This window comes from Sorex araneus, chromosome 3 (assembly GCF_027595985.1).
Source record: "Sorex araneus isolate mSorAra2 chromosome 3, mSorAra2.pri, whole genome shotgun sequence".
Taxonomy (NCBI): Eukaryota; Metazoa; Chordata; class Mammalia; order Eulipotyphla; family Soricidae; genus Sorex; species Sorex araneus.
Window position 1 is genome coordinate 190,182,011 of NC_073304.1, and position 144,179 is coordinate 190,326,189.

The following is a 144,179-nucleotide window of genomic DNA, read 5'->3' on the forward strand; positions in this document are numbered from 1 at the left end:
GTGCTCAGGGGACCATATGGGATGCTGGGATTAGAACCCGGGTCGGCCACGTGCAAGGCAAACGCCCTACCCGTTGTGCTATTGCTCCAGCCCCTCAAAAGTATTTATTTTGTACTAATTTAAACTTAGAGGAAAAAGTTAAAAAATCTAGATTTATCACTCAATTTCCCCTAATGTTAACATTTTTTATGACCATAATACATTACTTAAGCCAGGAAATTCATATTGGTACAGCTCTATCAACAAGATACCTTATGAAAATCTCACTGGTTTGCCCCTGGGGTTTATTTTTATTTGTTATTTTGTGTGAGGGCCACATGTGGTGTTGAAGTCATGTAGTGCTGGGGTTGGACCCCAGAGCCTTGCTCATTCATGGCTGGTGCTCTACCATTGGAGCCACACCTCGACCCAAGATCTGCATTTTAAAAATGTCCCCATCAGCTGCAAGCAGCCCTCCACTGGTCCTGATGCACTTCGGGTGATACAGTCCGCAAGGCTGGATCTTAGACACAGAGCGGACCTGGGGCCGCCGTATCCATCTCTCCAGCATCAGCCACTGAGGTGACTGTTCAGGGATTGAGGAGGCTGGGGGATTTGATTGTCTCTGTCTTGATGGTGAGGAGAAGTAAGTAAGGCCCTTCCTTGTCTCCTGTGTCTCCTGAACAGTTTTGTCCAAGCTGTGCTTGTGATACTGTCTGTCTTCTTGTACTTGTTTGCCTACAAAGAGTACCTCGCCTGCCTTGTGCTGGCCATGGCCCTGGGCTGGGCGAACATGCTCTACTACACACGGGGATTCCAGTCCATGGGCATGTACAGCGTCATGATCCAGAAGGTATGTCTGACACTCTTAAGCCTTTGCCTTTCTCAGTCTTTCAGTGTCCATATCTTAAAAATGTGTGGACTTGTTGGACCCTGGGAAGAGATACACTTTGTGAAGGAACATTCTCATCCCAGTCAGTGGTGTACTGGCCTTCTCCCCCAACCCTCCTACACACACACACACACACACACACACACACACACACACACACACACACACACAGAGTGATATTTATGATAGGTAAGTCTGGCAGATTTATTGATTCGCATTGAAGTCTTTTTTTTTTGGGGGGGAGTGTACACTCAGTCATGCTCAGGGGCTATTCCTGGTTCTATGATTATTAGGAGACCCTCTGTGGTGCTGGGGGAGTCGAATCAAGATTTGATGCATTCAAGACAAATGCCTTAACCCCCTTAATCTCTAGCCTTGTGGTGAATTCTTGTGTCTGTTGTCATCCTATGGTTGCAACTAGTAAATGAGTCTTGGTTCAACGATAAAGTGATAAAGACTTATGTCGAGACTTCACTTGCTTGTCAATGGCATGAAACAATTATTTGCTGAATTGAATAATTGTGTTAAAATATTAGAAGATATTTTATGAATATTACTGTGCTATTATTAGTGTAACAGCTACAGATAAGACACATCTCTAAGTTTTAACCTGACTTTATATATTCTACATTGTTAGCTAGACAACCAACCAAACCATAAGCAGTCTTTGATTTGTAGTATTTACCAATTTTCATGGTGTAAACACCCCCACTATAACAGTTTGCAGCTCCCAGCATGATGTCATGGAACTTATTCTGTGAACCCCGTGTGAACCCATTCCATCATATGGCTCAGAGAGGCTCATTTAACCTCAAGAACATAGATCATAGTGAAAGTAATAAAAGAAGGGACAAGTTTTGAAAATCTACTTTGGTTCTATAATTTTAAGTTTACGGAAATGAATTCTTAATAATGGTTGCACTAAACAACAAGGTAGAGGATTTTATGAAGATGTCACCATTAGCTCTTGTGAGTGGATATAAATAGAATCCAACACAGACCAGTGCACCCCAGGAAGTGTGAGGATTCCAGAAAAGAAATTCTATGAAGAAAGGAGCCGGAGATAATCAGCAGGGACCAAGAGAGAGTGTGTTCCAGGAAGAGGGCTGGAACAGGAGAAGGCTTTTTGGAGGAGGTGGGGCCAGGACTGATTTGGGTGCCTCTGGGAGATTTGGCTAGGAGGGAGGGAGAATGGCCTGATGGAGGTGTGGTCAGCGGGAACCTGGAGAAGGGGGGGGAGCTCTGAGACTGGTGTGCAGTGCTCGTGTACTCAGACTTACCTGTAATCGTGTTTCCTTCTTTATAGGTCATTTTACATGATGTTCTCAAATTCTTATTTGTATATATCGTGTTCTTACTTGGATTTGGAGTAGGTAATTAATTATTATTATTATTATTATTATTATTGTTAATTGGGCCATACCCAGCTGTGCTCAGGGCTTATTCCTGGCTGAGGAATCACTCCTGGTAGGTTCAGGGTACCATGTAGGATGCCGGGGATGGAACCTGGTTGACCTTGGGCAAGAAAAGCACCATACCCACTGTGCTATCTCTCCATCCCCAGTAATAATGATTCCACTTCTGTAAAGCACTCTATTCTGATGTCAAAATGACACAGCCCCAATTGACCTCAGCATGTGCTCCCAGTGGAACACTTGTTGCGCTTTGTTTTTCTTCCCCAACACCTTGGTGGAGTGGAAGCTATTTTCCCAAGAAGGTGAGTAGGCTTAGAGACTTCGGGACTCAAATCAGATCTGTCCCCCTGACCCATTCATGTGGGGTGGGGTGCCTCCCATTTTCACATCCATCCATGCAGCCCTCCCACCTGAGATAGACAGAATATGTTTTTGACTCTATTTTACAGATGGGAAAACTAAGGTTCACAGAAATGTAATCAATGTTCTTGGAAAGTTAGAAGCAACCTCTGTTGGTCCTTCATATCCTGTTACTTTCACGATTTGCTTCAGATATATCTGAGCGCCAAGGAGTGTGAGCCTCCTTTAAAATCCATTTGTGGCAGAGGGTACAGCACTATCTAATTTTGTGTTTAATTTCTGCACAAGGGAATATGGTTTTATTTTCCTACATGTTTCACTGTTTTTTTTTTCTAGTGATTATTTGCATTTGAAATTAGACAGTCAAGGAACCTGGTCTCCAGTGCTCTCCCTGAGCCCACTCATGCCTCCTATGGCTAGTGTCCTTACACCTCTACATCTACCTTTAACTTTGAGCACAGTATCCCCTAAGTCACAGTTCCTTAGACAGCTATCCCTAGCTGTCTGATACCTTTCTAGGGTTACACTTTACTTATTTATTTGTTCCTTTATGAGCCCATTTATTAACCTGTCCATTTACTCCCTCATCAATGTGACCCATACATTCCCACATCCATCCACCCATCCATCCATCCATCCCCAGCCAACCAGCCAGCTGTGACCCAGCTGTGTGTTAGAAAAAAGAGATGAGAGAGGGGGCTGGGGCAATAGTAGAGTGGGTAGAGCATTTGCCTTGTATGCCGCTGATCTGGGTTTGATCTCCAGCATCCCATATGGTCCCCCAAGAAATTCCAGGAATAATTCCTCAGTGCAGAGCCAGGAGTTACCTCTGAGCACTGCTAGGTGTACATACCCCCTCAAACCCTCCCCTCCAAACCCCCAAAACAAAACCAAGAGATGAGAGAGTCACTGATTTGAAGTTTTCACTGATATAGACCATTAGAAAGAGGTTCAGAATCACATGGTTTATTTTATTTCAGGAGAAGGGGGCACTGAACCACACCTGGCTATGCCCATAGACTACCCCTGACTCTGTGGTTGGGGGTTGCCCCCACTGTTGCACAGGGTACCTAGCCTGGGAATCCAACCCAGGCCTTCTACACACAGAGCATACTCAGCCTTTTGAGCTTTCTTCAGCTCAGGATGACATAATCTTGAAGAGAAGTTCCAGACCACAGAAAGCCACAAACTTGTTGGCTAACTGCTCAGCCAGAGAGAATAAAGAGGAACACTCCTGTTCTGTCCTCCCAGCCCTGGCCTCGTTGATCGAGAAGTGTTCCGAGGACAACAAAGACTGCAGCTCCTATGGCAGCTTCAGCGACGCGGTGCTAGAACTCTTCAAGCTCACCATTGGCCTGGGAGACCTGAACATCCAGCAGAACTCCAAGTACCCCATCCTCTTCCTGTTCTTGCTCATCACCTATGTCATCCTCACCTTCGTCCTCCTGCTCAACATGCTCATTGCCCTGATGGGTGAGACTGTGGAGAATGTTTCCAAGGAGAGTGAGCGTATCTGGCGCCTGCAGGTGAGCCTGGAGGAATCCTGAGGCAAGGCTTGGTACAGCACCGAGTACAGCATTGTCAGCTGTAGGGGTTGCTGTGCTCAAAGTCAAAGTGTGATTCGGGGCTGCCTGAAGGTCGCTGACCACAGGATGTGTAGGAGGCGTGAGCAGGCTCCTCGAGAGCACTGGAAGCCAGCCTCACAAAAACGGTGCTAGTACTGGAACTGGAGCAGACTTGTGCCCCTTCAGATGTGCCTGAGCTACGGATCAAAGAGGGAGTGGTGTACGCTGTGGACCCAGAAGCAGAACTGGGCCAAGTACTGGGAGAAAAGTTTTACTTTGATACAACGATGTTTCTAGGGCCTCTCTGATTAAATTGACGATAATATTCAGGAGAGGTCAGACAGCTGTTGAGTGGATCTCAGAGTTCTTCAGGATGGGAGTGCCTGAACCTGCCTTCAGCATGGTAACCCAGGAGCAAGTACTTTCAGCCAGGCAGCTCTTGGACTTCCAGAAAACATTAGTTATGTCATGTGGAAAGCAATTTCAACACCTTTCCCGAAACTTCTGGTTTCTCATTCTTTGAACCTACAGATTAACTGAATCCTCAGGTTCTCTGCATTTAGCAGCCAGTGGGAGCTGGGGGGCTGGAGTGGTGTTGGTGGTGGTGGAGTGTGTGTGTATGTGTGTGTGTACGTGTGCAAGCATGTACGTGCATGTATGCATGCATGTATTGTGTGCATATGTGTCTGCATGCATGCCTGTGTGCATGAGTATGTGTGCCTTTGTGTGTGCAGGCATACACCTGTGCTTGTGTCTCTATGTCTGTATGTGCACACTTTGTGTATATGCATGCACACACATGCTCTTAAGCGGCTATGCTCCTGGGTTGGCTCTTCATGCTCCTTTATTTTCCTTCATGTCCCCCCAGAGAGCCAGAACAATCTTGGAGTTTGAGAAAATGTTGCCAGAGTGGCTACGGAGCAGGTTCCGGATGGGAGAACTGTGTAAAGTGGCTGAGGAGGATTTCCGACTGTGTTTACGGTATGGACCGAGATGGGAAATGTAGGGGGACAAAGAGAGATGAATTAGGGCTATTAGAGAAGCAGAGCTGTCATGTCTAGTCCCAGGCCTGTCACAAGGTGACCCAGGAAAGAGAAGGGGACTCCGGGTAGTGGGTTTCCTCAGGGGCCTCCTGAGGTTCTACATGGGCCACCACTACCCAGTGTTAGCTTCACAATAAGATTTGACTGCCTGGAGTTCTTTGTCCTTCTGTCTGTCCTTTGGTGTGGGTGAATGTGATGCCAGGGGACCTGAGGCACATTTTGCTATTAGCAAATGGAAAGTGAGCCCTTTGAAAGGTAACGTATTTTTGACTTTTCAAGATTACTTGTAGGGCCAGTGAGAGAGTTCAGAGGGCTAGACAGAGCATTCCTGGCATGCGTGGGACCCCAAGTTTAGTCCCCAACATTGCATGATCCTCTTGCACCCTTCTCACCCCTTGCACCATGTGGTGTAGTCCTTGTGACCTCTGTGTATAACTGGGCCCCAGAAACTAGACCTGAGCATAGAAACTATCAGGTCCACACAGGCTGAGCATCTCTAGAGTGACCCTCGGGTTTTTGAACACTGCTGGGGACTGCCCTCAGCCCCCGCCCAAAAGAAAGTACTTGTATATCCCTAGAGTATTTTTTTCCTGATGAGTTCACCTCCTTATACTCCCTGTTTGACTGACCAACACACCAACCTATCTGTTTTGTGTATCACGATATTTGAACTGGAATCTGTTTCTCTGATTGAAATCCCACCACCCAGAAGTTCATTACCAGTGCAGATATCTCCAATTTGATGCCTTCATTTTAGAGGTTCTTGGTGCAATGTAAGCCAAAACATCAACTCTAGTCATAACTCACCATTGATTCTTGTGGGAATTGAATCCATTTTCTTAAGAAAGCTTAATACTAATTGATAGGCTGCTGGGCCCCATGATCTGGGGGAAAGATCTTGGCCCCTTTTCTTGTCCCTGCCTCGCTCCTGGGATGGAGCCAGCCTCTGAGCTAAAATCCTGCTTCATTGGAAACAGAAATAGGAGCGGCTCTATTTATACGGTTGTAAATAGTTTGTCCTCATGCCCTCACACACTCATACCTTCTCTGCCCAGGCCTCTTCCCCTATCTTCCTCTGCTAGGCCCGCAGCTACCCTACCCATCAGTCACAGCCTGACTGTGCCTCTTTACACTTTGGTGAGTTTTTGGTCCCACACCACAGGATGAGATTGATCTCTCGAGATCCAGGCAGGCTTTAAGAACTAACAGTGCTGATAGGATGTGATGTCTCGAATCCTAGCACACGGAGAGTGGGGATGTCTAGGACAGCTCAGAAGCTGAGTGTTTGTGTCTAATAAGCTGTGGTGGTGAGGTTGTGAGAATGATGTCACATTTATAGGATCAACGAGGTGAAGTGGACTGAATGGAAAACGCATGTCTCCTTCCTCAATGAAGATCCAGGACCTGGGAGGCGGACAGGTACCTGTGTAACCAGAAAGGGTGATGGATGCTCCTTTCTGAGCTATGATCTTGGAAAAATCAAGTGTGGGGCCATGATTTTCTCCATCTGTGGAATGGGAGGGTTGGCTGAAATTAATTATCCAGTCCCTTCCAGATGTGACATTTGATCACCCTGCTGGATGGTGACCCAGAAGTATATTATTACAGAGGGTTGAATTTCTGAAAGTGTTTTATTTTTTATTTTTAAAAGCAGATTCCAACAAAATCCAAGATTCTTCCAGGAGCAACAGCAAAACTACCCTCAATGCATTTGATGAAATAGAAGAATTTCCAGAAACTTCGGTGTAGAAGGAGAGACCAGAGCTTTGGTCCTGATGCTGCAGTTGGGGTGCTGACCTCAGTGCTAAGGGCTCTGTGGGATGATGGAGCTGGGCTCCACCTGCAGAGGGAGAGAGAGAGGAAGAGAGAGGTGGATGCCTCCTTGCTGGGCTGAGCAGCGGTCATCAGTTTGTCTGAGTGTGGAACACCCTTACTTTTGTCACTCAGCAAAGACTGTGTGTAAACTGATGACCGGCATTTCAGAATCTGGGAATCCCTGGAATCTGGGGTGAAGTGCCTGGTTCACTCACTGCTCTCTGCTTGGCTGGGAAAAAGGGGTGTTGGGGCAGGGGTGGGGAGAAGAATCTTCCTTCCTGCCACTATTTCCTTGACACCCCTTGGCCTACCCAGGCGTTCCATAAGGTTCCATAGAGTGAGCAGGTTTTCTGAATCTCAAGGTTGCTCGTTCCAGAAAGTGCAGGGATTGAGCTAAGCCGGATATCCTGGAGGAGGAGGGGAGTGAGCCATGGGAAGGCCTCTCTGGAACCTTCAGGGAACAGGAAACCAGCCCTGGAATGAATGTCCTTGGCAGCCCAGGGCTTGCGCTGTCTCAAACTGAGAGACGTTTTTAGTAATTTACACAAGGTTTGAATTTTCAATAGAGAAAAGACATTTCACTTTTGAATGAAAATTACTTCGGATGAAGTATGTGATTTTAAAAGCTGAGAAATAGATTTTGGGGTTTGGGGCTGGATGTAAGTATTATATACTTGGCCTCAGGGTGACCAGAGCAAAGACAAAAAGCTTTTCTTCACACACACAAAAATCCGCAGGAGAAATGCCAGGCAGGCTGCTGGGCCCCATGATCTGGGGGAAAGATCTTGGCTCCTTTCCTTGTCTCTGCCTCGCTCCTGGGATGGAGCCGGCCTCTGAGCAGAAATCCTGGCTTCATTGGAAACAGAAATAGGAGCGTCTCTATTTATACGGTTGTAAATCTCAGCAGTTACTCTTACACATCAGTATTTCTCATTGGAGGAATTTAGCTAGATACCTGAAATGTTCTGGTATTATTTATTTTGGTTAACTGTGAATTTTGAAGCTGAAGAGAAGGTATGTGAGAGAGCACCATGTGCCAAGACTTGGAGTTTATTTTTGGATCACCGTTCTCTGATGATCTCTGCTCCTGAAATTAGTTCATTTGGGGCAGAGGTGAAACAGATCTAGAAGGAGAATGTTCCAATTCCTGGAGTCTAACCACCAGAAAATCCCCTCTCCCTTAGGTTATCTGATGAAAAGAGTCAGGTGGGAATTTTTGAGGTAGAATTCTGATATACCAAGCATAAAACTTAATTTTAAATGGTATAGAAATAAATCTGACCTGTAGAGAATGTGGCAATTGGACAGTTAACTTGACTTGAGGCGAACAGGCATGCAGTGCAAGCAGTCCGTTCTGGGTCACTCTATATGCCAGCTAAGCTGGGTGGGAGAAACTTGGCCTCTGATGGCAGAATTGGGGAGAGAGGGGGTGTGTGGAGGAGGCTGCCTGGCCAGTGCACAACACACAGAGGCCCCTTCTCCCTGCAGACCCAGGAGTCAGGCTCAGGAGTTGGCACTCTTTTAGTAGTCAGTCTAAGTTTAGGCATGAGCAGGGGACATAGGGATTAGGAGGGCCTCAGAAAAGGGGAAATTTGGGGGCAGAGTGTTGCTATGAATGCACGAAGAACAAATGCATTCCAGATGCACCGAGCTAATGCCAAAGGTTGTAAATTTAAAGGGAAAAAATGTTGGTTCAGTTCAGCCTAGCAGCTGCCCTAGATAATGGAGCTATAAGCAGAAACTGCTTAAGCTTCTATTAGGAATACTGTTAAAGGTGGCAATATGGTGACCATTAAGGTCCCAGTTAGCTTGGAGATTCAACAAAGCAACATGCTCTATCTGGAACTCCCTGGTGCCATTTCTCCTGAACAAATGTCGTGATTTGAAGGACAGACACTTGGGTTTACAAAGTACCATGCTCTAATGCTCCAGAGATGGGGAATTCCACTATTATTTTGACTCAGGATTGAACAAAACGATGTTTCCTTTGTGAACAGAAGCCATGAGGTGAAGCAAATAGAATTCAATAAGTAGATCTTTGTCTTCTCACATGGATGGAGAGCTGCTCTCTGTAGATTGGGATGGAATTGTCAGCACCATTTTCTGTACTAGATATTCTTTGCAACAGTGTATCCCACAAAAGGCATTCAGCCTTCCCGGTCTGAGTTTAGGCTTTCTAAATCAGAGGGAAGCAGTAAATCAAAAAGCCCTGGTTTGAAAGGATCATTTCTCTCTCTTTTTTAACCTGGAGTCTGAAGCTCTAAAGGGAGAATGAACTTGGTGTGAGTAAGCAGGAAGTCATCCGAGTTGTTGGATCAGGGTATCCTAACTCCTGCACCACAGACATTCCTCTGCCCCATGCTTTTTTTTTTTTTTTTTTTTTTTTAAACAGAATGCAGTAAATTTGAGCTCACTTTTGTGGTTCGCATAGGTTAGGGGGCCAGGACCTTTTACTTGATGATTCATGTTGGCAGTCCTCATTGCTCCTGTATTTCCTTATTACAGGTTAAAAACTCAAGCGTGGGACCACATAGTATAGGGGTTACTGGGTTTGCCTTGTGTGTGACAGTCTAGTTCAATCTCTGGCACCACAGATAGTCCCCCAAGCAGCAGCAGGAGGGACATCTGAGCACATAATTAGGAGCAAGCCCTGAGCACAGCTAAGTGCACACCTGCCCCTCCACCCCCAATGCCCCTGCCTGGCCACCTATAAAAAGACTCACGTGCACAATCCCCTAACTCCCAACACAGTGAATATATGGGGAAATCAAGATGCTTTAAAACTCTGTGATTTACATTTCAGTAATGTGAGGTGTAAGCTTTTCCCAGAGAAGGAATCTTCTATGCTCAGATAGTGGTTTTGGGTGGCCAAATTTTCCTTTCACAAAACTCTGCCTCAGAAAGAATCCATTATCCTAGACATTGTGTGATGTATCTATTTGGAATAACAATGGTGCTTACCTTCCTCCTTGGGATGTGGGAGAAGGTATGAGAGGTTGTACTGTGAAGTCTTTGAGCTCTTAAAAGGCTACTGCCCAAGAGAGCCCAGTATTCTTGACCTTCCGTTCCTTCCTCAAGGCCTGGTGGGCTGTGTCCTTTGCCCTGAGCAGAGCCCAGGTATTTGGGCTGTGATCCTGGCCTGTAAGCCATACTTGAGTTCTGCATCGAGAACATGTTTTTACTGTGATGTTCGCCAGACACAGAATTCTCCCCTCGTTCTCATGGATTGTGCCTGATCCTATTGCTAATTTACAGATATGTTCTTAGTGTTGTGTGTGTGAAAGTCTATGTTCAAGAAAGATGATATAGAGTTAAGAATATTTTTGTGCTATTGAAGAAATTCTTTTATGATTTCGAATAAATATTTATTTTGTCTTGTTATGATTGTGTTTGATTCTTAGCTTCTATTTGCCAACACAAAGACTGACTAGGAGCATTAAAATGTTGCCTGGCAAGAGTGGATAGATGGAAGGCCACATTTTAGCCTCGAAGCTTTTTTCTTTTTTCTTTTGGACCACACCCCACAGTGCTCCAGGGTAACTCCAGCTGGATGCTGGGATTTACTTCCTAGCAGTGCTCAGGGGACCATACAGTGCTCCTGGGCATCCTTCATGAAAACATGCACCCCTTCCCATTATTTTTTTCTCTGCCTCTGAGAACTAAAGCATTATTATAAGGCTCAGCTCAAAATCAGAATAATAAATCACCTGTGGGAGTGTTTATTTACTCAGTAAGTGGATTTACTCAGCAACACTGGGAGCAGTTTGAATAAAATAAAAGACCAAAAAGTTAGGGTGACGTACCCAGGGAATCACATCTGGAAAAACTTAGTGTTCATAACTCTGAACTTTGAAGAGTTGCTCTTTCCATCAACATTCTGCTGACTTTTAACTTAACTTTGCATGGCTATAAAACCATGGCTCCATCTGGAGTTCAGAAAGTATAAAAACCTCCTGTCTACCTTTGTGAGGAGGCAGTGAGGAAACGAGTGGATAAGAAAGAGCTGAAATGATTCTTAATGTCCGCTCACACGCATGTGCAGTTTTTCATTTTTTATTATTTTATAAGGAGTGCAGTTCTCAACTCTAATGCTAACACACTGGTATATCTGGATGGGTTGATTAGCAATTTGAATTAATTAATCAGTAATACGCTTCATGGGTGAGTTTCCAGGACATCTTTCACTGGGATGTATTTTCCTGAGTTGCAAAGAAGTGTAATTGTACAAAATTCACACCTAAGTCACACGTAAGCATATAATCTGATGTCCATTGCCTAAAGTGTGCCATCCATGGAAATTATGGATGAACTGATAGAAAAGGGTGGACTCTCTGTCATAAGATATATTTTGGGAGTAAAATAGGTTGGAGCGATAGCACAGCGGTTGGTCGTTCGCCTTTCACGCGGCCGACCCGTGTTTGATTCCTCCGCCCCTCTCGGAGAGCCTGGCAAGCTACCAAGAGTATCGAGCCCGAGCGGCAGAGCCTGGCAAGCTACCCGTGCGTATTTGATATGCCAAAAACAGTAACAATAAGTCTCTCAATGAGAGACGCTACTGGTGCCCGCTCGAACAAATCGATGAAAAACGGGATGACAGTGACACAGAAGGATAGGTTGATTTGTAGGTATTGCCATTTTTATGGGTCTGTAAAAAACTATCTTTTTTTTTTTTGCTTTTTTGGGTCACACCTGGCGATGTACAGGGGTTACTCCTGGCTCTGCACTCAGGAATTACCCCTGGCGGTGCTCAGGGGACCATATGGGATGCTGGGATTTGAACCCGGGTCGGCCGCGTGCAAGGCAAACGCCCTACCCGCTGTGCTATCTCTCCAGCCCCCTGTAAAAAACTATCTTTCAAAAGATATTTTGCATACCTGCCTTACTATTTATTAATCTTATTCATATTGTTATGTTTTATAAGAATACACTCTTCATAGGTTTGATGAGTGTTATATCCTTTTTGTAGATGGGGAAATTAAGACTTCAGTGAGATGGAATGAGAGATAATGATCACAAAGCTTTTCCTGGGCTGAGGATACAGGTTTTCTGAAGTTCAGCATTAAGTGCTAGTCTAGTAGAGTCGGTGAGTCTGCATGACAGAGTGCTCTAGGGCTGGAGAGATGTTTCAGTGGGCTGAGAGGATGTTTTGCATGTGGGAGCTGGGTTCAATCTCTTGTTTGAGATTCTCCCAAGTACCACAGGAGTGACCCCCCAAGCACAGAGATGGGAGTAGTCCCAGAGCACTGCTTGACATGTCCCCCCAAAACAAAAAATACCATCCTCACCAAAATGAAAATAGGGTGATTGAACCTAGTATGAGTCATATTTAAGAATAGCTCGGGGAAAGGAGTGCTCCAGTAGATGGGGTTTCAAGAGGGGACAACAGGGACAAAGATAACAAGGTATTGAGGGAACCTGGTGCATCTGAGGACGAAGTCTGTGAGAATAAGCTGCTGGAAGAAAGGGAGCAAATAAGGCTGGAAAATAAGGCAAATAAGGGTCACATTTGTCCCCAAATAAGAGGCAAATAGGAGAGGTTAATACAAGAAGGACTTGTCCAGCTGGGAAGAGACTTTGAAGTGTCTTTGAAGTGTTTGTTTTTATTTTTGGGTCACTCCTGTTAGTGGTCAGGATTTACTCCTAGCTCTTATTTCAGGGATCACTCCTGTGGCCTCAGGGGACTATCTGAGATTGAACCTGGATAAACTGTAAGGCAAACACCCTACTTGTTGTACTAACATACTAATGCTCTGGCCCCAAGGAACTAAGATTTCACACCAAGGGTCAAGAGAAGCTGTGGAGAAGCTTTATAAGAGGGATGAGCTATTGAAATAGAATATTTCCTAGTTTATGCTGCTTGGTTGCAGGTTTCAGCAGAGGCATTTATCTCCTGCCTTCCTTTTAGACATAGTTAACTGTCTGGAGTGTGATTTTTGCACCTAGCAAATGACTGGGAAAGAAAACAAGAAGATAAAGAGAATCAGGAACATTGGTGGAATATGAAGACATTTAGTAGAAAAAGGAAGTTTGAGGGCATTCATTCACTCATTCATTCACTCATTCATTCAACTAACCTTTATTTGGCACTTTAGATTTCAGACACTGAGAAAGATATCATTAGTGTCCTTAATGTAGGCTGGAAACAGGGTTGTATAGATTCAATAAGGGTTTAGTTGCATTTTGAAGGAAAATTAGGAATTAGCTGGAGTGAAGTCCAAGTATTTTTATTTTTGTGGAGTTGGAAATATGGAGGAAGTTCTAGGTGGAAGGACCAGTCTTTTTTTTTTTTTTTTTAAGAATCACCTTGAGGTACAGTTACAGACTTACAAACGTTTGTGCTTACGTTTCAGTCATACAATGATCGAGTAACCATCCCTCCACCTGTACCCTTCTACCCTGCTCCCCCCACCCTGCCTCTATGGCAGGCGCATGACCTTTTACTCTCTCTCTCCTTTAAGGTGCTGTGGTTTGCAATGCAGGTATTAAGTGGCCATCACGTTCAGTCTATAGTCTACTTTCAGCTCGTATCTGCCATCCTAAGTGGGCTCTCCAAGCACCCTTTACTTGGTGGTCCCTTCTCTGTCTGAGCTGCCTTTTATCCCAGCATGTGAGGCTGGCTTCCAAGCTATGGAGCAATCCTCCTGGGCCTTATCTCTACTATCCTTGGATGTTACTCTCCTATTCTGTTACTTTATATTCTACAAATGAGTGCAGTCCTTCTGTGTCTGCCCCTCTCTTTCTGACTCATTTCACTTAGCATGATACTCTCCAAGTTGATCCACTTACATGCAAATTTTATGACTTCATCTTTTCTAACAGCTGCATAGTATTCCACTATGTAGATGTACCGAAGTTTCTTTAACCAGTCATCTGTTCTCGGGCACTTGGGTTTTTTCCAGATTGGAAGGACCAATCTTTTTTTTTTTTTCTTTTTGGGTCACACCCAGTGATGCATAGGGGTCACTCCTGGCTCATGCACTCAGGAATTACCACTGGCGGTGCTTAGGGGACCATATGGGATGCTGGGATTCGAACCTGGGTCAGCTGCGTGCAAGGCAAATGCCCCACCTGCTGTGCTATCACTCCAGCCCCTGGAAGAACCAATCTTTGAGAAAGAATTTAGGAACAAAACAACAGGAAACAGTTGGGAACAGAGAGAGGACCCAAATGGAGATGAGTTTAAGCATGTTGAGGGAGAGGGACTAATAGACCAGAGTTCAAATGTGAGAGGAATTTGAACTTGAATAATTTACCAAGTATATACTATTTTGATAAGCATCATGTTAAGTGCTCAATCCACTAGCCCATTGAATGCTCCCAATAATCCTAGAATAGAAGCACTATTCTTATAAACAGCCCCATTTTGTAAATGGGAAGACCGAGTCTTAGATTGTTGGAAATAAAAAAATCAAGACTTAAAGTGACAAAAAAGCCGCACAGCAATGTTAAGGAGCTCTGAAAAAAGAAAAAAGAAAGAAAACTCCCATATGGGGCAGGAGAAAGTGCCTACCTTGCAAACCTAGTGCTGAGTTCAATCTCTGGTACCCACAACACGTGTGGTCAGTGTGATCTGTCAGCTCTGCTGTTTGTGACAGGCAACTCTGCTGCTTGAGATCTGAAATCAGTTTCCAGCAACACTGTGGCCAGGGATGTGCATGCATCACAACTAAAGGTGTTGACCTCTGGTGAGCACTGAACTCAAAAGATATGAAAGCAGTGAAGTCCGGAGAGTGACCTGTGGCTAACATGTGTGTGAATCCCAGTGAGCACTTCTGGGATATATACAAATACCATAACTAAAAGGACTGATTCCCAGTGAGCACTGCAGACAGTGGAACCTGATGTGGGATTCCCAGCAAGGACCACAACTCACAATATGCAAACACCACAAGAAAGAAAAAAGGGGGATGATTATATCTAATTAGAAACTCTGAAAACTAATGAGTCAGAGAAAACTTGACCTGATAGAAACAGTCAAAACAAAATTTGAAACCAGAATAACTTCAACTAAACATTGTAAATTTTCTAAGTAATTGAAATTTGATGGAAGTACAAAGTATTATTACCAAAATTTATATCTGGGGAAAAAATTGGCCCAGAAAGCTTGGACTCAGATGTTGAATACAAAGGAATATGCATGGTAGGAAGTTTGATAAATTTATTATGTACATAAAAACTCATTGATAAATCAATTTGTTACTCTAGATCTAAAGAGGAAGAGATTTTATTTTAATGAAAATAATTTTGGTAAAGTACAAAAATGCTGAAAAATGTAGAACTAGTTTAATTGTACTCTATAGAATATAAAATATGGAATGAAATTAGCTAAATGGCATTTTATCTGGAAGAATAAAAATGCTTACACATATATATTGCAGATAATAGTATGGTTTTGGTAAATATATTTGAAGTTGTTAACATGGATTCCTTGAACCCAAATCGTGAGATAAATATGTTTTTTGCTTGGTTGCTGTGGCCTAAAAGGAAGTGGAGAAGCTAAAGAGAGGAAGTGGTTTTTTGTTTTTTTATTTTGCTTTGTTTTGTTTTTGGGTCACACCTGGCGATGCACAGGGGTTACTCCTGTCTCATGAACTCAGGAATTACTCCTGGCCATGCTCAGGGGACCATATCGGATGCTGAAAATCAAAACTGGGTGGGCTGAGTGCAAGGCAAACACCCTACCTGCTGTGCTATCATTTCAGCCAAAAGAGAAAGTGATTTAACCCAAAGAGGAGGAGAGTCATGGTAGTTTGTGGATGTTTCTTGAAAGACTGTTTTGGAATCAGAGACACAAATTTTGTCATGTTCCTTATATTGTCCATTGCCTTCACTCTTTACTATCTATTCTTCTAGAGTCTAAAGACTTCACATGTTGGTTGGGAATTAAGAAAAGTGTTGTTTCAAAATGAGAGGTTGTGAGAAATATGTTTCAGTCAACTTTCTTAAGGTGGGAAATAACTTTCAGAATAAAGGAGAGTAGGAACAAATGGGCACATGAAAGAGGATATGCTTTGTATGGAGAAAGGCCATTTAAGAGTTTCTTGATTTACTCGTAATGTAATCTTAACAATAAACCCACATTTTTCATTCACATTTCATCTTCAATGAACATTTGAAAACCTCTGGATTTCACATAAAGTTTATAGAATTGACACTTAATAATTATTTATTAAAACATAAAGTAGCATACAGTTGAAAAATAACAAGTCTGCACCATTAGTTTCTTAGCATCTATACATTACTTGTAAACATGGAATATTTAATTCTGTGATCAGATTACTTTTTAAACAATTTGAATTAAAAGACTACTTATTAAGAATGTTAATTTATCAAAATATAAAGTATAAAAGTTGCACAAAAGTAAGAAATATACCTTATGGAACAAACTAAATACATAAAATATGATATCTTTAAATATACTCACTCATTAATTTATTCATTTGTTAAAGAAATTTACCTGAATGCCCACTTGTGAAAGGCATGGGGCTAGGTACTATGGATATGAAGTTGAATAAGGCACAATCCTGCTCATGAGCAGTTTAAAAACTAGTAGAGTTTTTAAACAGATAGCAAAAGTAGTGAATAAGAAGCAATTTCTAATGGAAAGAACAATGAATACTTTTTGCTTGGAGTGTTAATTTAGTTGTTTTGGCAAAAGCTTCTTTCTTTTCATAATAGGCAGCCTCATTTACAAATACTGGGTACACAGTACTATCTCCGCCTAATGGAATAGTCTTTCCATCAAGAGTTAAAAACACAGGATCCCCAGGATGCAATGGCTTCCAGTCTTGATCCTTTCAGGAAACAATAAAACACATCAATTACATTTTTTTCCTCTAAACATTTTATGTCAAGATCTAGACACCTAGAGAAGCTAAAAGATGGCTCACAGTAGTAACCCCTCTGCATCGCCAGGTGTGACCCAAAAAGCAAAAAAAAAAAAAAGGCTCAATGGCAAACACAGGTTGTAAACTCAAACCTCATGCCTTGAGGTGATTAGGACTGTCGTATTGTTTGTGATTCAAGTGCAAGGCTGTATGTTTGTTGTTTATTTAGGTCTTTAAACCATGCTCAGTTGCGCTCAGGGCTTACTCCTAGTTCTGTTCTTGGAGATTACTCCTGGTGGTGCCTGTGTGAATATGCCATGCTGGAGACTGGAACTGGGCAGTATGCCAGGCAAACAACTTACACTGTGCTAGTTCTCTGGCCCAAGGTTCTGGTGCCACCTGCACATGGTGAGGCCATCCTGCTGCTCAGGATCCCCAGAGAGAAAAGGGCCTGGAAGATGGATTAGTGATTAAGGAAGCTCTCAGGGTAAACCTGAGTGCCTAATCCTTGGTGTTGTGCTGGTTTGACCCATGGCCTAGAGGCAGAATTATGCCATTGTATTCTTCTAAAAGGACTTCTAACAATAATAGTAAGATTTTTGTTGAAATATTGAATGTAATCAAAGTAAAGAGAAAGTAAAGTGAAATTTATCAGCTACACAGGCGGGGTGGGAGGCTGAGGGGGTGGGGGGGTGGGAGAGAAGTTTACTGTGGTTCTTGGTGGTGGAATATGTGCACTGGTGAAGGGATGGGTGTTTGAGCATTGTGTAACTGAGACTTAAGCCTGAAAGCTTTGTAACTTTCCACATGGTGATTCAATTAAAAAAAAAAAAGGACGTCTAAAAGGACTAGAGCGATAGCACAGTGGGTAAGGCATTTGCCTTGCACGAGGCCAACCCAGGTTTGATTCCTCTGTCCCTCGTGGAGAGCCCGGCAAGCTACCAAGAGTATCCCGCCCGCATGGCAGAGCCTGGCAAGCTACCCGTGGCATATTTGATATGCCAAAAACAGTAACAAGTCTCACAATGGAGACGTTACTGGTGCCCTCTTAAGCAAATTGATGAACAATGGGACTACAAATGCTACAGTGCTACATTCTTCTAAAAACTATATGACTATGGGAAGGCTCTAACTTCTAAATCTGTTTTTTTATGTTTTAACATAATAATTCCTACCCATGGCACTTGAGCAGAAATTTTACCTTTTCTGAGAGGGGTTCTGACTACCCTTTTCCCTCCTCATAATTTAGCTAGAGCAGTTGGTTATCTTCGTTTTTCTTGGTGGAGACATCTGAGTTCTTTACCTTATTTTCCCCCAGCACTTATCTTTGATATAATAACTTAGACATATATATACATATACATATACTATAAATTCCATGAAAGCAGAGACCATGATTATGATAGATCCCCAGTTGGTTATCTTCGTTTTTCTTGGTGGAGACATCTGAGTTCTTTACCTTATTGTCCCCCAGCACTTATCTTTGATATAATAACTTAGACATATATATACATATACATATACTATAAATTCCATGAAAGCAGAGACCATGATTATGATAGATCCCCAGGGCAAATACCAACTACTATCTAGTATGTGGCCTGAATCTATCACCTACAATGCAGTGCCTGAGAGCACCAGTGAGTCATGTATGTAAAACATTTTACAATTTATGAACTGTAAGTTTCTAGTCAAGGTAGGATATTATCATTTTGAATATCTTAAAGAAATAGCAAATATTACCTGCAGATTAGGGTGGATAATAGCAGTAATTTCTCCATTTGCATTCCTGGGATAATCAATTTTTTCTATTATTTTATAGACTTCAATTGCACAGGGAGGAAATTCTTTTCCTAGGGCAAAATAATATGTATATATATATATATGTATATAGTAACTTAAAAAAAACTCCTGTAACATAGAAAGATTGCACTCATCTATTGCATATAGAATAACAGAGTGGGAGACTAACACCCAAGAATTGTAGAAATAAGTACCAGGAGGTTGACTCCATGGCTTGGAGGCTGACCTCACATTCTGGGGAAAGGGCAACTCAGAGAAGGGATCACCAACTACAATGTAGTCGAAGGCCATGTGGGGGAAGGGAGTTGTGGGCTGAATGAGGGCTAGAGACTGAGCACAGTGCCACTCAACACCTTTATTGCAAACCTCAACAGCTAATTAGAGAGGGAGAACAGAAGGGAACGCCCTCCCACAGTGGCAGGGTGGGGTGGAGGAGATGGGATTGGGGAGGGTGGGAGGGATGCTGGGTTTACTGGTGGTGGAGAATGGGCACTGGTGAAGGGATGGGTTCCCGAACTTTGTACGAGGGAAGCATAAGCACAAAAGTGTATAAATCTGTAACTGTACCCTCACGGTGGTTCACTAATTAAAAATAAATAAATAAAAAATAAAAGAAAAAAAAACTCCTGTAAAGGGAAGTTGGTATTTTAAGGAAGGAAGAGCAATACCCACAACCCCCAAATGAAATAGACAGTTATAGGGACAGCAATTCCATATTTAGTTAAGAATATTCACAAACAACTTTAAGCCAAAAAGAGTTCTTGAATTATCCACACTGTCCATAAGCATACTGCTGGCCAGAGGTGGAAACCAGACATAAACCCAGTATAGAAGGAAAAGCACCTATGATTGTGAGACAGGCGATCTGAGCTCTAATTTCCTAGCTGTGCAATAGTGATCAAGAATTGAAACTGCTAGAGGCTTGCTCTTTACCCGTCAGATGGAGGTTTTGCGTTTTTTCTTTTGGCGGCCCTTGCAGCTCTGACACTGTTTGAAAGCATATCTTCAGCAGATTAGGTGACCAGAGCATTGTGCTCTTTCTCTTAACTATGTTGAGCACTTGGACAGTTGAGCTTTGAGATCTTGGAATGCTGGCTATTTGCTAAAGCCAACCTACCTTCCAAAGAGGCAAAATATTAAATGTCCAATGCCCAGAAACTTGGAAAAGATGCTGTTTATATATGTACCGCTGTACATCCCATGAGCAGTCATGGAGGTGCTGAACCAGTCGATCATATTCCTTGTCGATGTTGTCAAGGATGGCATCTTCCCACATTGCCACATAGTGCCACAGAGCTCCCAGTTGGTGGTCATTCTGGGAGTTCCCTTCTTAAACCTAAACTTTGCAGACCTTTCTCCCTGCTCTGTGAAGTAGAATTTTGCACGAAGGAGATGGTGGTCCGATCCCATTTGGAATTTTGGGACAACAGCAACATCGATCAGGCAAAACCTTGGATTGAATATGATGTGATCAATTTCAGTGTGGGACTGTCCACCGGGAGACTCCCATGTTCAGCGTTTAGATTCGGCCTTTTGGAACTGTGAGTTACCATGGATGGTCTTGGTCGACATGATGATCTCAGACAGTCTCTCATCCTGATCGTTCCATTCTAGGCCATGAGTCCCAATGTGGAGTTCTTTGGGTGACCTTCTCAGTCCTATGTTGGCATTAAAATCACCACACCTTATAGAAGGTGTGGTCTTCTTTATAGAACCTCTCCAGTTCCCTGTAGAACTTCTCAATTTCTTCTTCATCGTAGTTGGATGTTGGTGCATAGACGACGAAGATAGAAACCACCGGCAGTGAGCCACATCTATTCAAGCGTAATCATCCGATTCGAGTTGTTAGGCATTCGAATGAATCAATGCTCATGGCCAAATTTGTGTTGACAAGGACACCAATACCACCGATGCCTCTGTTGTCACATGATCTGAGGAACAATTCTTCTCCAGTGTCGAAAACAGCGTGATGTGATTGATGTCTTCTCGTTTCAGTCAGACCAGTGACGTCATACTTGATCTTCTGCGCTTGCACCATTAGGTTCTGATGGATGCTTCTGATGCCAGCATACGTGCATTGAAAGTACAGACAGTCAAAAGATGGAATTCCAGAGGCCGCACGTGTGCGGCCTCTCCGCTGCTGCATGACCATGGCCCCGAAGGCCAGCTAAATTACTTTGGTTACCAGCAGCTTCTTGCAGAAATGTCTCTAGACTGTGAACTGAGCTCCAGCTGCCATCTTATGACAATCACAAAAGGGAGGTACGAGCTTGCAGTGATGCAATTTCTGGTAGAAATTTCCTCATATCTCTTCATTATCAGCAATGGAAAACAAATTATCAAATGCATCCTTTTCAACAGGTCTGATGTTGGGGGGAAACTCCAAACAATAATAGTGAGTTTTTTGTTGAAATACTGAATGTAATCATAGTAAAGAGAAAAGTAAAGTGAAACTTATCAGCTACACAGGTGGGGGGTGAGGGGCGGGGTGGGAGGGGAGGTATACTGGGGTTTCTGGTGGTGGAATATGTACATTGGTGAAGGAATGGGTGTTTGAGCATTGTATAACTGAGACTTAAGCCTGAAAGCTTTGTAACTTTCCACATGGTGATTTAATAGAAATTTTTTTTTTAAAAGAAAGAAAGTACAGTTATTTTAGTCTCTCTTCGTTTTGGCAGTCTAGTTAGTCCCTGAGATTTTTTCAGCCTCTCCTTGCTCATCTTTCTTAACGCTGCCATATTGGGGGCTCTTTCAGTGTCAGGTGAATGAGGCCCATTGTTATTACTGTTTTTGGCATATTGAATACACCACGAGTAGCTTGCCAGGCTCTGCTGTGCAGGCGGGGTACTCTTGGTAGCTTGCCGGGCTCTCCGAGAGGGATGGAGGCTTTAAGGGCAGCCTCCAATCACCCTTAGAGTTGTTCCTATGGTTCGCACCATATTTGAACCCTATCAAATATGGTGCGGGGATTATGGAAAATGAATGACTGGAATGGGAAGGAATGGGAATAAAGATAGATGGTCGGCAACTATACCACCTCCGCTTCGCTGATGACATCGTTCTCATTACTCCAAACATTAGCCAAGCGGCACAAATGCTGGCCAACTTTGACCGCGAGTGTGGAAAGGTTGGACTGCAGCTGAACCTCAACAAGACGATGCTCATGAAAAATGAACTAGTCCCTGATGCTCCATTTGCTCTCAATGGAACAAACATCTCCAGATGCAGCAGTTATGTGTACTGTGAGAACTCAACATGAGGAATGAACGTGGCACCAGAACTGCATAGGAGGAAGAGAGCAGCATGGAACGCCTTTAAGAGCGTCGAAGAAATGGTTAAGAGGTCTTTAATCCACTTTGATCTGACTTTTGTGCCTGGCATTAGACAGAGGTCAGAGTTCATTTTTTTGCAGATAGCTATCCAGTTTTCCCAGCACCACTTGTTGAAGAGGTTTTCCTTGTTCCACTTTGCATTTCTTGCTCCTTTGTCAAAGATTAAGTGGCCATATATTTGGGGGTGTGTGACAGGATATTCAACTCTGTTCCATTGGTCTGTAGGTCTATTTTTATCCCAATACCATGCTGTTTTAATTACTACTGCTTTGTAGTAGAGTTTGAAGTTGGGGAAGGTGACACCACCCATCTTCTTTTTTCCAAGGATTGCTTTAGCTATTTGTGGGGGTTTATTGATCCATATAAATTTCAGGAGTGTTTTGTCTATTTCTTTGAAAAATGTCATGGGTATCCTGATAGGGACTGCATTAAATTTGTATAGTGCTTTGGGCAGTATTGCCATTTTGATAATGTTAATTCTCCCTATCCATGAGCAGGGCACACAGACACAGACACACATACACATACACATACACATACACATACACACATGCATGTGTGCATGGGGACATGCATGCACAACACACAGTTAAGGAAACAACTCCATCCCACCACTTACCTTCATTGAAATTATTTATAAAATCAAGAGCATGTTTAATCATTTTTCTCATCTGATCCAAAATATCAGCTCTCAGAACTCCTTGAGGCTGGGGCCCAACTTCTATACCTTGATACAAAAGGGTAAATGGTCATGTTTATTTAGAATTAGAATATATTATAAATTTGAACATTTTAATATATCAAGTTTAAGGTCAGTAAAAATGACTTAAAAAGTGAAAGATTTATGAGATCTGAAGAGAAACCAGAGTTGTAAAAGTTATTTAAAAGGTAAACTCTGAAGCTTCATGGAAAATACATGAGACATAATGACAGGTAAAAAACATAGCAGAACATTTATGAGTGTGAATTATAAGCATAGTGAATAAAGACTGGGTGAGACAAAAAGAAGTCAGAGTTATATTAGAATAGTGAGATATTGGGACCTTTTAAAAATATCCCTTAATAGAATAAATATTTACAAATCATAAAATTTATGAGATAAAAATTGTATAGTTAAAATCATAAGTGTCTACAAAGAGAAACATTTATGGACATTGATATTTAGCTTAAGCAGGAGAAAAGACATGCATTTTACTCATAGAAATCTAGACAGGATGAGCTAGGGGTTAAGGCAACACTTAAATAATTTGTCAAATAGGTGAAAATGTGCTTGTGAATGTAAAAGACATTGTTGGTGGCCTATCCCAAATCCATTCTACTTCCTTCATTGCTAAAAGAGCCCTGATTTTGGTTAGATATTTAATCTTTGAGGTGGTTGGGACTTTCTACAGCTTAGACATAGTGTGGAATAGATCATGTCAATCATAGTCATCTTATAACTTTGGTAACTATTTGGGAACGACACGTAATCCACTTCTGACCAAGTGGCCATAATGGAAAGTCTTTAGGGAAGTTCATAAGTGTTTCCTTTCTTCTGCTATCTACTGTCACATTAACTTATGATCCTTGAAATTATCGTGGACATGTTGTGGCCCTAGGCATATCTAGCGGCATGTTAAAGATGGCAGAGCAGAAAGAACAAATCCTGACTTTTCTTGATGTTGTTGAGCTGTTATGTAAAATAGTAAGATACTTCTTAAGGTCATTTTGAGTTTCTTACCATCAAATCCATTCTTTTTTAAAAAATTTATTTATTTTTTAATTAGTGAGTCACAGTGAGGGTACAGTTACAGATTTATACATTTTTGTGCTCATGTTTCCCTCATACCAGTCAAATACATTCTACATATTCATATTTGTTTTGAAAGTGGGTTTTGTGTGGGAGGTCTTTTGGTGGACCAATGAAAGGCAGGAGCAAGACAATCACTAAAAATGCGCTCCTTTCTTATTATGAATGAACCATAATTGGTAGAATAAACACATTTTTAAAATTCCAAACTAACTCTAACACAATATTTTATTCCAGAAGAGAATAGTTAAATTTATAATATGCGGCCATAGCAGAGTCAGAAACAGAGCAGAAATAATGGTCTTAGAAGAAATTATTTATTTATTTATTTATTTGCCAAACCGGGCAATGAGACCATATTCAGTGCCAAAGATTAAACTGGAGAAATTGCTCATTGGTATGGAGTAACATGCCTGGTTTTAGTACCCAGCATCCCATTGTTCCCTGGTCAGGAGCGACCCCCCAAGTACAAAGCCTGGAGTAGCCCCTGACCACCATCAGGGATATCAAAACCAAAAGATAAAATTAAATAAATACTTTAGAACTATATAAAAAGTGGCCAAGGAGATAGCACAGGGTTTAAGGTGCTTGCCTTGCACACAGCCAACCTTGTTGTTGGCCCTGGCAAGCCCAGCACTAGGGGACCACACACAGTCCCCTAGGCACCCTAGAAGTGATCTCTGAGCACAAAGCCAGAAGTAAGTCCTGAACACCACTAGGTGTGGACCTAAAGCAAAACAAAACATTATATCTTGCTGCTTTGTCATCGTGATTTATATAATTATCAATTCATAATCAAATGAACTTCAGCCTGGATCCTGCTACATCAAATTTCCTCAGTTTCATTGAGCAGCTTTCTGTAGCTCAAGAGGGAGAAAAAAAACTGAACTGAGAGAACTTGAATCTTTTATAATGGAAAGAAAATATATCTGGGGGCCGGAGCGATAGCACAGCGGGTAGGGCGTTTGCCTTGCACGTGGACGACCTGGGTTCAATCCCCGGCATCCCATATGGTCCCCCAAGCACTGCCAGGAGTAATTCCTGAGTGCAAAGCCAGGAGTAACCCCTGAGCATCGCTGGGTGTGACCCTAAAAGCAAAAAAAAAAAAAAAGAAAATATATCTGACTTTTGATCCAAGACACCCTCCCTATCTTCCAATACAAACAAAGATACTGAGATCTGTGAATAAATCTTCTGACTTCCCTCATTGCTCATTTTTCAGTAGAGATTCCCATAAAATGATTGTTATCCATTCACTTGTTTGCCCTACCAGTTCCTAGACTATAAATACATTTTACCTCTTATTTGCTCTCATCAGACTGACTTACATTCTTATATATCTTCTCACACCTTCTCTTTTGCTTTGCTCCATTCTCGAGTGTCTTATTAACATGATTTCAGACTAAACTATTTGGTTACAACTTAAAAATTACTTTTGTTAGATCCCAAGTTAATCCTTGTTTTAATCCTTGGTTTAACGAAAAGCAAAATAATTTTCAACAAGTTGTCAAACAATACAGGCAATTTTAAGGTTATCCTAATTATTTGATTATTAAGAATTTTGAACGCTTAACCAAGGTATCAGATGGGGAAAGCATAATATCAAAGTATGGGTTATTGTTTTAAATAAGTGAAATGCTTAAGAATAAAGGATAGAGATTTTGTTTCTCTGTGGCAGCAAATAAAAGCCTACAGTTTTCAATTTGGAGTTATTTTCTTTTCCTTTTTTTGGTAAGGAGCCATACCCGAAAGTGTTCAGAGGCTACTCCTGACTCTGCTCAGGAGTGATCCCTGGTGGGACTCAAAGGACCATATGTGGTACCTGGATTCAGACCAGGGTGAGAAGCACCTTACCTTCTGTAGAATATCTATAGCACAAGATTTTCAAACTTTGAAAGAATAATGTCAGTTTATACTTATTGGAAACTTTGAAAGGATAATGTCAGTTTATACTCATTCGAGGGAAGAATGAGACGTTTCTGGCGCCCGTTCAAGCAAATGGATGAACAACCGGATGACAAGTGATACAAGTGATACTTATTTTCGGGCCACAATTTCATACCTCTTCAAAAGTGTAAGTCATCACACCATATTCAGTACCAAAGTGTCTAAATAGTCTTTTAAAAATAATTTTCACAGTTTCATCAAGACATTCGTTTGTTTGATTGTGACAATGGAAAATGTGACTTACCAACAGGGAACTTGGCTATAGAACGAGTGGTTGCATACTTGAGGGAAGGATGTTCAATAAGATAAATATAGCAGGGTAATGGAGCCAAGGAAGCCTGAAAAAAATTAAAACATCTTTATTATTCTGTAAAATCTTATGTTTCTTTCCCTTTGCTGCTAGAATAAATGTTACCAATATCTTACTTTATTAACTTAGACTAATGGAGAGTATCCCGTCTGCACAGCAGAACCTGGCAAGCTACCCGTGATGTATTTGATATGCCAAAAACAGTAACAAGTCTCACAATAGAGATGTTACTGGTGCCCGCCTGAGCAAATCGATGAACAGGATGACAGTGCTACCCTACAACCCAATATTTTTATAATTTGAAAACATATACATGAATTATAGAAAATATGAATTATGAGTAGTTTTATGGGAAAAATATAAATGAGACAATTCTCTAGAATCATGATTAAATAATAAAAATGTTTCCTTCATAAAGAATCAGGTTATTTGGGAAGTGGAATGATAGGACAGTAGGGAGGGTATTTGCCTTGCATACAGCTGACCTGGGTTCAATCCCCGGCATCCTATATGTCCCCCCGAACACTGCCAGGAAGAATTCCTGAATGCAGAGCCAGGAGTAACCCCTGAGTATTGCTGGCTGTGACCCAAAAAAGCAAAAAAAAAAATCTGGTTATTTTATTTTATTTTTTTTGCTTTTTGGGTCACACCTGGTGATGCACAGGGGTTACTCCTGGCTCATGCACTCAGGAATTACTCCTGGCAGTGCTCAGGGGACCATATGGGATGCTGGGAATCAAACCCCGGTCGACCTCGTGCAAGGCAAACACCCTACCCACTGTGCTATCACTCCAGCCCCAAAATCTGGTTATTTTTAACCACTAGTTACACTGTTACTGTATCACTGTCATCCTGTTGCTCTTCGATTTGCTTGAGCGGGCACCAGTAACATCTCCATTGTGAGACTTGTTACTGTTTTGGGCATATCAAATACGCCATGGGTAGCCTGCCAGGCTCTGCCAACCACTAGTTACAATTATAGTTAATTTAGTATAGAATTTTTGTAGATTCTGATTTATCCCTGTGGTCAATGTCTCTATAGAAGTTGGATAACTCCCCAACTGCCACCAGTCTGAATAAGAATTCAAGACAGTTTTGTTAACAAGTCATCCAGACTGCTTCTGTGTCTGGCAACCAAAGGATTCAGCTGTTCCCCTCAATGAACAACAAAGAATGGCTACACTATGCCTTCCTACAACTATCTATTGTCAAAATTCATAGGGGAAAATAAGAACCCTATTCAAAAAGTTGACCTTTACATTAGGTATAAGACGGCATCATTGACATATTTATCTGATTTAAGGATTTTTAACAGTATTTGGGGGTAAATGTTGTGCTAATTTATTTTATTCTATTATATTTTTTTAGTTTTTTGGCTACCTCAGGTAGTGGTCAGGGGCTCCTCTTGGTTCTGTTACTCTTGTAGATGCTTGGGGAGTCATGCAATGCAGGAATTGAACCAGGTTGGCTACACACAAGGCAATTGACTTGAACCCTATACTCTCTCTCCAGTCTATTGGCCAATTTTATAAAATGAGGAAAATAGATTTTGGGAATTGAGTATTTTACCTAAAGTCAATGAATGTAGGCTGTAGTTCGTTTGATTATGAATTGATAATTATATAAATCACAATGACAAAGCAGCAAGATACAAATTTTGGTTTGCTTTAGGTCCACATCTAGTGGTGTTCGGGACTTACTTCTGGCTTTGTGCTCAGAGATCACTCCTAGGGTGCCTAGGGGACCATACACAGTGCTGGGCTTGCCAGGGCCAACAACAAGGTTGGCTGTGATCAGGTTTCTCTGGTTCTGTGTTGAAACTCTTTTACAAAATATACTAGTTCTCTGGAAGGAAAGATAAGCTGTTCTAGAGAAATAAGCATACAATTCATTATTATTATTATTATTTGCTTTCATTTCCCCCCCCCCACTATAGGCAGTGAATGACTGAATTTTTCACCTAGATTTTTGAATCATAAAATAATTAGCTATGGGGTCAGAGAGATAGTCAGTGGGTAGGGCTGTTTTAAATTGCATGTGACTAACCGAGGTTACATCCCTGGCACCCCATATGGTCTCCCAAGCACCGTCAGGAGTAATTCCTCAGTGAAGAGCTAGAATAACCCTTAGCATTGCTGGGTGTGGCCCAACACCCTCTCCATCCTGCCAAAATGATTAGTTTATATGAAGTACTGAAAGAGCAGTTGCATGTTGCAGTATCTCAATTAAATGGAGACAAGAAGCAGGATTAAAAAGAGCCTATCTTAAAAATTAGAAAAATAAGTAGAGAACCTATTATATAATCATTGGCTTTAGTCAATTTCAAAATCACTCTTTTCTTGAACTCTAACACTGTTAACTGAGATACTTCAACTACCTCATTTAAAATTTTGGTATTACTTTTACTCAGTTTTGCCAAATGACCTATTATTTGTTATATTTCTGGATAAAATATTTATAGCTTAATAGATACAATAATCACAAAGCACCTTGTATGTTACTCATTGCATTATTTTATGTATTTCCTCTCCTTTTCTCTTGCCTATCACCATTGCCTCTATTCTTGTGTTTCTTCCACTCCTTCAAATCTTCTGCTATATCTCATCCCCTCCCTCCTGACCACTTTCTAGTAATTCCATATCCATATCCATAACTGACTTTAAAGTAGTGGTCCTATGCTAACTTATACGTTAATAACATTGACATTACCTTAATATAATGAAACATCTGAATTAAGAAGTCACTCTTGGAATCTTCAAGAATAAGAGTACACCCCATGTTAGAAGTAGTGTTGTGAAGATCAAAAATAATGTCATAGGAATCTTTTGGACCAAATAAATTGTTTATTTCTTGAGCCCTTCTCACTTCATATGGCAAGTCCTCTGATGTATTTTTGCTGTTATTAACAAAAAGAAAAAGATTAAAACATCTGTGAATAAGAAAAAATAAACATATAATAAGAACACAGTGCATAAGGAACTTAATATTAAACTTTTAATTAAAAAATCAGTGACAGAAGTGGAATCATTTGAAAGCTTTATAAATGAAAATTCGCACTTTCTCCATTTGATTATAATATTGCAATGATATAAAATTTATTTTGTGTCTATAGGAAGGGCATTTTAGATAGAATTTACCATTTCACTTCAATTTTAAAACTCATTCTTTAATTTAATCAATGATATTTTGATTTAATTAAGTTCTGCACATTCTCAACTATTTATGGGGCTAGTCATCAAACACAGGATATTTTTGTACTCTAGTTCTAATACAAACTTGGGTGCTCATACAATCTAATTAGGTTTTATTAATTGAAGTTTAGGAATCACTGATGTTGGTTCCTGTGTACCTAAAGCCTAAATAAGATATAAATTTTTGCAAGTATTTTCATGTATGTATTTTCTAGCATGAGGATCAATAATTTTTATTGAATTATCAAATGAGTTTCTATCTATTCACTTCTCTCTTCCCACAGTGGCTAGGATATAATTATCTTACGGTGCAAGATGATGGTCTAAGTTGGTTTTTCTTTATTAATTTATCATTTCTCTATAATTTCCATTCCCCATTTTTGGATAATATCTTTAAAATATCTACAACTTGAACTAGGGTAACACCTGCAGAGAATGCAATCAAGAAGGTGGAAAAGTCAGTTTTTTATTGTGAAGTAAAAAACCAAGAAGATACAAGGAGCATGCTAAATGTAGAAAGAAGACAGAACAGACTGTGGTATTGAATATTCCACTGAAGCCCTGCACCTTTCCTGGACTGCTACCTTCTGGACTTAATATTTGTGAAAACGAGAGCTTTATTATTGATCCTAGCTTCTTAAAGGTGGGCTACAACCCTATATGGGGTCATGTCAATGAATATGAACATGGCAAAAAAAATTGGCAACAGTAAAAGGTTTTTGGAATGTGCAATGACCTCACATTAATTGAAAATCAAATGTGTAATGAATCCAAGGGGTTTCTGGCAGTGCTTGTCAGTGTTACATTTCTCAGGAGAAAAGGGATTGCAAGAGGAAAAATCTAAAGAAGTTCTTGTTTAAACCACTGTTTACAGGTTTCTATAGTATTAATAAAACATAGTTCCTCATGAATATATATATGGATATATATGTGTATATATGCACACACACTTATATATGTATGGATATATATATATTCATGGATGTATATGGATATATCACCATAGATGTAGCACTGTCGTCCCATTGTTCATCGATTTGCTCAAGCAGGTACCAGTAATGTCTCCATTGTGAGACTTGTTGTTACTGTTTTTGGCATATCGAATATGCCATGGGTAGTTTGCCAGGCTCTGCCATGTGGGCGGGATACTTTCGGTAGCTTGCCGGGCTCTCTGAGAGGGATGGAGGAATCAAACCCAAGGCAAATGCCCTACCCGCTGTGCTATCACTCCAGCCCAATAAATGGGTACTATATTAAACCATTAAATATGTGGTTTTGTTATAATACACAAGAAAACAAATATGCTCTCATACATATGACAATAATTCTACTTTCTGGCACAAACTCAGTGTATATATAAAATATATCCTATAATATATATCACATATATTTATTATACTGAAGTTCACTAAAAAGAAAAAATGATATGTTGATATATAAGGTTATATGTCAGAAACACCATAGATATATAGACATATGTATATGTGTTTATATGTGTGTTTTATGTATTTCTTTCTATATTCATCTTAAAATTTAAGAAACAGTTTCAAGAGATCTTCCCACCACAAACTTGTCTGCTTCTAATTTTTCCCTACGTGACAACATAAGCCATCCTGATGTTTAGAACCAGACTTTTGTTTCTTGGTTTTTGTGTTTTGATTTTTGGGCCACACCTGGTGGTGCTCAGGATTACTCCTGGAAAGGTTCAGGAGAACAATTTGGGATGCTAGGGATCAAACCAAGGTCAGACATATGCAAGGCAAGTGCCCTACCCACTGTATCATGGCTCAGGCCCCATCAGAGCAAAGGCTTGAAGTCTTGAAATCTAATGGATACTTTGAGTTCTCATGCCTGGATTAGATCAACTAAAAGAGTTATCTCCAACAAATTCTTACTTGTAACATGCATTAAGAACTATTTTAGGTGAATATGTTAACTTTAAATGTGTTGATAAAACCTCAAATAGGAAGATAAAGCATTTCTGAAAAAGATTTACACAAGCAAATATATAATTTGATATTTTAAGTGTAACTAACATTGTCCTGCTATACATGTATTCCATAAAGTGAGGCATATTTATACAAACTCAGTGTATATATAAAATATATCCTATAATATATATCACATATATTTATTATACTGAAGTTCACTAAAAAGAAAAAATGATATGTTGATATATAAGGTTATATGTCAGACATCTAGTAGCCATCTTTTGATCTGTGGTGAGATTAAGCTTAGATATCTCTCTAAATTCAAGTCAGTTTATGAGAAAATTGTCACATGAAGCAGTACTGAATTAGTTGTTACTGTGCATGTCTTACGTTTGAGCTTGTAGTATGTAACTAGTTAGTAGTATGTGTGTACAAACTATTTTGTGCCTAGTTTTAGTGTTTCCATAGTACCTGGACAGTACCTCAAGAAGCATAGGAACTTAACATTTTTAGGTAAATGAATGATAAAAGTGGCAAAAAATGTTTATAGTAGAGACTTTCATTATGTAAAAAAAGGCATACCCAGAAAGTTAGAACTGGGCTTAAATTCAGGTGACTGTTTTGTATATCATTGATTCGCCACTGAAAATAAGTATTCTACTTCTTAAATGAGAATGTTCCTATGCTTTCTGGTGGTGGGTATTCAATCACTATTTCACTAAACAAATATTAATTAAAATATTAAAATTTTATTTTTTTTAATTTGGATGACAGGTATCTATTTCTGCAATTCACAGTTGAAGAAATTCTTGGGACCCATAAATCTATATGTAGCACATCCACAGAACTTTGTTAGATTTAAAAATACATTTGTACATAAAATATCAAAATTTTCTTAACTAGAACTTGATGTACTACCATAAACATAGTTGGATAAAGTCATAGTGACATACCTAGAAAGCTAAAAATGTTATAGGTAATCATAGTGTTCTAATAATAACTTAGCCAAGAATTATTAAATCCTTTTCTTAAAGACATGATTGAAAAGAAAAACCTTTGTTATATATTGTCTCAGTTAGTGTAGAATGCATTTAAAAAGAAAACCATTTAAGAAAGTCTAGTGCTTTAAAAACAGTTTACAAAAGATCATGTGAGCGCTTAATTTATATAATTGTGTAATTCATAATGGAGTATGGTTAAAAGTGAAAGTGATTTTATTCATAACATCAGCTATACTTACAGACACGAGAATGATGCATACATATGTGCTCTCTTACACACAAACCACTGTTCACACTCACACGTGCATACAACACAAAATACAGTCTTACCCAAGATTTTCAGGGTCAAAAACTCGATTCAGGTCACAGTCAATATATCTGGTACACTTCTTCACTGCTCTTGGGTTGGTGATAAATGGCTTTACCTCCAGTCCTGTTCTCTGAATCTCAGAGCCATTCTCTAGCCAGTGCTTAACTAGAAATATTCCTGATAGCTCATTTCCATGAGTTCCTCCAAAGATAGCAACCCTTTTTATAGGCTCTTCAGCAACATGACAAGAAGTCATTTTGTCAAGTAGTTTTATCTTACTTCTGTAATTCAGAAGAGAGAGTAAAGAAAACAATTTCTTAAGAAAGACTTAGGAATTTAAGTCTAAATGATACTTTAACCAAAGTCCAGAGTTCTCTTGGAGTTTGTTTTCATTTTCTGTTACAAGTTCTGAGTCAGTCAGTTTATTATATGGACACTCCCTTTGTTAGCCCTGCCCTTTACCATATTTGGATTAAAATATGCAAAGACCAACTAGAGATATTATTGCTTACTTTAACTTCTCACTCCCTCAAATGGCCAGTAGATCAAAGTGCAAGAATGAATTAATATACTAATAGAATAATTTCACCAGAATCTCATCTAATAGTATAAATTATTAATCATAATGATTTATGATAACAAAGAAAATTTTTTTACTTTCCTAATCCTCAAAAATAGAAAAAGAACAGGTCCACAATGTATACATCATCATTTAGCATTTATATTCTCACTCGCATTTAAAACTATTTCTTTCTTGAAGTGAGTTCAGGCACTTTTCATCTGAAGGCCTTTGAATCTCATCTCAATAAAGAGGTCTCTTGGGAGCTGGTGTTCTTTCTGTCAGAATGCTTTTTCATGGTCAGAGTCACAAGGACCAAATCAATGGGCATCAAGACTTAAAAAGTTAATTTAAAGCATGCTTTAATCATTTCCTCTTAAAAAAATTTGGTAATTCTGTGTTGACTTTCTTAGGAATCTTTCTAATTTTTTTTGGCCCTGTACTGAAGAAAAAGCAACTGTTAGTAATTTTAAGTCTTTGTAATGATTTAAGATGTCTTGAGGCATGCTCTATATACAAACATTAAATGAGTTTGTACAGACATAGACCAACTTATTAGAGACAGGGATTCTCCCTGGGAATGTGTTTCTCAAAAGGGGGGTCTTATTAGGGAACTATCTGAAATGCTGTGACGAATACATTTTTTTTTGGGAAAGGGCTCAGGGCTAAATGTGATTTTATTTTATGTTCCATCATCCAGAAAATCAAATACATTCAAGTACTGAAATATTATATGCTGGAATTTCCAGATTATTTGATAGGGATATAAGAAGAGTTGTACAAAATTCAGTACAGTGTCAGAGTAGTTTACCTTGGTTTATTTGTATCATCACTTTGTAAGAAAGGTGGGTTAGTTATTGATATTCCCAGCTCAGAGGTAAAGGAAAGAGCGATTAAGTAACCATTAAAGCTTCACAGTTACTAGTAGAAACTTGGACCTGGTATTCAGTTTTCTAATTCTAAGTTCAGTTGGTTATTCACAGAATGGTTATTGGCCTTCCCCTAAGTTCCACTTTTGCTCTTTTGGAATTCACATAAACAGCTACTACAGTGTCTTCAGGAAATAAGCATATAAACAAAACACATGATGAAAATATAAAATGTGAATTTTTCATATTACTGAATAGACCAATTCCTATGTTTTTCCTTAAAGACAATTACTCTGCAGAGATAAAGTAATAAAAATTAAATTTGCACATTAAAATTAATGTTCAAAAATACAAAAACCCCTGGAGGCTTTGATTTTCCACCTGCATCAATGTACACTAAATATTTTGTTGTAGAGATGAGGAAAACAAGTGCAAAGTAAACAGATAGTTGTATTGTTTAGCTAACTTTAGTTTTTAGGCCAGTAACTATGGTGAATCATTAACACTTGACTATGCTTTGGCTTTGTTTCTTTTCTGCCGTTTTGTGGTTAGTTTTGTTCTTTGCCCTAGTCTCTCTGAAATGCTGCCTCAGCCTCAGTGATTTACTTGTAGCTGGCACAAATGACTGCATTTCGAGGTCTGTTTTATGGAATTTTAACAGATCAGCACATTTAACATTCATAAATGGTTTTCCTAGCATGCCTAAATGAATAAAGTTTTTGAGAGTTAATGAATTGCAGCAATTCTGTCCTATACTTACCTTGTTTCTTATGTAGAGTTTGTCTCCTGCAGAAAGCTTTATTTTAGAGAAAAAGGCGAGCATTTCCTTAGAACTAGAGCAACAGAGGCTTTTCCTACTGTTATACCAAGTTAACTTCCAAGAGATTTTTAACTCTCTGTTTCCCAAAGTATACTACATTTTTGTGTTTCACAAAATGTCATATTTTCCTAGTCCAGTTCTTCTCTTTGAGAATTCAAAGAACAGATAGTATGCAAAGTGCAACTGTTTTTAGTTGTCACTTGTCTTACTAGTAGGTGAAACATTTAATGGTTTAAATAGTATAAAAGTATATACTTACCAACTTTCAGCATCACAAATATTTTGTGGGAATAGTGATGCCTGATTTATGACCAAGCTAATATTGCTTAAAACAAATTTTTCATAGGTGTCCAATATATTTATATTAGAAATTTTGTGGGAGGCAAATTAGGCTTGTTTACAAAATAGTCTGATTGGGGGACAAGTGGGAGAGTCTTCTCTCCAAAATTGTACACAAGGTGTCTTGTACATAATGTGGTTAGCCAGAAGTCATATAATTAAACTACTCACCACTTTTAATATTTTTGTTCTCTTGTGGGTCTATTGCTACCAGACCTTTGACCAGCTTTCCAGGAAGAAATAATCAGAGAAGATAGGGCGAAAATAAATACAATTATAATCTGCTAGAAAAGATTCTACACTTTCATGTCTTCATTCCTTGTAATACAACACAGGACATTGTTAAAAGTGGCTTAAAGTTTTTTTTTTTTTTAGAATAAAGTTTTTCCTGTGGGTTGCGTGGGCTACATTGTATATGCATGTAATGTATCATCTTAAAATCTGCTTCCCTAAAGCTTTTGTTTTATTTTTAAAGTTTTTTCTTTGTTTTGTTTTGGGATCACACCTAGCCTTGCTCAGGGGTTATTCCTGGCTCTGTGCTCAGGAGTGACCCCTAGTGCTCAGAGGTGGTGCCTGATATTTGAACTAGGGTTCTGCTGACAGCAGCCACTTATCTCCTGTACTACCTCTCTTTCCAATCACACTCTAAAACATTTAATCACACACAAAATATATATCCTAACAGAACCAAAATGAATAACAAGTCTTCCTAGACGTTTTTATTGTTTGAAATCTTCCTTTTACCAAACTATATAAAAGTCCTGTTCCTTCAAAGCTTTATCTGGCATTCAAGGTCCCCTACTACGTGGTCTCAATCTACCTCTAATCTTCTTTCCTAATACTTCTGTATTTGATCAAACGTCCAAGAAACAATTTTATCTTCTGAGCATTGTTCTAGCAATTTTGGGGCGTTTGTTTTGTTTTGGGGCCACACTGAGTGTTGCTCAGGGATTACTCCTGGCAGGCTCGGGGGCCAATGTGGGATACCAGAAGTCCAACCCCTGTCAGCTGTGAGTAAAGCAAGCACCTTACTCACTACTACCGCTCCGTCACCCTGGCCTGGCTATTCACTAAAAACCCTCCCTCCATCTCTGAGTCCCCATCGACCTTCCCCCCCTTCACCTATTCTTGCCCTCAAAGAGTTTGAAGATACGGCAACAACAAAACAAGTTGTTTGAATGCAGACAGAACTAGAATGACCGTTATCTGGTAAAGTACTCCGTAAATGACAGCTACTGTTGCTGAAGAAAGGCTAACATTCGCGAAATGTTTACCGTGTCACGACCTGTTCATTCTTAAGGCAAGTAGGTACTGCCACTGCTCTTCCACGGAGGGAGGAAACGTAGGTCTAGAAGGGCAAAGAACTTATTCCAGATGTTAAGGGCTAGGAAACAAGTCTCGTGGCCCGGAGCCAGAGCTCTGGGTCACGGCACCGTCCCGCTTCCTCTCTGGGACTCCAGGTGTTTGGGTCACGCGAGAACTCAGCCCTCCCACTGGTTTTCCACTGGTTTTAATTCCCCCCACTCATCTTAGAACAGAGCATCATCACTGAAGTACGCTTTATTTTGAAGATGAAAATAATTTCTCATACCATAAATAAAAGTAGCGACACAGGAACAGCTCTGTGGCTGTTTCGCGGCCTTCTAGTCATTGTTTCCTAGGTGTACACACGCCTGGGTCTCACCGCACTGTTCTCGAACCTTCTACATGACCCCAAGGCGTGAGAGCTGTTCGAACGACTAGCCCTAGACACCCCGTCCCGACCAAGCTGGGGCAGACAGAGGCTGGCTGTGTTGTGAGGACCTAAGGGAAGGTGCTTTAAAAAGATTCCACTTTCGTTCTATGGAGAGAACACGGGTGTCCTTGACTCGGTGACCAGTGAATACATGACGCCGTGGCGCCCGCGCGCCATTTTGCCTAACTGGTTCCTACCACGGTCCTTCCTTGAGCGTGGAAGAGCGCATGCGCAGGGCCTGAGTTCCCGCGTTTTTTTCAGTCGCGAGAGCTCCGTGGCTGAGCAGGCCCTTTCGTGGCGGCTGGCGGCTGGCTGAGGCGAGGAAACAGAGGGATTCAACCTGTGTGTGGTATGGGTATGGGCAGGAGGGCCGAGAGGGCCAAGATTGTGTGTTGTCGCTTGTTGCTAAGCTTCCCCCAATCCCTGGGTCGGGAGAGCAATTAGAAGGGGACCGGGGCCTTGGCGGACCGCCTCAGCTGTGCCTTCCTCCCGAGGGGGTGGCCGTTGGTAGTGGTGGTGGGGGAGGGGTGCGGTGCTCCGGGTGTTCATGGGCGTGGAGCAGCTGCCGCCCCCGTCAGAATAATGCCACTGGGGTTACTCGGGGTCTCCGCGCCCAGTGCCGGGGACCCGGGCGGAGGTCGTTTGCTTAATTTTGTTGGCGTGAAATGTCATAGCCCCTGTCAGCCCAGGCAGAGTTAGGCTGCCAGTTCCCGTGGTTCGGAGCTAAGGGAAATGAGCAGGCACGCTGTTCTGACTTCTAGAAGGGCGTGGCAGAGCGCCTGCGCAGGCCATGAGTTCCCGCGATTTTTTCAGCTGCGTGATCTAGGTGGCTGACATTCAGTTACAGAAGAAATGTACATTAAAAATGTGCTCACTTAGTATTACTCATGCTCGTAATTTAAAACATGTACATACCTGTAAGAAAAGGCAGCTTCTGAAAAATGTTTTTTTAAATCAATTTTTTAAATCATTTATCTACAATTTTGTGGAATTCTGGGAGTTTAATTTTATTCATCTGTGTCTAAGGGTCATGATATGCACAATTCAAAACGGCTCTCACATATACGGGACATAAGCACAGTAAGGGAACAACAAATGGCCAAAGAGATCAGAATGGAAGAATTTTTCTGTAGAATTGAGCTTCCCTTACTTGGGAAGGAAGGATGGAGGGGTACTGGTGGAGGGAAATCGTGGTGGATGTGTTATTGGAACAATGTATGCATGAAAAGTATGACAGTTTTGCAATCACAGTACCTCAACAAAAATGACAGACAATAAAGACAAATAGGCCAAAGTATAAAAGAATGAAATAAATATCATTTGTGGATAATAAAATGGCATAATTAATATATTTTTTAAACAGACTTACTCTATCCGACTTAAAACTCAAGGTTTGGAAACATTCTTTTCCTTATCTCTTGTTTTCCAACTTTCATGTCTATACGCAGTATTGGAAACTAATATTTACCTCAGTATAGTTTGAAAGTTTTTTTGCTGTGTTCATATTTGTCTGCTTTGGTGAGTGAACTGTAGAACAGAAATGATGTGGTTTAGTTTGATTTGTATCTTGCCTTTTCACATAATATGGGTTTGTTGCTTTGGCTGGAATTGAAATATATTAAGAGGCTAAACATGAAGAAACTACAGCAGGAATTCTGTTGTAAAAGAAAAAAAAGGGGGAAAAAACTTGTTTCACATTTTTAAATTACAGAAATAGTGGCTATTTCCCATTGCACCTATTCTGGATAGACAGTCTTTGGTATTTATAACCCAGGGGCCCCAAGTTAAGGACATATCAGATGATCTGTGAGACATAAATCTGTAATATATATAGATATATAGAGGTGTGTGTGTTATGCAGGGATCTAACTTAGGGCCTCATTGTAGTCAAGGTAAACAGTTCACTGGAGCTTGGTGTGCTACACTTGCCAGGTGCTTGTGCTTTAAATTGGAACACAGAGCATAAATTGGAACATAGAGTCTTCACATGACTAACTTAGTCATGACTAACTCAATTGTGTATGTTTCATTCCTCCTCTTGTACAAGTATGTAAGTTTGCCAGAGTTAGAGTCCACTTACCCTTTATGGATTGTTTCAGAGTTACTCTTACTGAATCCTTGATTCTGAAATTATTTACATAGACTATGAAATATATATATATATGAAGCAGGGCCTTAGCCTCTGTAGTCCCACTTTTATTTTGAACAGAATTGGAAAACTTGGTTATGGTGTAATTCTTTTTTTTCAAACCTAGGCATTTCTTTTTTTTTAAAAAAAATGCTTTTTTAAATTTTATAAGGTAGTTCACAATATTTGATTACATTTAATATTCAAACATCAATCCCACCACCATTACACTTTCCCACCCACCGTATTTGGGATGTTTCCATCCCAAACCCCAATCCCTGTTGGGTTATGGTATAATTCTAAGAAAACAAAGGACTTTAAAAGTGAAAATTATTAGGTTTGAGACCATAGCTTAAAACAACAAACTTAATACTTACCCAGCAGAGTAATTTGTTTTTGATGTGAGTTACAAATTTCTTTCTCTGAAGGTTTAGTTAAACAATTTAATGTCGTGAATTTGGTGTGCTAAAGACAAAGTTACAGACTTTGATATTAATGGAAATGAAGAGAAACTTAAATGAAAATTCAACTCGGAGTACAGCAGGTAATCAACAATTTTATGATTTTCTTTAATTTATATATACTATGTAAAGTTCATGTAGTTAATAAATTAAATGTTTGGAAGGAACTTTTTATTCCCATTTGGTGCAAGGATCAAATCCAAGGCCTCATACATCTGAGGCATGAAACTCTTTTAAAAAGATCAAACCTATAGTCTAGCCTCTTTACTTTATTTAGGTTCAAGGAAATTATGCAGGGCAAAACTTTTAGTTGTATAGGTGAGAGTAAAATCGAACTTTCCTGAGTTTAGTGTTCTTTCCACATAACTTAGCTGCTTGAGTTTTGTGTTTTTAAGCTGAAAACAAAGTTTATTTGTGTTCAGAGACTTGCCTATTTAAAATAGTTTTAGGAGCACTTCTAATCTCCCAGTGTCTCCTTATTTCTGTTTTCTCATTTATAGTATAAAGTCAGAGAGCAAGAATAAAGAGAACAAAGGGAATGAAGATAATCATAGCTGTTATTTATGGTGGAACTATTTTCTAGACATTTAATTATATATATATTTTTAATTTTTGTTCGACAGGCACCAGTAACGTCTCTCATTGAGAGACTTATTGTTACTGTTTTGGGCATATCCAATACGCACGGGTAGCTTGCCAGGCTCTGCCATGCGGGCTCGATACTCTCAATAGCTTGCCAGGTTTTCCGAGAGGGGCGGAGGAATCGAACTCAGGTCAGACTCGAGAAAGGCGAATGCCCAACCACTGTGCTATTTTATTCCAACCTCCTAATAGACCGGTATTAGACCATCCCATCTTTCAGCTAAGAAATTAAGGCACAGGGGCTGGAGCGATAGCACAGCGGGTAAGGCATTTGCCTTGCATGTGGCTGATCTGGGTTCGATTCCTAGCATCCCATATGATCCCCTGAGCAGCGCCAGGAATAATTCCTGAGTACAGAGCCAGGAATAACCCCTGTTCATCACCAGGTATGACCCAAAAAGAAAAAAAAGAAATTAAGGCACAAAGATGTTTAATAAATTATACCATGAATTAGAGTCAGGATTTAAAGCTAGTAATATGATTCTTGACATGTCAGGTTGAACTCAGAGATCTGGAGAGAGTTATATTCTTATTTGGATTGGATATTATTACTCCAAAGCACATTCAGATGATTCATAGAAATTATATGTTATAGGTACTTATAATGCCTATTAAAATGTTATGTTTGGACTTTTTTTTTTTTTTGGCTTTTTGGTTCACACCCATCAATTCTCAGGACTGACTCCTGGCTCTGCACTCAGGAATCACTCCTGGGGTTCTCGGGGGACCATATGGGATGCTGGGAATCGAACCCGGGTTGGCCTTGTGCAAGGCAAACGCCCTCCCCACTGTACTATCGCTTCATCCCCTTGTTTGGGCTTCTTAACAAAATCTCTTGAAATACAACTGTGAGACTAGGACTAACTTGTTAAACACAGTTTCAGAAGTTTGAGAACATTGACCTTAAAGAAATGTGCTACCATAGTCAAAGAGTAGTTAGGATTTTTTAAAGTATGGATCAGAGTCTGAAGCGATAGCACAGCAGGTAGGGCGTTTGCTCTGCACACGGCTGACCTGGGTTCGATTCCTCCATACCTCTTGCAGAGCCAGTTAAGCTACTGCGAGTATCCCGCACACACGGCAGAGCCTGGCAAGCTACCCGTGGCGTATTCGATATGCCAAAAACAGTAACAAGTCTCACAATGGAGATGTTATGGGTTCCTGGCTCGAGCAAGTCGATGAACAACGCGATGACAGTGCTACGGTGCTACATGGATCAGTTTTGTTCTCTCTTACCACTACTCTATTGGAAGAGTCAACTATACCATATTTCATTCATATGGTAATAGAAAAACACAGGAGTGAAATAAAACAAAAATGGGATTTGGAAAAAGTTAGGGCAGGAGGAATTACTTATAAACATGAGTAATTAAACAATGTTAGTGTAGAACAAGAAAGGAGTTTTAATTTAATTTTATTTTTTGACAGGGGGCAGGTCTTCCCAGTGATTCTCAGAAGGTCTTGGGTCCCCCAATTGGTGTTTCTCAGTCAACCTGGCTGAAGGTTCAAAGCAAGGGCTGAAGGATGCAGTGTTTCTCAGACTTTCACTGTAGATTACTTAGGCTATCCTGTTGGTGCTTAGGGTGCTCCAGGACTTCATCTGGCAATGCTGGGGGACCATGTGATACTGAGAATAGAACCTAGGCATAACCTGAGCCTTCACTCCTATACTATTTCTCTGTTCAATAAAAGTTTTTTTAGACTCAGGATATTTAAAATAATGTAAAATGTAGGAGCTGAAGTGATAGTATAGTTGTCAGGATGCTTGCCCTGCACACGGCCAACCCAGATTTGATCCTTGGCACTATATATCACCTTTCCCCACCCAGAGGTGATCCCTAGGTACAGAGCCAGAGCCAGGAGTGAGCTCTGACAACTGGGTGTGACTCAAAAGCCAAAATAAAATTTAATTCAAAGATATTGGAAATATGTCCTTGATAGATATACAATTAGCATATAGAGGTAGACAAATTCCAATTGTTTATTATATACTAGCAATTATTCTTTTTTTGGGGGGGTCACACCTGTCAATGCACAGGGGTTACTCCTGGCTCTGCACTCAGGAATTACTCCTGGTGGTGCTCGGGGGACCATATAGGACGCTGGGGATCGAACCCAGGTCAGCCACGTGCAAGGCAAACGCCCTCCCTGCTGTGCTCCAGCCCCTAGCAATTATTCTTTAACTATATTTAACTCTGCCTATTCAGTACAAATTTGTTGCTACATTCATTTTAGGCTGTTTGCCTGTACCATTGTTCAATCAGAAAAAGAGGACTAGACAGCCCTTAACTTCTAATCCACTTAAAAATGATCCAGGCATCAGTACTGCTTCTGATAGTTATGATTTTCCTCCTCTACCAACAGGTAAGAACTAAGGTAAATGTTTTCAGAAAATAAGAGCTAGGATTATAGAAAGTTAGCATTTTCATTTTATTTTAATGGAAATTGAAAATTGACTTCTTTCCACTGTCCAAATATAAAGATTGTTTGGTGCTTTCTGAACATTCAGTGCAGTAGTTTGAATTTCACTGTCTGCATGGATGGTAGATAATATATGACCTTTTATCTGGTACCTTTGCTCTGATGAGCAGTAACCTTTATTGATTGTAAAAATTAAACTTATTTTCCAAGGATGTATAGATTTCATTACTTAAATATTTGGTGATAAATAATGGAGAACTGGCCATTTGGAATAGGAATAAATGTGCAGGAAAAATGAAAAAAATTCTTAGGAAGTGTGGAAGCTGAATTTCTTGTTCTTGGCCTAGTTTTTTTGTCTTTTTAAAAAATTTTGCTCTGATAGAATTTTTTTTCTTTCGCCTTTCTTTGTTGATTCTTTACTCTATTCATCAATTTGGCTTCCTTATAAATATTTTACCTATGAATAAAATTGTCCTTTGACTGTATTATAATAACTTATTCTAGAGACAGAAAGCCTCTGATTGAGCTCATCTTTTTAAGGTAGGTCATCCAAATCCTGGTTTAGCTTTTTATGGCTAGGTCTCATTGCTGATTACGGTTAGCTATTTTGGTAGGTGCTTGAAGATCTCTTGTGTTTTTAAACTTTGTACTTATATCTGAAAAAAAGCATAGAAAGGAAGACATCCTGAAATATACTTGGTACATTTCTGGTTGTATATGTTGTTTTGGGTATATGTTAAAAATTTTAAATAGGATCTTATGCCACTAGAAATTTATATATCTTTATATGGCACTATTTGTACATTCGGTTTGATATAATGTGCCACCATTGATCTTAATCCAAATCTAATCCTAAAATCAAATTCTATAATTATTTTAATTTCATATTTGGGAAATTTGAAGTATGAATTTGATATTTCCATTATTTGGGGGTAAAATAAAAACATTATATACACAAATGGGCATTTATCCAGATATCACCTGCTACTTAAATAATCTTTTCCACCATCTAAAATATTTTTACAAGTAGCATGACTGTTGACCTTGAACAGTAACAATTAGAATTGCTATTTCAAAAATGTGTATTATTCTGAGGTATTAAACTCTCATTCTTACATTGGTTAAGAGATGTCATACCAGTATTTTTTCTATTCTTTGTAGCATATTTGAATATGCTATCCATTAGGTTGGGAAGTAACCAATATCTTAAAATATATAAGAGGATAAAGTAGAGTAGAATGTAAAACAGAACATCAGAGTACATCACACTAGTGAGGATAAGAATTGATAGTGAAATTTTATGTTGTTTCTCACTCTCTCACAGAAACACCAGGCATGAGTACATCACATATCTTTATGTTCTGGGTTATAATACTGATCAAACTGTGTTTCAAAGTAAAAGACATTATAAGGTTCAGCTGTGAGCAAAATACCAAGTAAACTATTTTTTCCTTGAGATATGAGGGTATATCTCAGAGGTCTGCAAATACTAATAAGGCTGAATGTAAAAGTTTCTTCAGGTTTTTCAAGTTTTAGTCCTCCATAATTAAAGTGTAAAAATTATTTTAAAATTATACCTATTGTACTTTTGTCTGTTTTTCTTATATCTTTTGAGATTGGACCTGGGAAATTATGACTCCAGAGTTGCCTCCTGTAACGAAAGTAATGAGCACAGGGTATGTGGAAAAATACACATCAATGCTGTATGTTTATGTTACTAAATGTTATTCTTCTGAGTGCATTTTATATTTCTCAGTTTGGAAACTATTAATATTTAATAGGACCAGTTTCTTTTCAAGTCAAATACCACATTCTGTTTCTCCTTCCCTGAGAAGTCAAGATTCTATGTCTGAGACTATTCAAATAAATACTGAAAGAAACAAGAGTAGCTGGAAGTGAGTATGTTTAAATTTTTTTCTTTGTTGTTCTGATCCTTTTACCTCTCCCATTTCTCTTCCTCCATTTTTTCTTTCTTTCTTAGAATTTTACTTAGAAAATTTACATTCTTTATTAATATTTGTTGTGTTTTATAAAATTAAGAGACTCTGCTCTACAAAAATTTTAAAATAGAAGAGGGGCAGAAAGATAGGGGCTAAGGGGCATAAATCTTGCATGCAGATAACCTTGGTTATAGCCCTGGAGGTGTTCCCTAAGCATCACTGGATGTGACCATGGAAGCTTCTGAACACTAACGTCTGGGTATGGCCTCTGGGACTTCTGAACACTGCTGGCAATTTCTTAAAGACAGAAGTGTGTGGGAATGCTTAATGTTTCCAAATAATTTTTCATGTTCAGAAATTTGTCATGTATGCCAGTATTACTATGATTTTATGATTTTTTGATACTGATGAGCTATTAATGATTAGTGTTAGTAGGTAAAGAGTAGGAATGTTATATGTATTTAGAAATTGGGAACCAAATAGAATGCTCACTGTTATTGTAGTAAGACTGAAAGCTCTCAAATAAAATGGAATAAGAAAGATGAAGATTGAGTATTTGTGCATATGTAATAGTGTGAATGCAAGGAACAAAGAGACCATTGACAGTACTTTTGAGTCATTGCCATAAGGATTTAAAGTCTACGAAAAAAACAAAACAAAACAGGAAAGAATATATATATATATATTATATATATATATTTTTTTTTTTTTTGAGGCGGCATTCATGGCAATGCCCAGGGTTTAACTACTGGCTCTGTGCTCAGGGGTCATTCCTGGAGGACTCATATAGGCCACAGGGATCAAATGCTGGTCTCCCTTGGAAAGTGCCTTACCTGCTATACTATCTCCCTGGCTCTAGGATATGGGTATTTTAAGTGCTGAAATTTAGTATTCTTGAGTAAGTGGCAGCTATTGCAGGAAATAATTTTGGAAGCAAAGTATGAAAAAAGCAAAACCAAACATGTGTCAGTCATTTTAATGTTTTGATATTTGTTATTTTAATAATCTTCCCAGAAATCCTGTCAGGTTAATAGTACAGTACCTCACCTTTATTGAGGATAACTTTCTTTTTTTTAAAGAGGGGGCAACTTTGAATAAATGTATCAAAATAAATATATTAAACCAATGTTTAAAAATAGTTTTGATTTCATTGCTCATGCTAGTTTTCATAAGATAAGTTAATTACTTCAGACCAGCACTTGAAACACTTGAATGGGCCTATTTAGTAGCTTGAGATGGTCCTTGGAGGCATATCTCCAAATGCAGGTGTTAGGAAAAAAAAATCTGTTAGACATTAAATGTTAATTAGGTAACAGATTGTAATCTGGACAGAGACTATTAGATATTCTAATTTTAAATAATATATGATCTATTAGACGATTGACATGTAGCAACAAAATTCCTTAAAAGTTAAAAACATTTGAAAACTCATGCAGGTAGTTGGTAATATACCAATGATTCTTTAATTGATTTAGAATTTTAAAAATTGGCTAGTGTTGCCGGAATCGCCAAAACCCCAGAATACCCAGTTACATTTGAACGTCATAAAAATAACAAATAATCTTTTAAGAAAATATTACATGTAATAATTGAAATATACTTATACTAAAATTTTATTTATAATTGATTTAAAATTCAAATTTAATTGGGAATCCAGTATTTTATGTGATAGCTATTATCTAGACTCTCTTGGAACATAGAATCTGCAAGAATAATGTAAACAGGGTATCAAGATGGTTGAGTTTACTAGACAATAAGCAAGTGTGAAACGATGTTACATCTTTGAGTTTTTTTGTTAAAATTTCAATAATTAATCTTGAAAATAGTTTTTAATGAAATTAGAATTACTCTTTGTATTTAACAAATACAGTTGAGTGGAGGTGAAGATTTTGAAAATTGGTCACTGGTAAAAGATTTAGTAGATTCATAAATTGGTTTTTTTTTTTTGCTCTTTGGATCACACCCGGCGATGCATAGGGGTTACTCTTGGCTCTGCACTCAGGAATTACCCCTAGTGGTGCTCAGGGGACCATATGGGATGCTGGGAATCGAACCCAGGTCGGCCATGTGTAAGGCAAACACCCTACCCGCTGTGCTATCACTTCAACCCCTCATAAATTGTTTTTAAGGGAAGATACGCTGTATTTCCTATAAGTTGTGACTCACTATAAAAATAATATATTTCTTATAGTTAGAAATAAAAAGTTGTTCAATCAAAAATGATCAAGATGATCACTAGTTACTTTTTATTTTTATTTTTATTCTTCGCTTTTTGGGTCACACCGGTGATGCTCAGGGGTTACTCCTGGCTGTGCACTCAAGAATCACTCCTGGCGGTGCTCAGGGGACCATGTGGGATGCTGGGAATTGAACCCGGGTCAGTCGCGTGCAAGGCAAACGCCCTACCCTTGTGCTATCGCTCCAGCCCCACTAGTTACTTTTTAAACAGAATACTCGAGTCATTTTACTTTGAGTCTGAGATTTTAACAAGTCAGTTATATTCTTCCTCATCTCATAGATGATTGTATTCAACAGTTTGTAGGGTCTTCTCTATTTTAATTTATTTTCCTTTTTATTATTTTCAGAATGTTATAATAAGTAAGAAATTTTTTTAAATTAAGGCACTGTGATTTACAAAGTTATTCATAAGTGGGATTCAGACATACAACGTTCTAGCTCCAATCCCACCAGTATCAGCTTCCCTCTTCCAGTGTCTCCAGGTTCTATCTTCCTCTTCCCCCAATCTGCCTCCTTGACAGTCATATTTAATTTTTTTTCTTTTTTTGGGTCACACTCAACGTTGCTCAGGGGTTACTCCTGGCTCTGCACTCAGTAATTACTCCTGGTGGTGCCTGGAGGACCATATGGGATGCTGGGAATCGAACATGGGTTGGCCGCATGCAAGGCAAATGCCCTACCTGCTGTGCTATCACACCAGCCCCCATTTTTTTTTAAATTTTATTTATTTTTTAAAAATTTATTTTATTGAATCACCATGTGGAAAGTTACAAAGTTCTCAGGCTTATGTCTCAGTTATACAATACTCAAACATCCATCCCTTCACCAGTGCCCATATTCCACCACCAAAAACCCCAGTATACCTCCCAACCCCCTACTCCCCCACCCCCGCCTGCATAACTGGTAAGTTTCACTTCATTTTCTCTTTACTTTGATTACATTCCATATTTCAACACAAAACTCACTATTGTTGTTGGAGTTTCCCCCCAAAAAAGACAGCCCTACTGCCAAGGAAGCATTTGATAATTAGTTTTCCATTGCTGAGAATGGAGATATGAAGTCCCGCTGTTCCAAGTACATAACTCTTTTTTTTTTCCCTCAAGTTTGTGCCCCCAAGTTTGTGCCTGCTTAATAGTCCTCATAATATGGCTGTTGCCACTCCGCCTGACAAGGGAAAAAAAACCCGAGAAAGAAGGATATTTCCCGTCCTTGGCTGGCGTGGGGCTATGGCTTAGTTCACAGTCTAGAGACATGACTGCAAGCAGTTTCTGGAACCAAAAGTAGTCTAGTTGGCCTCCGGATTCTGGTCGATCAGCAGCAAAGCAGGCGCACAAAAGTGTGGCCACTCGGGTCGAATCTCGGCGGAGCGTGTGCTGGTATCAGCCTGCGGCCGAGACTGCCCAAGCGTCCCACTGTTTTGGAATTTTTTTTCCCTTCCGGCGCCACCAAGTTTGTGCCTGCTTAATAGACCTCATAATATGGTGGACGCCACGCCACATTTCTTCCCGAAAAGGGAAAAGAACCGAGAAAGAAGGATATTTCCTCTCCTCGGCCAGCGTGGCAGCCCCCATATTTAAAATTTTAAAAATTAAATAATCACGATTTAAAAAGTTATTGATAGTGGAATTTTAGACATACAATGTTCTAGCACCAAACCTATCCTCAGTGTAAACTTCCCTCCTCCTGTGTTCCTAAGTCTCCTGCCTCCCAGCCTGCCACCTTGGCAGGTACATTTTAAAGTTTGGTAGTTTTAGTTTGGATTGCATGTTATTAGTGTTGTTGAATCTGTGGTTTAGATATATAGCTATCCCACTCACCCATATTATCAGTGTACCTGAGGCCCCTGGCCCCTCCTCCCCGTTACCTCTCTTTTCATCTTCTTCCTTCCCCCATGGATATCTTTCCTTCTCTGTCCTCCTCTCCCATGTAATCTGGGGTCAAGGGTGATCTAGTCATCCCCCCTTATTACGTTGCATTCCCTTGTCCTATTTATGGCATATACTACAGATAATCGAGATCATCCCCATTTGCCCTTCATCTGACTTAAAAGATGTTTTAAATGTTACAATAATACATCTTAGAAAATATCCAAAAATATCTATAAAATTTTTAATTGAATTCTTTATGGTTTACTAAAACAGGAGTCTGTATTTGCTTTTATGTTTACTGCTCTGAACTGAGTAAATGTCCAATCAGATGTATAAGATTTAGGTTTTCACTTGCAGAAGAAAATTTACAACGAAATTAATGATGCTTTGAATATCAAGGCTTTCATTGCATTGATAGCCTTGTCTTCTTAGAGGTCATGTCTTCTGTGCACCAGAAAAGAAATGGCAGCTAGAAGAATGTAGGTCTTGAAAGTTGTATGCACTATAGCACTGTAGCCCCGTTGTTCATCGATTTGCTTGAGTGGGCATCAATAACGTCTCCATTGTGAGACTTGTTGTTACTGTTTTTGACATATTAAATGCACCATGCGTAGCTTGCCAGGCTCTGCCATGCGGGCGAGATACTCTCAGTAGCTCGCTGGGCTCTCCGGGAGGGGCGGAGAAATCGAACCCGGGTTGGCCACGTGCAAGGCAAACACCCTACCCGCTGTGCTATAGCTCCAGCCCAATTATTAATTATACCAATAATATTTTTCCTGGATGTTGTTTTAATTGTGGTATTTGTCAGACTTTTAAATTATTGTTATTTAAATTTTCATGCTTAATTTTATATCTACTTTACCTAAGAAGGCTTCCTAAACTACATAGACTTCAGGTCCCACATGATCTAGGTTTGTTACAGGGGAACTTGGAATTTTTGGGATATATTATTTTTCTTGTGATATTTTTGGGGAAATTCTTCAGAAATAAGAATTTGTGACTTGGACTAATTTTCTATAGAATTGTTAACAGCCCAAATTATACTTTTGATTTTTTTGCCTTATTAATAGCAGCAGAACAACTCAAATTAATATAGTTAACAAAATGCTATAGCAGATTCACTTAGTAATTTCAAAGCTATACAGTAAAAGTACAAAGTTTCTAATCAGATATCAATTTACCCTCTTGTGTTTTTTGTTCTTTATGATTTAAGGTCACTTACAAGCAGTGTTCAACTTTTAAAAAACTTACCTTCAGAAAATGAAAAAATAAAAGCACAAAGAAATAAGGAAAAGTTCTCAAAATTTTTTCTAGTCTTTTTGGCACAACATATTTAGGTGGGATATTAGGGCGATCTGAATTTTAAATTGTCAATAATTTTCTATATGATTTTAAACAAATTTGTTCCTCCCAATGTCTTGATTTTCTCCCTTGAAAAAAGAGACATTATGTACTATAAACTTGTGATGAGTAGTTACAGAATATTTTATAAACTTAGTTTCAATATAAATGAAAAATTTAATTTTCTTTTGATTAATAAGAAGTATATACTAACAAGAACTAAGACTTTTTTTTCTTCCCAAATCTGTCCATTCCCTTACTGCAGCTATGGAGAATCCAACAAAAATACCAGCTTGAAAACTTGGGATAGAAATGATTTTAGACCTATATGCAAACAAACAAACCTAATAGCAAATGATGGAATAAGTTCTTCAGTAAGTTTGGGAGTTCCACCACAGAAGCAATTAAGAGTATCTGGACCTCCTAACTTGTCTCACCAGAGAGAAACTGAAGTATTTCGACAAACACATTCATCAAAAATACCTGCCTCCGCAGTGAAAGGTTTAGATAAAAAGAGTGCATCTCAGCCAGTTAAGGCCAATTTTCAACAAAATCAATTACAAAAGAAAAGGTCAGATACTAATCCAAAAGAAAATACTCTCAAGGTAAATGTATAAATACTTATAAACTGTTACAGAGATAAGAGTATTTAAAACCACGTTTATGGGATGCGTTACTTGATTAGCCCAAATAACAAGTTTAATTGAGTAGATAAATACTAGTTTTTAAAAATAATTTTTAAAGGCAATGAATACTTTCATTTTCATAATTACTTGAACGTTTTCAACTGGATTGACAATTTCACTGTTGACTAATTTTTGAGTTGATGTCAGTTTGTCTGTTGCTTACAGAAATTCCCCAGACTATTCATCATTTTATGTTTTTTTTCTTTTCCTAATGAGTCAGAACTTTTTCAGTAAAAGGCCAGATGTTTTCTCTCCTGAAATTAACTATATTATTCAGTTCTCCTATTGCAGCTTGAAAGCCGCCATACAATGCAGAAATTAATAAGTATGGTTCATTTTTTAAGTGAACCACTTTTTTTGTTTCAACAAAAGTTTACAAACACAGAAATCAGGTTGGATTTGAACTGTAGGTCATAGTTTGCTGACCTCTGGTGTATATTCTGGCCTTGTTTTATCTTTTCAGCTCCTGTTCTATATTCCACTAATTCTTCAGTGCTCTAGTAATTTTGGACTCTTTGAAATTCTCTAAACAGAATATGTACTCAGATATAATAATGCTTTGATTTGTGTTTTTTCACATACGTGCATTTCTATCTTAATTTCCTCTCTCCACTTGTTTTAGTTGCTCTTTGTATGGATCTTTCATTATATTGCACATGCTGATAGTTTGCTCTCTTCCTTCCCTCACCGTCTGGCCTAATAGATTCTTTAATCTCTATCTTTCTTTGTGCTTTGGAAGACTGAGCCATCTGACATAGTACATTATCCTACAGAGGGAATCCTTACCTGGCTTCTGTCAGAGGTTAACTGGTGGTAATCACTGGCAGAACATCAAAAAGTGGAGAGATAGATTAGGTTTTCCTACTTACCCTCTGCTTACACATTGTGGTAGCTGAGTTCCTAAATGATAGAATCCCTCCACAAGTCCATTTTTCACAGACTTGATAATTTTCTTTTTTTGGCAGCTTTTTATGTTGCCAGTCTTTGGGAGCATAAAGCAACACTATGTTTGTTCTCTTCATAGTTGTGAAATCAGTCTTTCCAATAATTCATCTAGGGCAAATTCTTTTCTGAAAAATTTACTTGTTTCACAGTGAAACCAGATTTCCTGTATACAAGGATTATGTGACATAGTAATTTTAATAACATTGGTTCATCATGGCAACAGTCCTCAGTGGGAGACATTTAATCTTGATTAAGAAGGGGAAGAGGAGACAAGATGACTAGTTAGAAAAAAAAACCACATTAAATTTTGATATGCTTCATGCTCACAAACAAAAGCTTCCATCCCTGAAATTTAGTATCCTAATATATTCAATGTCAAAATGCCAAACACATTCCTATCTCATTGCCATTTACTGTTTTCTTAGTTCTTATTCAGCAGCCTATTTGAAATATTAATCCTTGTCTTTATCTTTTGTCATTATTTTGGCTTGGGGGTCAAATCCTGTGGTGCTTAGGGCTTACTTGGGCCTTGTACTCAGGAATTACTCCTGATGGGCTCAGGTCCATATGGGGTTCAGGGGGTGGAACCAGGTCGACCTCATGAAAGGCAAGCACCCCACGCAGTGTACAGTTCTCTTACCCCTATTTACCTTTTTTAATGGGTAGGGTTTTTCAGTCTCCAACATACTATTATATATTTATTGCTTTTTTTCTGAATAGACTTCATAAACTTTTATTTATTGCCTATATCATAATAGTGCCAATGAGCTAATGAATATATTTAGCTTCCCTGATATGAGTACATCAGTGAGAGAAATTGTTTAGTATTTGTATATCATAGGATTTGCTTACCATGCTTTAAAATATTCAACAAATGACCAAATGAATCAGTGAACGCCTATGTAAATAGTTTTATTCCTGATTGTCTCTAGCACAGCCTAATTTCTCCTCTTAGTGCCAGTATGTCTTTCATTTTGGAGGTATAGCTACAGTAACATTGTTTCATTTTTGTGCCACACCCAGCAGTGTTCAGGGCTAACTCTTGGCTCAGCACTCTGAGATCATTCCTGGATCAGGGGATCACATGGGGTGCCAGGGATTGAATCTGGGTTGGCCATTTGTAGTGCAATCACCCTGACCACTGTATTACTGCTCTGACTTCTAGTAATATTCAGTAGCTCTTATAATATTTTACACATTTACCTGTTATAAGGACCTATAGTCTTTGCATTCAAAGTGAGTGTATGATATTAGAAGGATTTTCTAATGCTTAATTTTTTTCAAAAGGAAACCTCAACATACCAGTTAAAATTTAAAGAAAAAGAGAATTCTCTAAGAATTATTTGTGCAGTTATTGAAAGCATGAGATACTGGTGTGAACATGTAAAGAACACTGTTCTTCTTTTTGAAATATTGGGTATGTATACTACTATACAAATATTTCACTAACTAAATTTGACAATCGTTTTGATTACAAAGGGGATCTTCAAAACAAAAATTTGCAAAAGGAGGTTATGGTTTGTTAGGATTTCCTTCAGTTCCTGGGTCTCTTTTTTATTTATGAGTGATAAACTGTATTACTAATGATAGTATCCTTCTGATTAATAGTGTTAAAATTGAAGAGATTCTTACAAATAATTTGAAGTAGCTCAGGAAATGGGGTGGATAATTAACATATGACTAAAATCATAAAACTAGTTAGAAACAGATTTAATTTTCTGATTACATATAATTTAGATCTAGAATAGAAGTCTACTTTTAATCTAATGTTTTAAGGCCTTACAGTAAGAAATATGACTGAAATACTCTTTTAAGATCACAAGAGAATCTAATGCATTGTTTCTTATTCTTTTTCTGACTGAGGCACCCCTCTGATCTTGTTTGTTTTCTTTGACCTGTATCCTATTGATTGGCCCATAATCTTATGCGTTGGTCCCTTTGGAATATTCTGAGGGCCCACAAGGTTTTACATGACCCCCACTTGAGGAAAATTGCAATATGGCCAGAGATGAATCAGAGGCAAGACTGTTATAAGGTGAAAAGTATAAGATATGGGGAGGCAAAAACATGTATGGCCTAGTAGTGAGATATTTTGAGATAAAAGGAGAAATTTGTGCAGAGAATTATGTAATCTGTTTAATTTATAGCAATATTACTACAAATTATCAACTTTTGTAGAGCATCATAAAAGACAGTATATCATGTATTGATATATGATATATTCATCCATGAAGGAACCGAGAGGAACCCAGGTATGCGGGACCCATGGCTGAGATCTCCAAGCCTGCTCGGATCGGGACTGGGCCTCCTCCACCCAGATCCCCAGTTTTCCATTAGCTTGGCAGATACACCCACAAACTCCCTCAGGCGATAGGTCATCTCATCAGCAACCAAGATCCAGAGACTATAAAACAAAGCTCCCGGAAGAGAGTGACACAATTTGTCCTGGAGCGCGCAGCTGCATTTGCAGCCATGCAATCTCTTTATTTTTATTTTTATTTTTATATTTTTATATTTTTATATTTTTATTTCCCCCCCCCCCACACGGCAGAGCCTGGCAAGCTACCTGTGACATATTTGATATGATAAAAACAGTAACAACAAGCACATGCCATCAGGCTACACTAGCTCATGATAGGGACAAATGAAGACATTACTGGCACTTGCTTGAGCAAATCCATGAACAGGATGACAGTGATACGTGATTATATTAAATTGAGTATAAAAATTTAATATAAAGTACTTTAAAGGACATTTCTAAAGAATGCTGATATGACTAAACACCCCACAATTGGTATTTTCTAAATTAATTTTAAAAGGAGAGAGTTTTGTGGAACATTTCTAGAATATGGTTTACTCAGATAAAAGAGATTGTAAGTTATGGAGACTAAAAACTATTTCTTTCCATAGTTGAAATAAAAGCATTTGAATCAGTCATTATCAGTGGATAGTTCTATATATAAAAAGAAAGTATATATATTCATTTGGATCTTATTTATCTAGTTACTTGTTTGACATTAGGAAAGAGGAAATTGGTTTTTAATGATGCATATGCTTTTGTGCTGTTGTTTTGTATCTTATGACACTGAGCATGTTCTGAACTGGTGCTGATGTTTTGTATACTTTTTAATTTACATACCTACTACCTGGAAGCAAGAATTTATCCAGTTTTTATGGATGGATTATTGACCCCTCTTGAAATTGCAGCATGCATACTCCCTAAACCAGTAGACTTTCAAATATCTTGACTTGTTTCTGACACGGGCCATGTTTATAAACATCTTGATTTCTAGCAATGCAGAGAAAACGCCTGCTTCTGAAATGATTCACAAGTTCTGTTGTCAGCATGGCTGGCAATTTTATCACTAGAGATAATTTTATAGTGATATCTTGTATGTTGCAAGCTTTCAAGATAGCCTGAAATTTTTTAAAAAGTTGGCCCATTAGTTTTTTATTTGATGGATGTAAATTTGCTTCCTAGTTCACTTATGTCAGAGCTAACACTGTGAACCTAAATTTCTCTTATTTATAGGTAAGAACTGAAAGTACTTTATTTTCATGTTCAAAAATTATCATAAACAAAGGAAAATATACATAAAACCCATAAAATATATCCATGCTATAGAAATATTTGAAATTTCCACCCATTTTTCTTCTCTAGAAATATCACTTGATATCTTTTACTGTCCATGCTGAATTTATATATGAAAATTTATATATGAAAATAATTGTTTTGTGTTTTAGAATATACAGTTTGCTTTTAAATTCAGCATTAATGTTTTTGAGATTTAGTCATCTTTCTGTTCTATGACAGTGTTGACTTAATCTAGAGTGGATTGTGATCTCTCCATCAACTTCTGACTTAACCTGTATGGTATTGATATTGTAAAAGTAGATTTATTTCTGAGCTTGTTAGTTCTTGAGTATTATATAAAATAGTTGCATACAGACTCCAGATGTTTATGAAGTTAGTTTATTGTGCATTTTAAGTAGGGGTTCTAGATCCCTCCCCACTGTCCACATTATTCTCTTTCCTGGTGGATGACTTCACTTGTCCTATCCCATGATTCCTGCTCCAGATTATCTTGATTCTGACTCTGTGCAGTCTACACATGTCCAGTGTACAACGGCCTGGTCTTGTCCTGACATTGTTCTCTGTCTTGTGTAAATGTTCCTGATCTGAACTCTGCAGCAGGAATCCTGTAACTTGTTTCCCCTTGCTGGTGCTTATTGTCTTCGGCTTTCTCATTTTTCTGGACACCTATGTGTGCATGTGGGTAGGGACCTGTGCATTTCATCTTGACATAGGTAAGAAGGCAAAGAGGGAGTGCCTAACTGGGGGTTTTCTTTTTGTCTCTTACCAGTTCCCATCCCCGAGCGATCTAATGTGTATTTTAACTGGATACCTTTTCAGTGGATGAGATTTAAAATGACTAATTAAATTGACTACTTTATTTGGGGCCCCTCCTCCCTGCTCTATTTCTACTGAAATAGTCTCAATATGATAAAGTTCTCTATACCACATATTCTGTGTCATCACATTCTTCTACAGTCTCATTTAGTTGCTCTTCCTAATAATTAGCAGCTGACCACTTAAACATCATAATTTCTGACTGGGTGACAGCACTGTCATGAAAACTGTAGTTGGGAAATAGAATATACTGATGGACTGATGTAAACCTCAGTTCATTCCTGGATATGCAGGTGGGATCAAATCCCATTCCAATATATGGGTAAAAAATGAGACATTCTTGTGGAAAATTGGGAATCATTGAGGAAATAGAAAACCTCAAATATTCACTATCAGTACTTGATAGATGTTAGAAAGGAATATTTTTATTTTATAGTCTATTGAGATAATTATTTGTATTTTATAGATGAAAGAGTTTAAACAGTTTTTTCTCTTTAGTGAGTTGCAGAGCTGTGATGATATGCAGAACTGTGATATCAAAAAATGTATGTTTCTTTATTTAATTCAGTGACTTTTAAGTCATGACTCTTAAAAAATGTGTATATTTTATTATTGTAAAATAGGCAAGTTGGAGAATTTTGTCATTCAGTAAAATGTATTCTAAGGAAAAACTTCAGATTACCAACTGTCAGTTGTATGAACTTTGCCATATAGACTGTTTCCAAGTTTGAAAAAGCCAGTTTTGTTTTCCTCAGTATAAAAAGTTTCAGAAACGGGCTGGAGCAATAGCACAGAGGGTAGGGCGTTTGCCTTGCATGCGGCCAACCTGGGTTCATACTCCCAGCATCCCATATGGTCCCCTGAGCACTGCCAGGAGTAATTCCTGAGTGCAGATGCAGGAGTAACCCCTGAGCATCGCCAAGTGTGACCCAAAAAGCAAAAAAAAAAGTTTCAGAAATATCTTATTCTTAAAATGTTTTCTTTATTACTTATGAATAAAAGCATGAGAGATTGATATCAGAATAGTTAAGTATCAGCTTAATTTTGTTAAATTTTATTTGCATTTTGCTGATTTTCCTTTCCCATTTCAATGTTTTTCAGCTGTTCTTGACTCAGCTGTTACATCTGGCCCATATTATTCAAAGACCTTTCTTATGCGAGATGGGAAAAATAGTCTGCCTTGTGTTTTTTATGAAATTGTGAGTATTGCTTCAAGTATTATTTACAAGCCTATGCCCAAAAAATTTACCCATGTTGACTACAGTTCCACAGAAGTGAAAGTTCTGTTAATTGTTTAGTAATACATTCAACATTATGTTTAGTTTTAAATTATTTTAAATTGTTTAACTAATACAGAAAGTCTACTGTGTACCACCTGTACTATACACGGGATATAAAAGTGGGATATTAAGTTAAAGTGACTTTTTTCTCAGTGTTTATAATCTCAGTTAAAAAGCAAACATACATGTTAAATTGTAAATTGATAGAAGTATTGTCTAAGTAGATAGGATGAGGCAGAAGTAGTGGAAAGTTTTACACAGTTTAGGAGTAATGTTAAAGTATATTGAGATACAGATTCAATGAAATCCCTATAAGGATACCCATGAAATTCTTCAAAGAAATGGATCAAACACTCCTGAAATTCATATGGAACAACAAAATCCCACTAATAGCTAAAGAAATTCTTGGGAAAAAGAAGATGGGAGGCATCGCCTTCTCCAACCTCAAACTCTACTACAAAGCGGTAATAATTAAAACAGCATGGTACTGGAACAAAGGCAGAGCAGCAGACCAATGGAACAGGGTGGAATATCCTTACACACACCCTCAAATATATGATCATACAATCTTTGATAAGGAAGCAAGGAAGGTGAAGTGGGCCAAGAAAAGCCTCTTTAACAAATGGTGCTGTCAAAACTAGACAGCTACATGCAAAAAAATGGGCCCAGACCTCTACCTAACACCATGCAAAAAAGTCAGATCCAAATGGATTAAAGACCTCAACATTAGACCAGAATCCATCAGATACATTGAAGACAAGGCTGGCAAAACCCTCCATGACATTGAAGCTAAAAGGTATCTTCAAAGAGCACACACCACTGACCAAGCAAGTGGAAACAGAGATAAACAAATGGGTCTGTCTTAAACTAAGTAGCTTCTGTACCTCAAAAGAAACAGTGACCAAAATACAGAGAAAATCTATAGAATGGGAAAGGATATTCAACCAATACCCATCTGATAAGGGGGTTGATATCAAGGATATACAAGGCACTAGTTGAACTCTATAAGAAAAAAATATCCAACCCCATCAGAAAATCGGGCGATGAAATGAACAGAAACTTTCTCAAAGAAGAAATCCGAATGGCCAAAAAGCACATGAAAAAATTCTCTTCATCACTAATCATCAGGGAGATGCAGATCAAAACAACTATGAGATATCTCACACCACAGAGATTGGCCCACATCCAAAAGAACATAAGCAACCGGTGTTGGCATTGATGTGGGGAGAAAGGGACTCTTCTTCACTGCTGGTGGGAATGCCAACTGGCTCAGCCCTTTTGGAAAACAGTATGGTCGCTTCTCAAAGAATTAGAAATTGAGCTCCTATTTGAATAACCCAGTAATACCACATTTTTTCATTAATTTTTTTTTAGTGAATCACTGTGAGGTACAGTTACAAACTTATGAACTTTCATGTTTGCATTTCAGTCATATAGTGATCGTTTACATCTCTCCACCAGTGCCCATTCTCCTCCACCAATGTTCCCAGTATCCCAACAACCTCATCCCAACTCCCACCACCCCATCCTGCCTCTGAGGCAGGGCATTCCCTTTTGTTCTCTCTCCTTTTGGGTGTTGTAGTTTGCAATAGACTGGAGCAGTAGCACAGCGGGTAGGGCATTTGCCTTGCATGCAGCTGACCCGGGTTCAGTTCTTCCGTCCCTCTCAGAGAGCCTGGCAAGCTACCGAGAATATTCCGCCTGCATGAAAGAGCCTGGCAAGCTGTATGTGGCATATTTGATATGCCAGAAACAGTAACAAGTCTCACAATGGAGACTTTACTGGTACCCACTCTAGCAAATCGATGAATAATGGGACGACAGTTTGAAATTGAGTGGCCATCATGTTCAGTCTATAGTCTACTTTTGGCACGCATCTTTCAACTCAAGTGGGTCCTCCAAAGCAATACCACTTTTGGGAATATATCCAGGAGATACAAAAAAGCATAGTAGAAATGACATCTGCACTTGTATGTTCATTGCAGCACTGTTTACAATAGCCAGAATCTGGAAAAAACCTGAGTGCCCAAGAACAGATGACTGGTTAAAGAAACTTTGGTATATCTACACAATGAAATGCTATGCAGCTGTTAGAAAATATGAAGTCATGAAATTTGCATATAAGTGGAACAACATGGAAAGTATCATGTTAAGTGAAATGAGTCAGAGAGGGACAGATATAGAAACATTGCACTCATTTGTGGAATATAAAGTAACAGAAAGGGAGGCTAACACCCAAGGATAGTAGGTTTTTATGTTAGCCTTTCTAGTGGATACATTTAGATAAGGTTAGTGCTCTTTTTCTTTTTTTTAAGTATTTTTTCTTGTAAGTTTTCAGTACATTTAAGTATTGAAGTAACACTGTATTATAATATTTAGTAAGTTCCAGATGTACATCATAGAAAATAAATAAGGGTTTATACTTAATATACTACATTTTCATCACTGGAAGTCCAATGCTTTTTCATTGTTGGTGGTTTTTGAGGGATAGAAACTCCTCACTTAAATATAATCCCTTTAACTCGCAGTATTTACATTTAAGTGAAAGTATTCGCATACTATTTTAATTTTATTCATGATTGAGAGAAGTTGGAGCTGGCTGAGTTTTATTTTCTCTTTTTCTAGTTCTAGTATACTCTTTTGGGTCCTAACACAAACCTAGGATAGTAGTATGGGTGGTTACCAGAATCTATTTTAGAGGGATCTCAGACTCCATTTTATCCCTCCCAGATCAGTGAATCTTTCAAAAACTGCTCAGTTTCTTAGACTCTCAATATCCTTGACTATAATTGGTAGATACATTAAGGAGGAAGCTGTCACTGTCACTCCGTTGCTCATCGATTTGCTCAAGCAGGCACCAGTAATGTCTTCATTGTGAGACTTGTTACTGGTTTTGGCATATCGAATACACCACGGGTAGCTTGCCAGACTCTGCTGTGCGGGCAGGATACTCTTGGTAGCTTGCCAGGCTCTCCAAGAGGGGCAGAAGAATCGAACCCAGGTCAGCCGCATGTAAGGCAAACGCCTTACCAGCTGTGCTATTGCTCCATCCCCAAGGAGGAAGCTAACTCCAAAAATAAGATTCTTCTCTCTTTTCTCCCAGAAGTCTTCTCTCTTTTCCCAGAGGGGGTCTCGGTCTCTGTTATCACTGCGTTGGTGTGTCTAATATCTGTGAGATATAAAATTTGGTTTTTTTTAAAGTTCTCTAATTTTATTTCATGTAACATTAGCCAGAACGTTTCATACTCACTTACATATGAATTAATTGATACTAAACAGTGTTATTAGAGGGCCTGCTATGTATCAATTTTGCATTTTTTAAAAATTCTTTTATTGATTCACCATGTGGAAAGTTAGAAAGCTTTCAGGTTTAAGTCTCAGTTATACAATGCTCAAACACCCATCCCTTCACCAGTGCACATATTCCACCTGCAAGAATCACGATATACCTCCCCCCTTCCCCCCACCTCCCCAGCCCCCCACCCCGCATGTGTAACTGGTAAATTTCACTTTACTTTCACTTTACTTTGATTACATTCAATATAAAATTTGTTTTTCATTATTTAATCACTTTAACATACACAGTTACAAAGTTTTTCATGACTGAATTTCAGTCATACAATGTTCCAACACCCATTTCTTCACCAGTGTACATTTCCCACTACCAGTGTTTCTCCCCAGTTCCTTCCCCCCACCTCAGCCTCCTTTTGTGGCACACACTTCTCTCTCTCTCTCTCTCTCTCTCTCTCTCTCTCTCCCTCTCTCTCTTATCCCCCCCTCTCTCAGGCACTGATTTGCAAAACTGTTACTGAAGGGTTATCATGCTCTTACTTTGCTTTCTTTTCAGCACCCAGTTCTTGTCCAGAGTGATTTGTGAGATTTTTTAATTAAATATTTCTTCTAACTGCTTAAGTTGCTTTTAGCTGGAGCATTGGCCTTAACTTCTTAGTTTGCTTTCTTCTGAAAGTGGAATTCTTGCAGTCCATTAATGAATAATTCATATGCCACTACATTGGAAATATGCAGTATTTTAAGAAGCAGTTCACTGGTTTGTTAGAAAGCCTATGAAAGTCTTTCCTTTGTGACAAGGTAGTCTTGCTATCATGGTCTTGTTGGCAGTAGACCCAAATAAGATGAAGGAATTCTTGCTTTGCTTTTTGGGGATAGATTAATATTTTGTGGTTCATACTGTTATTAAAATTTGAATTAATATGATAAAATTTTATTAATATTTATTTTTAATGTTAAAAAATAGGACCGTGAACTTCCAAGACTGATTAGAGGCCGAGTTCATAGATGTGTTGGAAGCTATGACCAGAAAAAGAATATTTTCAAGTGTGTTTCTGTTAGACCAGCATCTGTTTCTGAACAAAAATCTTTTCAAGCACTTGTCAAAATTGCAGATACTGAAATGAGATACTATACTAATGTAATGAATGAAATTTAAAGTGTTGATGGAAGTTTAAATGGTATAACTTAAAGCATTTTGTTACTGTTTAAGATCTTTATGGTTTTATAGCTACTGTTTTTCTGTATTTCACTTGTTGAATTAAAATATTTAAATACTTTTAGTGTGGACAGAGTTTTTGAAAAACAATCATAAAAGTACATCTGTTAAAAGTTAACACACATTTCGGGAAAAAATTCTCATTATGATTAGAGATATTTATCATAGATAATAATACATTTGAATTTACCCTGAAGCCAACATCAAGATCGATGGGGCAGAACTGGAGATACAGTTCAGGGTTGCACACAACCCAGCTTTGGTCTGATTGCCTGTACCAAAAATGACTTCCCAAGCACTGCCAGGAATGATCCCTGAGCTCAGAGACAGGAGCAAGCCTTGAGCACTGTCCGTTGTGACCCAAAAATTATTTTAAAAATTAATTTAAAAAATTTCTCATTGATTGGGAAAAATATGTTGAGATAGAGGAGGGGGTATTGAAAGCAGAGGAGAGAAAGAGGAGAAAGATAATGGGAAAAAGAGAGAGAGGAGAGAGAAGAGACAAAAAGTAAAATAAAACAGACTTTCAGAGGGTAAAAAAATCAAGAGTACACATCTGAAATCAAGCTATGGGAGAATGTGATATTTTTCAATTAAATACAAGTCACATTTATTGAAACATGCATTTGAATATTAATATTTGTATGTTATATATATGTGTGTGCATTTAGTCCTTTATTTACTTTGGTCTTTTGAAGCACATTTGTAGTCTTGTTTTACCCCTTTCCCTCATTCTTTTGAATCACTATTAGTCACTAATCCATGGAGTAAGCAGGTAGAGGGGTCAAGGTTAACATAACCATCCAGGTGGAAAAAAGCCCTTGAAAAGTACATGAAAGAAGGACATGGTGGATGATGGCAAGTTTTTTTCTAGCTTTACACGTAGTGTCTACTAAAGAATTAGTTTTACTGCCATTTGGGGAGATCACTTCCAGAGGATTGGTATAATGTTCTGTAGAATGTGTTGTATGTTTTGTATAGAAACTCATGTATGGTGTTATTACAGCCATAATTTAGTCTGTAAATCAAGGTGTAGTAGCAGAACTAATGAATTAGTAAACCAAATAATTTGCTTATAAATTTTGCTTCCCTCTCCCAATGTTTTGGGCTTGCCTGATGAATCTTATTTTTTTGTACAGTTTCCAAAAATATAGAAAGTATGAAAAGTTTCATTTGCAAGTAGCGTATTTGAAAATATGAGATAATGTGTGGGTTTGGTGTTGGAACATTGTATGCCTGAAGCTACTATTAGCAGCATTGTAAATCATGGTGCCTAAATAAAAATCATGAAAAAACACTGAAAGGAAAGAAGAGAAAGCCAATACTGTTGTTTATTAAACCACTAGGAGTGAATAAAGTTTGATGAAATGTATCACAGGAGTAGTCACTGTAGTTAAAAATGGGAAAAATACTTTTCCTTTCAGTACCTGTTATTTAAGGGTTGGTTTATGGGCCATTAAGTTCCTAGAATTTCAGATTGTGATTGTATGCTGTTAAGTTGACTTCCCGTGATATTCCACTATTTGGAATGAAGAAAACAGGCAGGATATAGAACACAGACATGAAGTAATGCAGTTATACTGTATCTATGTGGAACTATTTACTGCTATTGTGACTATAATAAAAGTTGATAGCAGAAAATCTGAGTGATGTGCAAAATATGTCAGCACCCAAGAGAGGAATTTATCTAGCAGCATTGTTTCAGTGATTCTGTTCTACTGGAAGATGAGACAGCTGTGTTCCCATTTTGGATTCTGACTTTAATATTTGTACTGCCACAAGTGAGGATTCATTTTTTGATTCTACATGTCTGAAGAATTACTGAACCAGTAGGCAAACAAGGAGTTGCCATACAATAATTCAGTTCAAATTAACAATGGAAATTTAGGCTTCTTTGCACAGTTAGGAAATTTCCTGAATGATAAGGAGAGCAGGAAATTAATTGGTAATCCGACAAACTATAGAGGTGGTGGTGGTGTTGGGTTGATACTATGCTTTCAAAAAAAGAAAGGCATATCTCAATGAAACACAAATTGAAGGTCCTTTTTCTGTTCTGAGGAAGGATTTAACATGATCCAGAAGGATCATCTTTTCTCTTATTGATTCTTTTCTATATAACTACACTTAGTGGATTGCATAAATCTGATACTAGTTAACTACAGTTGTTTCTTCTCCCTTGGATTAGTTTAGGAGGAATTACCACAATGGGAATCTTTCTGAAATGTGTTCTCGTGGTGGTACTCTGATCTGAATAGCATGAGGCCGTGCTCATAAAATAAAACCTACATTCCTAGGATGTTTTAGGATATTTGAAGTCTTTTTCTTGCTTGTTTCATGGCTTCTTCCCAACATTCTCCTTTATCCAAATGTCAGGTCTATTCCCACATAACTGCTGCCAATCCCTTATAGGCAGTGATTAAATCTTTCTCCATCTCCACTTCCTCACAAAACATAGGTGTGATAAGTGACTGTAAACACTGTGCTCCAGAACTTTGAGCCTTTTTTTCCCAGAGAGATCTGGGTAATTGCTTTTTCTTTAATGACTTCCTCTAGGATCTGGATTCCTGTGGGATCCAGGGTCCCTCAGTTCTAGGGATGTATAAATGGGAGATGTGAGGAGGGACTTTGCAGATCCAGGTGATAGATGCAAGGGCTGTTACTTTATGTTTCTCGGAGAATAAAGGAGAGCAGGATCTTGGGTCAGGGTCCTGGAGTCACCCACAGACACACTGGGTAAGTTGGGAAGATGGAGAATAAGCATGTTGCCTATGTTGCCTAAGGGTCTTCAACCCCAAAGGTCTTGATACTCCAAGTAGTATGATGTGTTGCTAGAGTTTTCAGATATAATGCCTCATTGCCTGACCTCACTGCCTCTCAAAACATCCCTGCAGTGTAGGAATATGTTTATTGATATTAAAATATTTTTATTCTAAAAGATATTTTAAACATAGGATATATCTGGGGTAATAATATTAACCCAGAAGTTTGTAGCTAGACTCTTTGAATTATCTTAGAAGATTTAAAATATTTTAGCTAGATACCACTTCCCAGAGATTCTGATTAAATTTATTGGATAAGGGTGTATAATCTGCATTTATATTAAAGATTTATACTTATTGAATTTATATTACAGTGCATCCAATGTATGTCTTTTCCTCTTCAGTGTACAGAATTTTGTATGTTGATATAAAATTTTTTGTAGCTACCTGAACTATAATTAATTCAAAACATTGCCTGTGTTTCTCAATGCAATTTGTAGACCTATCAGAATTGGTATCAATAAATGTGAAATTTTTGCTTATATAGAACTTTATAGCATCACTGTTTTACTAAATCAAAGTTAGAATTTAATGGTAGTCTAAATTCTGAAGATCTGTCCTTTGTGATTCTGGTGTTCAATCTAGACAGAAAACTACTGATTCGATAGGTAAGAAACATGAGAAAATCATTAATGAAGCAGCTGAAGTTGATATGCCGATCAATGATAGCATCTGCAAACTGCTGGCTCTTTGATTTGTGATTCCTAATGAGATTTTTGACACTAGAAACAGATTTCACTCATTTATGGGGTCAGCATAATTCTGGGAAATTAGCAAATGCATCTCTATTTGATTCCTTCTTCACAAATATAACTGTAGCACGTTTGGTTCACATGTAAAAATTACAATATGACCTATTCAGGAGAATCAATAAGGTTGGTTTAGTCATGCTTCTTTGGGGAAGGAATCTTCCATATATTTTTGTTTTGATTTTTGGGGCCACACCTGGCAATGCTGAGGCTTATTCCTGGTTCTTCACTTAGGAAATCACTCATGGCAGTGCTTTGGCGACCATATGAGGTGCTGGGGAGTGAATCCAGGTTAGCATCATGCAAGGCAGGAGCCCTACCAACTTTACTATTGCTCCAGCCTTCATTCTGTATTTTTAATGTACTCTACTTAGCTTGGGGCTATTCTCTTTGATATGGCTATGAGAAGAAGAAGAGGAACTGAAGTAGTTTTTCAAGGGTAGAAATTATCTTTATTATTTTGTTGCCAAATTACTAAGGTTCTCCATCAAGTTAATTCCCCTCACTATAGCAACTTCACAGAATCCTGAGGGAATAGAAATAATGAAAAAACCCAAGAATGTGTCTTTCTAGAATAAAGAGTAGTGTGTTGAGGTAGTTCAACATTTTTCACGAGTTCTTGGTTACGTTCAGGAAATGTAATTACCCCAAACTAAGTTTTATTCTGATAGGATTTAGTAGGACTAGACATTCTAACTTTTTATTTTGGAACCACACCCAGTGGTGCCCAGGGTTTACTCTGGCCCTTTGCTCAGGGATCAATCGTATTGGTGCTCAGGGGACCATACTTGGTACTGGGATGAGCTGGGGTTGGCTGAGTGCAAGGCAAGCATCTTTATTCCTGTACTATTTCTCTGGCCCTAGAAATTCTAACTCAATAGGACTTTGCTGTCTTTAAAGCTGAGGAATGTGTGTCTCAGCCTGAAGTGCAGTAAGTAAGTACTGAGGAACCATCAGGTACACATAAGCACTGTGCCAGGTGTGGGCACCATACTGGGTGTAGACACTACTTCTGTCTTGAAGGCAGACCTGATCTTTCCCAGATCGAGTTCACTATCCCATAGGGAAAATAGCTATAAACAAAATAAAACATTGAGTATATGTTTCTAAAACAGCATTGCTATAGCAGGTTCTCATTTGGTATGGAAAAGCAAGGTGGGTTTAGCCGAGTAAATGTTATGTAATGTGTTGGAATGATAAGTAGGTGCAAGCCAGTAAAGAGGAATGTAAAGAGCTAGATTCTAGATACAGGAGTGCAGATTGGCTGCAAGAAATGATTGGGATTTCATTTTTAAATTTAATTTTCTTTAAAAAATCGAATCACCATGAATTACAGTTACTCGTGATCAAGTTTCAGACATACAATGTTTGACCATCAGTCCCTTCACCAGTGTTCTCTTTTCTCCACCATTGTCCCTAGTTTCCTTCCTGCACCCTCACTCCCTACCAAGCCTGCCTTTGTGACACACACTTTTCCCTTTTTCCCCTTTTAGGCACTGTGGTTTGCAATACTGTTACTGAAAATGTATCATGCAAATCCCTTGATCTCATTTAATGCCCAGTTCTCATCCAGAGTGACCACTGCCCCATGTCACTGTTATAATGATCCCTTTTACTATTCTAGCCACTCGTCCTGACTGTGGCAGGCTTCTTACTAAGGGGAAGTTCTGCCCTTGATTTCTGTTGTCTTTTGGGCCTTACTCTCCTACTGTGTTTCCTTATAAGTGCAAACATTCTGTGAATTGTGACTTTTAAGCTCAACATTACTATGAGGGAAATGTGTGTCACTGTAGTGCCTGAGGAAGGTGTAAAGGTAGGTAAAGATCAGGTCATGAGGCACTTTTGAGGACCCTTGAAAGGTATTTTACTTTTATTTTAAGAGCAACAAAAAAATCCATTAGAACTTTAATGATAAACAGGTTTTCATTACTGAGTGTTATAATGTGAAGAGATGAAAAGAAAGTGAAGTTGGAAGAAGGAAGATAAATTTAAGAAACTGTTTCAATAATTTAGTCAAGACTTGGAAGATAACTGACCCAGATATCAAGAATTGGGATAGAAGTGGATGAAAGCGACAGAAAACTAAAATGACAAAACATATAGAACTTGATAGATTTGATGTTGATTGTACCAGAAAGGAATTGAAAGTAAACTCTTAATTTTTAGCTTGAATTAGAATTTATTTTACTAATGAGAGACTTGGAAAAGTGAACAGGCTAAAATCATGATTTCCATTTTGAATTGGTTCAATTGAAGATATGCTGTTCTTTAAGGAGGTAACCACCAGGCAATTGACAGTACAGTTCTGAAGCAGACGGAGGTTTCCCCAGGGGGTCTAGCTGTAATTAATTGCCACAGGAAAGGTTTATTTTAGACTGCATATGTAGAAACATAAGTGTACAGCATTTAGGAAAAGTACCCAGGAAACACCTGTCTATCTGTCATCCCATTGCTCATCAATTTGTTCGAGCGGGCACCAGTAACGTCTCTCATTGAGAGACTTATTGTTACTGTTTTTGGCATATCCAATACGCATGGGTAGCTTGCCAGATTCTGCCTTGAGGGCTTGATACTCTTGGTAGCTTGCCGGCTCTCCAAGAGGGGCGGAGGAATCGAACTCGGGTCGGCCGCATGAAAGGAGAATGCCCAACCGCTGTGCTATCGCTCCAGCCCAGGAAACACCAATATATAAAATACTATTAGAGAAGAAACCCATCAGAGTTATTGAAACCCATCAGAGTTATTGAGAATGCCTAGCCAGGAGAGTGTCAGGAGAATCCAAGAAGACCCAGAACCTGAAGAGACAAGAAGGTTTTAGAAGGGAGGGAAAAATCACCATTAGATATTAATGAGAAATGAAGAAAATAAGTTTGGAATGTGGCTTGGATTCAGCAATGTTTGTTTTGGATCACAGAGGTTATCACAGATAATGAGGGTAAAATTATTGTAGACAAACTACTACACCATATATCATAGAAATATGTTCATTTGACTCATTTTTTAATGGACACTTTTTTTTCTCCTAAAGATATTGGACACAGAGCATGATAAGAAATCAAACCTTCATCTCAGAGTTTGTCCTCCTTGGCATGCCTATAGAACCAGACCAGAAAAATTTGTTCTATGTCCTGTTCCTGGCTATGTACCTAACGACCGTCCTGGGAAACCTGCTCATCATTGTCCTCATTCGCCTTGACCCTCATCTCCACACACCCATGTATATGTTTCTCAGCAACTTATCTTTCTCGGACCTCTGTTTTTCCTCTGTCACAATGCCCAAATTACTGCAGAACATGCAGAGCCAAGTCCCGTCCATCCCCTATGCCGGGTGCCTGACTCAAATGTACTTCTTCCTGTTTTTTGCAGACCTAGAGAGCTTTCTCCTGGTAGCCATGGCCTATGACCGCTATGTGGCCATCTGCTTCCCTTTACACTACAACACCATCATGAGCCCTCAGCTCTGCCTGTCCCTGGTGGTGCTGTCCTGGGTTCTGACCACATTCCATGCCATGTTGCACACTCTGCTCATGGCCAGACTGCGTTTCTGTGCAGACAATGTGATCCCCCACTTTTTCTGTGACATGTCTGCTCTGCTGAAGCTGTCATGTTCTGACACTCAAGTTAATGAGTTGGTTATCTTTATCATGGGAGGACTCATTCTTGTTATCCCATTTCTCCTGATCATCATGTCCTATGCCCGAATCGTCTCCTCTATTCTCAAGGTCCCTTCAGCCAGGGGTATTCGCAAAGCCTTCTCCACCTGTGGCTCCCACCTCACTGTGGTGTCACTGTTCTATGGGACAGTTATTGGTCTGTACTTAATTCCATCATCTAACAACTCTACTGTCAAGGAGACTGTCATGGCTATGATGTACACCGTGGTGACCCCCATGTTGAATCCATTCATCTACAGCCTGAGAAACAAAGACATGAAAGGAGCATTGGGGAGAGTCTTTAGCAAAAGGAAAATCCCCTTTCATTGAGAATGGTAAAGATTTTGATTTACGTTGTTTACCTACTGTTTTGATATTATGTTAGAATATTAATCCAGGCATAAATTAAATTTAAAATTTTTTTAAAATTCTGGGTGACACTGAGTGCTCAGGGCTTAGTCCTAACTCTATGCTGAGGGATCACTTCTGTGGACTCTGGACCATATGGAATATCATGATTGAACCCAGGTCTGCTACATGTGAGAAAAATGCTCTACCCACTGTAATATTTCTCTAACCTCTAATACATTTTTAAAAGGAACCTGTTCCCCTGACTACGTGTCTTTATTCCAAGATAATCTTTTTAAATTGTTCTAGTTATATAATTCAAGCTGTTAAGTAAGTGTGACTTTTTTTTATAAACACTAGAATTTTAACAAATTCTCAAGTTGAGGTTTAGAATCTTGAGATTCCCTCAGAAGTGAATTTAGGTCTTGGGAGGTCAACATTTCCCCTCTGTTGCTCTAAGAAATAAACTGAAGTATGACCGATGAATAAATAAGCAAACGACCAAAAACCTCACAAAAACAAAGTGATTGTGTTAAAGAAAAATCTACAAAAATATGTTCCCATAGCAGTAGTGATCATAGAAGTAAAAAATGAGAAATCCTAACTTAAAGAAATAATAAAGGCATGATTAGATAAATTATTGCATTTTAATAATAAATTTCTGTAATTTATTAAAATAATAATTATCATTTTGTTTATCTTATTTTATTTATTAAATCTATTTTATTTATCTCACCATGTTTGAGAGCATGGGAATATAACTGTAATATTGGAATTTTTAAAAAGCTGTTATAATAGCTGAGATCTGGGAACAGCACAAGTTCCCGAAAAAAGATGACTAGAGAAGGAAGGTGTGGTATATATACATAGTGGAATACAACACAGGTATAAGAAAAAATGAAATAATGCAATTTGGTGCTGTATAGATAGAACTGGAGTGAGTGAAATCAGTCTTAGCAGCAAAAGGACAGATGCAGAATGACCTCCCTCATGTATGTGACATAAAGAAACAATAAATAGCCAATGGTAATGGAACTGGAGAGTTGTTGTACAGAACTGAGATTACCTAGAAAGGGAGAGAGGGTGGTGGATGGGATAGGTCCTTGAGATATTGGTGGAGATATTGAGATATTGATATTCTGTGTGTAAGTGAAAAGATTTATGCATGAAATTACTATTAACAGTATTGTAAATCATTGTACCTTAATAAAAATAGGGAGCTATTATTTTTTAAAAGATCCAAAGTGATATAAAGAAATTATGGCTATAACACATATAATGAATATGTATGATTGTATAACAAGATGTTGGCAGTTTTAAACTGATCGAAAGATTCAACAAAATCCTTTAAAAATTTATGACGAAAAAAAAAAAAAAAAATTTATGACGAGTTCCAATGTGGTTCATATGACTTTATATGTGAGAAATTGCATTAATACACTCATAACTGTGCAGAACTGGTTACTGCAACTGTGACTGGAATAAAAGATGAGTTGAAAGAATTATAAATAGTATACAAGAAGCAGAGAGTCTCTTGCCTGTGCACCTGACTGTCTTCCCCGGCGCCCTTGGAGGGAATCGGCTCCAGCTTCCCTCCCCAACCTGAGCAGCGCTCCTGGGCCAAAGACCTCCAGAGCTTAGCCACAGCCATGCTCAAGGCCCCTCTCCACACGTTTGGGCGAGAATCATGCATGAAGGAACCGGCAGAGGGACTCGGGGCTGAGACCTCTAAACCTGCTCGGATTGGGAATGGGCCTCTTCTACCCAGACTTCCCATTTTCCAGTAGCTAGGCAGTCACACCCATGGACTGTTCCCGGTGCTGTGTAATCCCACCAGGGGCCCACATCCAGAGACTTAAAACCAACTCCTGGAAATGACATCTTATAGCCTAGTTCTCCTTCTGGGAGAACCTGGCTAGCTACTGAGAGTTTCCTGCCCACATAGGAGAGCCTCGCAAACTCCTCATGGTGTATTCATATGCCAAAACCAGTAACAATGCTGGGTCTCATTCCCCTGACCCTGAAAGAGCCTCCAATGTGGCATTGTTGGGAAGGACGAGTAAATAGAGGCTTTCAAAAATCTCAGGGCTAGGACGAATGGAGACGTTACTGAGACTGCTCGAGAAATTTGACAACGGGATGATGATACAAGAAGTATCAATATAGTTATTAAAGAGGAGTGCTTCCCAATGGTTTTATTGAAATGAAAGATGAAAGTTGAAGGGGCTAAAATGTAAAGAAACTAAGTGAATGGGAAAAGTATTTGCATTCAACAAATCAGGTTGATATTCAGAATACATAAAGATCAACAACAACAATAAAAAATCCAAAAAGCCTATCTAACAATGGGGAGAGGATATGAACAGATACTTCTCAAAGGAAAACAGGGAGATAGCTGGTAGGCACATGAAAAAAATGTTCATCACTTATCATTAGGGAAATCCAAATCAAGATGACAATGAAATATCATCTCACACCAGTGAGAATGGCACATATCAAAAGTAATGGGAACAATCTGTGTTGGTGGGGATGTGAAAGAACAACTGTGATACACTGCTGGTGGGAACATTGTCTGGTATAACTTCTGTGGAAATCAGGTGGAGTGGAGTGGTGTTCTCAGTAAACATAAAATTGAACTGCCATATGACCCAGCAATTCCACTTTTGGACATCTCCACCCTTGCCCAGACAAAAACCCATTCATTCAAAGGGACATGACTCATTGCAGCACTTAGTAAATAGCTAAGATAAGGAGTCAACCTAGGTGCTCAATAACAGGTGAATTGATTATTGAAGATGTGGTATATTTACACAGTGGAATACTATGCAGTTGCGAAGTGATGAAATGATGCAATCTGCTACAACCTTTTTGGAACCAGAAGATATCATGTTGAGTGAAGTAAGCCAAAATAAGGACAAACAGGATGAACTCACTTATCTGTGATAAATAGAATGAATGAGAAAATTCAGTGGTTTAAAGGGGGGATGTCTAGATTACCCGTGACCACAGAGTATAGGGAATATAGAGAAGGACAGAAATTTGAACACAGAGTATAGGGAATATAGAGAAGGACAGAAATTGAGGGAGAATTTGACCCAGCAATACCACTGCTGGGAATATATCCCAGAAAAGCCAAAAAGTATAGTCAAAGTGACATATGCACTTATATGTTCACCGCAGCACTGTTTACAATAGCCAGAATCTGGAAAAAACTCGAGCGCCCTAGAACAGATGACTGGTTGAAGAAACTCTGGTACATCTATACAATGGAATACTATGCAGCTGTTAGAAAAAATGAGGTCATGACGTTTGCATATAAGTGGATCAACATGGAAAGTATCATGCTAAGTGAAATGAGTCAGAAAGAGAGAGACAGACATAGAAAGATTGCACTCATCTGTGGAATATAGAATAATAGACTATAAGACTAATGCCCAAGAATAGTAGAAATAAGTACCAGGAGATTGTTTCCATGGCTTGGAGGCTGGTCTCTCATTCTGGGTAACTCAGGGAAGGGACCACCAAGTAAAATGTGGTTGGAGGTCATGTGGGGGAAGGGTGAGGCGGGCGGAATACAGACTAGAGACTGAACACAATGGCCACTCAACACCTTTATTGCAAACCACAACACCTAATCAGAGAGAGAGAACAAAAGGGAATTCCCTGCCATAGTGGCAGGGTGGGGTGGGGGGAGATGGGACTGGGGAGGGGGGGAGGGATGTTGGGTTTACGGGTGGTGGAGAATGGGCACTGGTGAAGGGATGGGTTATCGAACTTTGTATGGGGGAAGCATGAGCACAAAGATGTATTGATCTGTAACTGTACCCTCACGATGACTCTAATTAAAAATAAACTAAAAAACAACAACAATAAAAGAAAAGAAATTGAGGGAGAAAGAAAGATGAGAAAGTGAAATAATGGGGGGACAGGGGTCAGGAACCTTGGGTATACTGATAATTTGGAAGGGAGGTATAACTTTGTACCCAAAGCACGTACTCAACAACACTGAAAATGAGATCTAGACTACAACAGACTAGAACCACTAAACACAGAAAAGTGCCTGTCAAGATGGCAGCTGGGGGGAGGGGGAAGTGGAGGGGAAGGAGGATGGGGTATGGGAACACTGGTGAAGGGAAGTATACAGTGGTGGTGAGACTGGTATTGGAATATTGTATGCCTAAAACAATTATCGATTACTTTGTAAACCATGGTTTTTTAAATTAAATATTTTTAAAGAAATGAAAATTGAATTTACCAACTAGACACTTTGTGGTTTTCACATGAACCAAAATAAAAAGAAATGTTGCCTTTTTACCTGGTTTCATTATACCATTGCCTGGGAAAAAGTGGGTTGCTCTAAAAAAATGAGGCAGAGGAATATATCTAAAATTCTAGGAAATTATTTTGGCTTTTATTGAGTATTTTCATGATGCTAGAGCGATAGCACAGTGGGTAGGGTGTTTGCCTTGCACGTGGCCAACCCAGGTTCGATTCCTCTGTCCCTCTCGGAGAGCCCGGCAAGTAACTATGCATATCTCACCCACACGGCAGAGCCTGGCAAGCCTCTGCCGTGTGGGTGAGATATGGAAACACACCTGTGGCATATTTGATATGCCAAAAACAGTAACAACAAGCCTCACAATGGAGACATTACTGGTGTCTGCTCGAGGAACTCGATGAACAATAGGATGACAGTGCGACAGTGCTACAGTGCTAATAATAAGTGTTAATATAAACCATAACACATCACCCAACAAAGCCAAACAAATGAGGATCCTGACTCCTGGGTATGAATGTTTGTACTGTACCACTCTACAGAACTTCATCCAGCCGAGGCAAAGAGAAATGGAGTGGGTATCTGGAAGATGTAATGTGTCAACTTTGATATTGTGATCAATTTTAGATTATGAGAGGGATAACAGAAATAATCAGATACATGTGGAGGGTGGTCATAGTGGGGTTGATATTAAGATTTTCCCAAAGATGTGAGGAAGCTAAAAATACCTATATTGAATGTAAATTGGTGGTGCTTGTCCTTATGTTCTGAGGAAGGTGATCCAGAAAGCTCATTTTTTCACTTATTTCACCCCTTTCTGTATTGCTACACTTGGTGGGTTGCAGAAATCTGATAGTAGTTAACCACTTGTTCTTCTACCCTTAGGTTAGTTTAGGAGGAATTGCCACACGGATGGAGGGGGGGTGTCTTTCTGAAATATGCATTTCTCAGTAGTAGTATTCTGCTTTGAAGACCATGAGCTCAAGGTAAAATTCCTAGGGTGTTTTAGGATAGTCACAGTCTTGTTCCAGCTTTGTTTTGTGACTTATTCAAAGCATTCTCCTCTGCCTCCCCAAATTTCAGGTCTGTTTCCACATGATACTGCTGGTGGTAGGATTGGTGTTGGAATATTGTATGCCTACCCCACACGACTACCCATCCTTTAGAGACAGTGATTAATTATCTGTATAACACAAGTCTTACTCCATCTCTACCTTTCCCCAGAGTAATAGTTGTGATGGGTGACTGTAAACACTCTGTTCCAGTACTCTGAGACAGTTCCGCACCTCTTCCGCCCCCTCCAACTCAGAAATATCTGTAATTACTTTTTCTTTAATAACTTCCTCCAGGACCTGGATTCTCATGAGATCCAGGGTTCTTCAGGTCCAGTGATGTGTAAATAGGAGATTTGAGAAGGGTCTTGGCAGATTCAGGTGAAGTTACAAAGGCTGTTACTTTATGTTCCTCAGTGGATAAAGTGGAGCAGGACTTTAGGTCAGGGTCCTGGAGTCACCCACAGACACACTGAGTAAGTTGGGCATATTGAGAATAACTAGATACTTAGGGTCCTTCCAACTTGAGTGTTGTGTGTGTGTGTGTGTGTGGAGGGGGAAGTGGAACACACCTGTTAGTGCTCAAGGGCTGCTTCTAGTTCATGGCTAATGGGTTGAACTCAATCTTTCTGAATGCAAATGTTGTACACTTGACTTTTGAGCTTCCTCAATAGTCATGCCTGAGGTTCTTGATACCCAAGTTGTATGATATTATGCTTGGAATCTGCAGGTTTGATGATCTTCCTTTTCCTTACCTCTCTGCCTTCTAAAACTTCTCCACAATGTAGATCACAAGACTGTATACTTTCAACATAATTATAACTCTTGAGGTAAACTTTTTGTAATATCCTGAGCCCTTCTTTTTATTTTGGCATCATCTGGGAATATGAGAAAACTTTTCAGAGGAGTCCTCAAGAGACTGTGATTAAATTTACCTAAGGCGGAGTGCTAATATTTTTTGTTTTGGGGTCATATCCAGCAGGGTTCATTGCTTACTCCTGGTTCTGTGCTCAGGTATCACTTCTGATGTTGTTGAGGGCACTATATGTGGTGCCAGGGAAACAAACTAGGTCAGTCACATGTAAGGTATACCTTTCTGATCCCAATTTTATTTTTAGAAGCATAATACATTCTTGCTACAGAAGGTATTTTTCAGGGGTCACATCAGGGTCATTCCTTGCCTGTTGTTAATTAAAAATGTAGAAGCTGCCAGAGTGATAGTGCTTTGCAAATAACAGCTGGGTTTGATCCTTGGCACCACTTTTAGTCCCCCAGGCCCTGCCAGGAATGATTCCCTGGCACAGAGCCAGGAGTAAGTCATGAGCATCGCTGGGTGTGGACTAAAATAATTAAAAAGTAGAAGATGGACTACTGCATCAAAATCAGTGTTTAACAGAACTTCTGGGCAAATATATTTTAGAAGTATTGCCCTAGATTTTTAAAAGTGAAGCAAAAATGGTTTTTATTGAAAGAAATTTAAAGAAGAGTGAGGAGAGAAAGTGTGTGTGTGTGAGAGAGAGAGAGAGAAAAGAGAGAGAGAAGCATGCTCAAGAGAGGGGCTTTTCCAGAGGGCACAAAAGCAGAGAAGGCTTTTTAGAGAAGGTATCTCCTAGATGTTTCTTCCCACTTTAGTGACAATATATAAAATCCACAAAGGAAATATGTAAATATTGTTGGATTGCAAAGCACAGCAAGGTAAAAATTCTAGTAGTTGAACTCAGTTATATTTTTCTAATGAAGGAGTTTACCCAAACCTTATTGTTTATACTATATTTTGTCAGCTTTGATGTAGATCAAAATGTATTGATCAGGGTTTCTGGAGAATAGATATCAGTAGGGCTTCTCCATGTCTATCTAATCTCTATCTATACCCATCCATCCATCCTGACATTTCTATCTATATTTTATGTATGACTTGTAGTAGTAAAAAAGGGTAGTATATATGAAATACCCTAATATTTTTTTCAAGATACAACTTTTAAAACATGCATTCTGTAATAAAATGTCAAATTAGTGTTAAATGGTTAAAACTGGTAAGTACCTGAGTTCTGAAAGGATTTTGTTGGATTAGTGATTATAATTTAAAAGAAAATTTGATATTTTAAACTAATTTTAGTTTTTTTTTGAGGCCGATATCTTGCCATACTCAGGGATTTCTCCTGACTCTGTTCTCCTTACTCTTGGCAGTGCTCGGGGGAACATAGAGTTATGGGGATTGAACCAAGGTCTGCCACATGTGAGTACCCCAATACTGCACTATCTCTCCTAATCTGTTATTTTCAAGTTGGAGTAACTAATACCTTAGTCTGAGGGTCAGTTAATAAACATTTGTGAAACATGAGGTATCACATGGTAGTATGCCAGGCAATGGTCTTCCTGCAGCAAAGAATACAGATATGGTTTGTAATGAATAGAGTACACAACTGGTAGGGAAGACAACTATAAACAACCTACAGGACACTGATGCAACAGAACAAGCATTGGAGGCAGTGGAAACATAATAATGGGTTTACAGCTAGTCTGGGAGATACGAAAGTTTAGTTGAGCAAGTGACATGTAAGTTAATTGAAGATAAGCAGAGGAAGCTAAGTGTGGAGGAATCAGAGAGAGGAGGATGGTAGGTTGAGGAGCAACAGGTGAAATAGCCTGGAAGAAAGAATTGTGGGTTATCTCCAGCTTTCGGGAGAGAGAACATGAATTTAATTGTGGGGCCAGATGAAGCAGTGGAGATAAGGGTTGTGTGATGAAGCAACTTTTGTACTTGTATAAAATATTTTACTTTTATCTTAAGAGAAATGAGAGCTTGTTAAGACTTGAGGAAAAACTATGACCAGAAATTTATAATGCCATAATCTGAAGATATTATTGGAGGGTGAGGATGGAAGCAGTGAGATGACTGCAAGAGGTAGATCCAATTGTTCAAAACAGACGATGTGAGGTGTTCCAAGATACTGATTAAAACTGGAAAATGCACTTTATGAGTGAGAAGGAGAATCTATAGCACTTGAAGAATCTATTAGACCTGCTGGAATTTTGAATGTTGATGAGAAAAAGTAACTAAACTAAAACTTTGATGTATGATAAATGCACTTGGATTCTTTTTTATATGAGCAACTAGAAAGGAAATTAAGAGAGACTAGAGTGAGGTTCTAAATTTTCTCTAGTTTTTTTTAGCTTAAATGCTCATAAGAGATTCAATAAAATAACCTGAAGAAACTAGATACAGATTTCAAGGTAAGAGAGTCTTCTACGTATGAGATTTAATAGTACAAAATATTATAGTGAGTTTATAATAGGGAATAGGTTGAATTATAAGAGAAGAATATTTGGGGAAAAGTATCAAGGAAAACCAACAGGTAAGATGCCATTAAAGCAGGAGCCAATTACAGTTACCGAGGATGCCTATCCAGGCGGGTGTGTGAAAAACTACTTGTTTATTTCTCAAAAGGTATTTTAAAGAGTCTTTTAGAAATGATGAAATATTGTTATAGGTTAAAGGTAACTGAATAAAGAAAGTTATTTCTGACTGTAGAGATCTGCAATTCAGAAGTTACGGTGACTAAGATGAGAGTCACTGTATTTTCACTGAACATTTCATGTACCACGGAAATAAGATCATCTTTCAATTCAGTTTTTAAAAATCTATTTTTAAACTTAATCACAGTGAGTGAGATACACAATAACAAAGTTTTTCAAAATTGGGTTTCAGTCCTATAATGTTTCAACATCTGTCCCTCACCAGTGTACATTTCACACCACCAATGTCCTAAGTTTCCCTCTGGCCCTCTATCCCCCACCACACCTGCCTCTATGGCAGGCACTTCTCCCCCACCTCTCTTTACTGTTGGGCCTTATGTCTTGCAATACTGATACTGAAAAGTTATTCGGTGTATTCCTCTACCTACTTTCAACAGTCAGTTCCTGTCTAAAATGGTCATTTATATCTACTATTGTCACACTGCTTCCTTCTTTATCCTAATTGCCCTTCACTCCCAAGACACTCAGGTGGTATTGCTGGGTCAAATGGGAGCTCAATTTCAAGTTTTTTAGCTTTAGATTTTGTGGATCATATGATTTCTTCCTAAAGGTTCTGGACAGAGAACATGATAGGAAATACATATATTTATATAGTTACTTATATATATATCCCACAAATGAATGCAGTTATTTTATATCTGTTCCTCGCCTTCTGACTTATTTCCCTCAGCATGATACTTCCATGTCCATCCATTTATAGACAAATCTCATTACTTCATTTTTCCCAACAACCGTGTAGCATTCCACTGTACAGAAGTACCATAGTTTCTTTATCCAGTCATCTGTTCTTAGGCACTTAGGTTGTTTCCAGATTTTGGCTATTGTGAAAAATGCTACAATGAATATGAAAGTGCAGAAGATGCTTCTGCTGTGTACTCGGGTCCCTAGTATTTTTCCCAGAAGTGGTATTGCGGGGTCAAATGGGAGCTCAATTTATAGTTTTTTAGTTTTAGATTTTAGTGGTTTATATTATTTCTTTCTAAAGGTTCTGGACAGAGAACATGATAGGAAAGAATCAGACAGTTGTCTCTGACTTCCTCCTCCTGGGCTTGCCAATTCATCCTGAGCATCAAAACCTGTTCTATGTCCTGTTTCTGGCTATGTACCTAACGACCGTCCTGGGAAACCTGCTCATCATTGTCCTCATTCGCCTTGACCCTCATCTCCACACACCCATGTATATGTTTCTCAGCAACTTATCTTTCTCGGACCTCTGTTTTTCCTCTGTCACAATGCCCAAATTACTGCAGAACATGCAGAGCCAAGTCCCGTCCATCCCCTATGCCGGGTGCCTGACTCAAATGTACTTCTTCCTGTTTTTCGGAGACCTAGAGAGCTTTCTCCTGGTAGCCATGGCCTATGACCGCTATGTGGCCATCTGCTTCCCTTTACACTACAACACCATCATGAGCCCTCAGCTCTGCCTGTCCCTGGTGGTGCTGTCATGGGTTCTGACCACATTCCATGCCATGTTGCACACTCTGCTCATGGCCAGACTGCGTTTTTGTGCAGACAATGTGATCCCCCACTTTTTCTGTGATTTGTCTGCTCTGCTGAAGCTGTCATGTTCTGACACTCAAGTTAATGAGTTGGTTATCTTTATCATGGGAGGACTCGTTCTTGTTATCCCATTTCTCCTGATCATCATGTCCTATGCCCGGATCGTCTCCTCTATTCTCAAGGTCCCTTCAGCCAGGGGTATTCGCAAAGCCTTCTCCACCTGTGGCTCCCACCTCACTGTGGTGTCACTGTTCTATGGGACAATTATTGGTCTCTACTTAATTCCATCATCTAACAACTCTGCTGTCAAGGAAACTGTCATGGCTATGATGTACACCGTGGTGACCCCCATGTTGAATCCATTCATCTACAGCCTGAGGAACAAAGACATGAAAGGAGCATTGGGGAGAGTCTTTAGCAAAAGGAAAATCCTCTTTCATTGAGGAAGGTAAAGATTTTGATTTACGTTGTTTACCTACTGTTTTGATATTAAGTTAGAATATTGATCCAGACATAAATTAAATTTTTTATTATTTTTTAAAATTTTGGGTGACACTCAGTGCCCAGGGCTTACTTCTTACTCTATGCTGAGGGATCACTTCTGGTGGACTCTGGACCATATGGAATATCATGATTGAACCCAGGTCTGCTACATGTAAGAAAAATGCTCTACCCACTGTAATATTTCTCTAACCTCTAGATACATTTTTAAAAGGAAGCTGTTCCCCTGACTATGTGTCTTTATTCCAAGATAATCTTTTTAAATTGTTCTAGTTATATAATTCAAGCTGTTAAGTAAGTGTGACTTTTTGTATAAATCACTAGAATTTTAACAAATTCTCAAGTTGAGGTTTAGAATCTTGAGATTCCCTCAGAAGTGAATTTAGGTCTTGGGAGGTCAACATTTTCCCCTCTGTTGCTCTAAGAAGTAAACTGAAGTATGACCGATGAATAAATAAGCAAATGACCAAAAACCTCACAAAAACAAAGTGATTGTGGTAAAAAAAAACTACAAAAATATATTCCCATAGTAGTAGTGATCATAGAAGTAAAAAATGAGAAATTCTAAGTTTTAATAAAATAATAAAGGCATGGTTAAATAAATTATTGCATTTTAATAAATTTCTGTAATGCCCCAGCATGTTTGAGATCATGAGAATTTAACTACAATATTGTAATTTTTATAAAGCTGTTATAATAGCTGCGATCTGGAAACAGCACAAGTTCCCGAGAAAAAATGACTAGAGAAGGAAGCTGTGGTATACATACATAGTGGAATACAACACAGGTATAAGAAAAAATGAAATAATGCAATTTGGTGCTATGTAGATAGAACTGGAGTGAGTGAAATCAGTCTAAGCAGCAAAAGGACAGATGCAGAATGACCTCCCTCATGCATGTGACTTAAAGAAACAATAAATAATCAATGGTAATGGAACTGGAGAGTTGTTGTACAGAACTGAGATTACCTAGAAAGGGAGAGAGGGTGGTGGATGGGATAGGTCCTAGAGATATTGGTGGAGATATTGAGATATTGATATTCTGTGTGTAAGTGGAAAGATTTATGCATGAAATTACTATTAACAGTATTGTAAATCATTGTACCTTAATAAAAATGGGGGAAAAGATCCAAAGTGATATAAAGAAATTATGGCTATAACACATATAATGAATATGTATGATTGTATAACAAGATGTGTGCAGTTTTAAACTGATCAAAAGATTCAACAAAATCCTTTAAAAATTTATGACGAGTTCCAATGTGGTTCATATGACTTTATATGTGAGAAATTGCATTAATACACTCATAACTGTGCAGAACTGGTTACTGCAACTGTGACTGGAATAAAAGATGAGTTGAAAGAATTATAACTAGTATATAAGAATTATCAATCACTGTATAACTGTCATCCCATTGCTCATCGATTTGTTCGAGCAGGCACCAGTAACATCTCTCATTGAGAGACTTATTGTTACAGTTTTTGGCATATTCAACACACAGGTAGCTTGCCAGTCTCTGTCGTGCGGGCTCCATACTCTCGGTAGCATGGCAGACTCTCTAGAGGGCTGGAGGATTCGAACATGGGTCAACGGTGTGAAAGGCGAAAGCCCAACCACTGTGCTATCGCTTCAGCCAAGAATTATCAATATAGTTATTAAAGAGGAGTGTTTCCCAATGGTTTAATCGAAATGAAAGATGAAAGTTGAAAGGGCTAAAATTTAAAAGCAACTAAGTGAATGGGAAAACTATTTGCATTCAACAAATCAGGTTGATGTTTAGAATATATAAAGATCAACAAAAAAATCCAAAAAGCCTATCTAGTTATGGGGAGAGGATATGAACAAATACTTCTCAAAGGAAAACAGGGAGATAGCCAGTAGGCACATGAAAAAAAATGTTCATCACTTATCATTAGGGAAACCCAAATCAAGATGACAATGAAATATCATCTCAAACCAGTGAGAATGGCACATATCAAAAGTAATGGGAACAATCTGTTTTGGTGGGGCTGTGAAAAAGCAACTGTGATCCACTGCTGGTGGAAACATTGTCTGGTATAACCTCTGTGGAAATCAGGTGGAGTGGAGTGGTGTTCTCAGTAAATATAAAATTGGAACTGCCATATGACCCAGCAATTCCACTTTTGGACATCTCACACTTGCCCAGACAAAACCCCATTCATTCAAAGGGACATGACTCATTGCAGCACTTAGTAAAATAGCTAAGATAAGGAATCAACCTAGGTGTCCAATAATAGGGAATCGATTTTGAAGATGTGGTGTATTAACCAGTGGAATATTATGCAGTTGCAAAGTGATGAAATGATGCAATCTGCTACAATCTGTTTGGAACTGGAAGATATCATTTTGAATGAAGTAAGCCAGAAGAATAAGGACAAACACAGGATGAGCTCACTTATCTGTGATAAATAGAATGAATGAGGAAATGCAGTGGTTTAAAGGGGGGATGCCTAGATTACCCGTGACCACAGAGTGTAGGGAGGATAGAGAAGGAAAGAAATTGAGGGGAGAAGAAAGATGAGAAAGGGAACTTATGGGGGGACAGGGGTCAGGGACCTTGGGTATACTGGTAATTTGGAAGAGTAGTATAGCTATGTACCCAACATAGACTCAACAACACTGAAAATGAGATCTAAACTACAATAGACTAGAACCACTAAACATAGAAATGTGCCTGTCAAGATGGCAGCTGGGGGGAGGGGGTGGTGGAGGGGCAGGAGCATGGGGTATGGGAACACTGGTGAAGGGAAGTTTACAGTGGTGGTGGGACTGGTGTTGAAATATTGTATGCCTAGAACAATTATCGATTACTTTGTAAACCATGGTTCTTTAAATTAAATATTTTCAATTTTTAAAAATTTTTTATTGAATCACCATGTGAAAAGTTACAAAGCTTTCAGGCTTAAATATCAGTCATACAATTATCAAACACTTATCCCTTCACCAGTGCATATTTTCCACCACCAAGAACCTCAGTATCCCTCCCATCCCACTCCCACCCCCGCCCCCCGCCTGTGTGGCTGATGATTTTCACTTTACTTTCTCTTTACTTTGATTACTTTCAATATTTCAACAGAAAACTCACTATTATTATTTGGAATTTCCCCCCAATAATCAGACCTGCCGTAAAGGCATCACTTGATAATTTGCTTTCCATTGCTGAGAATGAAGAGCATTTGAGGGCCCATGGTCACTTGTCGTGCGGTTTTGGATTTCTGGTATTTTAGTAATTAAGTCCAGATAAACTTCTTTTTTGTTTAATTTTTAATTAGTGAATCACTGTGAGGGTACAGTTACAGATTTATACATTTTTGTGCTCACACAAAGTTTGAGAACCCATCCCTTCACCAGTGCCCATTCTCCACCAGCAGTAAACCCAGAGTCCCTCCCACCCCCCCAGTCCCGTCTCCCCCCACCCCAAACTGCCACTATGGCAGGGGATTCCCTTTCGTTCTCTCTCTCTCTGATTAGGTGTTGTGGTTTGCAATAAAGGTGTTGAACAGCCATTGTGTTCAGTCTCTAGTCTACATTCGGTACTCGTCACCTCTCCCCTGCATGACCTCTGACCACATTTTACTTGGTGTTCCCTTCTCTGAGTTTCCCAGAATGAGAGACCAGCCTCCAAGCCATGGAGTCAACCTCCTGGTACTTATTTCTACTATTCTTGGGTGTTAGACTCCTAGTCTATTATTCTATATTCCACAGATGAGTGCAATCTTTCTATGTCTGTCTCTCTCTTTCAAGTCCAGATAAATTTCTACCAGAAGTTGCATCATTGCAAGCTTGTACCTCTGTTTAGTCGTCCTTATAAGATGGCAGTTGCCACGCCACCAGGGAAAAGAAGGGACGAGAGAGAAAAACCTTCCCCCCACCCCCCGTAGGGCGGCATGGGGCCGTAGCTTAGTTCACAGTCTAGAGGCATTTCTGCAAAAAGCCGCTGGGTGCTGAAAGTAGTTAGTGGGCCTCTGGGATCATGGGCATTCAGGAACAGAGGAGCCATTTGTGTGCGGCCGCTTGGGGTCACAACTGGGCGGAAAGTGTAAATTAAATTTTTTAATTTTAAATTTTTTTTGGGGGGGTCACACCCAGCGACGCTCAGGGATTACTCCTGGCTTTGCACTCAGGAATTGCGCCTGGCAGTGCTTGGGGGACCATATGGGATGCTGGGGATCGAACCCGGGTCAGCCGCGTGCAAGGCAAACGCCCTACCCGCTGTGCTATCGCTCCGGCCCCAATTAAAATTTTTTTTTCTTTTTGGGTCACACCTGGCTCTGCACAGGGGTTACTGCTGGCTCTGCACTCAGGAATTACTCCTGGCGGTGCTCAGGGGACCATATGGGATGCTGGGGATCGAACCCGGGTCAGCCGCGTGCAAGGCAAACGCCCTACCCGCTGTGCTATCACTCCAGCCCGTAAATTAAATATTTTTAAAGAAATGAAAATTGAATTTGCCAACTAGATATTTTGTGCTTTTTACATGAACCAAAATAAAAAGAAATGTTGCCTTTTTACCTGGTGTAATTATATCACTACCTAAGAAAAACTGGGTTGCTCTAAACAAATGGAGTGGAGAGGAACATATCTAAAATTCTAGGATATTAATTTGGTTTCATTGAGTTTTCATGATACTAGAGCGATAGCACAGCGGGCAGGGCGTTTGCATTGCACGCAGCCAATCCAGGTTCTATTCCTCCTTCCCTCTCGGAAAGCCCAGCAAGCTAACAAGAGTATCCCACCCGGACGGCAGATCCTGGCAAGCTACCCGTGGCATATTCGATATGCCAAAAACAGTAACAAGTCTTACAATGGAGATATTAATGGTACCCGCTAGAGCAAATCGATGAACAATGGGACAACAGTGCTACAGTGCTAATAATGTTAATAAAAACCATAACATATCACCCAACAAAGCCAAACAAATGAGGATCCTGACTCCTGGGTATGAATGTTTGTACTGTACCACTGTACAGAACTTTATGCAGCCGAGGCAAAGAGAAATGGAATGGGTACCTGGAAGATGTAATGTGTCAACTTTGATATTGTGATCAATTTTAGATTATGAGAGGGATAACAGAAATAATCAGATACATGTGGAGGGTGGTCATAGTGGGGTTGATATTAAGATTTTCCCAAAGATGTGAGGAAGCTAAACATTCCTATATTGAATGCAAATTGATGGTGCTTTTCCTTATATTCTGAGGATGGATTTAAAGTGATCCAGAAAGCTCTTTTTTTTCTCTTATTTCACCCCTTTCTATATCGCTACACTTGGTGGGTTGCAGAAATCTGATAGTAGTTAACCACTTGTTCTTCTACCCTTAGGTTAGTTTAGGAGGAATTGCCACACGGATGCGGGGGGGGTGTCTTTCTGAAATATGCATTTCTCAGTAGTAGTACTCTGCTTTGAAGACCATGAGCTCAAGGTAAAATTCCTAGGATGTTTTAGGATAGTCACAGTCCTGTTCCAGCTTTGTTTTGTGACTTATTCAAAGCATTCTCCTCTGCCTCTCCAAATTTCAGGTCTGTTTCCACATGATACTGCTGGTGGTAGGATTGGAGTTGGAATATTGTATGACTACCCCACACGACTACCCATACTTTAGAGATAGTGATTAATTATCTGTATAACACAAGTTTTACTCCATCTCTACATTTCCCCAGAGTAATAGTTGTGATGGGGGGACTGTAAACACTATTCCAGTACTCTGAGACAATTCCCACCCCTTCCCCCTCCCACCCAGAGATCTGCGTAATTACTTTTTCTTTAATGACTTCCTCTAGGACCTGGATTCCCGTGAGATCCAGGGTTCTTCAGGTCCAGTGATGTGTAAATAGGAGACGTAAGAAGGGTCTTGTCAGATTCAGGTGAAGTTACAAAGGCTGTTACTCTATGTTCCTCAGTGGATAAAGTGGAGCAGGATTTTAGATCAGGGTCCTGGAGTCACCCACAGACACACTGAGTAAGTTGGGCATATTGAGAATAACTAGATATTTAGGGTCCTTCCAATCTGAGTGGTGTGTGTGTGGGGGGGAGTGGAACAAACCTGTTAGTGCTCAAGGGCTGCTTCTAGTTCATGGCTCATGGGTTGAACTCAATCTTTCTGAATGCAAATGTTGTACACTTGACTTTTGAGCTTCCTCAAAAGTCATGCCTGAGGGTCTTGATACCCAAGTTGTATGATATTCTGCTTGGAATTTGCAGGTTTGATGATCCTCCTTTTCCCTACCTCTCTGCCTTCTAAAACTTCTTTACAATGTTTAAATATATTTTCATCCCTTCTCACCAGTTATACTTTTTCTAATTGAAAATAATATTTAGAAATAGTATTTTAAATAGTGCTGCATCATAATGTATACCACAAGACTGTATACTTTCAACATAGTTATAACTCTTTTTTAAAAAATTAATTTTTTTCTTTACCATTCTTTTAAAAATTTTTAAAAAAATTTTCTTGAATCACTGTGAGATAGTTACAAGCTTTCATGTTTGGGTTATAATCTCACAATGATCAAACACCCATCCATCCACCAGTGCACATTACCCACAACCAATATCCCAATATATCCACCCTATCCCACCCTCCTCCTGCCTCTATGGCAGACAATATTCCCCATACTCTCTCTCTACTTTTGGGCATTATAGCTTGCAACACAGACACTGAGAGGTCATCATGTTTGGTCCATTATCTACTTTTGGCATGCATCTTCCATTCCAACTGGTTCCTCCAGCCATCATTTTCTTAGTGATCCCTTCTCTATCCCATCTGCCTTCTCCCCTCCACTCATGAAGCAGTCTTCCAGCTATGGGGCAATCCCCCTGCCCTTGTATCTACTGTCCTTGGCTGTCAGCCTCATGTGATATTATTTTATACTCCACAAAAGAGTGCAGTCCTTCTATGTCTGTCCCTCTTTCTGACTCATTTCACTTAGCATGATACTCTCCATGTCTATCCATTTATAAGCAAATTTTATGACTTCATCTCTCCAACAGCTGCATAGTATTCCATTGTGTAGATGCACCAAAGTTTCTTTAATCAGTCATCTGTTTTATGGCACTCGGATTGTTTCCATATTTTAGCTATTGTGAACAGTGCCAGGCAAATCTCATTACTTCATTTTTCTCAATGACCCTGTAGTATTCCATTGTATAGATGTACCATAGTTTCTTTATCCAGTCATCTGTTCTTAGGCACTTAGGTTGTCTCCAGATTTTGGCTATTGTGAATAATGCTACAATGAACATGGAAGTGCAGATGATGCTTCTGTTGTGTGTACTCAGGTCCCTAGTACATGTTCCCAGAAGTGGTATTGCGGGGTCAAATGGGAACTCAATTTATAGTTTTATAGTTTTAGATTTTAGTGGCTTATATTATTTCTTTCTAAAGGTTCTGGACAGAGAACATGATAGGAAAGAATCAGACAGTTGTCTCTGACTTCCTCCTCCTGGGCTTGCCAATTCATCCTGAGCATCAAAACCTGTTCTATGTCCTGTTCCTGGCTATGTACCTAACGACCGTCCTGGGAAACCTGCTCATCATTGTCCTCATTCGCCTTGACCCTCATCTCCACACACCCATGTATATGTTTCTCAGCAACTTATCTTTCTCAGACCTCTGTTTTTCCTCTGTCACAATGCCCAAATTACTGCAGAACATGCAGAGCCAAGTCCCATCCATCCCCTATGCCGGATGCCTGACTCAAATGTACTTCTTCCTGTTTTTCGGAGACCTAGAGAGCTTTCTCCTGGTAGCCATGGCCTATGACCGCTATGTGGCCATCTGCTTCCCTTTACACTACAACACCATCATGAGCCCCCAGCTCTGCCTGTCCCTGGTGGTGCTGTCCTGGGTTCTGACCACATTCCATGCCATGTTGCACACTCTGCTCATGGCCAGACTGCGTTTTTGTGCAGACAATGTGATCCCCCACTTTTTCTGTGATATGTCTGCTCTGCTGAAACTGTCATGTTCTGACACTCAAGTTAATGAGTTGGTTATCTTTATCATGGGAGGACTCATTCTTGTTATCCCTTTTCTCCTGATCATCATGTCCTATGCCCGAATCGTCTCCTCTATTCTCAAGGTCCCTTCAGCCAGGGGTATTCGCAAAGCCTTCTCCACCTGTGGCTCCCACCTCACTGTGGTGTCACTGTTCTATGGGACAGTTATTGGTCTCTACTTAATTCCATCATCTAACAACTCTGCTGTCAAGGAGACTGTCATGACTATGATGTACACCGTGGTGACCCCCATGTTGAATCCATTCATCTACAGCCTGAGGAACAAAGACATGAAAGGAGCATTGGGGAGAGTCTTTAGCAAAAGGAAAATCCCCTTTCATTGAGTATGGCAAAGATTCCAATTTACAATGTTTACATGGTTTCATCTGTAACTGTAGCACTTGATATTTTTACATAATTTTATCCAGTTGATACATATATTGATGTCAATTTTATAATATTGATCAAGACTTACTCATATTTCCTACAGCTTCTGTTAAAAGGCACACTATATAGGAGTTAAATAAGTAAAATAGAATTAATAGAGGTCTGTGGATGAATGAGGAAAAATGATCTAAGTGATCTACTAGCAAGGTCCCCTATTTTGTTATTTTCAGGTCACTCTGAAAGGACACAATTTAATTTTTTTTTTTTATTGAATCACCATGTTCAAAGTTACAAAGCTTTCAGGCTTAAGTCTCAGTTATATAATGATCAAACACCCATACCTTCACCAATGCACATGTTCTACCACCAAGAACCCCAGTATGCCTCCCATCCCACCCCCAACCCCCACCTGTGAAGAACACAATTTAAAAATGTTTGTTTCATTAACTGCCACCTGAAAAATAAAGAGGATAAAGCGTTTTACTTTCAATCTTATCTCTATGTATGGAAATGTATAAATCTCCAAATATTTTCCATTTTTTGTCTTGTAGTTCTTCCAAGTGATGGCGTGTATAACCATTATTTAATTTCTCTTATATTCATCTTATTTCCACATCTCTAATTGCAATCTAGACATTTACACAGTCAATTAGTTTTCTTTTTGAAATTGTCACTGGCTTACAATAATATGTAATTTTTAGGAGAAGAGAGCTTCACTCTCCTGTAAAACGGCATCCAATACCATAGTTCTTGTGTTACCTCAATATTAAAATTCAAGATCTATTTTAAGATTCATAGTAGGAATTTTACTTGATTTTACACTAACAATAGGTTCTTTACAATTTATTTTATTATTTTTTTTGGTTTTGGGCCCACACCCAATGATGCTCAAGGGTTACTCCTGGGTCTGCACTCAGAAATCACTCCTGGAGGTGCTCATGGGACCATACAGGATGCCAGGGATTGGATCTGGCATCCAATCAAGTACCTTACCTTCTGTTACTATTACACTGGCCCATAGTTCCTTTATATTTTAAAATTTGAACTCTTTGTTTTTCTCCCCAATTTTATTTTATTTTAATAAAGTAGCTCACAGTAATTTACCACATTCAATATTCCAACACCAATCCCACCACCATAACACCTTCCCACCGCCTTTAGTTACCCCACCATCATCCAAGCCTCCCGTGTGCTCCAGGGATTCTGAGATTTTGGATAGGGTGATACAACTAGTGGCTCTCTTGTGAGATTTATTTATGAGCCTCTGGATCATGACCGTTAATTAGTTTAAATGGTGCCGGAGGTGATTCCTGGCTGTGGCCGTTGGCCTCTGGGAAAACAGGCATATGATTGAAGATTACCCATTCCCAAATCTGCAAGAGCCTGGAGGTTCAGGTCACAAAAGCTACATACCTGAGGTTTCCAGCGGATTCATTCTCATGGATGAGGCCTTAGCCCAAGCCTGTGGAGATTGGCCATGAGGATGGCAGCAACTGGGTTCTGGAGGTTTTCTGCTGCCGGGCTTCTGCTGAGGCAGGTGTAGGGACTCGCCTGTCCCCTTTTGTTTGTCCCAGATGAAGTTCAGCCTGGCATGGAACCTCACATGTGGCTTGTGACTCTCTTGTGAGATTTATTTGTGAGTCTCGTACACTTTACATTTAATTTTTATTTTTTCTTTTTTCAATAATTTATTTATTTTTTAATTGGTGAGTCACAGTGAGGGTACAGTTACAGATTAACACATTTTCGTGATTGTTTTTCCCCCATGCATACATTTAATTTTTCAACTCTTTCTATATCTTTTATAGTCTATATGGTTATGCTTTGAAACATATTTTTTATGCAAAAGCTATACACATTTATATAAACATTTTGGAATTTGGATGTATGTTCACATAATATCATTACCATGCAAAAACATATCTATTGCCTCCATAATTTCCTTGTTTCTCTTGGTAAAAAGAGTTAACATGAGATTTATCCTCTTAATAGTGGCTGTACCATTCAACATTCTTACCAATAGCTTAAAAAATTTTCATTTCCCACTAGTGGAATTAGATCACAATTTAATACCATACACAAAATTAACTCAAAGTACAAGAAGAAAGCATCGTGACACACCAGAATCTCAGCATCAGAGATATATTTGGAGACTCAAACTCCATTGACAAGAATAAATAAACGAACTCTACAAAATCAAAGAGCTATATAATATTAGAAGCTTAAAAGTCAAGTGTACAGCATTTGCATTGAGAAAGATTGAGTTCAACCCATGAGCCATCAACTAGAAGCAGCCCTTGAGCACGCCTGGCTATCTTCCCCGGGGCCCTTCGGAGAGCGTTCAGGGATCACTCCTGGAAAGGTTCAGAGGACCATATAGGGTGCAAGGGATTGAACTCAGGTCACTTGTATGTAATGCAAGTGCCCTACATGCTGTACTATCTTTTCAGTTCCATGTGTTCTACTTGATACTAGAACCATATCTCACTGTTAGCATGAAAGTGGATTTTCCTGCATTTGTGGGTTCTTGAGAAATATATAAAAGATTTATATACAAAACTTACAAGGTTAAAAGTTAGTGTTTATTGTACAGATGAAGTAGATAGATCCAGGCTACTCCCCAGATTCCAAGTTCTCTTTTACCAGTGAACAATGTCACTGTTCCTGTTCCTGACACTACCTCGCCTGTGAATCACCTCTTTGTTTCGTTCCACTCTACTCACCTCCAGTGAACAACAGCTAGGTCCTGTCCCTGTGTCACTCTGTCCTGTGTACAATTTCCTCAGTCTCTGACCATTGCCACATACAGTTAGGGGAGATCCCTGTAATCTGTACTTGTTGCTGGGCCTCTCAACTGTACCCCAGCAGTTTCTGTCATCCTGTTCTGGCTTTCCTAGTCTTTGGCCATGGCCATGTGCACATGGGTGAAACACCTGTGCTCAGCACCTCAGCACTTTCTGGATGTTCGAGCCTTGCCTCTACTCTTCCTCTCTGGGTCTAAATGGACCCCCTGTACTAGACCATGTATCTGAGTGTATGTACAACCCTGGGAAGAGAGGAGAGAATCCAAAGAGAAGAATTTCAGAGGGGTAAGGGACCTGCGACGGGGGATTCCTTTTATCTGCTGCCATATTCCATCCCCTCAGTTATCCCATTATCCATTCTGATTGGCTACCTATTCCATTGGTGAGACTTAAAGTGACCTGGTGCTCCACCCTCCCATTCCTGCTGTTTCAACACTATTCACAAAAGTTAACACAAAGTGGATCATAGACCTCAAGATTAGACAGACTAAAATTCATAAGATAAATGAAGGACAAAGCTCAACAACAACAAAAACAGCCAACAAGTCCATCAAAGAATGTGGAGAAGAGATGAAGAGACATCTCTCTGTAGAAGGCATGTCAATGGTCAGTAGGCATAAGAAAAAATGTTCATTATAATGGGAGTACAAATCAAATAAATATGGCGATTTCTTAAAAAATTAAGAATAGAACTTCCTTGCAGCCACAGAGATAATACAAAGCTTAAGGGACTTGCTTCATAGGAGCTTGTGATTATGACACTAGTTTAAAATCCCAGCACTGTACATGATCCCCTTGGTGTGCTTAGTATTCCCTGAGCTGTACCAGGTGTGACCACTCCTCCTCAAAGAAAATATTTGGGATTTCACACATTTCATCAATTTATCTCCTGGGCAACTACCCCAAGAACACAAAAACATTAATTTGAAAAGACATTTGCACATATCTATCTATCTATCTATCTATCTATCTATCTATCTATCTATCTAGTTTTTTTGTTTTGTCTTGTTTTTGGTCACACCTGGCAATGTGCAAATTTGGGTTTTGTGCTCAGATATTACTCCTGGTGGTGCTTGGGGAACCGTGTGAGATGCCAGGGATTGAACCCAAGTTGGCCATGTGCAAGGCAAGCACCCTACACATTATACTATCTCTTTGACCCTACAGATTTTTTTCCTGTAGTGAGAAATTAATTTTTTTGTGTTTGGCTACTACTTTCTCAGTTTCTCTCAAAACAGTTGAGAACACACAAAAGGGTTGGTATGGAATCTATTCCTTATTTGAAAGAGGTTGACTCCAGGGGTGTGTGTGGGGGAGGTGGTGTATTTGTATAGTTTTTTGGTATCAAATGCTAAACTTCTTTTAGGAATGTTTATTGTGACATCATGATTTACAAAGTTGTTCACAATAGGGTGTTTTGGGCATACAGTATTCCAATATCAGTCTCACCACCAATATCCCTTTCACTACATCAATTTTCCCAGGTTCCTTCTCACTCCACCATCCTACCCACTTGTAGGCATATAACAAATTTATTTAATGTTATATGGTTCAATAAAACTTAAAGGAATGACAAATAAAATTATCAGGAAAGAATAAAACTCAATTTGTGTTGATGGATTGTTATATGTCTTTAACCTTTCTTAATCTAGTAAAAAACAACCATATATACCACTAGTGAGTGCCTTACTCAATGCCTCATGATGGGAAGTTTCTCCTGTCCTTTAACTGTCCTTTAAATGATTTTTTAAGCATTTAAGCCCTTTTAATGCTTCTTGCAAAATTGGTTTCAAGGCTATGAATTCCCTAAGCTGTTAGGCAATAGCTGTCCATGAAGCCTGTCCACAAAGCTCAAATCTGAATGATAACCTAGCTGGATAGAATATTCTTGATGAGGTGTTCATTTTGTTGAGTTTTTGTATTGTATTCTTCCATATTCTTCTGGCTCACATAGTCTCATTTGATATATTTGCCATACATTTAATAGCTTTAATTTGTATATAAGTACCTTTATTTTTATCTTGCTGCATTAAATATTCTACCTTTGGATTTTATAATTTTGAGTATAATATGCCCTGAAGTTTTCTTGACTGGGTTTATTTTCATTGAGACTCTTTGGTCTTTTTGTATCTCAGTGCCTGTAATCCTCAACTTTGGGAAGTTCTTAACAATGATTTCTTTGACTATTGTTTCTTTATCACATTTGCAGTTCTACTTTTCAGGGTCTCTGATGATTATTATATTGTTCCTCTTGAACTCATCCCATAGTTCTCTGGTCTGCTGTTCATTTCTTTTCAGGCTATCTTCTACCTTTTGCTGTTTCCTAGAAGTTTCCTCCTCCTCCTTTTGGAGCTCCTTGATATTTTTCTCAGCTTCTGTTATTCTGCTATTCAAAGCTTTTATAACTTCTTTTTAATCACCTACCATGTTCTTTGTTTCTGCATTTCTGTGTAGTTTTAAAAATTTTGAGTCTCATGCTTTCTTGTGCTTCTCTGATTATCTGTGCCAATGTTTTTTTGAAACGCATTGAACATCCTCATCATAGTGTTACTAAAGACACTGCCTGAGGATTTATTGGTGTGGTTTATGTCTCTAGTGACAATTGTTTTCTTGCATCAAGCTTGTGGGCTTCTACATGTTTCCCCCATTGGTTTTCTAGCATTCTTGTTGTGCTGGCGGTGAGTCTTTGTAGCTATTCCTTCCCCCATGCCCCAGAAAATACTGAGGGATTAAGCTGGAAATTTCTCTGTCTTTTCTGTCTGTCCTTGGATGGTGGAGCAGCAAGGTCAGGCAGGAGCTGTGCTGTGGACCCTTACTATGCCACAGTGCCACAGGTTGAATGTGGAGGCTGCTGGGACCCACTCAATAGAGGGGGGCTCTGCCTCCTATTCTGGAATATTCCCAGTGATATCAGCCTCACCTGGGGTAGTGGAGCAGCAAGCAGAAGGTACAAACTTTTTTTTTTTAATGCACCAGGCAAATGCAAATTGCTGTTGAAAGTGATGATGATCATATAGTTATTGCAATGATACTAGGAATAAGAGACATAGCAGCTAAATATAGCTGTTCTAGGTGCTATAAGAGACATAGCAGCAGGAAATGGCTAGTGGGCAGCCAGCCTCCACTACCCAACCATCATCACGCTCCAGGCTGCTTTCCACATGCTTGGGCCGAGCCTCATGCATGAGTGAAGTCCCATGGAACCCAGGTAATGTGGAACTTTGTGATCTTGGACTCTGGCCTCAACGGGACCTGGGAGCAGAGATCCTCTGCCTGCTTCCCCCTGTCTCTGGCAACCTGAGGGTCACACTCATAAACCACCTCCTATCTGGCGCCAGATAATCTCCTCATCAGCCACCCTCAAGAACTCACGGCTGCTTCTCCCAGAAGGGAGCATAAAATGAGGCCCCCATAACCATGCCACCGGACTCTGTGCCAGGCTGTTTTCACTTGGGGCACCCCAGAGGAGGGCAAGTGAGAGCCCTCCCTGCCCCTAGGGACCCAGCCCTGGAAGCTGACCTCCACAACACAACTGCCGCAACACTCCAGGCCACTTTCCACACGCTCGGGCTGAGCCTCACACATGAGTGAACATATTCCTGGACACATCATCATAGAGGGAAATAAATACATGTGCCTCTCAGAGAGCCGGGCAAGCTACTGAGAGTATCCTACCTGCACGGAAGAGCCTGGCAAGCTCCCCATGGTGTATTTGATATGCCAAATACAGTAGCAATAACAGGCCTTTTTTCTTCTGACTCTGAAAAAAGTCTCCAATCATTGGGAAAAATGAGTAAGAAGAGGCTGCTAAAATCTCAGGGCTGGAACGAGTGGAGATGTTACTGGTGGCCGCTCGAGCAAATCGATAAACAATGGGATGACAGTGATATAGTGATACAGTGATCTATAGAGAGAGAGATTACTAGGCTTTGAAAGAAAAGATGAATTCTTACAGTTTGCTTAAACTTCAAAAAAATTGGAGGGTAACATGCAGTTGAAGTGGATGAAGTGAGTCAGAGAAAGGACAGATATCATGACCTTGTTCACATGTAGAGTATGAACAACCATAATAAGAGAATATGCAATAACTGATAATAACAGATTGCCTATAGAACTGAATTATTTTTATTCCCTTGTTATAGTTCTTATATGAATGAGACCATGATATCTGATTCCTATCAAGGTCACGATTACTATCAGCCTTCCCCTGGGCGATTGTAGCATGCTTTCAACTAATTTTTCTGCCTATAGTGTTGAATGCCTTAATCCATTTTATATACAAATAATAGACATCTTTTGAAACATGTAAATTTGTTTGTATCTTTTCTGCTTAGAATATCTCAACAATTCTCTATTACTCACTATTCTCTATTACTCACTCTGTAAACTATCTTGATTTACATGGCCTTTCAAGACATGCTTCTGCTTGCTTTTTCAGCCTTTTTTTTCATTTGCTTTTTGGGTCACACCCAGCGATGCTCAGGGGTTATTCCTGACTCTGCACTCAGGAATTACTCCTGGAAGTGCTTGGAGGACCATATAGGATGCTTGGGATAGAACCTGGGTCAGCTGTGTGCAAGGCAAACACCTTGCCCACTGTACTTTCACTCCAGCCTCTGTCTTTTCAGCTTTAAATCTCACTTGTGCTCATCTCAAACACCCAGACTCTGCTCTCCTCCCAGCATGTGACTACACTTCAGATGCATTGAGCTTACTTTTGTAAAAAGTCTCAGGATTTCTTACCTCTTTCCATTTACCATTTCAGCTCCCTGATTATTTTTCCTCTTTGGTTATTTTTATTTTAATTTCCTTTTTCCTGCAAGGTGCAGATTCCAATTAAACATCATTAAATTATATTTTCTCACACATTCTGTATAGTTAGGTATTCTGATGATTCTGATGAGTACTTATCACATGCTGTATTTATCCTATGATATAATTTTGTAATACTTAGTTAAGTGCTTCATTGTCAGTCTGTGAGACACACTGAGTTTTCCAAGTCAGGGACTATGTCCATCTTGACTACTGTTTTTCTTTTTCTTTTTTTTTTTTTACGGCATGAACTAATGCCTTGTACATGGTAGTTGCTAAAGAAGTATTTCCTTAAGGGATGCATTAATGAACTAATGGATTAAGTATTTCCTGAGTGAACTGATCTACAACACATTACTTGCTATCATGGAACTGGAAATTCATCTGAAGTGAGATTTATGTAGGGAAGCAATTATTGGGCAAGATAGTGTTGACCAAATACTGTGATACTTATTCTGAAGAGAGATGTTAGTATGGATTGTGAAGATTAGGGAATGCTTCTATGAAAAGGCCAGACTTCTATTGGATGGAATTTCTGTCTCTGGATAGGAACTTTTCAGAAAAGTAGAGGAAGAAGCAGGGGAAAGTACCGGTTTTGTTAATAATGAGTTTCTTTGGGACCTAGGGATCCCAGGAGTCAAGGCTCGTAGAATAGAGGAGTCAGAAGACAATGTCAAAGACTGGCTGGAAATGCAGAACCAGGAAGCAGCAATCAGGCATCCAGCTCTCGAGCCACACTTAGGCAAGCTGGGTAAGTGAGAAGGGAGTTCAGAAGAGATAGTATAAAATATTACTTTACAAATATTAGGACTCTACAAATCTATAGTGTAGTTCCTTCAGGATGGTTTGGAAGACTTTATACTCATCATTATTATTTTTTATCTTAACAGCCATTCGATTCTCTAAATCTAGTTGGTGATCCTAGTTAATAGGAACTAACAAACTGTACATTTGTTGAGTACTTACAGCATCTCAAGAAACAATTATTCCAAATTTGCACTTTTGCAAAGTGTATAAGATTAAAAAATGGTGAAGTATAAATTTGGAGAACTACATCAATTTCCAGCAAATAATGGAGTTGGATAGCTCTGGACTATTGAATAATTTGTATGGGAACAAGGTAAACAGGATGTAAGAGGCTGTTTTCCAGCCTGCCATGAAACTAGATCTACTCTGCTACTCTGAACTGTTTCAATATGCATGTCTTAAGTTAGGGTAAATCTATACCTAACAACATAAGAGGACATGTTTGGTATATGGGTTTCAATCTGTTGCATTTAGACCTGTAGCTTCTTCCATTCCACAGTGTTTATCCAACACCATCTTTCTCAGCATCAAGGTGTGGGATCACTGGATTGGGGAAAAGTGATTAAGGAAGGGGTACTTGGAAATATACTGCATCCTCATCACAGGACTTAATGATAATAACAGTTACCAATGACATATCTCACTGTATGCAAAAGTTTTATTTTATTTAAATTAAAAAAATCATTATTATTATTTTTTGCTTTTTGGGTCACACCTGGCGATGCACAGGGCTCATTCCTGTCTCTGAACTCAGGAATTACCCCTGGTAGTGCTCAGGGGACCATATGGGATGCTGGGAATTGAACCCGGGTCGGCCGCGTGCAAGGCAAACGCCCTATCCGTTGTGCTATCACTCCAGCCCCATTTTATTTTATTTTTAACATGGATTATTCCCTGTTCCTCCACCTCCGCTTGCTTTGGCACAAAGTATAGTTAACTTTTTTATTTCTATCAAATTTATGAAATAATGAAGGTCAAGCTAGGTTAAGTCCCATGTCTGAGCTCATAAAGGGGGGTGGTGAATGTAGGGCAATGATCCCAGACCTACAGCTCCAGGGACAGCACTTAAGTTCTATGGATGCACACAGGGATCCTTCCAAACTCATGAGTCTCTTTTGATATCCCCAGAAGTTCCCTCTCAATTTTATTCCCTTTTAATTTTTAATTCTCTCACTAATTTCCAATTAGTCAATGACGTCTTTCTTATACAAGAAAAAGACAGGATTTTTTTCACATAGGTTGAGAAAGTACAATCCAGGTAATGAAAAAAGCAAAGTGGATTTGATTTCTTCAAAAATATCAAATCAAAGAAATCAAAGCAAATAAAAAATCCATCTTCTCAGCATCTATTATTGCAGGAATTGGACCCAAAGTTTGGGGGTTGGTGTGTTTTAGTGCCTGTTTATGGTGAGAGTATTTCTACTGCTTTCTAGTTTTTCTTTGTGTTTTGGACTACACCCAGTAATATTTTAGGGCTTATTCTTGGCTCTGTGCTCCGGTATCACTCTGGGCAGTGCTTAGGAGACCATATGGGGTGCTGGAGATTAAACCCAGATTTGCTACATACGAGGCAAGCACCCTACCCACTGTAATACCTCGCTGGTGCTTGCTTTCTAATTTTTAAGCAACTCAGAATTCCACACCATTCTGCACTATAAACAAATTGAGTCAAAATTGTCCCTAGGCTGAGGCAGACATAGATCACAGGCTGGGAAAATAAGGGTTCACCATCTTGCCCTTATCTGCTTAGGTGAATGGCCAAGAGAATACGATTAACTGATAGGAGAGACAAATAGATGGTCTTTGGAGTCAGAGTGCCTGGAGTAGGTCAATAAGAAGAACATAGTGTTGATGGTTGGTGGTGGCAGAGACCCCACCTCATTTTGCACAGTATTTACTTCTGGCAAAGCTGGTCCAGTGCTCCTTTGATTGGATCATTTCTTTTATCTTACAGCTGCCAGTAGTGGGCCCCAGTGATGGAAAGTAGAGGAAGAAGCATTATGAGAAGTCCAAATTAGGGAATTTATGCTGTGGTGACCAAACACTTACAAGAGTTTTGCCTCCCAATATCTTTGGCATTACTGCTTTCATAAGGACCAGGCTTCAGCAAAGTCTCCAGTTTATTTAATGGGCCAAACATGCCTGCGATGGTGTCTAGGTTTGGATTACACTCAAGCGCTTCATATTTTCAGGTAAGATATTTTTTGCAGTCCTCAGGTTTGTTTATTTGTACTCCTTTTCATCCTCCAGTAATTCTAGTACCCATTTTGTTTTTAATTTATTTTTTTCTAGTGCTGTTTCTGGATGAAATGTGTTATTTTCTAGGTGAATATCTTGTGTTACAAGAGTTATTCATTGCTTATGTTACATAAAAACTAGTTCTTCAGATAAACTTTTCCTCAGTCACATCACATTAGCTTCATATGATCCAGAAATACTCAAAACTGTATTAATAGTTAAAAAAATTCTTGATGGGAGGATTTGGGATAGTACCTGGTGTTATAGTAAGTGGGGGATAAAGAGAACAAAATTTTTTGATTGAAGTCTCAGATAATTTGTGATTTTAATTTTTACTGCAATCTAGAGAATAAACGCAAGCTTTCATCTAGAGAAGGACTTTAGTAAAACTGCCAATCTTGGCCATTTCTAATGCAAAATATTAAAGAATTATTTTAAATGTTATTTTTAGCTTTAGAACTGGAATTGTTATCTGTAAGTATCTTTGCCTTCATTTTATTGGACATGTTATTATTTAAGATACAAAACTGGGATTATTAGTCTTTCAAACATAGTTCTTATATTCATTTCCACAGTGGAATTGGTCTGTAACTTTATTCTTCATGACTTTCCCTTTAACAAATTATATATCTTCTATTTGATTTAGCCTCTGGAATGCTTATGGAGAACCCAAAGATTATTTTTTCCTTGAAATTAAATTTCACAATTGAAAGGGACATATGAAAGGACATAAATAAACAGCTAACTGGATTTCACACCCATGTAATCAAAGCACATATTTTCCTTGTACTCTTTTCCAAGTGATACTCATAAACATAAATAGATACAGACTGTTCTGGTGGTTATCTTTAAAGCTAAAATTTGTCATCACAGGGCTGGAAGGATAGGATAGTAGGTAGAATGTAGGCAGAACGCCTTGTGCTCAGTTGACCTGAGTCTGATCTCCAGCACCCCACACAGTCCACTGAGCTCTGCCAGGAGTGATCACTAATCACTGAGCCAAGAGTAAGCCCTGAGTACTGCTATGCAAAAAAATTGTCATCTCATGAACTTCACGTAAATGTACACTTTTGAATATGGATTATTTTATTCAACATCCATTATTATTTTTTATTGTTAATCTTGTGGGGTGTCCTCTAAAGTAGGACTTAGGAATCTAGGGGCCCCTACTGGAAGTTTTTTGCTAGCTGGGTCAGTGGTTCAATGCTAGACTCTGAGGATGCAGTGATGCTTGGACTTGGTAGAGTTGGGGATCACAGGGCCACACCAATGCTGCTCATGAAACTTCAGGGCTATCCCTGGTGATACTTGAGGGAGCATGTGGAGCCAAGGATCAAAATGGCATCAGCTGCATGCCAGGAATGTACCTCAATCCCTGTACTAGTTTTTTTTTTCTTTTTGGGTCACACCTGGCGATGCACAGGGGTTACTCCTGGCTCTGCACTCAGGAACTACCCCTGGCCGTGCTCAGGGGACCATATGGGATGCTGGGATTTGAACCCGGGTCGGCCGCGTGTAAGGCAAACGCCCTACCCGTTGTGCTATCTCTCCAGCCCCTGTACTAGCTTTCTAACACCAGTATCTGAGTTTTTGTAAGTACCACCTCTAACTATGCTCAGGGAGTCCGGGGTCATGGTGGTGGTGATGCTTGGTCCTATAGTGAGAACTGAAGATTTCACAGTCCTTCCTAGCTGTTCTCAAGTTCTGGAAGTACCTGGGGCCAACAGAGTCATACTGAGTTGTGATCAGGGGCCATGTGGTATCAAGGGTCCAGCTCGGGACCTTGCATATAACAGGCGTATGCTCCACCATTTAACCTAAATCTCTGGCCCCAAGATAACATTTTTGAGATTTATCCATGTTGTTGTTTGAAGCATTCTTTATATCATTGCTATATGGCACATCATTCATTGAAATGAATATATCACATTGAAATGAATATATGTTCCCTTATTTCTCTGCTAATGGTTATCTAGCTTTCTCAGTTTAAGCTCTAACACTAGAGCTTCTGTGGGAATTTCTATTATATACCTTTTGGGACTGGAGCAATAGCACAGCAGGTAGGGCATTTGCCTTGCACACGGCTAACCCAGGTTCGATTCCTCCATCCCTCTCAGAGAGACTGGCAAGCTACCAAGAGTATTCCGCCTTCATAGCAGAGCCTGGAAAGCTCCCCGGGGCGTATTCGATATGCCAAAAACAGGAACAACAAGTCTCACAATGGAAATGTTATTGGTGCTCGCTCAAGCAAATGGATGAACAATGGAATGACAGTGCTACAGTGCTACCTTTTGTAGAAATTTATTTTCTTTTATTTGGCTTTTTCAGGGGCAAAAGTTTAGAGCACAAGGGTAGGCGAATGTTAAATTATGAAACTTGTCAACAGTTTGCAAAGTGGTTTTCCATTTTACTATATTACATGTTAATGAGTAATGTCTGAGTGATACTCTTCTACTATCGGCTTATATTTGATGTGTCAGTGTTTTTACTTTAGCCATTTTATCCTACATTTTGTTTTATTTTTGTTCACAATAATTTTTATATTCAATATTTCAACACCAATTCCACCACCATTACACCTTCCCACCACTAATATTTCATATTTTCTTACCACCATTGAAGCCTGCCCCAAAGGTGGATGATCACTTGTATCATTTGTCATTCCACTGATCTTCGATTTGCTCAAGAGGGAGCCACTAAAGTCTCCATTCATTCCTGTCATGTGCTAGTGTAGCCCAATGGCATCTGCTCACTCCAGGAACATGAAGAGCCTCAAATCGTTCATTCAGGGTCTTGACTAAGAAGTCTGATTATCTCGTAGGTGGGCAACCAGACATTCTTTTGATGTCCCATGGAATCCAATTGGTAACAGCTCTAGTCCAGTGGTTATCTCCAAATTGCATTACGTGATAATAATATTTTTTTATTTTATTATATTTATTATACATTTATTTTATACATGTTAAAAATTTATATATTTATTTACAATATATTATTTATTATATATTAAAAAGGCTATTTATTTCTTTTATTATGATTTATTATGATAAATAATTTATTTTGTATTGCTTGCTATGAATAATCAACTAAAAATGACCCCAAAAGGTTTCTTTAGAGGAAAATGTGTGAAAATTGTTGTATCTCACCAGGAGCCATTAAGCTCTGTATAAGAGATCACTAACATGTTGCTACAGGTTTAGTCCTGTGTGCTAATACATAAGATCAGTTCCCTTAACCTTACACCCCATCAAATAAGGTGTGTTACTCTTGGTATATCAGTGGCATAAAGTATGAGATGTTGTGAGCTCCAGGAATTCTAAAATTTTAAATAGGGTGCTAGAACTGGAGTTAGATTTTTAACTGGATGGTGATTTGGGGTCCAGAGGCATGTCTGCAACATATTGCTCTCTTCCGAGATTTGTTTGTGAGTCTCTGGGATCACGGCCATTAATGAGCTTATATGGCTCCCAGAAGCAGTTCATGGGCATGACAGCCAAGAACCTGGAAACACAGGAAGATGGGTAGAGGGCACCCATTCCCAACTCTGTGCTAGCCTGGAGCTTTCAGTCATAAAACTCAAATACCTGGGTTTTTCAGCAGATTCATTCTCAGGTGTAGGAACTCATCCTGATTCTGTGAAGATCAGCCATGAGCATGGGATACTTTAACCATTTTTAGAGGAAGTGATGGAATATTTTAAAATTTTATTCTGTATTTCTCTGATGAAAAATATTTTTTTTCTTTTTGGCTCATATCTGGCGATGCTCAGGAGTTGCTTCTGGGTCTGCACTCAAAAATTACTCCTGGCAGTACTTGAGGGGTCTGGTCATACGGGATGCCGGGGATCAAACCTGGGTCAGCTGCATGCAAGGTCACCCCACCCACTGTACTATCACTCAGGCCCTGAAAAATAATCTTGAACCTTTCATATGCTATTGTTAACTTATTATAAATATTTTGCAGTTTATTTAGGTTATATTGGTCTTCAGTTTTTTCCAGCCTATTGAATATTTAATGTTTATAAGTATATGCTATGAATTGTTGAGCCAATTTTTGAATTTGTCTTTTCTTAAAAAATATTTTATGCAGATTTTCAAATGTATTTGAAAAGTTTTAGCAAGATTGAGAAATGCCTTTGGCATCATATCCTTTAAAATTTTTTCCTAGTGTACTACACTTATTTATATCTTTAAAAATTATTGACCAGTTTTGTCAAGGTTATGAATTTTATTGCTTTTATGTTTCCATTTTGTTAATTTTGAGTCACTTCATTCTAGTTCTGAAAGTTTCACCACATTTTCCTTTTTTTCAGTTTAATACTTTATTAATTTATTTTTGTTTTTTTCACTATTTTATTCATATAAAGTAGTTTTATCCTTCCTTCTATGACAACCCCATACATTGCATTTTACTTCAGAATAGTGTTGTTGGTTATTTCCTTGATGTAAAAGTTATTCAGAATAGTCTTTCTTTATTTTGAAGTATATAATTTGGGGGTTTTTGTTTGTTTTGGAGCCAGACCAGCAGTTTTCAGGGTTACTCCTGGTTCTGCATTCAGGGATCACCTGAAGGGTTCAGGAGAACCATATGGGGTTTTAGGGTTTGAACCCAGGTTGACCGCATGCAAGCCAAATGCCCTACCCACTGTACTTTTGCTCTGGCCACAAAGTATATAACATTTTTGTTGTTAATTTTTCAATTTATTATACTAAGTTCAGATAACATGATCTATGCAACTTATTTTGGTGGGATGTAAAATTTTAAAGAATTGATGGTACTTTATTATATGTCATGCAGTATGTAGGATTAATAAATAAGGTGTTAGATCAGAAGACGCCCAAATTTATAGGTAGACATCTTGATTATGTCAATGAACATGATAGACCTAGTACTTGCCCTCATGGAGAGTCCTCTCCAGAGGGGATATTATACTAAGCTGCTCCTGTGAGATTTGAGTTAATAGCTGGGGACACTAATTGCATGACTAGGGAAAAAATACTAATACCAATCCATTGGTTCCAAGGGATCCAAGAAACAATGGGGAAATCATTGTAAGTTACCTTTCTTTTTTTTTTAATTGTATTATTTTATTAATGAGTCACCGTGAGGATACAGTTATAGAGTTTTATGCCTGTGTTACAGTTATACAATACTTGAATACCCATCCCTTCACCAGTGCCCATTCTCCTCCACCGATGGCCCCAGTGTCCCTCCCCCCTCCCCATGCCTTCTTCCCCCACCCCATGACAGGGAATTCCTTTTTGTTCTCTCTCTCCTTTTGGGTGTTATGGTTTGCAATGGAGATACTGGGTGGCTATTGTGTTGAGTCTATAGTCTGCTTTCAACTGTAGGTTACCTTTTTAGGCTGGAAATTCTTATTTTCTTTTCCTCTCTGAAATAAATAATTTTATTAGAGACAATAGTTATTTTGAAAAAAATTACATGTGTACTATTTTAAAAGTTTTACTGGGTCATCAATGACTAATCTTATTCTTGCCATCTTAGTGGTACTGTCTAGTCCATACTGTTATTAGGATTCACTGACCATGTTCTCACCTTTTTTCTCTTCCAACTCAAGGAGCTGTCTTTCTGGTTTTCTAAGGGAGAAGTTTTTATTCAGCTCCAGATTCTTCTACCTTAAGTGTTCATTTTTCTATTAATTTTTTTGTTTTTGTTTTTTGGGAAACATCCACCAGTGCTCAGGGCTTACTCCTGATCAGGAACCATATGTAGTATTGGGAATAGAACCCAGTCAGTCACATAAAAGGTAAGTGCCCTACCCACTGAACTTTTGAACTTTTGTCCAGACTGCTACTTTAATTTTTTAATTGATGTTACTGGTGCCCACTCGAACAAATCGATGAGCAAAGGGGTGACAGTGACAGTGCCAGTGATGTAACATTGGTTTATAAGAACACAAATATTCATTTATTTTAGGGATGTAGTGCTACTATATCAGGTCACCAGCAAAGTGCCAGTATTACTTCACCTGGAAGTGTCCTAAGAATTTTTTTCTTTACCGGAAAATTCTGTCCACACCCATTTTTGGATGTAAAAGGCAGAAAAACTTTTGGATATTGTTTTCTTGCTACATATCTATCTTGAGGTAGTGAGCATAAAATTGGCTGCCTACTCTGGGGGAAGTGAAAAACAAGGAAATGCAAGTGAAAAGCAAGGAAACAGAACATTTGAAGATTAATATTTAAAGAGTAATGTCTTATGTTAAAAAAGTTTCCATTTGTTTATTTATTTATTTATGGTTTTGGTACACATCCAGCTGAGCTCGGGAATCACTCCTGGTGGTTTTCAGGGTATCCTTCATGATTGAATCCAATCTGGGTGGATGTAAGGCAAGTGCCTTACTTGATGTACTATCCCTCCAGCCCTATTAATAATTTAAAAAATATTGATAATTGAGATAATTAAAATACCATCTAATTTCCCCTCCTTGAATTACTTTATTGCATAATATATTTCATGATTTACAATGCTTTGTGCACTGCCCCCAAATGGAAGTCTCTGCATGTCTTTGTTCTGTCTATGTTCTCTTATCAGAGGAAGTAGTTATATTTATTAATACTTGGGGACTAATTGTAAGCATGGATTTATAATTGTCCAAGGTACAAATAAGAAACAGCCCCTACTGCCTCCCTAAGGATTTCTTTACTACATTTTGTTTGTGCTTTCCTCCGCAACACTTTCTTCATATAATACAAGTACAATGTGCAACCAGAAGCACTTCTGGCTAATAGCCAGTACTGAAACTGGGCTATTTGATTTGATTTTCAGGTGTTATTTTTATAATTTTAAGAATTTAAGAAAGTTACTTAATGACTTAAAACATCATTAAAAAATCAGAATAGGGGCCGGAGCGATAGCACAGTGGGTGGGGCATTTGCCTTGCACGTGGCTGACCAGGGTTCAATCCCTGGCATCCCATATGGTCCCCCAAACACTGCCAGGAGTAATTCCTGAGTGCAAAGCCAGGAGTAACCCCTGAGCATCGCTGGGTGTGACCCAAAAAGCAAAAAAAAATCAGAATAATGAGTGGAGTTCATAGCCGTACTCTTACATTTAAAAATTTCTGAATAATGAAGATAATGCCATAAAATTTCTGTGGGGAGTAAATGAGAGAATGAATGTTAAGTTTGCATTGTAATTGTAAGTGTCGGGGCCAGAGCAATAGGAGAGCAAGTTAGGCACTTGTCTTGCATGGAGTTGACTAAGGTTCATTCCCTTGCATCCCTATGATCTTTCAAGCACCTCTAGGAGTGATTCCTGAGTGCAGTGCCAGGAGTAAGCTATGAGCATCACCAGGTGTGTGCCCCCATTAAAAAAATTTAGAAAGAGCAAGGACTGGAAATAATTTTTGTTGTCTTGATATCAGTATCACCAACTATCATCATCATCATCATCGTCATCTCCATCACAATCATCAACAACATCATCATTGACATGGCATCACTTACAAGTAATATGGAATGTGGCTGGTTTAATGATTAATATACAATTTTCATTGCTAAGAGACACAAAGAAATGATTTTTTTCAGACTACTTTCTTAGCTAACTTCAGGTCAGTCTTTACCCATGGTATAGTTAGGAAATATTTTAAGAAAATTCTGGAATATTATTTACTTTAACCCATAATTTCATGTGCTTTTGTGATTTTTAATTTATGTGAATATTTATTTCTACACTTGGAAGAGGACCAATACAATATGGAACTTAACCCTTTTGATGTATGGGTATATACTTGGAAAAAGTCTTTTTGAAGGTTCTACAATGTGAATATATGTGAGTGTACATGCACACATTTTCATAAACATTTTTCTTTTTTTATAAGCCTTATTCTTAATTTTAAAAAGGTAAGATGAAAACGATGTGAAAATGGAAAACCAAACCATCGTCTCAGAATTTCTCCTTCTGGGTCTGCCCATTCAACAAGATCAGCGAGACCTGTTTTATGCCCTGTTCCTGGCCATGTATCTTACTACTGTCTTGGGGAACCTCCTCATCGTCATCCTCATTTGTCTGGACTCACATCTGCATACACCCATGTATTTTTTTCTCAGCAATTTATCTTTCTCTGACTTCTGTTTCTCTTCTGTGACCATCCCCAAATTATTAGAGAACATGCACAGCCAGGTCCCAGCCATCCCCTATGCTGGCTGCCTGACTCAAATGTATTTCTTCCTACTTTTTGCAGATGTGGAGAGTTTCCTTCTTGTGGTCATGGCCTATGACCGTTACGTGGCCATCTGCTTCCCGCTGCACTACACTACCATCATGAGCCCCAAGCTTTGTCTGTCTCTGATGGTGCTGTCCTGGGTGTTGACTACTGTCATTTCCTTGTTGCACACCCTGCTCATGGCCCGGTTGTCTTTCTGTGCTGATAATGTGGTCCCCCACTTTTTCTGTGACATGTCAGCTCTACTAAAGTTGGCCTGCTCTGACATTCAGATAAATGAAATGATGATATTTATCTTTGGAGGTCTTGTCATTATTGTTCCTTTCCTGTTAATTTTTTCATCCTATGCACGAATTGTCTCCTCCATCCTCAAAGTCCCTTCTGCCAGGGGTATCCGCAAGGCTTTCTCCACCTGTGGCTCCCACCTCTCTGTGGTGTCTCTCTTCTACGGGACCATATTTGGCCTCTACTTGTGCCCTTCAGCAAACAATTCTACTGTTAAAGAGACTGTTATGGCTGTCATGTACACTGTGGTGACTCCTATGCTGAACCCCTTTATTTATAGCCTGAGGAATCAGGACATAAAGGGAGCTTTGAGAAGAGTCTTTTCAAAGAGGACAAGTCATTTTTCTTTGGGACAGTGATACTAAGGATAAATTATGTTTTAAAGTGTATAACATTCATAAAGAAGAAGTCTTCTGAACAATTTAGTAGAACCTAGCTTCAGTGGTACTAGTGCAGCACTTCTAGGGGAATTTTCCCAAATGTTCTGAGAATTTTCCCAAATGTTATTGTGCCTCTTGGGTTTACTCTTGGACCTCAAGTGTCATGTAGTCCAAGGATGCTCAATGACCTTTATTTGATGTTGAATAAATAACTTTGGTGTTTATTGTACTCAACGAATATATCATCATCATTATTATCATCATCATCCCATTGATTGTCGAATTTCTCGAGCGGTCTCAGTAACGTCTCCATTTGTCCTAGCCCTGAGATTTTAGAAGCTTCTCTTTACTTGTCCTTCCCAACGATGCCGCATTGGAGGCTCTTTCAGGGTCAGTGGAATGAGACCCAACATTGTTACTAGTTTTGGCATATGAATACACCATGGAGAGTTTTCGAGGTTCTCCCATGTTGGCAGGAAACTCCCAGAAGGAGAACTAGGCTATAAGATGTCGCTTCCAGAAGCTTGGTTTTAAGTCTCTGGGTGTGGGCCGTTGGTGGAATTACATGGCGCTGGGGGCAGTCCCTGGGTGTGACCGCCTAGCTACTGGAAAGTGGGAAATCTGGGTGGAAGAGGCCCAGTCCCAATCTGAGCTGGCTTGGAAGTCTCAGCCCTGGGTTCCACACACCTGGGTTCCTCTGCGGTACCTTTATGCGTGAGGCTCATCCAACTGTATGGAGAGGGGCCTTGAACATGGCTGTGGCTAGGTTCCGGAGGTCTTCGGCCACTGGGAGCTCTGCTTGGGGTGGTGAGGGAAGCTAGAGTCCACCTCCTCTGAGGGGCCCCAGGGAAGACATCCAGGAGTGTGGGCAAGAGACTCTCTGCATCGCTCTCTCCCGGGATCTCAGTTTTAAGTCTCTGGGTGTGGACCGTTGGTGGGATTACACAACGAATATATAGTAGTTCTTAATCACATAAAAAGTAAATTCAAATTTCTTAGATATTCCAATGACCTGCTTTTGGCAAACATTTATTCAATGAAGACCATCTTCCAATTTATTACATATCCTCATAATTTTTATTCTCCAGGATTATCATTTCTCTTTTGGTAACCTAGTCAATTCTTAATTTTACTTTTAGATGTGGATTGATCACATTAGTTAGTGGTAACATTATAAAGTTAAAAAGATATAACGTCCTCATGAACTATTATAATGTCTCATTATAATGCCTTCTAGTTAGCTGCCAATTAATGACAATGTTTCTTTTGAAAATATTTTATATTTTGGACAGAATTTCTCTTTAAAATTTAGATTATATAAAATGGAATGTGGGCTGGAGGGATAGCACAGTGGGTAAGGCTTTCATGCAGCCAACCCAGTTTCGATTTCTCCGCTCCTCTCGGAGAGCCTGGCAAGCTACCGAGAGTATCTTGTCCACACGGCAGAGCCTGGCAAGCTACCCATGACGTATTTAATATGTCAAAAAAACAGTAACAAGAAGTTTCACGATGGAGATGTTACTGGTGCCCACTCAAGCAAATCGGTGAACAAGGGGAGGACAGTGACAAAATGGAATGGGCTGCAAAGTTCAGTTGTGAAGATCTTAAATTGGTAGACAGTAAAATAAAATGATGGCCCATATGGAAAGTAGGTAACAAATAATAAAGAACTAGAATCTATTTGTGACTCCAGGTAGAACAGTTTTCCTCTGGAATTGCATACACAAATTATTTGATTTCTTCTTTATTTCATCACCGATTCTGCTATAAGTGTCTAGTAATAGGTGTTCTTTAATCACTACAATTCCTTTGCACTTTATGTATGGGAATATAGACTATTGATTTGAATTGAATGTATTTTTGTGTTTCCTGAAATGAATTCATGCCTAAATATTATCCTTTCTAAAATGGAATCTTTGTAATAATGACAACTTTGAATTATTTCTTTTTTGTTGCGGGGATGGTCAGTTAGTGGTGCTCAGGGGCTGTGGTTGGCTCTGCATTCAGGAGTAACCCCTGGTGATGCTTGGGAACTATATATGATGTCAAGTGCCTTAGGCCCTCTACTATCTCTCTGGCACTGAATTAATTTCTTATTAAAACCTTTCTTTTTTAATTCAAAAATAATGCTCTCACTAAGTCAACGTGGCTCATTATACATATGCTCTCATTGCTTTCACCTAAAATTTATTTTGGGTCATGATTTTGCATGAGACTATATAACTTTTCAAGACTATAGTGTTTTGTTGAATGGATAAATTTACCACGATTTATTCAAATAATTTGTTTTTGATAGAAACAAATTATTTCGGTGTTTTTATTGTTCTAAATAGTGTTTAATTTGTTAGCTCCTGGTAATACATTTTCCACAGACTTGTGCTTTGCTTTGATGGACACATACTTAGAAATAGGTGCACTGGATGAAAGAATATGAACATGTTATCATTGGATACAAATTGCTTTCAAAAAATTCTACTAGGGTAAACACCCTTCAAAAGTGAATGAAAGTGACTGTTCTTTATAATGTTCCCAATACATGGTTTTATGTTTTCAAATGTTCACTAAGCTGATAAATCCAAAATATGTGACCACCATTTTTATTTTCTATTTTTTAAAATTTGTTTATTTATTTTTACAAAGCTGTTCATGATTGTATTTCAGTCATACAGTATTCCAACACCCACCTCTCCACCGGTGTACATTTTTCAGCACCAGTAAGTACCAGTATCCCCAGATTCCCTCTCATCCCCTATCCTCCACCCGCTGCCTCCCTTTATGGCAGCTGTTTTTCTTCTCTCTCTCTCTCTCTCTCTCTCTCTCTCTCTCTCTCTCTCTCTCTCTCCTTCTCCTTTTGGGCACTGTGGTATTGATACTGAAAGGTTGTCCAGAATATCCCTTACCTACTTTTAACCTCAGCTCTTGTTCAGCATGATCATTCCCAGATATTATTGTCATAGCGATCTCTTCTCTATCTTACCTACCCTCAGCCCCATGTACACTTATGATTAGTTCCAACCATTGACCAGTCTTCCTAACCCCTGTTTTCCCTAACCATGGATATTATTCTTCTACTATATATATTTTTATATATCACAAATGAATGCAGTCATTCTATGTCTGTTCCTTTGCTTCTGACTCATTTCACTCAGCATGATACTTTCAAAGTCCATCCATTTTTGGGAAAATTTCATGATTTCATTTTTCCTGACAGCGTCATAGTATTCCATTGTGTAGATGTGCCATAGTATTTTTAAAGTAAATTTCTCCATGTGTCTGTGAGGTCAGATATATCTTTCTACTGATCAGCTACTTTTCCCTTCATGGGCTATTTGATCATATTCTTTACCTTGAAAAGATTTTATATTTTCTTCTTAATTAAAAAATTAGGGAGCTGGGGGCAATAGTACAGCAGGTAGGGTGTTTGTCTTGCAAGTGGCTGATCTGGGTTCAATCCCCGACATCCCATACAGTCCCCCAAGCACTGCCAGAAATAATTTCTGAGTGCAAAGCCAGGAGTAAGACCTGAGCATTGCCAGGCATGGATCAAAGCCAACAAACAAACAAACAAACAAACAAACAAATAAATAAATAAATAAAATGTTATTGTATTTTCAGTAATATGATTGCAATAGTATTAATGTTTATGGCCTTGATGTACAAAGTTACTGTCTCCATCATTACCAGAGTTCTCCAGATCCTCTATGATTGTTCTTATGTCACTTCTAGTCTGCCTTTCATTATTCCATACCTTAACACACTGAGGATTTTCTCTTATTGTTATGAAGTGTGTCAGTTATTTAAAACATTTCTCTCAGCTTGTCATTGTTTGGCTTTACTATTCAATTTTTGTAAATTTTCCCTAATTAAATATTGTAAGTTTGTAAATATAAAAATACATTGATTTTTTTACTTTATTACATATATATATATGTGGCACACTAAGGAATACTCTATGCCCAAATCATAAACTATTCTTTTCTTTTTTCTAGTTTTTATTTTTAGCTTCCATATCTCTATTTTTTATTTTTCTGAAATTAGTTTAAGGGTGGTTATTCTCTATTTTTCTCTTTTCCAATAAATTAATTTTTAATTTAATTTAATTTTTATAAAGCTCTTCACAATAGTTCATTATAATCAAACACCAATCCCACCACTGTGCATCTTCCCACCATCATAAGAAGAAAGTGTGTGAAGATTGTTGTATTTCATCCTGGAGCTATTTAAGCCCTTGTATCACTGTATCACACTCATCCCATTGTTCCATCGATTCACTCGAGTGGGCGCCAGTAACATCTCCGTTCGTCCTAGCCCTGAGATTTCATCAGCCTCTTTACTCATCCTTCCCAACAGTGCCGCAGTGGAGGCTCTTTCAGGGTCAGGGGAATGAGACCCATCATTGTTACTGTTTTTGGCATATTGAATATGCCACGAGGAGTTTGCCAGGCTCTGCCATCCGGGCAGGATACTCTTGATAGCTTACCAGGTTCTCTGAGAGGGAGAACTAGACAATAAGAGGTCATGCAGTTGAAAATGCGGTCGCGTGCTTCTGGGAGCTTTGTTTAAGAGATTGTAATAAGATTGTAATCTCTTGTATAAGAGATTATAAACATATACTTTAAACCCAAACAAATGTGTGCTACTTTTGGTACATCAGTGGGTTAGAGTATAAGAGGTCATGCGGCCATGAATGTGGTCATGCACGCCAGGGCATTTTGTGTCACTTTCTTCTGGGAGCTTTATTTCATAGTCTCTGGATCTTAGCCATTGATGAGAGTATATGATGCCAGAGGCAGTTTGTGGATGTGACTGCCAAGCTACTGGAAAACTGGGGAGCTGAAGGGAGGAGGCCCAGTCTTATTCCAAGTGAGCTTGGAGATCTCAGTCACAGGTCCCATATACCTGGGTTTTTCTGCAGGTTCCCTCTTAGGTGAAGCTCATTCAAGTCTGTGGAGAGCAGCTTTGAGCACGGCTGTGTGGTTGGGTTCTGGAGATTTTTGGCTGCTGAAGAAATTAATTTTTTCTTCTTTTTGGGTCACACCCGGCGATACACAGGGGTTATTCCTGGCTCATGAACTCAGGAATTACTCCTGGCGGTGCTCAGGGGACCAAATGGGATGCTGGGAATCGAACCCGGGTCGGCCTCATGCAAGGCAAATGCCCTACCCGCTGTGCTATTGCTCCAGCCCCCCAGAAATTATTTTTTGAGCTTTATTATGTATATAATATTCCGTTTGGTGCTAGTACTCTAAAGGTATACCATCATGTAACATATTTTAAATTTCTTGTCTGACAAACATTTTACAATGTTCGTATCTTCTTGAACTTTCTTGACATATATGTGTCATTTCATATCTTTCAAATATGTGCATTTTGTTAAATCCCAATCAAAACCTACTGGGAAATTAACAGACTAAATTGAACTACAGATTTATGAAGGGGAATTAGGCATTTATACAATTATTTTACATATAATAAATAAGAATTAGCTTTTTATTTCTTTGGGTTTTCTTAGTAGTATTTTGTAGATCTCTTAATTTCACAATTGTATATTACTTTCTACATTTTAAAGATATATTTTTTAAAATGTTCAGGACTATTACCATTTTGTTTGGGGATGGTAGTTTTTTTGTACATAAAGAATGTTGTTTATTTTGCATGTGAATTTTGCAACAATCAACTTTACTGAATTCTCAGTTTTTCCAATTAAAATTTTCAATTAAATATCTTGGTTTTGAAGATGTACTAAATTTACTGAAAGCAAGTATTTATACTTTTTGAATATTTAGTTCTATTATTTTTCTCTTTATTTGCATTGAGTACTATGTCTAAAACAATTATAATGATGTTTCCAATTATCTAGATATCTAAATATCTAAGAGTTTAGATATTAATGTGGGATCTGCTCTTTTTCCCCAATAATCAGGTAAGGTGATGATATTCTGAGGCTTATTTCAATTTAATATTCCAAATAGTTTTGAGTACTGGACACCATAGCGGGCTTTCCCCACTAGTTGAAGGGTAGTTTGGGTGAAGGAAGCATTAAAGAATAGCATGCCCCTGCACAGAGAAGCCACATTGTGGCAGTACTGGTCTAGAAAAAGTGCCTACAATACCACTTCAACCTCCAAACAGATATAGAAATGAATCTTTCAACCATCTTGGACCATAGAGACAGAAAAGTTCTTACACTGGTGGAATCTAGACAGTAGGTCATAGTTGAGAGCCAGTGGTTCTCCAGGGGCTGTCAGGATAAGGCACAGGAGACCCAGTAACTCCAACTAAGGTTGTAGGTCAGAACCAGGTATAAAACACAGCTGTGGGCCAGAGTGATAGTATAGCAGGTAAGGCCTTGAATGAGGCTGACCAAAATTCAATCCTCTGTCATCCCATATGATCCCGCAAGCACCACCAGGAGTAATTCCTGCATGCAGAGCCAGGAGTAACCCCTGAGCATCACTGGATGTGACCCAAAAAGCAAAAAGCAAAAACAAAAACAAAACAAAAAATGCTTAGTCTAAGAGAATCTGTAGTAGCATCAAGCCATGAACAGATCATCAGCCTGCACCTCAAAAAAACAAAGAAACAACCAACAATATCAAAAGTCATGTATTGTTCACACCAGAAGAGATGTCAACCTCTACTGAAGTAAAAAAAGATCGTCAAGAATCTAGAAAATGTAAAACAAAATCAATATGAAGAAAAGAGGAAAAATTAATACAGAAGCGAAAAATTTGCGGGGATAAAAACCAAGAAAAATACAGTAAAAATAACAAACTAAATAAGCGCTGTTTTTTAAAATATATTAATGTAACAGACAAAAAGGCATAAAAAAAGAACTCTAAAAATTGAAAAGTTGCTAAATAAGCAGCTAAACAGGTAATCTTAAAATCATAAAAATATATACAATTAAAATTTTTAAATGTGGGGAAATGGTATTTTAAATGATATTTTAAAACATTTAGAAATATAGCCAACATTTATTCAATATGATAAAAAAATTCAATAGTCCTTGAAGAAGATAAAATTCCTAGACTAAGGTCTCTGGGAAAGATGCTTGGTTTCTCTAATGCTGTGTTTGCTCCTCCTGGAATCCTATGATGGCCAAACAAAATTTTATGGATAGAGCACATAGTTAAGGGGAAAAAAAGTTCATCACTGAATAATATCTTTTATTGTATTTATTATAAATAGGTAAATGCACTATAGTAAAACAGGAAAAACATAGTAAGGAATGTTAAACTGTGAACACAGTATAAAATGAGGAAGTTCTATTTATAGAGGTAAGAAAACAACTTCTAGACAGATTGTTTCATTAGAAAAAGTAAACTGAAGAACAATATACAGAGAAAGATATGGTTCAAAACAGGAGAGGAGTCCAGAAAGCAGATGAGAGAGACGAAAGAAGAGTGCCAGGAAGAGAGATGGGGAGATAGAGACAGAGATAGATAGAGAGAGAGAGAAAGAGAGAGAGAGAGAAACAGTACTGAAGAGATAATTGAGTGAGTGAAAGTTGAATTGGATAATGATCAACGAGAATCTTTATCTCTGCTTTAAAAAATTGTGTGGGGGGTTTGGGGGGATTAGGCCACACCCAACTGTGTTCAGGGGCTTACTCTTGGTTCTGCACTCTGGGTCCATTCCTGCTGTCCCCTATATGGGACCCTACAGGGTGCCAGGGATTGAACCCGGGTTAGCCATATGCAAGGCAATACCTACCCACTGTACTGTCTGTCCGGCCTCTACTTTTAAATTCTTACCATAAAAATAATGAATATAGTATTTAGGCAACCGAATAAAAATTTTAAATGTTTGAAAAAAAAACTTGGGCCAGAGCGATAGCACAGCAGGGAGGGCGTTTCCCTTGCATGCTGCCGACCTGAGTTCGATCCCCGGCATCTCATATGGTCCCCCGAGCACTGCCAGGAGTAATTCCTGAGTGCAGAGCCAGGAGTAATCCCTGAGTGCAGAGCCAGGAGTAATCCCTGAGCATCGCTGGGTGTGACCCAAAAAAAGCAAAAAAAAGGAAAAAAGAAAACAAAACTATATGTTTACTGAAGTTTCTAGAAAATGAATCTGAAGGGATGAAGGGGTGTGGGTTACACTGCAGTATATGCTACCCTCTCCCCAGATATTTTAAAAACCTCTAGGTTTTGTGTTATTGTGTGTGTGTGTGCGTTACCACTTGTCAAGTTTCCTCTCCATTCACCCACTTGTTCTCATAGAACTCTTCCTTTCTCTTCTCCATAAGCTGCAAGATCTATTCCTCACACCTTATTACTTTACCTTCTATCCACTCCAATTTCAAAGTAGATAATTTCAAATATTTGACAGTACAAAAACAAATTTAGCTCATTGCTATGCATTCATTCCTCTGAAGAAACAGTTTGGTGTAGATTTGTTTCAGGTCTAATTTTTATTTTATTTTTTTCAGGTCTAGTTTTTAAAACAACAAGGAATAAGACACAGTAGGATCGACTTCTAGCTTTAAAAAAAAAAACTCCTAAAAAAAAGTGAAGTGTTCTTCTATCTTTACAGCAATGCCAGTGGATCCAGACCAGCTCTCACACCTCATGGGGTACAGCCCTCCATCTGAACCCCCTTTTCAGGGCGCCCTTGACTTCTTTGTTGCGAAGGCTGTAGATGAAAGGGTTCAAGGTTGGTGTGACCACCGCGTAGACCACACTAGCAAAGCGGTCATAGCGGGCCGAGTAGGCCGACGATGGCCGGAAGTAGACGGAGAGGACGGAGCCGAAGAAGAGGGACACCACCACCAGGTGGGCCCCGCAGGTGGAGAAGGCGCGGCGCCGGCCTCCCGTCGACTGCACCCCCAACACCGTGACCAGGATGTGCGTGTAGGAGAGGGACACGAGGAGCAGCGGGGTCAGCACCACGGCCAGGCCCTCCGTGAAGATGGCCGTCTCGGCCGCCGACGTGTCCGACGTGGCCAAGCTCAGCATCACCGTCATGTCGCAGAAGAAGTGGCGCACGGCGGCCGCTTGCGGGTAGGAGAGCGCGGAGATGAGCAGCGTGTGCAGCAGCGAGTGCAGGTGCGACAGCGCCCAGGACGCGGCCACCAGCGCCGCGCAGCGCCGGGGCGTCATCACGGCGCCGTAGTGCAGCGGCCGGCACACGGCCACGGCGCGGTCGTAGGACATGGCCGCCAGCAGGTAGCTCTCGGTGATGCCCAGCGCCACGAAGAAGTACATCTGGGAGAAGCATCCCGCGAAGGACACGGCCTGGCCCGGGTGGAGCAGGCCGATCAGCAAGCGGGGGACCGTCACGGTGGTAAAGCAGACGTCGACGAGGCTCAGGTGGCCCAAGAAGTAGTACATGGGCGAGCGGAGGGCCGCGTCGGTCCGCACCACCACCACCATGCTCAGGTTGCCCAGCGCGTTGAGCAGGTAGACCCCGAGGAAGAGCAGGAAGAGCAGCGGGTGGATGTCGGTGCCATCCATCAGGCCGAGCAGGAGGAACTCTGGGGAGGAGGAAAGGTTGGCCAAGGCCATGGAGAGTCGGGACGGGGTGCTGAGGGAGAGAGAGGAGGCAGCAGGCCTAAATTCCAGCACATCTGGGGAGATGTCTGCGTTGGGATTCCATATCATCTTTGAAAATCTTTGAAAATGTCTTCTGGTTAAAATGGCTTGGGAACTGCTTTGCTTACTCAACAGTACTAATGCAATGAAGAAACAGGATCCCAGAATTCGTGGGTAGGCTCAATCAAGCCTTGCAATATTTTAGGCCTAATAGTGAGTCCTGACGATAATGGTCTGATGGTGTGATCACTTTAAATGCTTATTTCTTTCTTAATCTAAGTGAGGAAATTGCGGTATCTACCCCTGAAGTTGGTTGTGGAGAGGTCAATAACGCATCTAAAATATTGATCATAGTACCACTGTGTAATAAGCCTTCAAATGTGATACCTATCTACCATCGTTATTTGCTTAGTTAAGGACGTTATTTAGGGAAAGAACTGGGCCTCAGGCCATTGGAATGCCAGTTGAAATTTCTTCATCAAATACTTTACTGTATTTGCTATTCATTTATTCATACATATTACGTGCTAGTTCAGAAACTGGCACCTCTTTTTGGGTAAAATATCATATAATAGGAAAACAAGTTACCAAATGCTTTCTTTTCAGCAGATCGACTTTAGGGGGAAGAAACTCCAAATCAATAATAGTGAATTTTTTTATTGAAATATTGAATGTAATCAAAGTAAAGTGAAAGTAAAGTGAAATTTACCAATTACACATGTGGGGTGGGGGGCTGGAGAGGTGGGGGGAAGGGGGGAGGTATATTATGATTCTTGGTGGTGGAATATGTGCACTGGTGAAGGGATGGGTGTTTGAGCATTGTATAACTGAGACTTAAACCTGAAAGCTTTGTAACTTTCCACATGGTGAACTAATAAAAGAAAAAAAAATATGCGAAGCAAAAAAAATAAAAATAAAAAATAAAATATCATATAATAAACTTATTATTATCCAGTAAGTATTTAAATATTTGAGTACATATGTTCAGTAGGGCTGGAGTGATAGCATAGCAGGTATGGCGTTTGCCTTGCACACTGCTGACCCAGGTTCGATTCCTCTGTCCCTCTAGGAGAGCCTGGCAAGCTACCCATGGGGTATTCGATATACCAAAAAGAGTAGCAACAAGTCTCACAATGGAGATGTTACTAGTGCCTGCTCGAGCAAGTCGATGAGCAACGGGATGGCAGTGACAGTGATATGTTCAGTAAATATGTATTCTATGGCCTCTGCAGCAACTATAGTGCCATGTTAGCATGAAGAAAGCATCAGCAGTTATGTAATTGAAGGGCTCTGATTCTGTTCTAATACAACTTTTCAAGATAGCTGGAGCCAGATTTGGTATGTGTGACAGAACTGACCCTTGTTCTAGTTATGGAGGGAAACAGTGAGATGAGTGTGTCTCAGCTTCTGCCCACAAATGATTGACCCGGAGCAGCTTTCATAGCTTTACTGATTTTGCATATTTTACTGATTTACATATTTTACAATACAGGCAACTTAAATAGTTGTATTGTAGTTATTTTATTTACCGAGGGGCTGCAGTTATTTTAGCGTGTAAGTATTTTTCTTAGTGTCAGTTTAAACCTGCTTTCCTGTCTTACACTTATACAGATGGACCTAATTTGGGTCACTGAGGGTCACATGCCCAAATCTTTCACTGCTTCATTTTTACATCACACTAGAATAAGTTGATTCTAGGTGTACTTAGCCTGCTTTTCTTCAACCCAATCATCCTAGGTGACTTCAGTTCTTTCTACTCAGATATAATTTTCCATTCTGGCCCCTCTCTGTTTTTTTTTTCCCATGCTCATTGGACACATTATTCTTCTACGTGGGGTTGGATTGTGTAGCCTTTCTTAGGGACAGTTCATCTGTATACTTCACATTCATTTGCTTAATGTGTGCTTGGGTCAGGCACTCTGTTGGGCTCTGAGTTTATAATGGCAGATTAGTTATTGTTCTTGACCTTCAGCCATGTATTACAGTCTTATAATAAAGCACTATAGGAATTGTGAGCAGTAATACTGATTTCTTTTGTTTGGCTGGTTCAGGGAAGAGTCTAACACAGAGAAGAAGTCTGAACTGGGTTAAGAATGAGTGGAAGCTCACGGGATAGAGATGTGAAAGTGAGAAAGGCACTACAGGCAGTGGTGGAGAGTAAGTGAAGGCAGAGAAAGGTGTTTCATGAAGTAGGGAGACCTAGAATACTTTCCTTACCACTATGAGAGAGTGGAGGTGGATGGGGAAGAAAGATGGGTCATAGGGCCACATTCAACAGAGAAGAGGCCAGGCAGTCTGGTGAGCAATGCAGCCGGAGAGATGCTCCGGTCCCGAAACCGGGCCAGCAACACCGGGGATCCAGACGGAGGAGGTACAGCTGGTACACCTTCTCCAGATGGAGCCCTGGCGACACTGAGCAGCAACTAACACGCCTCCGGTTTGCGGGACTGGAACACATCCGAACCACGCGGCCGCGGTTAGTGGCCACATGACCTTTTCTAAAAACTGAAAACATACAATCTTTTAATGGAAAACCAATTATCAAATGCTTCCTTAGTAGGGCTGTCTTTCTTGGGGGGAAACTCCAACAACAATAGTGAGTTTTGTTTTGCAACATGGAACGTAATCAAGGTAAAAGAAAATGAAGTGAAATTCATCAGTTATACATTTGGGGGTGGGGTACGGGAGCGGGGGGTATACTGGGGATTTTGGTGGTGGAATATGGGCACTGGTGAAGGGATGGTGTTTGAATATTGTATAACTGAGACATAAACCTAAAAACTTTGTAACTTTCCACATGGTGATAAAACAAAAATTAAAAAAAAAAAGATAGGTCATAGGCACACAGAACAGAGAAATACTGGATTCTCTTACCTGAAGGCCAGCATGTCAAACCTTAGCACTATTTATTGTGTCTCTGGGCTGGTCTCCTTCCTCCGCAGAGGTCCATAGTCTTGAGGTCTGATGCACTACTGTACACTTCTGCTCAGAGACTTCAGCACATTTCCTGCCTCCAGGCTTAGCAACCTTAGAAAGTGGGATGTGGGCGGGAGGGGGGGACTGAGGGGGCAGGGAAGAGAAAGCCAGAGATGTGAGGGCCTGGAAAGTCATGAGCCATGCTCCCACTCAGCTCTGCATCCTTATTATCCTCTAGATAAAGTTTGAACTTCCAAGCAGTCTCCCAAGTTTCTGCCCTGGCTTCCAGATTTCTTCTCCAGTCTTAGCTCCACAGCTACTTACATATGCTTTCTGTTCTCCATTGCAGCCCTGTCTGCCTTCTCACCATTTCTTGATTACAGCTTTACCACATGCCTTTTCTGTATACTGCTTCCTACCTAATATGCTCCTCCTACTCTGTCCCAATACCTGTTACAACTCCACCAAATTCCATCTCCTTTCTTGACTCTAGTCCATATCAACATATCACCACTCCATCTCCACTATCTCTCAAGACCTTCAGCTGGAAATTGTCCTCATTTACTGGTGTCGAAGTCATTTTTTTAAAAGTGCAGTCTAGCAGATCTGCTGTCATGCTTATCTTCCCCTTCATCACTAGATGACGGCTTTTTGGAAGGAAAATATTTAGATGTGTATTCCTATTTGATCTTAGGCCTGGCACGTTTCTTTGTCTAAGTCTTCTGGGAATCAGGGATGGCTCCACAAGAAGAGGTAGCATTGGAGCTGGGTAAACTTCAAGGACAAGGCGCTCATTAGATATAAAAGGGTGGAAAGGAATTCCAGAAAGAGGGAATGCTGAAGAAGTTATAGGGGGAACCTTGGAGAAGTTACTAAACCTTAAAGATTTTCCCTAGAAGTGGGATAAGAGTATAAAATAGTCACTGTCACTGAATAGTATGTGCTTTAAAATAGATGTCAGGTTTTTTGTTTGTTTTTGTTTTGGAGCCACCCTTGGCAATGTTTAGGGATTACAGCTGACTCTTTCAGGTGCTTAGGGGAACATATGGAATTTCAGGTATCAAATCCTGGTCAGTGGTGTGCAAGCCAGCACCCTAGCCACTATACTATCACCCCAGTCCCCAGAGGCAGGGGTTAGTAGGCTCTCAGACCAGAAACCCTAGTTCCCAGGCAACTTGCTGCCCTAAACCTCTGTGGAAACGTTTTATTTTGCAACACCCAAGTGCACCAACACATTGAAATACACAGGGACTCACACCTGGCCTCAGACAGACAAATCCTAATAAGAAACACATATGATCACACGAAATGAGTTGACTGTGCCTGAGATTCCCGGTAGTAGATCAAAATCCCTGAATGCTAAATGATGGGGTTGTTTTCTTAGTTTTTTCCTGACACTCACACATGGCAGTCTGGGTCTCAGTAGAGAACTCCTTGGAAATGGGTGGGCAGGATCTTATTCAGATCACGGCATTAGTTTTCTTTTTTTCTTTTTTTGTTCTTCGTTTACTTTTTTTGTTTGGTTTGGTTTGTGGCCACACCTGGTGCTGCTCAGGACTTACTTCTGGTTCTGAGCTCAGAGACCACTGCTGGTGGTGCTTGATGGACCATATGGGGTGCTGGGGGATAGAACTTAGGTCAGCTGTGTGTAAGTCAAATGTCCTACTCACCGTACCCCAGAGGCAGGGGTTAATAGGCTCTCAGACCAGAAACCCTAGTCCCCAGGAAACTTGCTGCCCTAAATGTCTATATGGAAAAGTTTTGCAGCACTCAAGTGCACCAAGATGCCGAAGTACACAGGGACTCACATCTGCACCCAGACTGACAAATCCTGATAACCCACAACAAAGACAGGCTTGACATATGCATCCCCTACTAAGTAGGAAGAGACAGAGATACACACACTCACTTCCAGTCATTGGAGCACAGATATAGAGACAATCAGATGTCATGTAGACCTACATACACATGAAATCTAGAACACACACTCTTACATACACAAATGGTAGAGACATAGGAAGGCCTCTCCAGGCTCTCCCAACTCCACTGAGAACCCCCCAAATGTCTATGCTCAAGCTCCTTAACAATCCTTCTCACTTTCAGCAAGGTTCGATCTGACTTAAGGAGAGGAGAGCAGGAAGTGACAAACAAGATGCTATCCTGGACTCTGAGTTCTCAGGGAGTTTTTTTCCAGTTCCTCAGGTCCAAGGTCCTCCTGGCCATCCTAGATGCTTCTCTCTGTGGTGGTCCTGATAGTTTTCTGGCACAAGGCCTTTCCTTCCCTCATCTGCTTCCTTCTGCCACCTTCTCAATCAGTTCTTATAGATAATTACCTCATCAGTCTAACCTCTTCTCTCTAGTCTGTCAGGCAGACAACAAAGCCTCAGGTATGGGGGGACTTTCAGAACTGAATAAGGCATGACCAAGGGTTCCCCTTACAGTATGAGCAGTTGACAGTGATGCTCAGTTATCTCACTCAAAATCCATGTCACAAAAAGAGGCAAGTCCTGGAGAACCCTGTGCCTATTTTCATTCAGCAATTTTGGGACAGAGGCAAGATTTGAACTAGGGGTTCTGAATCCTACCTCTGGTTCTCTCGGCTCCCCTGTCTTGTCTCTCCTGGTTTGTGGTGGCTTCTTCTTGTTTATCTCAGTCCCACAGACATTTGATTTACCCACCTTGCTTTTCTGCCATTGATTATCCTGCTTCCTACTAGCTGGTCTCTTGCCTGATGATTCATCTGTGAATACAGTTGGGCTCTGCCCTCCACACCACGTAAAGCATGTATGCCCTGGAGAGGAAGAGCTACCTCAAAGCCAAAGGTGGCAGGCAGGTTGGGAGTAGGGGGGTCACCCATTAATTAATTAGCCAGGAAGCTCTTTGGGGAACTCTGGTAGCCTCTGCACTGCTGGCCCCATGAGGACCCCTCAGTCCTTAGCCAGATTGGTTTCTTTCTTTTCCTCCTCTTCCATAGACACTGAGTGGGAGAGGAAGAACAATGGGGTCTAGGGACCTTGGACAAGTAATTTCTCACTGTTGGCTCTCAGATTCCTCACTGGAAAAGTGAAAAATGGAAAAGTGGACTAGCAACATGATGGTCCCTTCGTACTGGAGGTTGGGACATTCTGAGGATGTGCCCTTCATAGTTAACATTTATGTTGCAGAGATCTTCCAGGCACAAAGCAGTAGGTGACCTAGGATATGGAATGGAAGATTTTCCTGAGTCTTGTGTGCACAGGGAGCGCTTTAGAGAGAAAGTTGGGTCTGAATGGAGCTAAAGGCTAAGAAGGGGTTAGGTATTGAAGGTCCTTGTGGGATAACTGGCTAACTGGAAAGCAGATTTCATACAGATGGGACAAAGGAAAACACGTGGGAAGGGAAGAGGAAAGGCTGTGAATTTCCAGTAGGGGATAAGGCCCCTAGGTCTACTTAGCTGGAAGGGTGCCATTAATCTTGTATTTTCTAGTTGTGAGACCTGTGATATGTTGCTAGAATCTTATGTGCCTCAGTATATAACCTGTACAAAGAAAATGCAGTAGAAAAGAGTGCCATGAGAAATGAATGAATTAATGACTGAAAAATCCAAATTTCCCAGTTCAGGACACTCTGGCAACATGTTGGCTGTTACCATTTTTAATGATCTGGATGGGCTGGAGCGATAGCACAGCGGGTAGGGTGTTTGCTTTGCATGCGGCTGATCCGGGCTCGATTCCTCCGTCCCTCTCAGAGAGCCCGGCAAGCTACTAAGAGTATCCCGCCCGCACGGCAGAGCCTGGCAAGCTCCCCAGGGCATATTCAATATGCCAAAAACAGTAACAACAAATCTCACAATGGAGATGTTACTGGTGCCTGTTCGAGCAAATTCATGAACAACAGGACGACAGTGCTACAGTACAATACTACATGATCTGGATTAACATTTTCAAAGATTATTATTAGATTTTAAGTAACATGGTCACAATATTGTTAACATTTATGATTTTAGTATACAAAGTTACTGTACCCTCTATCAATATCTTTTCTGGTTTTATTTTTTATTTTGGGTCACACATGGCAGTGCTCAGGGACTATTCCTGCCTCTGTGCTTAGAAGTGACACCTAGTCATGCTTGGGAGCCATATAGGATGCTGGAGACTTGAACTTTGGTTGACTGCATACATGATAAGCACCTTACCTCCCATTCTAGCTCCTCACCATATAGTGATACTGTTATGGTCCACTTCTTCATCTTCCCCCAACCATGGTAATCTTAATTATCACTTGTTGGTGGTTTCAGTTTTGTTATCCCAGGTCAAGTGTTTGCCACCATTCTGTACTATCTATTCCTTTGTTTCTTTATATGCCACGGATGAGTGGGATCATCTGGTTATTTGTTCTTATAACTCTGAGTTCTTTTGCTTAATATGGTACTCTCCAACTGAGGGTTGCAGCAAAGTTGCAGCAAACTGCCAAAATTCATCAAAGTTCATCCCTCAGCTTCTCAATATATTCATCTATCACTGGACATTTGGGTTGTTTCCATATCCTGACTATTGTTCTAAGCACTGCAATGAACAGAGGTGTGCATGTATCTTTTTAAATTAAAGTTATTGGGGTAAGAAGTGAAAAAACTGGATCATTTGGAAGCTCCATTTTAATTTTGTGAAAAATCTCCATCTCTTTTCCATCGAGGCTGGACCAGACAACATTCCCACCAACAGTGAAAGGGAAGGGGGGTTATTTTTCTTCATATCCCCAACAATATAGTATTTTCCAGTGTTTTTGATTGGTGCCATTATCACTGGTGTGAAGTGATATTATCTCATTATTATTTTGATTTGAATTTCCCTCATAATAAGTGAACACTTTTTCATAACTTACTGACCATCCTTATTCCTTTTTATTGCAAAGTGTCTGTGCAGGTCCTTCTCCATGCTTTAGGTGGGGTTATTGATTTTTGTTGTTGTTGAGCTTAGTGAGTGCTTTCATAGTGTGGATATCAACAATTTATCTTATATATTGTATGTAGATATTTTCTTCTATTTAGTAGAGTGTCTTTATTTTATCCTGAATTTCTTTTATATTTTATTGATGTAGTCTAATGTTTTTGTTTTCTTTGCCAATGGCGTCAAATCTATTGACTATTTCAGAGGAGAAGGTGCCTCCAAATAACCTGAATTTTAGAAATAAAATGAGAAATCACTGATTCTCTCATTCACCTGACAAACATGAAATGACTCAACCAACAGTCATGTTGTTAGTAGCTCAAATAAGATGCGGACTATTGCCTTAGGATACTGTTGTTACAGCATGTGGAAATAATGGTTATTGTAAATGTGTTCTATTGTGAACAATGCTAAGAACTGCTGCACAACAATAACGTGGTGACTATGGAATAATGAAAATAAATGTAGATTCTTTCACAGAGGATATTAGCTAAATATTCTTAAGTTATGCTGTCATTCTTTCTTTTACTCTAGTCAAATAAATCACTTGTATCACTTGTCATCCCGTTGATCTTCGACTTGCTTGAGCAAGCGCCAGTAATATCTCCATTTGTCCCTGCCGCATGCTAGTGCAGCCCAATGATATCTGCTTGTTCCAGGCACATGAAGAGCCTCAAATCGTTCATTCAGGGATTTGACAAAGAAATATGACCATCTATTTGGTGGGTGGCCACGAGGTCTTCTGACGTCCCGCGGAATCCAGTCGGTAACAGCTCTAGTCCAGCAGTCGTCTCTGAATCGCATTACATGACCAGCCCATCTGATTTTTGATGCCTTGGCAAACAAGACAGAATCCCTGATTCTTGACCGTCAACGGAGGTCAGAACTCCGGATTCTCACTTGAGTGAGACGTGATAATCCTAGCAAAGCTCTTTTGATTCCTCTTTGGGATACCCAAATAGCGTTCTCCTCCTGTTTGCATAGGGCCCAGGTCTCTGAGGCATATGTTAGTGCAGGAAGAACGGTGGAATCAAAAAGATGTGCCCGGAGTCGGAGGTGCTGCTGCGTTCGGAGATGTTCATTCCATTGAGAGCAAATGGAGCTTCAGGGACCAGTTTGTTTTTCATGAACATCGTCTTGTTGAGATTCAGCTGCAATCTGACCTTTCCACACTTGTGGTCGAAGTCGGCCAACATTTGTGCCGCTTGGCTAATGTTTGGTGTTATGAGAACGATGTCATCAGCAAAGCAGAGGTGGTATAATTGCCGATCGTCTATCTTCACTCCCATTCCTTCCCATTCCAGTCGAGAGGAGAAAGCCACAAACAGATGCCTGTCTTCGGAAACTCTCGAGCTCATTCGTCAACGTGGTTTGGCGCGAGCCTCAGGCAACCACAAGCTAACGTCCGAGCTCACAAAGCTGTGCAGAGATGCAATAAAAGAAGACCTCAAAGAGAGAAGAGCAGCAGTGTTGGCCTGTGCAGCAGAAGCCGGGAAAAGTATTTGCAACACTTGCCTGTCCTTCACCAACTACAAGACCAATATGACTGCCCTCTGATGTCCTGATGGATCTATCACATCTTCCAGAAAGGCAATAGAGAAAATTATTCACGACTTCTACTCGAATCTCTTTGACAGCCATGTCCACCTGCCCACATACCAAATTCCACAGAATGAATATGTCATTCCCAACGTTCTCCCTTCTAAAATCTGACACGCCATTTCGTTGGTAAAGACGCGTACAGCACCTGGTTCGAACAAGGTCAGACCCGAACACCTGAAGAATCTACCACCAGTACTCATCAATACCCTAGCTCGACTCTTCACATGCTACTTGTCTGAATGCAAGGTTCCGTCTCAGTGGAAAACCAGTAGGACCATTCTGTTGTACGAGAAGGGAGACATCCATGACATTGGAAACTATCGCCCAATCTGCCTGCTGTCTGTCGTCTACAAGTTGTTCACTCATGTCATCCTGAATAGAATAGGCAGAACACTAGATGAAGGACAACCATGCTAGCAAGCTGGGTTCTGAAGGGGATTCAGCATGATAGACCATATCCACACAGTGACCAAACTCATTGAAGTTTTGCGAGAGTTCAAGATGCTGCTCTGTCTAACATTCATCAACTTAAAGAAGGCCTTCAATTCTGTTGAGACTGAGGCGGTCATCAAAGCCCTGGCCAAACAGGGCATTCAAACTCAGTATATCAAAATCCTCCACAAGCTGTATTGTGGATTCCACCACCAGGATCTCACCATTCTACAAGGAAGTGATTATTGATGTAAAGAGAGGGGTTTGACAGGGTGATACCATTTCACCGAAACTCTTCAGTGCCACCCTCGAGAACATCATGTGATGACTGGTCAAATAAATAGAACAAAATTTAGCATGTTAGCAATTTAAAGTTCATATTATCACTGTATCACTGTCATCTCGTTGTTCGTCAAACTGCTCGAGCGGGCCCAGTAACATTGGTCCAGCCCTGAGATTTTATTATTTTATTTTATTATTTTTAATTTTTTTTGGGTCACACCCGGCAATGCACAGGAGTTACTCCTGGCTCTACACTCAGGAATTACTCTTGGAAGTGCTCGGAGGACCATATGGGATGCTGGGATTCTAACCTGGGTCGACTGCATGCAAGGCAAATGCCCTACCTGCTGTGCTATTGCTCCAGAGCCCAACTCTGAGATTTTAGCAACCTCTCTTTACTCATCCTTCCCAACGGTGCCGCATTAGAGGCTCTTCAGGGTCAGGGGAATGAGACCCATCATTGTTACTATTTCTGGCATACACCACGGGGAGCTTGCCAGGCTCTGCCATGAGGGCTTCCAGGGCTCTGCTCAAGGTGGTGAGGGAAATTCAACCCGCTCCCTCTGAGGGGCCCCAGTGAAGACAGCCAGGCGCGGGGGCAAGAGACTCTGCATAGCTCTCTTCTGGGAGCTTGGCTTAAAGTGCATACTATAGTGTCAATAAATAATATATTTTTAAACAAAAATATTTCCCCTTTATCTTTAAATTTATTTGCTTCATTTTATTTTCCTAGTCTATATACTTGCTATAGCAAATGAAAAATACAGTTTTTAAAAGAAAACATCTCCCCAACTTTCTCCATATATACCTCTATGAGGTTATTAATGTTGAAGGCTGGGTTCCATACCTTTCTTCCAGTGGTAAACGCTTTTATCGCTTTTATCATGCTACTCCTATCTATATATCTAATGCTAACATACCTATCTTAATCATCATTAATCCAACAATTTAGGTATGTACATATATGCAAAATTTTCATAGTATACTTGCATAGAACAAAACCCTGGAAATATAGAGAAATACTGGTGTATAAAAATAAAAAGAAAAGACGCGGGCGAGGGAAGGGACGCCTCACCGCACTGAGCCAGGCACAGGGCCTAGGGCAGCAGCTGTCTCTCCTGCCACCCGAGTTCAGTAGCCTCCAGCCGCTTCCCCCACCCCGGGGAGGTTGATGGCGATGATGTGGCAGGCGAAGGAAGGAATGGAGCCATGATGGTTGGTCTCACTTGCAGTTTATTCCAATCTTCCCTCTATACACTCTCCCTTCCTCTCACCTTCTCTCCGAATCCCTTTTATTGATCATGGCCCTTCCCAAGGGCGCAATACATTGACCAAAGGCACCAAAAGGTCTTACAAGAAGAACATTGAGGCAACATAATTCTCTTGTATCTGCAGGCTGTTAATCTAGGCCCCCCGGAAAGAAGATACAAAACCAAAACTGAAGCCTTCATTGGGCTGAAAGCACTCAGATTTACATCCCAAAGATCGAGCTGGGCTGCAGCAAGAAATCTACATGTCAATTACAAATTAGATAGCACCTGAAATTTACATCCCAAAGACTAGGCTGAGCCAGAGCCTGGAATCTACAATGTCAAGTCAAGCCTGGCTAGCACCTAAGATCTGCGTGTCAAATATCAGCTAGGCTTCTGTGACAAAAGGCAAACTGCCTCTGAAATTAACTCCAGAAGGCAGCTGGAAAAGGGAAAATATTCCAACATACTGTCAAATTATTTTTTATTTCTTTTAAAAATTTTTTAATTGAATCACCATGTGATACAGTTGCAAAGCTTTCATATTTGAGTTTCAGTCATACAATGGTCGAACACCCATCCCTTCACCAGTGCACATTTTCCACCACCAATGTCCCCAGTATCCACCTCCACATCCCAACCCTCCCCTGCTTCTATGGCAGACAGTTTCCCCCATACTCTAGTTCTACTTTTGGGCATTATGGTTTGCAATATAGATACTGAGAAGCTATCACGTTTGGTCCTTTATCTACTTTCAGCACACATCTCTGATCCCAAACAATCCCTCCAACCATCATGGACTTAGTGATCCCTTCTCTATTCCAGCTGTCTTCTCCCCCAGCTCATGAGTCAGACTTCCAACCGTGGAGCAATCTCCCTGGCCCTTGTGTCTACTGTCCTTGTGTGTCAGGCTCATATTATGTTATCTTATATTCCACAAATAAGTGCAAGCATGCTATGTCTGTCCTTCTCTATCAGACTCATTTCACTTAGCATGATACTTTCCATGACCATGCACTTATAAGCGAATTTTATAACTTCATCTTTCCTTTTTTTAAAATTTTTAAATTTTATTGAATTACCGTGGGATATTTACAAGCTTTCATGTTTGGGTTACAATCTCACAATGATCAAAAACCCATCCCTCCTTCTACCAGTGCACATTCCCCACCACCAATATCCCGGGTATACCCCCCCTTTCCCACCCTCCCCCTGCCTCCATGGCAGACAATATTCTCCATACTCTCTCTCTACTTTTGGGCATTATAGTTTGCAACAAAGACACTGAAAGGTCTTCATGTTTGGTCCATTATCTACTTTTGGCATGCATCTCCCATCCCAACTGGTTCCTCCAGCCATCATTTTCTTAGTGATCCCTTCTCTATTCCATCTGACTTCTCCCCTCCGCTCATGAAGCTGTCTTCCAGCTATGGGGCAATCCCCCTGGCCCTTGTATCTACTGTCCTTGGCTGTCAGCCTCATGTGATGTTATTCTATACTCCACAAATGAGTGCAGTCCTTCTATGTCTGTCTCTCTCTTTCTGACTCATTTCACTTAGCATGATATTCTCCATGTTTGTTCATTTATAAGGAAATTTCATGACTTCATCTCTCCTAACAGCTGCATAGTATTCCATTGTGTAGATGTACCAAAGTTTCTTTAACCAGTCATCTGTTTTAGGGCACTCGAGTTGTTTCCATATTTTGGCTATTGTGAAGAGTGCTTCAATAAATATATAGATACAGATGTCATTTCTACTGTGCTCTTTTGCATCCTCGGGATATATTCCCAGAAGTGGTATTGAGGGGTCATATGGAAGCTCAATTTCTAGTTTTTGAAGGACTGACTACATTGTTTTCCAGAAAGGCTAGACTAGTCGGCATTCCTAGCAACAGTGAAGGAGCATCCCTTTTTCCCTACATCCACGCCAGCACTGGTTGCTTTTGTTCCTTTGAATGTGTGCCAGTCTCTGTGGTGTGAGATGACATCTCATTGTTGTTTTGATTTGCATCTCCCTGATGACTAGGGATGTGGAGCATTTTTTCATGTACCTTTTGGCCATTTGCATTTCTTTTTTGAGGAAACTTCTGTTCATTTCTTCTCCCCATTTTTTGATGGGGTTGGAGGTTTTTTTCTTATACAATTCTACAAGTATCTTGTATATCCTGGATATTAATCCCTTATCAGACGGGTATTGGGTAAATATTCTTTCCCATTCTGTGGGCTCTTTCTGTATTTTGGTCACTGTTTCTTTTGAAGTGCAGAAGCTTCTTAGATTGATGTGACTTCATCTTTCCTAACAGCTGCATAGTATTCCATTGTGTAGATGTACAGTCTACTTTGGTAGATGTACCAAAGTTTCTTTAACCAGTCATCTATCTTGAGCACTTGGATTGTTTCCAGATTCTGGCTATTGTGAAGTGCTGCAATGAACATACAGGTGCAGATGTCATTTTTATAGCTTTTTCCCCTGTGTCTCACATGCTTTATTTTCATATATTTTCCCCCAAGTTACTTGTTTTAATATAATTTAATAAATCTGATTTTCAACAAAGAAATAAATCTTGGTGTTATCATTTATACAGAAATCATTAAAACTACTCAGTGAATTTATTAAAGTGATAGTATGTAAAATTGGTGCACATAAATGACATTTTTATATGGTAACAGTAACTAGCTGATAAATAAACAACTGTTTAATACAGAATAAAATGATAAAACACTAAGGTTTAACCAAGGAGAGGAAACATCTGTATCCTGAAAACTAAGACTCTGATAAAAAAAGTAGAAGACTACTCTAGCAAATGATACCGTCTTTGTCCATAAATCAGAAGAATAAATACTGTTTAAATGCCCATATATCCAGGACATCTATAGATAAAATTCAATTCCTATTCAAAATTCCAATTGAATTATTCAAATATTAAAAAACAATCCTTAAGTATGTGTGGAATCCTGAAAGACTCTGATCATAAGAGGTGTGTTTATTTGTCTGATTCCAGTGCAATAAATATAACTCTAAGTCAGAGTCTTGACCTACAAAACATATGATGTGCAAGTCACAAGTGAGGTACACGAGCCCAACACGTGCCAAACAGGTGCTCAACACCTGCCAAGCACCTGCCGAACACGTGCTGTACACATGCTGAACACGTGCTGTACACGTGCTTAACACTGGCCAAGCCTATGCTGTACAGTGCTCACCACGTGCCAAGCACGTGCCAAAAAAGTGCTGTACACGTGCCCAACACGTGCTGTACACGTGCTAAACATGTGCCAAGCATGTACCAAACAAGTGCTGTACATGTGCCAAACAGGTGCAGTACACGTGCCCAACACGTGCCGTACATGTGCTCAACAACTGCCAAGCACATGCCAAACACGTGCTGTACACGTGCTCAACAAGACCCAAGCTCTTGCCGAACACCTGCTGTACATGTGCCTAGTATGTGCCTGACATGTGCTCAACACGTGCCAAGCACGTGCCGAACACGTGCTGCACAAATGCTGAACACGTGCTGTACATGTGCACAACATGCGCCAAGCACATGCTGTATACGTGCTCAACAAGTGCCGACCACGTGCCGAACTCGTGCGGTACACGTGCCCAACACGTGCAGTACACGTGCCCAGCACGTGCCCGACACGTACTATACACGTGCTCAACACGTGCCCTACAGGTGTTGTACAAGTGCTGTACTCGTGCCCAGCACGTGCCTGATACGTGCTCAACAAGTGCCAAGCACGTGCCCAACACGTGCTGTACACGTGCTGAACACGTGTCAGGCACGTGCCCAACACGTGCTGTACATGTGCCGAACACATGCCGTACACGTGCCCAACACGTGGCGTACACGTGCTCGACACATGCCAAGCAGGTGCCGAACGGGTGCTGTACACATGTTGAACACGTGCTGTACACGTGCTCAACACTCGCCAGCATGTGCTGTACACGTGCTCAAGAAGTGCCAAGCAGGTGCCGAAAACGTGCTGTACACTTGCCCAACACGTGTTGTGCACGTGACCAACACGTGCTGTAGAGGAGTTGTACACATGCCCAGCACATGCCCGACATGTACTCAACATGTGCCGAGCACGTGCCCAAAACGTGCTGTACGCGTGCTCAACATGTGCCAAGCAAGTGCAAAACACGTATTGTACACGTGCCCAGCACGTGCCCGACACGTGCTCAGCACGTGCCGAGCACATGCCAAACACGTGCTGTACGAGTGCTGAAAATGAGCCGTACACGTGACCAACACGTGCCATACACATGCTAAACACCAGTCAGACACGTGCTGTACATGTACTGAACAAGTACCGAGCAAGTGCCGAACTCGTGCGTAACACGTGCCCAACATGTGCTGTACACTTGCCCAGCACGTGCCCAAAACATGCTGTACACGTGCTCAACACGTGCCAAGCACGTGACGAACACGTGCTGTACACATGCTGAACACGTGCTGTACACGTGCTCAACACTCGCCGAGGATGTGCTGTACACGTGCTCAACCCTGCCATCCAGGTGCTCAACACGTACCAATCACGTGCCGAACACGTGCTGTATGTGTGCCGAACACGTGCTGTACACGTGCCCAGCACATGCCTGACACGTGCTCAACATGTGCTGAGCACATGCCTAACACGTGCTGTACACGTGCTCAACTCGTGCCAATCACGTGCCGAACATGTGCTGTACATGTGCTGAACACGTCCTGTACATGTACCCAGCACGTGCCCAACACATACTATAAATGTGCTCAACATGTGCCCTACACGGGCTGTACACGCACTGTACACATGCCCAGCATGTGCCAAACACATGCTATACACGTGCTGAATACGTGCCGATCACGTGCCGAACACGTGCTCAACACGTGCCAAGCACGCGCCGAACACGTACTGTACATGTGCCCAAAACATGCTGTACACGTGCTCAACACGTGCCAAGCACGTCCCAAACATGTGCTGTACACGTGCCGAACATGTGTTGTACACGTGCTCAACACGTGCCAAGGACGTGCATAACACGTACTGTACACGTGCCGAACACGTGCTGTACATGTGCCAAACACGTGCCGGACACGTGCCGTGCATGTGCTCAACAGGTGCTAAACACGTGCCAAGCAGTGCAGAACGTGTGCTGTACACGCGCCAAGCACGTGCCGAACACGTGCCGTGCACGTGCCCAACACGTGCCGTACACATGATGAACATATGCTCAATGCGTGCCAAGCACGTGTGGAACACATACTGTACACGTGCCTGGCACGTGCTGAACACGTGCCGTGAAACTGCCCAACACGTGCCGTACACGTGCTCAACAGGTGGTCAACATGTGCCAAGCACGTGCGGAACACGTGATGTACACATGCCAAGCACGTGCCCAACACGTGCTGTGCATGTGCCCAACACGTGCCGTTCACGTGCTCAACAGGTGCTCAACAAGTACCAAGCAGGTGCGGAACACGTGCTGTGTATGTGCTTAACACGTGCCAAGCACGTACCGAACGCGTGCTGTACACGAGCCAAGCATGTACCGAACACGTACTGTACACGTGCTCAACACATGCCAAGCACGTGCTGAACATGTGCTGTGCACGTGCTCTACACGTGCCAAACACGTGCTGAACAAGTGTTGTACATGTGCCGAACACGTGCCGTGCACGTGCCCAACACGTGCCTAGCACATGCCGAAATTGTGCTGTACACGTGCTGAACAGGTGCTGTACACGTGCTCAACACGTGCAGTACATGTGCGGAACATGTGCCGTGCTCGTTCTGTACACGTGGTGTAAACGTGCCGTAAACGTGCTCAACAGGTGCCAAACACGTGCCAAACACGTCTTGTACACGTGCTGAATACGTGCCGTGCATGTGCCCAACACGTTCCGTAAACTTTCTCAACACGTGCTAATCACGTGCAGAACATATGCTGTACACGTGCTCTACATGTGCTGAACACGTGTTGAACACGTACTGTACACATGCCGAACACGAGCCTTGCCCTAGCCCAACACGTGCTGTACACACGTGCCGAACATGTGCTGTACACGTGCCAAGCACGTTCTGTACATGTGCCAAGCACGTGCCCAACACGTGCCATGCACGTGCCCACACGTGCCGTACACGTGCTCAACTGGTGCTCAACAAATACCAAGCAGGTGCGGAACACGTGCTGTACATGTGCTTAACATGTGCCAAACACATGCCGAACATGTGCCGTTCAAGTGCAGTACACGTGCCCAACATGTTCTGTACACGTGCTGAACATGTGCCGTGCACGTGCCAAACACGTGCCAAACACGTGCCAAACACGTGCCCCCCATCCTCAGTCTCCAGACAGTTGGTGCTCAAGGAGGTTTTTCTCCGTAATATGCGGCGGGTGGCACTGGTGGCACATGCTTGTCCAGGAAGAAATGGTCACAGGGACATGCTGGTGGCAGGGACACCCTGCCAGCAGTGAGTTGCCTGAGCTGGCCTTCATGATGGGAACCCAGGCAACTTCAACTCCAGGACCCACAGTCTGTGGCAGTGCCAAATTGAGCCCAATGGAGAGCCCTATTTGTTCATGGTAAATTTTGCCACCACATCAGCTGGCTGCCTAAGGCACCAAGAGCTGCAATAGCTCTAGCAGCTCTGTCAGCTGCACAGCCTGCGTGGGCACCACCACTGCCATCTCCAAAAGTCCCACTCCAACCATGGGTGCCAGTTTGATTCCACTTAAAGCCACTCTTTTTGAGAGAAAGCATTTAAAGGGCACTTACAGTCACTCACGCAGAAATTTCATGACCCCCATAGACCCCACTGATCAGAGTGCTGAGAGCTGCCACTGCTCTGCCAGCTCTGGTGCCTGCTGCCGCACTGCCACCATCTTCTCCAAGTGTGCTTATCTTAAGGGGAGTATTGGCATTCTGTCAGAAAATGTTATGGATACTGCTTAAGTGTCTGCATCAATAAATAAGGAATTATAACAAATATCTCTATGTATGTAAAAACAAAAAAACATTCATATAAATAAAGTGTTGGGCTGGAGCGATAGCACAGCAGGTAGGGTGTTTGCCTTACACATGGCTGATCCGGGTTCGATTCCTCTGTCCCTCTCGGAGAACCTGGCAAGATACCGAGAGTATCCCACAAGCTACCTGTGGCGTATTCGATAGCCAAAAACAGTAACTACAAGTCTCATAATGGAGATGTTACTGGTACCCGCTCGAGTAAATCGATGAACAATGGAACCACAGTGCTACAGTGCTACATAAATGAAGTATTAATTCATTATTGCGAATATATAAAATTCCTTAGCAGTGTAGGAGTGAACAAACCTTTCTTACTCTAGTAGAGGACTGCTATAGCACCAGGAGTATGTGCCACACTCAATGCCAAGTGGTGAGGACTTTGTCTTGTCTTTAAAAGAAGCTTTTAAAATGCTTTTTGCCTGTCCCTGAAGCTCTGTATCATTTTTTCAGATCTGAAAGATAATCTAGCTGGATAGAGCATTCTAGGTGACATGTTCAGTTATTAAATTTTGGTATTATATCCCACCATTCTCTGGATTCATTTGATATATTTTCTATGAGTCTGCATGGCTTTCCTTTGCATACAACTTCCTTTTCTGATTTGTTGCCTCCAATATCCTGTCTCTATCTCTGGATTTTGTTATTTTGAATACAGCATATCTTGGAATTTTTCTACTTGAGTCTATTTTTACTGGGGCACTTCAGAACTCTTGGATCTTGGTGCCTGTATTCCTCAACTCTGGAAAAGTCTTATCTATGGTTTCTTCATTGTTTCTTCATCGAATTCCTGTTCTTCAGGGACTTCTGTAATTCTTATGTTGTTCCTCTTGAACTCATACCATAGTTCTCTGGTATGCTGTTCACTTATTTTCAGACTTTTGTGTTTTCTAATGGTTTCCTCCATCTCATCTTGGAGTCCCTTGATCTGTTGTTCAGGTGCTATTAGTATACTTCTTAGAGCCTTCTATTAAGTTTTTTTTAAACTATCTCTATAATACTCTTCATTTGTGCATGTAGTTTTCTCATTTCAACATTTATACTTTCTGTGCTTTTCTGACTACAATGTTCTTACAGTGGTGTCACTAAAATCATGGTCTGGGAATTTACTGAGCTGGTTGGTGCTGGTTGAGCCTTCTGTTATTGTTTTTGCTTATTGAGCTTAGTGGGCTTCTGCATGTCTTCCACGTCGGATTTGCTATACTCCTGCTGTACTGAGGGTGGAAATTTGTAGTTTGCACCTTTCAACCCACACCAGACTCTCTGAGGAATTAAACTGGGAATTATTCTTTTCCTTTCCTGCCCGTTTTCACCAAGTGATAGGATGCATAACTGTGAGCAGTGTAAATTTTGGCGAGGAGCCATGGAGCTGGGTCCATTGACATGGCAGAGATCAGGTGTGAAGGCTGCCAAGCCTCACTTTCAATAATTCTTCCTTAGAGAAATAGCAGCTTTCCCGCTCTGATGTGCCTTTGCATTTACATAGCGACTGAAGCTAGAAACCAACTTATAATGCTGATCATTTATATTGACACATGTCTTCATGTGCTCATTTACTTTTTCCTTGCCATCCTGTCCTGTACAGACATCCGCATCACCTATATCGCTCTGTCCAGGATGCTGTTGAAAAGGCATATCTAAGGGCGTGCCACAGGGCGGGTCTTAGGGCGAGTCACTGGGTGGGTCAGAGGGCGGGTCAGAGGGCGTGTCAGAGGGCGTGTCTAGGGCGTGTCTGGTGGGTCAGGGGATGGGTCACAGGGTGTGTCATAGGGTGTCCGCCCTAAGGCACGTCAGACAGAGGGGACAGAGGGAGGTTCTAAGGGTGGGTCAAAGGGCGGGTCAGTGGGCAGTTGGAGGTGTCTGAGTGGTTCAAAAGGCGGGTCAGAGGGCGTGTCACAGGGCATATCATAGGTTGGGCCATAGGGCGTGTCACAGGGCATGTCATAGGGTGGGTCAGAGGGCGTGTCACAGGGTGGGTCGGAGGGCGTGTCACAGGGTGGGTCAGAGGGCGTGTCTAAGGGCGTGTCTGAGTGGCTCAAAGGACGGGTGAAAGGGCATGTCTAAGGGAGTGTCACTGGTTGGGTCAGAGGGCGTGTCACTGGGCTCGTCATAGGGTGGGTCATAGGGAGTGTAACAGGGTGGGTCAGAGGGCGGGTCAGAGGGCGTGTCTGAGGGCGTGTCTGAGAGACTCAAAGGGCGGGTGAAAGGGAGTGTGACAGGGTGGGTCAGAGGGTGTGTCATAGGGTGGGTCAGAGGGCGGGTCTTAGGGTGTGTCACAGGGTGGGTCATAGGCTGCTCCAGATCTCATCTGAGGGCGTGATAGACACTAATGAATTAATTTAGCTAATTTTTTTTTATCACGCATCTACCTTTTGGCTAGGTTTTACTCTAAGTGATAAATATATAACAATGACTAATTAAAATGTAATTTTAACTTCAATGATCTAATATATTTGTTAAAGAGGTGGAAAGCTTCAAAGTGAACAAATTGAATAGGATAATTTCAGATAATAAAAAACTATAAAGACATTGCTAACACATAGCTGCGTGGTGGAAAGTGACAGGGATGGAAGCTGGTTAAGATGTACATATTCAGGGGCTGGAGTGATAGCACAGCGGGTAGGGCGTTTGCCTTGCACGCAGCCAACCCGGGTTGGATTCCCAGCATCCCATATGGGCCCCTGAGCACCGCCAGGAGAAATTCCTGAGTGTAGAGCCAGGAGTAACCCCTGTGCATCGCTGGGTGTGACCCAAAAAGCAAAAAAAAAAAAGATGTACATATTCATTGTGCTGGCCACTGACTTAGGTTTGTAAAAAAGATCACTAAAACTATTATAAAAAAAAATTGAATGTGTTGGAGTGAATATGCAAACAAGATCTGCTTAGAGAGATATTTCAGTATTGATAGACATTGATATTTATAACTAGAGAGAATAATAATAGTAGAGATAAAGATCAACAAAATTAACTGGATGCATTTTGGAGCTGGAAATTTAACTGAGAGCTTTGGCATAGGATTGAAGAATTGAGGAATTCAAGACTGAATCAACTTATATTAGAGAATATAACATAAAAACACTTATTTATCTCATAAACGAATGAGATAAATAAAAGTGGTGCTATGAGAGTAATTGATATGTAGTAATAAGCGGGGCATCTTAACATGAAGATGGTTTGGTAGTGGAAGGCTCTTTGAAGGTAATCTTGAACAGAGATGTAGGCAGGACATGAACAGTGTGGTAGTCTAAAAATCCCAACAATGTTGCCAAGGTTTGGTAAAAGCAGGAGCTCATTATATTATAAACTCACCGAGGAAGGGGAAATGCCGCAAGATACTGCTAAAGAGGAAAGCAAGAACCATAAAATAGCTGCTCACTACTTTGTTCCTGGACCTTTTTTAAATCACCAAATTCATTGATTAGATAAAAAAGTTGTTAGTGGGAACTGGAAAAAAGACCAGTATGTCTGAGGCTAGAATGAAGTTTTTTATAAAGGCTAGTGTTTGGCAGCGTTGTTTCATTTTGCCACTTCTTATTTCCTAGGGCCACTCAGAGATCTTTTAATTGTGCTTCAAGATTCCATATGACTGAATAAATAAAAAATTCATTTGGGGCTTTCAGTTCTAAAGTTGGATTTACTTTTTGGCAGGTTTATTAACAATAATAATCTGAAACACATGGAATGTTCGTGGCAATCTTTATTTTCAGCGTTTTTTTAAGGCAACAGAAACATTATTATATTCACTTTATCATGAATTGAAGTGAGTCATGGAGCAGGTTAGCAAACATGGCCAGAATGAATTCCCAATTAGGCTTAGAATTCAAATCCCACAGTTCTCAGTCTAGTTCTTTCTGATAGACCCCGTCTTTTCTATAAATGATAAATCATCAGCACAGAGAATAGTGTTTAGCTAAAGACAACTTGAACTCTAACTTGGTGTGAGGAATACTTTAAGGAGAAGAAAGCAGCATCTATCCCAGAATACATAAAAGCAGAATAGTGGGGAAGGAACAATCTGGAAAGTTAAAAAACCTGAAAAGGGAATGTTGCTAAAACACTTTTTAAATTCATTTCTGATTTCCTTTTTACAGAAACTATCTATTTTTCTAATATTAAGAAAAAAACCTACAGGTTTCTCAATTCTATTTTACAATCAGGACAGTAGATGACTATATTATTTTTAATTTTTCTGTCTTAAATCTCTATTGACATTTAGACTTTTTAAAAATATATTTTGGTTTTAAACATCTGGAGTGCAAGAACTGTCTCACTTGTATGGATTTTGTAGAGGTGCAGTGCGTTGTGTGATTATATGACTAATATTTTACTCAGCATTAGCTTCAAATTTTATTTTTTTATTTTATTTATTTTATTTATTTTTTAATTAATTAATTATTTTAGTGAGTCACAGTGAGGGTACAGTTACACATTCACATCTTTTCGTGCTTGTTTTTCCCTCATGCAATGTTCGAGAGCCCATCCCTCCACCAGTGTCCATTCTCCACCACCAATGAAGCCAGCATCCTTCCCTCCCCCCCCATCCTATCCCCCCACCCCACCCCGCCTCTGTGGCAGGGCACTCCCATTTGTTCTCTCTCTCTCCTTTTGGGTGTTGTGGTTTGCAACAGGGGCATTAAATGACCATCGTGTTCAGTCTCTAGTCTATTTTCAGCATGTATCTCCCTCCCCGAGCAGTACCTACAATCACATTTTACTTGGTGTTCCCTTCTCTATCTGGGATGACTTTCCACAAACATGTGAGGCCAGCTTCCAAGCTATGGAGCCAACCGACTGGCATTATATACTACTATTCTTGGATGTAAGTCTCCGACTCTGTTATTTTATATTCCACAGATGAGTGCAATCTTTCTATGCCTATCCCTCTCTTTCTGGCTCATTTCACTTAGCATGATACTTTCCATGTTGATCCACTTATATGCAAAGTTCATGACTTCATCTTTTCTAACAGCTGCATAGTATTCCATTGTATAGATGTACCAAAGTTCCTTTAACCAGTCATCTGTTCTCGGGCACTCGGGTTTTTTTCCAGATTCTGGCTATTGTAAACAGTGCCGCGATGAACATATAAGTGCAGATGTTATTTCGACTGTACTTTTTTGCCTCTCCAGGATATATTCCCAGAAGTGGTATTGCTGGATCAAATGGAAGCTCAATTTCTAATTTTTTGAGAAGCATCCATATTGTTTTCCAAAGGAGCTGGACCAGTCGGCATTCCCACCAGCAGTGTAGAAGGGTCCCTTTCTCTCCACATCCTCTCCAACAGCGGTTGCTTTGGCTCCTTTGGATGTGTGCCATTCTCTGTGGTGTGAGGTGGTATTTCATGGTAGTTTTGATCTGTATCTCCCTGATGATTAGTGATGCAGAACATTTTTTCGTGTACCTTTTAGCCATTTGTATCTCTTTCTTGGAAAAGTTTTTGTTCATTTCTTCGGCCCATTTTCTGATGGGGTTGGATGTTTTCTTCTTGTAGAGTTCAACCAGTGCTTTGTATACTCTTGATGTCAATCCTTTATCGGATGGGTATTGGGTGAATATCCTTTCCTATTCTGTAAATTGCCTTTGTATTCTGGTCCCTGTGTCTTTTGCGGTGCAGAAGCTTCTTAGTTTAATGTAGTCCCATTTGTTTAACTCTGTTTTTATTTGATTGCTTAGTTCCATGTCATCTTTGAAGATACCTTTAGCTTCAATATCGTGAAGGGTTTTGCCGACCTTGTCTTCGATATACCTTATGGATTGTGGTCTGATGTTCAGGTCTTTAATCCATTTTGATCTGATTTTTGTGCATGGTGTCGAGGTCTAAGCCCATTCTTTTGCATGTGGTTGTCCAGTTATGTTGAAGAGGCTTTCTTTGCTCCACTTCACATTTCTTGCCCCCTTATCAAAAATTAGATGATCATACATCTGGGGTTGTGTATTGGGATATTCCACTCTGTTCCATTGGTCTGCGGCTCTGCTTTTGTTCCAGTACCATGCTGTTTTAATTGTTACCGCTTTGTAGTAAAGTTTAAGGTTGGGGAGGGTGATGCCTCCCATCATCTTTTTCCCAAGAATTGTTTTAGTTATCCCTGGGCGTTTATTGTTCCATATGAATTTCAAGATTGTTTGATCCATTTCTTTGAAAAATGTCATGGGTATCCCTATTGGGATCTTGTTGAATCTGCTTTGGGGAGTATTGCCATTTTCACAATGTTGATTCTCCCTATCCATGAGCAGGGGATATGTTTCCATTTCCTCATGTCCTCTTTTATCTCACGGAGTAACGTTTTATAGTAATTTTGTAGAGGTCCTATACTTCCTTGGTTAAGCTGATTCCGTGGTATTTGATTTTCTGGGGCACGATTGTGAATGGGATTGCTTTTTTTTATGTCCCTTTCCTCTGTCTCATTGTTTGCATATAGGAAGGCCATGGTTTTTTGGGTATTGATTTTATAGCCTGTGACCTTACTGTACAGGTCAATTGTTTCTAAGAGTTTCTTAGTAGAGCTCTTAGGCTTCTCTAGATATAGTATCATATCGTCTGCGAATAGTGAGAGTTTGATTTCTTGCTTTCCTATCTGAATGCCCTTAATATCTTTTTCTTGCCTAATGGCTATTGTTAGTACTTCCAGTTCTATATTGAAGAGAAGTGGCGAGAGTGGGCATCCTTGTTTTGTCCCTGATCTAAGAGGAAAGGCCCTTAGTTTTTACCCGTTGATGATAATGCTTGCCATAGGTTCGTGGTAGATGGCTTTGACTATCATGAGGAAAGTCACTTCTATACCCATTTTGGCAAGGATTTTCATCATAAATAGGTGCTGGATCTTGTCAAATGCTTTCTCTGCATCTATTAATATGATCATATGGTTTTTATCTTTGCTTTTATTTGTATGATGGATTATGTTGATTGATTTCCAAATGTTAAACCATCCTTGCATCTCTGGGATGAATCCCACTTGGTCATGATGTATGATCTTTTTGATGAGTTGTTGGATCCTATTTGCTAGTATTTTGTTGATGATCTTCTCATCGGTGTTCATCAGGGATATTGGTCTATAGTTTTCTTTGATAGTGGTGTTTTTGTTTGCTTTTGGTATTAGGAAGATATGTGCCTCATAGAAACTGTTCGGGAGGGTTCCTGTCTTTTCAATTTCCTGGAAAAGCTTGAAGAGAACTGGCAACAAATCTTCTTTAAATATTTGGAAGAATTCGCCAGTGAATCCATCTGGACCTGGGCTTTTGTTTTGGGGGAGACTTTTGATTACAGTTTCTATTTCCTTGATATTTATGGGCCTATTCAGGTATTCCAAGTCTTCTTGGTTCAGTCTTGGGAGATTGTAGGAATCAAGGAATTCTTCCATTTCTTTTAGTTTCTCTTGTTTTGTGGCATACAGCCTTTCAAAGTAGTCTCTGATGATCTTTTGAATCTCCTAGGTTTCTGTTGTGATGTCCCCCCCTTTTCATTTCTGATTCCGTTTATTAGGGTTCTCTCTCTTTCTTTGTGAGTCTTGCTAGCGGTTTATCGATCTTATTTATTTTCTCAAAGAACCAGCTCTTTGTTTCATTGATCTTTTGGATTCTTTTTTGGGTTTCCATATGATTAATTTCTGCTCTAAGTTTTATTATGTCTTTCCTTTGATCTGGTTTGGGTTCCTTTTGCTGGTCCTCTTCTAAGATCTTGAGCTGCAAAGTCAAGCTATCTATGTAGGCCCTAACTTCCTTCCTCAGGAAAGCTTGCAGAGCTATAAATTTTCCCCTTAACACAGCTTTAGCTGCATCCAATAGGTTCTGGTAGCTTGTGTCTTCATTCTCATTTGTTTTGAGGTATCTCTTGATTTCCTACTTGATTTCCTTCATGACCCACTCATTGTTCAACAGGGAGTTGTTTAATTTCCAGGTGTTTGATTTGGTTCTCCGCATCTGTGTGTGATTAACTTCCATCTTCAGCGCATCATGATCTGAAAAGATAGTTGATACAATTTCTATCTTCCCGATTCTGTTAAAGTATAGTTTATGATCCAGAACGTGGTCTATGTTGGAAAATAGACCACGTGTGCTCTGGAAAAGAATGTGTATTCTTTCTTTTTAGGGTGTATAGCCCTGTATAGGTCTATTAGCCCTGTCTCCTCCATTTCTTCCTTCAGAGCCATTGTTTCATTGCTGAGTGCT

The 144,179-nt window shown here is 39.9% G+C and overlaps 8 protein-coding genes across 10 annotated transcripts in view; 6 read left to right on the top strand and 2 right to left on the bottom strand.

Annotated features, from left to right (window-relative positions):
• TRPV3 (transient receptor potential cation channel subfamily V member 3) overlaps window positions 1-7,003 on the top strand; it is a 33,871-nt gene extending 26,868 nt beyond the window's left edge. Inside the window, exons 12-17 of one of the 2 annotated variants that reach the window (XM_004604964.2) lie at window positions 667-832; window positions 2,178-2,244; window positions 3,898-4,172; window positions 5,080-5,192; window positions 6,594-6,673; window positions 6,906-7,003. In XM_004604964.2, the coding sequence (XP_004605021.2) occupies window positions 667-832; window positions 2,178-2,244; window positions 3,898-4,172; window positions 5,080-5,192; window positions 6,594-6,673; window positions 6,906-7,003 (799 nt within the window). The remainder of the gene's footprint in view (window positions 1-666; window positions 833-2,177; window positions 2,245-3,897; window positions 4,173-5,079; window positions 5,193-6,593; window positions 6,674-6,905) is intronic. The other variant, XM_004604965.2, reaches the window with a different exon arrangement.
• An 8,231-nt stretch (window positions 7,004-15,234) lies between these two features.
• Window positions 15,235-34,792, bottom strand: ASPA (aspartoacylase). Its single transcript, XM_004604966.2, has 7 exons — window positions 34,699-34,792; window positions 32,531-32,791; window positions 28,787-28,973; window positions 26,012-26,105; window positions 22,651-22,758; window positions 18,640-18,749; window positions 15,235-16,863 (listed from the first exon to the last, which is right to left on the bottom strand). Exons 2-7 carry the CDS (start codon window positions 32,764-32,766, stop codon window positions 16,666-16,668), a joined length of 933 nt encoding a protein of 310 aa, XP_004605023.1. The 5' UTR covers window positions 32,767-32,791; window positions 34,699-34,792; the 3' UTR covers window positions 15,235-16,665.
• Window positions 34,793-39,461: 4,669 nt separating this feature from the next.
• On the top strand, window positions 39,462-61,640 carry SPATA22 (spermatogenesis associated 22). The gene is made up of 8 exons (XM_004604967.2): window positions 39,462-39,504; window positions 42,299-42,427; window positions 44,100-44,160; window positions 44,284-44,379; window positions 50,137-50,476; window positions 52,790-52,919; window positions 57,015-57,112; window positions 61,449-61,640. Exons 1-8 carry the CDS (start codon window positions 39,462-39,464, stop codon window positions 61,638-61,640), a joined length of 1,089 nt encoding a protein of 362 aa, XP_004605024.2.
• A 5,579-nt stretch (window positions 61,641-67,219) lies between these two features.
• LOC129403563 (olfactory receptor-like protein DTMT) lies at window positions 67,220-69,251 on the top strand. 2 transcript variants are annotated; one of them, XM_055132422.1, is made up of 2 exons: window positions 67,220-67,230; window positions 68,321-69,251. In XM_055132422.1, the coding sequence occupies exons 1-2, from the start codon at window positions 67,220-67,222 to the stop codon at window positions 69,249-69,251; spliced, it is 942 nt and encodes a 313-aa protein (XP_054988397.1). The 2 variants fall into 2 exon arrangements, with proteins under 2 accessions (XP_054988397.1, XP_054988398.1); XM_055132423.1 differs by lacking the exon at window positions 67,220-67,230 and having other exon boundaries at window positions 68,313-69,251.
• A 9,884-nt stretch (window positions 69,252-79,135) lies between these two features.
• On the top strand, window positions 79,136-80,077 carry LOC101555525 (olfactory receptor-like protein DTMT). The gene has a single exon (XM_004605242.2). It carries the CDS (start codon window positions 79,136-79,138, stop codon window positions 80,075-80,077), a length of 942 nt encoding a protein of 313 aa, XP_004605299.2.
• A 7,480-nt stretch (window positions 80,078-87,557) lies between these two features.
• Window positions 87,558-88,499, top strand: LOC101555788 (olfactory receptor 1E5). Its single transcript, XM_004605243.2, has one exon. The coding sequence runs from the start codon at window positions 87,558-87,560 to the stop codon at window positions 88,497-88,499; it is 942 nt and encodes a 313-aa protein (XP_004605300.2).
• Window positions 88,500-107,090: 18,591 nt separating this feature from the next.
• Window positions 107,091-108,035, top strand: LOC101556056 (olfactory receptor-like protein DTMT). Its single transcript, XM_004605244.2, has one exon. It carries the CDS (start codon window positions 107,091-107,093, stop codon window positions 108,033-108,035), a length of 945 nt encoding a protein of 314 aa, XP_004605301.1.
• An 8,582-nt stretch (window positions 108,036-116,617) lies between these two features.
• On the bottom strand, window positions 116,618-117,562 carry LOC101556338 (olfactory receptor 1L6). Its single transcript, XM_004605245.2, has one exon. The coding sequence runs from the start codon at window positions 117,560-117,562 to the stop codon at window positions 116,618-116,620; it is 945 nt and encodes a 314-aa protein (XP_004605302.2).
• Between the last annotated feature and the right edge of the window lie 26,617 nt (window positions 117,563-144,179).

Excerpts from the sequence above, each read along its gene's own strand:
- LOC101556338 (XM_004605245.2), bottom strand. The coding sequence starts at position 117,562 with ATGGCCTTGGCCAACCTTTCCTCCTCCCCAGAGTTCCTCCTGCTCGGC.
- SPATA22 (XM_004604967.2), top strand. The coding sequence starts at position 39,462 with ATGAAGAGAAACTTAAATGAAAATTCAACTCGGAGTACAGCAG. Across the intron at positions 52,920-57,014 it reads TCTTCTTTTTGAAATATTGG|CTGTTCTTGACTCAGCTGTT; the intron begins GTATGTATACTA and ends AATGTTTTTCAG. Across the intron at positions 57,113-61,448 it reads CTTGTGTTTTTTATGAAATT|GACCGTGAACTTCCAAGACT; the intron begins GTGAGTATTGCT and ends GTTAAAAAATAG.
- LOC101555525 (XM_004605242.2), top strand. The coding sequence starts at position 79,136 with ATGATAGGAAAGAATCAGACAGTTGTCTCTGACTTCCTCCTCCTGGGC.
- LOC101555788 (XM_004605243.2), top strand. The coding sequence starts at position 87,558 with ATGATAGGAAAGAATCAGACAGTTGTCTCTGACTTCCTCCTCCTGGGC.
- ASPA (XM_004604966.2), bottom strand. The coding sequence starts at position 32,766 with ATGACTTCTTGTCATGTTGCTGAAGAGCCTATAAAAAGGGTTGCTATC. Across the intron at positions 28,974-32,530 it reads TTTGACCCTGAAAATCTTGG|CAAAAATACATCAGAGGACT; the intron begins GTAAGACTGTAT and ends TGTTAATAACAG. Across the intron at positions 22,759-26,011 it reads TATAGCCAAGTTCCCTGTTG|GTATAGAAGTTGGGCCCCAG; the intron begins GTAAGTCACATT and ends TTTTGTATCAAG.
- LOC101556056 (XM_004605244.2), top strand. The coding sequence starts at position 107,091 with ATGGAAAACCAAACCATCGTCTCAGAATTTCTCCTTCTGGGTCTGCCC.